Source organism: Microplitis demolitor, chromosome 5 (genome assembly GCF_026212275.2).
Source record: "Microplitis demolitor isolate Queensland-Clemson2020A chromosome 5, iyMicDemo2.1a, whole genome shotgun sequence".
NCBI classification, from domain to species: Eukaryota; Metazoa; Arthropoda; class Insecta; order Hymenoptera; family Braconidae; genus Microplitis; species Microplitis demolitor.
Window position 1 is genome coordinate 13,825,593 of NC_068549.1, and position 144,179 is coordinate 13,969,771.

At 32.7% G+C, this 144,179-nt stretch overlaps 3 protein-coding genes and 1 long non-coding RNA gene across 11 annotated transcripts; 2 read left to right on the forward strand and 2 right to left on the reverse strand.

The window, feature by feature from the left end:
• Nucleotides 1-4,406: 4,406 nt before the first annotated feature.
• Nucleotides 4,407-5,315, reverse strand: LOC128667829 (tigger transposable element-derived protein 4-like). The gene has a single exon (XM_053739532.1). It carries the CDS (start codon nucleotides 5,313-5,315, stop codon nucleotides 4,407-4,409), a length of 909 nt encoding a protein of 302 aa, XP_053595507.1.
• Nucleotides 5,316-6,833: 1,518 nt separating this feature from the next.
• LOC103576315 (SPRY domain-containing SOCS box protein 3) lies at nucleotides 6,834-71,461 on the reverse strand. Of its 3 annotated transcripts, none has more exons than XM_053739481.1 (5): nucleotides 70,985-71,461; nucleotides 70,725-70,915; nucleotides 31,702-32,155; nucleotides 8,530-8,671; nucleotides 6,834-8,450 (listed from the first exon to the last, which is right to left on the reverse strand). In XM_053739481.1, coding segments are annotated over exons 1-5 (804 nt in total). In that variant the 5' UTR covers nucleotides 70,986-71,461; the 3' UTR covers nucleotides 6,834-8,434. The 3 variants fall into 3 exon arrangements, 2 of the variants coding, with proteins under 2 accessions (XP_053595456.1, XP_014297787.1); XM_014442301.2 differs by having other exon boundaries at nucleotides 6,834-8,453; XR_001345206.2 differs by lacking the exon at nucleotides 6,834-8,450 and adding an exon at nucleotides 11,882-12,060 and having other exon boundaries at nucleotides 8,582-8,671.
• A 4,474-nt stretch (nucleotides 71,462-75,935) lies between these two features.
• Nucleotides 75,936-111,342, forward strand: LOC103578742 (uncharacterized). 6 transcript variants are annotated; one of them, XM_053739479.1, is made up of 9 exons: nucleotides 75,936-77,351; nucleotides 89,033-89,239; nucleotides 94,570-94,667; nucleotides 103,224-103,352; nucleotides 105,896-106,111; nucleotides 106,191-106,533; nucleotides 107,641-108,004; nucleotides 109,468-109,755; nucleotides 109,841-111,342. In XM_053739479.1, the coding sequence occupies exons 4-9, from the start codon at nucleotides 103,237-103,239 to the stop codon at nucleotides 110,401-110,403; spliced, it is 1,890 nt and encodes a 629-aa protein (XP_053595454.1). In that variant the 5' UTR covers nucleotides 75,936-77,351; nucleotides 89,033-89,239; nucleotides 94,570-94,667; nucleotides 103,224-103,236; the 3' UTR covers nucleotides 110,404-111,342. The 6 variants fall into 6 exon arrangements, with proteins under 6 accessions (XP_053595454.1, XP_053595452.1, XP_053595453.1 ...); XM_053739478.1 differs by lacking the exon at nucleotides 75,936-77,351 and adding an exon at nucleotides 87,062-87,238; XM_053739477.1 differs by lacking the exon at nucleotides 89,033-89,239.
• A 28-nt stretch (nucleotides 111,343-111,370) lies between these two features.
• LOC128667811 (uncharacterized) lies at nucleotides 111,371-112,966 on the forward strand. Its single transcript, XR_008403768.1, has 3 exons — nucleotides 111,371-111,878; nucleotides 111,956-112,106; nucleotides 112,661-112,966. It is a non-coding gene; the product is annotated as an uncharacterized LOC128667811 (long non-coding RNA).
• Nucleotides 112,967-144,179: the final 31,213 nt, after the last annotated feature.

Genomic DNA, 144,179 nt, shown 5'->3' on the forward strand with positions numbered 1-144,179 from the left:
CCGAGTTTAAATAAGTGCGGGTCTTTACTTTGCAAGAAACTCAGCCTATTGCTATGTCCAAATAAATAAAAATTTTGTTAGAGGCCAGTCTAAGCCAGGGTTCAACCCGCGAATTCTGGTGGCTGCTGGTTAAAATCGCAAAGACGAAAAGCGATTTGTCTCAATATATATATGTATGCATTTCAATGTCAAGCTCTTAAAAAAATAGATTTCTGATTGATTTTAAGAGCTTGACATTGAAATGCAAATAACTCGTGAACAGTGCAGAATTTCGAAAAATTTTGTGTGTAATAATTTGTAAGGAGTAAAATTATCTACAAAAATGTTATAAGGACTTTTTTTGGATAAGACTAATACATTCGCCGGAAAAGTAAAAAAATCTCAAAGTTTACTATAAATTTGACTTGAAGCTTAAATAACTTTCGAACAGTGGGATTTATCAAAAAATGATAAGAGACTTTTTTTGTAGAGTGTTCAATTTCCTACAAAAATATTCACTGGGCATAAAAATCCGTCAATTGGTTTGTGAGCTAGAAAATTCTAAAAAAAAAAAAAATTTTTTCCGTGTTATTTAAATGGAAAAATAGAAAAATGGATTGAGGCAAACCTTAGTATCACTATTAAGAGTCCGGATTGGTACAAAAATTTTTATTTTTAGTTATACTTTCAATTTTTAGACACCATAAAAAAAAAAAATATTTTTTTGGAAACACTTTTACATGTATGTGTAATATAACGCGACATGTTGCGTTTATAGCGGCCACAATTTTTAACGGATCTTAATGAAACTTGGCGCACTTATTCTATGAACGATTAGCTCGGTTGAGCTCGAAGATGAGCAAAATCGGTCAATTAGTTTAGAAATAGTGGACATTGGAAATTCTAAGTTAACGAAAAATGCGACTTTTTTGACATTTACATAAATAACTTTGTAGCAATCATCTTTATCCTTACTATGTAAAAAAAAACTTGATAGCTAATAAAATAAGCTATATTTTGCATTTTTTATGTCTTATTTTACAATAATTTTTTCAGTTCTAATAAGGGTTCAAAGTTTTATAATTCACTCTTGCGTTATGGTGAAAATGTCATTAACTCATTATATACCTTCAAAAGCATTCGAGAGACGATTAGGAAATTTTTTATACTGATTCTTCAGACAATCATATTGATCAAGATCAAAAAATTAAAAGATCGGTTGAGTATTTGCGAAATGATGACAATTTAACGTTTTCAAATTAATTAAAAATATTGTTACGATGGGTTTTATTTTTAGTATATTTCTAACGGAAACTTCTGTTTTCATTATGTATAGAAAATGTCGAATCTGAGAAAAAAAGCTATTTTCTTACTTTTTATACTTTATGCTTCAGGATAATTTTTTAAACTTTGATAAAGGCTTACATGATTAAGCACTGTTGTATGGTTAAAAGTTCAATGTTCTGTCTTTAACGATTTTCGACCTCGAAATTCATCAAAAATGTCAATAAAAAATCAATTCAACTATAATATAAATAATAATAATATATATAAATAATTTTATCTTAGAACTTAAAACTAGAGTGAGAATGAGAAATCTACTTCCATTTCGGATGCCACATGGCCTTTTTTAGTTTTAAATAATAGTTTTATCTAAATGAACTGTATATTTTAGCATTCGATTTATAATTATTATTTATTAAATATTGAAATCACGATTTTACTACTTGAATTAATAATTATTTCTAAAAATATTATCATCATTAGACATCAAGCTTTATTTATTACAGTTTTTTTCCGTGCATCAATATCAATTGGAACGTTAACCTATCGAAACCTAATACAATTTTTAAATTGATCAATTTAGTCATATAGAAAATATTCAAAGAAAATAATTTTTTTTTAATTTCTTTCATCAAAGATAGCTTTCGAACAAATTGATCGATCAAGATAGTTCTTGTAGTAATTAATATGTTTTAATAAGTTTTATAGAATAAGAATTTAAAATCGATCATTTCAATTTCTTTAATGGTATTTGATAAAAACTGTTTTTGATATTTTCATCTTCAATGATATTTCTTGAACAAATCAACAATCGTGGTAGTTCTTGCGGCTATCGACGAGTTTTATTAAGTTCTAGAGCTGATTGGATATCAAATTTGATTGATCAAGTCGTTTTTTGAGAAATTACGAAAGAATTTTTTGTAACAGTGCGTTTCGACTTGGAAATTGAGCGCCAAAGTCTAGTTGACCGTATGGCCATCTATTTGAATAATTATATGTTAATTGACACTCTTTAGTCACCCGAGGCCATGTCAGAAGCCCTCTGAATCGAATTCTATTGAGACAATAGAAGGGTAGTTTCACGCCCTCAGAATTTTCCTTTAAAACGGCCAGCAAGCAGCTGCTCGAGGACTTAGGCCCTGGCTACCACCCAGAGTGGATCAGTAGGGTAATGGATTGATGACGTTTAGCGAGGTTCCTACTCTACAACTAGAGATCATGCTAATTTACTTGAGCCGGCCTAATGATTATTCTAGTCACCTTTAGTCATCAATTCCCATTGTCCAGATTTATTTAATTTATTGTATATACTTGAGTTTGGTCGTCCGATATTAATAGCCGCAGTGATTATTTTAAAATATTTATTTGAAAAACGTTTGAATTGACCACATAAACATATTTTGAGTTAAATTTCTATACATGGTCATTTAGTGAATTTATAATTAAAATTGAATTGTGCCGATAAAATTCGTGAGTGTTACTCCACCATTGCTGTTCGCTTCTTGCGATTTTCTATCACAGAAGATTGGACCTACATTGTTGCTGCCACTCCTGCTAAGGGTCATTTTCATCTACACTTACAAGGATGGAGCATGCAGTAAGGTACAGCGTAAGTAGGATTCCATCTTCCCCAAATTAAAATTATACTTGGTCTCCTCCCGCGTAAATTAGAACATTAAAACTTATATACTGATTAATCTACAGTAGAGTTCGTTTATAATGACATCGAAAGGAATTGACAAACACGTCATAATAAGCGGACGTCATACAAAGCGTTATGTGAAATGAAAAACCTTTTTTATGTAAATTGTGACATTACATTGCCAAGGAGATGGAGTAGAAGGGGAGTAAGCGTGAGTCTGTGTGTTAGAAAGTGATAGAGTTAGTACGTGTCTTGAGTTGAGTGTAGGGAATAGTGAGTAGAGAGTAGGGAGTACGTGTGCGGTGAAGTAAGTGTGTGGAGAGTACGAGTATGGGTACGGTATGTTGTCTGTGTTGGAGTGTCTGTGTGGTTGAGCGTGGATTCAACCACACAGACACTCCAACAGGAGTGGAGTGATACCGCGGGAGACCCGCGAGTCCGCGGCTTGTATGCGGTGGGGGAAGAATGGATGGACGGGCGAGAATGTGAGAGTGACTGGGAGTAGTAGAGAGGAGACCTGAATGGAGTAGGAGACGAGAGCACATGAGTTGAGAACTGACCATGGTGTCCGAGAGTTGGACTTTGGAGTCGCTCAAGTATGAGTCGACCCAGTAGTCAAGTTTAGGGTCTTGGAGCGAGTGGTTGTGAGTCGGAGAGCCAAAAAGATAGGCCTTGACCTCACCCTTGGCTGATGCCGTTTGGAGCTTGTGGCTCTATTTGTTGAGTTTTGGAGCCGTTTGTCGTGATTTTGCCGTCTTGAGTTACCGCATTTTTCATTTCAATTTTATTATTATCTAGAATTGTGTTAAGTTTTGTGATTCGTCGTCCACGAGAGGTTCCCGATGTCATACTCAGGTATTTATTTGTCTGAGGGACCGAGAGTACTCGACCGCGAGCCGATTGGGCCCTTCGCATCGCTCTCGCGTCCTCTTTACGATATTTTATGTAGTTTTCTTTACTTTATTTTGTTTAATTTAATTTTAATTAATCGGCTTCTTCCGCGTAAAAAGAACCGCGACCCTCTCTCCACAACCTAGCATACTGAGCGCACCAGGACATGCCGCTACCACCGTTCATTTCTCTCATCTCCGAAGGATTTAGATAATAGATTTTAATTTACGTGTACGTTTAGACCGGTTGCCGATACCGGGGAAATAAAAGTCGGCTGGCGCCCGTCAGGATCTGGAGGAAATGAGAGGAGTGATCGGTGGGCGAAGTGTAACGTAGCTCGATTTGTGTATTTTGAGTTTGAGTATTTGAGGAAATTTATTGAGTATAAGTTACGTGTAAATTTTCGAACGTTTAATCGAGTTATCTAAGCATTAAGTTAAAAAGATACGTTACAAAATATGTATGCACTCAAGTATTTTAATACAGAAACATAGTAATTACATATGTATACGTACATATTAAATTAAAATCAAAATTGCATGTAATCAAAACATTATTATAATAACACATACAAGTGTATTTTTTACTGTAAGTAACCTGATATTTTTGTCTACTTTTGTTTTTTCATTTTATTGTAAAAACAGTCTCTAATACTATTGTCTATAGAAGACGTAGCTATGGTCAAATGATCATTTTCAATATTGCTGTGAACAAATCGTGATAATAATTCTGCAGCTTTTAATGCTTCTTCTGCGGTAGGTAATGGTGCTTCCTCGACTTCCTTTTCCCCATCACTTTCGAGTTGTTCCTTAGCACTAATGTTGTGTACGATATTTTCATCGGTGGGTTCTTCGGATGTGAGGAGACCGCTATCGATGTCAACATAATCTTCCCACATTTCCGGTGCTGCTAAAGAATCAGAATTTAGGTTTCGTGACCACAAAGATAAAGGAATGTTATCTTCTTCATCGAATTCATGTTCTGATATTTGAATAGGTAAACCGTTGTGGCTTTCAATGAATCCTGCGTCTTTGAAACAGTTATGAATGGTACTTTGTGACATTTTATTCCAGGCATCATTAACCATCAGAATTGCATCTAGCACCGTTACTTTTGTAGAAGAGTTATTCTCATTAGCATCAAGACAATTAATCATTTTGAGCACAAGGCTCTTCCTAAAATTCGTTTTGAGTGATCGTATTATTCCCTGATCCATTGGCTGTAGTACTGATGTTGTATTCGGCGGAAGGAAAGCAAGTGTTATAGACTTTAAATCAGTAACATTTGGATGCGCCGGGCAATTATCAACCAGCAATAGAACCTTTTTCTTCTTCTTCACCAAATCACGATCCCAATCACGAAGCCATTTTTCAAAAAGTTCTGACGTCATCCAAGCTTTACGATTGTTAGCATAATCGACAGGTATTGATTTAACACCTTTAAAACATCTTGGTTTCTGTGACTTTCCAATAATGAGCAATTTCTTCTTCTCTGTGCCACTCATATTTGCTGCTACCATGACAGTTATTCTATCTTTCGACAACTTACCTCCACTACAATTTTCACCTTTAAATTTTAAAGTTTTATCCGGCATTAATTTCTAAAAAAGTCCAGTTTCATCAGCATTAAATATCTCATCATCAGAAAATTGTCTTCGTAAATTCGGCCAAACAGATATCAACCAGTTTGTTGTTGAATTTTGATCAACGGACGAAGATTCACCGACAATTTTTCCCGCCACAATGGTATGTCGAACTTTAAAACGACTGATCCAGCTTGCAGAACAATTGACGTCAAGAATACCAAAACGCGCGGCAAAACCATTTGCCTTTTCCTGTAGCATAGGACCGCTGATAGGTATTCCTTTGTTTCTCATGTTTGTAAACCACTGAATTAATGCTTGATCAACATTTTCTTGTCGTGATTTTCGAAGCTTCTTCGGTTTCAAAACATTTGAATTGAACGATTGCTTAATGCGGTTGTTTTCAAAAATCATTGAGATTGTCGAATGACCCACGCCAAATTCCTTTGCGAGACATGAGTTAGATTCTCCATTTTCTAATCTGCATATTATTGCACCTTTCTCCTAAATTGTAAATGCTTTACGTCGTTGAGATGACATTTTTTTCACACTAACAAATGAAAAACAATGCGTGACCTTCAACCGTCAATTACTCACTGAGATTCAAAACAAAAACGAGTCACGTACCGTCGGGAATCAACGAACATTACCGAAGGTGTAAAGAATCATGTCGGTCATTATAACCGGACATAATTTATTAAAAATGGGTCATAATAAGCGACATGTCACTGTAAGGGAAGTCATTATATCTGACTTTTTTATGAAGAATTTTATATGAAAACCAAACTTCGTAGTGCAATTACGTCATAATAACCGGTTGGTCAATATAGGCGGAGTCATAATAAACGGATTCTACTGTATATTAATTCAATAAAATAAAATTTGGGGAATTCTTATATGTAACAAATCGGGGAAAACTTGATTGAACAAAATACATTCCAAGAAAATGAAATCTTTACTGAATAAACCACCAGGCATTCTTTTCCTTTTATAATTTATAAGCGCCGATTTCAAGGGAAATGATGCGAGCCCCTCCCCCAGCTTACAAAATAAATTAATTAAGTTACTTATAAGTAACCGTGGCCAGGACAAGAGCTAGCCCAGCCAGGACCACCGGTTATATTTTTTTTTTAATCAAGTGATCTGAGATTCACAGAACCGTTGATGGATGACAAGCTCTTTCGATTGCTGCAAGACCCTGATTAAGAAAGACAATTTACTCGGTGATGAATGTATATCTTTACAGTTGTTATGTCGGATTTACAGCAAAAGCAGGCTTTGAGCTCTGACTATAATATGCCAACGGTGTTAAGGATGGCAAATTATGAGCGAAAGTCTCTACCCACTTCAAAAACGGATGTATTTAAATATTCGGTCCTAGTCTTGCGACTAATAGACCGGGGATCGGTGGGATTGTGAATGAAAGTTATAATACTAATTCTTCGATTTTATAGGTTTATATTGAAAGAGAAATCATAAGCAAGATAAATTTCTGACTTACTCGGTTACAGCTTATGTTATGTATAGAACAATTAAATAGTAGTATGGTCCTTTCCCTTTTCTGTGAACTTTCCCTCCGGTGAACTTTTACAGCTTTCATTTTCTAATGTAGAGTGGCAACCAGCCGACTCTGATTTTCTACTATTATGTTTATTATCCAACCGTCAACTTTGGACCAAATTTCACGACTGACTCCACTAGTTCAAAATTCGGAGTTTCACAGAAAATGAAAAGGCGTTTCTTAAATATTTTGTTTGAGAGAAAATCAGGTCCAATAGAAAATCATCTTGGCCTTGACTTTCCTCCCATTTGTTTTAAGGCCTAATGCTTCGGGGATCGCACAATCCCCTCCGCATTAGTCCTAAACGTGCCCTTTTGCCCTTCCTCTAAATTATCTTTGACTTAAACTTACTATGTATTTGACTATTTATTTACTTATCTATTTATTTATTTAGTTCTTTATTAATCTACTTATTCATTTGTTCATCTATTTAATTATTTTATTTATCATTTATTCATTTATCTATTTATTTAATCAGTTCCTTATTCATTTATTTATTTTTTTAATTATTTACTTGATTATCTATTCATTCGTTTAGTTATTTAGTTATTTATTTATCTATTTATTTGTTCAATTATTTAACCATTTATTCCTCTCTTTAGTTTATTTTCCAAGTACTGTTTATATCTTATTTTATATTCTGATTCTTTTTTGTTTTAATTTAAGATTTTGTTTAAATAAAATACTTCCGTTACTTCCAAAAGTGATCTGGAAAGTTTCACATTTGGGTCGGAGCATTCCTATGCAGCGGAAACATAAATTTTCTATTTTATTACCACTTTTATGAGATTTTGTAGAAAACTCTCAAAAGTGATGTTCGGCCTTATCGCGGGAGTTATGCAGCTGTTCCCTTTAGAGGACCCCTGCACAGCTCCCACGATCGGTTTTCTCATAACGAAATACTAGAAATAGATTTTCTTTAATTTATTTTTGTTCTTTCTCAGAACATTTTAAACTAAACATTTTTTCTTTAATGTTTAAACTTTAAATTTCATCATTGGATATATATATGAAATGAGGATGATCTGACATAATACAGTATTAAAATTGAATTTGTTTTGAGTCATTTCTAATCGTTTTGTATTGTTTTTTTTTTTTTAATCAGGAGAAACATTTAAATCAGTCAATTAGTTGCAAGATTATAGAGAGTTCATCACACACACGCACACACACCCACATTTGATCATTACTCTCAAAATAGCCAGAATAGCTTTGTAGAATTTCAAAACTGTGACGCCTCATGAAAACTCGATTTTCGAAAATTAGGGTGAAAACAGTAACTCCGAATTTTTTGAAAATCGTTTATTTTAATAGCGAAAAGTAACAAATCTTAGAGTTAAATTTAACATGATTGAAGATATGCATTTTGGGCTAAACGAATATTTTATTGAAACAAATAAATTTAGATGTTGAAAGGTAATTGGTTTAGTCCGTAGAAACGGTCTTTGCAATTATTGCAATAAAATTTGATTTATCCGAAATCCACATCCAAGGTTCAATTTCTACAAAATCTACTAAAAATCGTTCGAAATCAATTTAGGAAAACATTGCAGTTGCGTTAAATAATTAATGTAAAATTTTCACACTAACTCAGTACTTTCAAACTTTGAGGAATCATCTATTTTTCTTTTTTTTCTTCTCCCAAATCCAACTAGTGCAAAATCAAAATCATCTAAAATCATGTACTCTTCAGGGAATTCATATTCAAAATCTTCGTTGTCATTATCAGTATCTGAAAAAGAAACAAATTCTTTGTTAGTTCTTATTTGTAGCTTTTGATTAATGGTGGTTAATTTAAATAACTTTAAACTTGGCATGTATCACAAATTAAATTGTCATCTTTTCTTGCTTCCTATTCGAATAAGCAAATTTGAGCATTATAGTCAAAAAATTCTTGCTGAAGCCAAGCAGCGGCATTTTTGTCGGGAAGATAATTTTTAGAATAGAAACGAAGAATTCAAGTTAGAGATAGATAGAAATATTATATTGCATGGGAAAGAATAAAACAAGACGATTTCAGACGAGGGTGAAGTAGATAAGCCGAGCCGAAGGCGATTTTTGTTATTAACCCTTAACGGCCACACCTCACCCAGGCCACATAATGTTCACACAGGGTAACTCCCTTTTTTTGAAAGTTTTTTGACGAATTCATTTAAAAGGTATAAAACCTCTAATTTCACTTTTTTAAGCCTGGGGTGACTAGTCCCCCCATGTGGCCGTTAAGGGTTAAGTAATTAATAACTCTAAATATTCAAGTTATTGATCAACAATTTTTAACTTCCCCCTAGAAAAATTAACAATTTAAAAAAAAAGGGAAGTGATTGGTCCGGTCCGATTTTCTAAAACCGAGTTTTACCAGATCTCGACGTCTCAGGGTCCTAGGAAGCCATCCTAACTATTTCTAAGAGAATGTCCGAGTGTATGTTTGTGTGTACGTACGTCTGTATGTAAATATTCTGTAACTTTTGAACGGATGAAGCGATTTCGATCTCCAAGGTAGCATTCGATGCAGCTGTTTAATTCCTACAAGCCGTGGAAAATTAAGCTTTATCAGTGTCATTCGTTCAGAGATATTCCGAAAATAAAATTTTTTCGAAAATGTTTTTTTTTTTGATAACTTGTAATATATTCGAAGGAATGATTCCAAAATATAATCAGCTCTAAAACTGCATAAGCCGCATGGAATGCTACCTTGTCACGTAACGATTTAATTTATTTATTATTAATTAGTTGTAAATTTAAGAATTTAATTTTAAATATGAATTTGAATCTTTACTCGGGCATTCCACCATTACGCCGGCGGTAAAACAGCAAGCTGCTTGCAAACTGGCGCATGCGCGCAGCGTTTGTGTGAGCACATGTTTGGATTAATTTTAATTTCTAATTTAAAAACACAAATCGCTAATATTTATTAGTTTTCAGTTTATATTTATGATTTCGATCACCCTTGATTATAATAATAATAATAATAATAATAATAATAATAATAATAATAATAATAATAATAATAATAATAATAATAATAATAATAATAATAATGATAATAATTAAGGGCGATCAAGGCCCTATCGGCAACCAACAGGTGGATGGGCCAAAAACTAGCTAGAAAGATACGAATTGTGATTGCGAGTAGATGTTGTGCATTGGGAAATTTGTTTATACGTGTTTAATACGTTTTGTTTGCGTTAATAAAAAAGTAATTAAATTGATAAATTCACCGGGTGAATTGTGCAACTGTTGATTAGGTTTAATTGTTGGTCGATTGGAAGCATCGAAGAGTAAGTAACCTGCTTAAAAAATCCGATAGATTCTCATAAAAAAACTTTTATGAGAATAAATAGGCAAAGTGTCCCATCGAAAAATGATAGTCCACATTAGAACCTATGAGAATATTTAAACCCGAGCATAATCCGATAGAAACTTACCAAATTCTTCAACTTATGTCTCATTCATTCTTATATAAAATTTGTTGTACATGTTCACATTTTTATCGGAATGAGTAGAAATGTCTTATACTTACATTTCGTAAGAGAATCAATTGGAAATATAAACGTCTTGTTTCTTCTTGTTGTAAAAAAATGAATGGGAAAATAGCTTTATTTTTTCACGTGAATTCGTAAGCGACATTCTTATGGGAATCTATGAGATAATAATTTGCAATGTGTCAATTTCTTATCAGATTCTATGGGTACAATTATACCACTCTTACCGTTGTATAAGAATGAATGAGAAAATAGTTTTATTATCTTTACGTTAATTCGTAGGCGACATACTTATGGGATTCTATGAGATAATAAAAAAAATGAGAGAAATATCGTATATTTCTGTTTCCTCAGATAATTAAAAGCTATTTGGGATAATTCAAATTTTGAAATTATTTTCAGTTGAATTGAATAAAATAATAAAATCATTTATTTCTTTGTTTAAAAAAATAATTTAATTACTAGTGACAACTCATTTTAACCCACTGGGAGTTATATATTATTTTTCAACTTTGGTAAAGAAAAAATCTTTAATTTTTTTCCGACATGTGATCTCTAATGAAAAAAGCATATACTGTCGATAATATATAAAAAAATATATGGTAAATAACTGAACATATATGGCGGCAAAATTATTAATATTGATTAATATATGATTAATCATATATAACAAATTATAATTTAATATTATAATAATCCATATCATTTATAATATGTGTGATTATATACATGTCATATTGTATCAAAAATTATATGGCCGTTTTTTATATTAATTCATAACGTAAAATATATGTTTCATATTATAAATTAATTTATAATTTCAATATTATTATAATCCATGTAATTTATAATATACGTAATTGTATACATATGATATTAAATCTTAAATTATATTCTCGTTTTATATATGAACTTATAATTTCAATATTATAATAATTTCGATATTATTATACATGTATAAATAATTTAAAATATATATTCATACTAAAAATGAAAGGAACAAAAAAATATAAATAGTTGTAATTATCATGGAACTACATAAAAATACTAAAAATATCATAGCTTAGATCATGTATAAATAAATATATAAATCTATCATATATTTAAATACATATATGCTTACATATATTTGTGCAAAGATGTGTAAACATATATCTATATAAATATATATTTACATACATTTATACAAATATATGTGAACATGTATTTATATAATTATATATTAACATGTATAAATATTATATGTCAGTCATATAATTAAATCATATACCTTATCATATAACTGAAAGTATAGTATAAAATGTTATAAGCAGTGCTGCCAGAACGTGCGATATTTTTACCCCCTCCTGCCATTACAGTCAATGCTATTTTATCTCAAGAGGGGGTAGAAATATCGCACGTTCTGGCAGCACTGATTATAAGCAATACTTATAAGTTATCATGTAAAAAAAATATATTACCGATATATATGTTGCAAATTATGAAATCATATAATATTGAGGCAAAATTTTGTATATGGCTCCATATATGACTTCTCATGATTGCATATAATCATCATATATTTTGAATTATACTGAAGCTCATATATTGCTTTTTCATACGGAATGGGACTCGAACTGACGACCCTTCGATTGAAGCTCTGAAAACAGTTCAAGTGCTTTAGCCCGCTCGGCCACCACATGCATTTGGAAGTAGAAATTTATTCTTTTACTTAAAGCTATCCAGTACTATATATGCCCAAGACTATGCTTAAAAAAAATTATTTTTATTTATTATTGAAATTTTGATAATATGATGTTCTCTTTATTTTTTGTAATAGTTTTAAATTCAATAAATACAGTTTTTTTAAAAAAGATATTCAACGGTTTCTTTTCTTTTTTCATAACCTTGAAAAATGTGAGTTTTAAACTTTATTAAATTGATTAAATTACAAGAAAATACAGATAAAATTCAACTTGGATATTCCTAAAATGTTTTCCGATAAAAAAAAACACATGGTTGTTTTTAGTATTTAAAAAAAATATAGCGTAAAAGTTCATTTGTTTACAACAAATTGTTTGTTTCATAAACAAATGAAAATTATTAAAAAATTATGATTTTTTTATAAAACAAGAGAACATGATAAATTATAATTGAAAAAAAAAATAGTTTCTTAATATTAATACTAAGCAACAAAAAAAAATTATTAACTAGCAAATGCGCTTTTTAGCAATAAAAAAATGTTTTTAAGGGACGACTTTTTTCTTAAAAATTATGATTTTTATCAAACATCTTATTCCCAAAAAAAAATTTTTTAAATTCTTATTATTAATGCATTTGTTTATAACAATTATTTGAACGATGTAAGTAAAAATTTTTTTAAAATTATTGTTAAGTAGCTTTTAGCAATAAAAAAACAAAATAATCAAAAAAATAAAATTTCTTGATTGCTTTATTTACACTTTTAATTTTTCAGTTCCTTAGATTGTAAATAAAAAAGTGAAAAATCGAAATTTTTTAATTTTTCCAACGTCGATTTTATCTAAACCCTTTCAAGAACAGCTCCACGAAGTGAAAAAAATACTGGATTCTTAGTTTAGAAATAATCAGGGTTTTTATATAAACTTTCAACGAGTCAAAATAAACTAAACAACAAAAGCATAGTTAATTGAAAAATTGGGGTAAAATTTTTTTTTCGGTGAATTATTATTAATCCATGTGTTTAGAAAGAACCAAATTTTTTTTATTTCTTAATATTTATATTTAATCGGTTAAAGTAATTTTTTTCGATTATGTTATTGGATCCGTTTTCGGTCCCATTTTCACCGTTAAATTAAAATTATAAATATTGTTGGTACAGTTCGGGGAGACAGGACTTTTTTTGGAAATTTCCTGCTCTTTGAGAATTTTTTTACAGACTTTGGATATCCCAAATAGTTTTTGAACTATTTATAAAAACCCAAACCACTTTTTTTTTTTTTAATAAATTGTTAATAACACAATTTTTGCCAGCCCCAAATTTCCACTTTAAATTTTTCATAGATGCCATTACGAATCAAATCAGACCTTAATCATAATTTTCGGTGGTCTTGGACAGGTTTTCATCAAAAAGGCACTTGTTGACTAGGGTAATATGTTTATATGCATAAATTTCGTAACTTACATGAGACAACAAATCATTGAACATACAAACGGGAATATGATAAATTTTATTATTTTTTCATAAAATTCTATTATTAATGACAGGATCATTTTCTCATGCGTTCACATTAAAACAGAAATTTTGTAAATTTTATTATTTTTTTTTTAGATTCCAATTGTGACTGATAAAAAGATTTTCGGATACGTTTTCATACAAACGAGAAGTTTATAAATTTTATTATATTCTCATAGGATCCAATTATTAGTGACAGGATCATTTCCTCATACGTTCTCATTAAAACAAAAATTTTGCTAATTTTATTATTTTCTTATAGATTCGAGTTGTAAGTGACGAGATCATTTTCTTATACATTGTTATCCAAATAGAAATTTTGTAAATTTTATCATTTTCTCATAGAATCCCATCATTACTGATGAAATTGTTTCCTCATACGTTCTCATTGAAACAAAAATTTTGTTAATTTTATTATTTTCTCATAGATGCCAGTTGTTAGTGATGAAATCATTTCCTCATACATTCTCATGTGAATAAAAATTTTGTAAATTTCATTATTTTCTTATAGATCCCTATAAATCCCGTAGGGATAGGGGCCAGGGATGTTGAATCACGCGAATCCTCTGCTTCAGTGCCAGAATTGGAACTCACGTGGATGTTGACGCGACCTGATGATTAACTCCGGACGATTTTATTCCGTTTGAGTCTATCTACCGCCGGCAGACGTAATAAGCGGTGTGACCAATTGAACCGCTATCTCGAACGGGCTCTTGGGGTTCCGAATATACTCTGGGAACCAATTAAAGATGAAATAACGCGTGATGTTGATAGTTATATGTCTTCGTCATCGGAATATCACTCACACCGGAGTTCCGGTATTGAAAAACGTCATACATCACGTGTCTTTGCTCGTGATCACGGAGCAATCACGAGGAATTGGAAATTGTCATTTTCTGGTGAGGGATCAATGACCAGTGACGAATTCCTGAGACGCCTGGTCGTGCTAATGCGCAGTGCTGGAATCCGTCGCGTTGATCGACTCACTGTGCTCCCAGAAGTCTTCAAAGGTAAAGCTGAAGTCTGGTTCAGCGCCAACTACCACCGTTGAAATAACTGGGACTCATTCAAGAGTGAATTCTTGACGCGGTTTAAGAGTGGTGGCCGTCAATGTGAAATCCGGGCTGGTATTCACGCACGTAATCAGGGCTCGAAGGAAACAGCTCGTGATTATTTAATATGTGTCCAGAACCTGTATTCTCGTCTGAGACATCTCCCACCGGAACACAAGCAAGTTAAACGGGCAACAGAAGGATTGTTAACCACGTATTGGGACCATTGTCTACTGGATGCGTTCGACCCTTATCATTCGTTGTTGATGAAAGCTGCCCAAATCGAAGTAAGGTGGAAAGCTGCGAGGGATCATCGCCATCCACCACCGAAGGGAGAAGAGAACACAAAGGAATGTTCGTATTCCACGGGTATTCGACCTCTGAGAGACCACCGAGGAGCTATACACACGGTTGCTACCACCGCAGAACACTCTAACTAAACCAGTGGTTCTCAATCTAGCCCGGGGACCAAAAAGAAGCGTAAACCACGCAGATCACGCAAGCAAAGAGTTGCCTGAAGGGACAGGGAAAACCCCGAATCAACGCGGGAACACAGAAAACCCGCCACCAAATCAGCAACAAAACCTAAATACGCAGAACCGCGGTGCAATTCCGAAAAATACGTCGTTAATACCCCAACAACCCCCGAGGGTGTTTAATCCAACCCCGAACAATCAATCCTCCAAGAGGTTCAATAAATCCAGCTGGTGGTAATCGATTGCCTCCGGGATTGAACAATAACAATAACCCGTTATTTACACGTCATGTAAACCAATCAGGACCAAACAGAATCACTCGTCCGCGATTCTGTTACAATTGTAGCTCACTTAAATATTTGGACTACTTTTGTCAAAAATCACGGTGGGATACATGTATGCGGTGTGGAAAAATTGGAAAGACGGCCATTACTTGTACTTGTAACGTTGATAGCCATTCCAATACTTTCCAATTTCCAAAAAACGACGAAGCAGCCCACCAGTAGAGGGTGGCGGTGCTGAACGTTAATCAATCCCTCCAATAATAGTCTCCAAGGAGCGGGTTTCGATGAATTACGTCGTTTTTTTGCCCAGGCTGATATCCATGCTATTCCCCAGAAGTGGTTTTGGCACCCTCTAGGGGACGTCAAAACTAGCAAGTACCACCCTCTTCGCGGGTTCTGAGACCAGTACTCCAACCGTTAGAGGTGCCCGCATGTCATGCACCTTGTAACATGCGGCAACTCCGTGGTTGCAGGAAGCCAATAGATACCTCTGCGTGGGCGAAGCCATCCCCTTTTGAACGTCTTAAAATTCTAAGGGTAGTAGTCTGTACACAATACTATTACTAACATATAGTGATAATCACTCGGTAATAATAATTGAGGACAAGCTTATTTAACTGCTGTCTTAAATCTGAGTGAGTATAATGTGGAAGAAACCCTTTTTGGGGTAATGAGCGAAGGCTGTGACTCACCACTAATCTGTAGCATGTCCACCAATACATGGAATTGGTACCATGGGGGACCCATTCCAAGCCCCACTTCGACCAGAGTCTCTCTATTTCCTGAGATGGGAGGAGCGTTTGGGTCCAAGTGAGGACGGTCTCGTGGTGGCTGTTGGTGAGGCGCCCACATGCATTGCATGCCTAATAGGTAAGCTAATGTGAGCTTATGCTCACATTTCGCTTTTATAATATTACGGTAGTGGATAGGCAATTACGCAGCGCGAGTGTACCCAAAAGGGTGAGGAATCGGCCTCCCATTAAACGGAGGTGGACTTAACTGTCCCGTTACATTAATTAATTATCCATGCTGTTTCTGATGCACCGTGCGAGGCCAAGTGTGAAGAAGATGCCACACTTGATGAAATTACCGCAGTAGAAGATCAAAGAGTCATTGCAATGTCACCTATAAACCAACCTGAGGATGAAAATGATGATTTTTGTCGTCTGCGTCACGGTAAGCCCCGACTGCAAGTTATTATTAGTGCGGGTTCCAGTCAAAAAGTCGCAATAATTGACACCGGGGCTAAAACAACCGCTTTTGGTGATTCCGCAAGAGAATTAATGAACGACGGTTTTCCATGTCTTTATGAAACTCGAGAGACGCGTTTTGGGATGGCAAATCGAACGACTGATGTGAGGCGTCGTGAATGTTAAAATGACTGTCGATGGTGTTGAAGAGGTCATATTTCCGGTTCATTATATTCCTCGGTTGGGAAGTTTAAATTTAATCGGTACTAATTTTCTAAATTATGTTAATATGGAATTATATTTACAAAACCGATTGTGACTCAGTCGTGGCGGAATTTGGCATGAATTGATATTTGAACCAGATATTAATGTACAAGTCGAGAACGTTACTGCCGTAAGGGAACTCACGAGTGATGAGACCAAGCAATTACATGAATTCGTCAAGACCCAGCGTAAATTAATGCCACCTGGTTTGGGGTTGACCTCGTTAGTTGACCACGAGATTAGACTCAAAGACAAGCGACCGATTAAACAACGAATGTATCGACGATCACCAGTGGTCCTGCAAGCGTTACACGAGGCCATTAACAAAATGATGACAGATGACATCATTGAGCCTGCTCCAGCGTCGGAACGGTCCAGTCAGCCCATTATGGTCAAAAAGTCTGATGGAACATATCGCATGTGCGTTGATTTTCGCGATGTAAATAACGTGACTGAAAAAGACATATCGACCACCGGATATGATCAAGATTCTCGAGAAATGTCGTCATGCACATTATATCACGACACTTGATATGAACTCAGCGATTTGGCAGATTTTCATGATCCAAACAGTCGCAAATATACTGCTTTTTGGGTTCCTGGTCGCGGTCTTTTTCAGTATAAACGTATACCGATCGGGTTAAATAACGCACCGGCGAGTTTTCAGCTCGTAATGGATAAAATAACTACCCCGGATTTATCTCCATTCGTATTTGCATACCTGCATGATGTAATTATTGTAACCCCGACATTTTAAAAGCATCTCAAGATGTTAGAGATCGTTTTAAGTCGGTTGCGCGAGGCTGGATTTACGTTAAACTTCGACAAGAGCGAATTTTGTCAGCCACAGGTTCGATTTCTGGGATTTTTACTCGACAAAGACGGACTTAGGCCAGAACCTGAGAATACAGAACCAATTCTGAATTACTCACGACCTAAAAATGTTAAGCAAATACGCCGTTTCCACGGTATGATTAACTGGTATCATCGTCATTTAAAAAACGTCGCATGATTAGCAGGTCCACTGTATCGTTTGACACGTAAAGATGTACCTTGGAGATAGACTGAGGCTGAAGAAGAGTTTTTCCAGTCTCTTAAGAAAGCACTCGCAGAAGCTCCAGTCTTGTCAATACCTGACTATACATTACCGTTCACGTTATATACGGATGCAAGTCAGTGTGGACTCGGGGCAGTCTTGGTTCAACGCAACGGCGACTGTGAATATTTAATTGCGTGTGCAAGCAAGGCATTGAACAGCGTGGAAGCTAATTACAGCACGACTGAGAAGGAATGTCTTGTGGTAGTCCGGGCCGTACGTAAATTTAGACATTATCTTGAGGGTTTCAAATTTACAGTCGTGACTGACCATGCCAACCTCCGGTCGCTTATAAATGCTCAGGATCCGACGGGAAGATTAGCCCGATGGACAATAGAGCTCTCTGAGTACGACATGAAGATCGAATACCGGAAAGGGGCGGAAACCGCATTCGGCGAGGCTGGTAATGACGAATGGTATGAAGAAAAATGTCGTCTGTTAATTTCTGATCCTGACGCACTACCCGACTACCACTACGAGAACGGTCGATTGTATCGACGAAGACCTGATTGATTAGAAAAATACTCGGGGAAGAAGACCACGACTGAAAAATAGTCATACCAATCGATAAACGAGACCGCATACTCTAGGGAGTTCACGATGATCCCCAATCAGGTCACTTGGGTATTCAAAAGACATACGCACGGGCGATATCGAGATATTATTAGCCCGGAATGTTCCGCGATATACAGCAGTATGTTAATAATTGTGAACCTTGTCTTGAAACAAAGTCAGTACAACAGAAACCGATCGGTTTCATGTCACCGAGAATATCAAGCGAACCTTGGGAAGTCGTGGCCGCCGATACGATGTCGTTTACGCGTTTTCGTGCAGGTTATTCATATTTGGTCAATTTTGAAGACTTATACACTCGGTGGATCGAGTGCGTACCCGTTTGAGCTGCAAACGGGAAAACTGTTATAAAAAGTTTTCGACAGTTCGTAATTAACCGTTGGGGCGTACCACGCGTATTGAGGACCGACAATGGACGTGGATATTTAAATCGAGATGTCGTTGACTTCGTTCATGAGTGTGGTATTCAACATACAACCACCCCACCATATCATGCCCAAGCTAACCCGTTTGAAAGGGTCAACCGTAATTTGAAATCCATGATCATGAGTTATTTGGGTGATGATCATCGTGACTAGGATGTAAACATCCACGAATTCCAGTTCGCGTATAATACTGCGGTTCACGAATCACTCGGTGTGACTCCAGCGAACTTAAATTTGGGCCGAGACACGTGTCCTATCCGTAACTATCGATCTGCAGACGACAAAAATGTGGTTGCTGATAATGACGTTGACCGCAGATTCGTTGCTGACGTTGACAGCACATTCGAACAGATAGATACCTGTCAAGAACTTGTCAAAAACACAAATTTCACATTATCAAAAATTTCAAATAATAATAATATAATTCATTTAAAGCCGTTAGATGAACGGTGGCGTCTGAAGGTTCACCTAAAGTTTACAAGTCTAGTGATATTCGTGCTTGTCAACTTTGCTACTTGAAATTGGTTGTTTGTCAGTTTTCTGGCATCTCGCCTATAAGTGTCTGGGAAGTGTCTTCCAGAACACTTTTCGATGTACTTTCGGATACTTTCGGATGCTTTCGGATACTTTCGGAACACTTTCGAGCACATTCGAACAGATAGATACCTGTCAAAAACTTGTCAAAAACACAAATTTCACATTATATAAAAAATTTCAAATAATAATAATAATATAATTTGATTTGTTTTTTATTAACATAGTGCATCGCATGACTCAATAAACAATATCAAATATAAAAAAAAATAATAATAGTTCACTTACAAAATAATAATCGAATGCGAATACAAGATATAAAAAATGATATTGCCTTATAAATAATAAAGATATTGCGCACGATAATATTAGCGCATGTATCACTCGCCCGTGATGGCAAAATATGTTTTAATAATAATACTTGCAAATAATAATTTAATAATTATAAATTAGAGCGTCACTCGCATGTGACAGTAATCAAACAAAACTATCCCTATACTTCAATAATATTAATCTCAAATAAGACATCAGTGGTTATGAATTATTATATCACTTGCATGTGATCATCGCAATTAGAAAATAAAATGATCTCAAAAATAATTTGTAAATATTTTAAGCGAATATTTCGTACAATTTGACCACTGGTGAACGATATCTACTAGTCACAAAATAATACTCGCAAAATAATAATATAATAATAATAATACGTAAAATTAGTAAGAATTACGTACAATAATATCCAGAAACTCGTGTATCACGCACACGTGATAATAAAATAATAACGCAAAAGTTATGATTGTAGCAGTAATACTTCACATTAATAACAAATGATAATGAAAAATAACCAAATAATTATCACAATCAATATTTGGTAAAATAATCCTGCATATTTCCACTAACTGTATTCGTATTTACTAAGTATAATAGTCACGCATTCCATCATATGCCTATGACGAATTATCACTACTCAGACTTCAATATCTCTCTCTTACTCGTATGCTAGTACAAATGGCCACCAACGTGGGAAGCAAAATTACACGCCAATGAATTAGTCAGAGGTACTTACAGTCGTCATTGATGTATAAAACCTTTACGGGTTCCATTGGTGCAAATTAACAATAATTACTGAATACGTATTTGCCAATACGCTACCAATTCAACTGGCAAATTAACGTTTATCCATTTAAACAAATAGAACCAAATGGCGTCACAAAAAAATGCCTTTTAATTATTTCCGACAGCAACTAACACATACACTACTCTTACAGCTGATTATCCACGTCTGACCATGGCAGCACGTGAATTTCATGCCGGCACCTCGGCCGGTACCATTTTTATATTTCTCTCTTACTTTAACCAATAGAGTTTTATACCCGTCTCATGCTAATATTCAACTAGTACACCCACCAACATATGGGATGTTAACTGTGTAATTTCACTTGTTTCCCACACTAAATGACCATTTGCTTCCCGCATTATTAATTATAAGTACTATAAAATGCCAAATCAATCAATGATTTACGCGCAGCAACCGGTAATTTATTTATAAGTTAATAACTTAATGATGCTAACTGTTGCGCCGACGCGCATGCGCTGACCAACTATAATAATTATAAGCATATAAATAAATGCATGACTATTTTGCCCAGTAAATACTAATACAATCAGTAAAAATATTCAGTATTATTTTATCATCACCAAATATTGATTGTAATAAATATTTGGTTATTTTTCATTATCACTTAGTATTAACGTAACTTATTACTGCTATAATTATTATTTTCTGCATTATTATTTTTATTATCACGTGTGAGTGATACAAGAGTTTCTAGATATTATTTTACGTAATTATTACTAATTCTAAGTATTATTATTATATTATTATTTTGTGAATAGTGTATAGCATTCACCAGTGGTCTAATTGTACAAAATATTTACTTAAAATATTTGAAAATTATCTTAAGATTATAGTAGTAGTTTTTGAATATCACGGGCGAGTGATAGTATTATTTACATGCGATAAACGATTTTGTGGATAATATATTTATTGTTTATTCAGTATTATCATTTTCTTAATTTGTATACACATACCGTGTTATTGTTGCAAGTGAACTATTATTATTTTATCTTCCATATTGTTTATTTGGTTATGCGATATACCATTACTTAATTTATAATTTAAAATATGTTTGAAATAAGTGATCATCAACCCGGTAGTTATGTAGATTTATTTATTTAAAGCACTGCTATCTTTTTCTTGCTTTCCTTTTCCTAAAATCTGAAACTGTTACCCTGTCATTCATTTTTATTTTCATTTTCATTTTTCTCCGTTATATTTATTTTGAGTTAATTTTGTTCGTGGGTCACACGAACTGGCGCCCAACTAGGATATCTAACCCAGCCTGAGCAGAGCTCTGTGTCCGGGAGATTCGGAATATCTTCAGGTGGGACTTTTGGTTGTTATTATTTTATTTTCAGTTATTTTTCACCAACAGAGAGCCATAACGGCTATTGAGCGCCAACCACACTCCACCGTGGGACGCGTAAAATAGAGGAGAACGTTATAATATATATATATTTCGCGTTCTTTGTTAGTCTTTGAGGACAAAATATATATCTATGTTAGGGTGCTTCGTTTCCGGAGAAAGTATTCTTTTTGTTGCTCATCAAGCAAAACATTGTTTTTTACGCTAAAACAAAAATTCCTGCCAAGTTTGAGCTCTTAATTCCAATCCTAAGTAATTTCCATTTGATTTCAAAGATTTTCCATTCAAAATACACATATATTAAATTACTTTTCTTTTTACTTTCTAATACTCAGCTGCGTTTTCTGATATCGACGCAGTTCTGGTCGCAAATTGTAGGGCATTTGGTGTTCTCCAAAAGTGCCCATAGTAACTTAGCTGTAATTCCAGCTGTTTCACTGATGTCCGCTGAGGAAGTCATTTTTCGTATCAAATTGACCTTTATTGGCTTGCAGAACGTGAACCAATGAGTGCACACCAAAAATGTAAATGGGAATTTTATAGGAAATTTTATTCCGTTCAAAAAAAGCCTATGAGTCAAGTCGCTAAAGCCCATAGTTTTTGAGTTGTAGTCATTTTATTAATTTAAAAAATATAATATTAAAAAAAAATGACAATTGCTATTTTATTTTTTGAATTATTAAAACTCCTATAACTCGGAAACTATGGACTTTAGCAACTTGACTCATAGGACTTTTTTTGAAGGGAATAAAATTTCCTATAAAGTTCCGATTTACATATTTGGTGTGCATTCATTGGTTTTCGTTCTGCGATCCAATAAAGGTCAATTTGATATGAAAAATGACTTCCTCAGCGGATATCAGTGAAACAACTGGAATTATAGCTAAGTTACTATGGGCACTTTTGGAGAACACCAAATGCCCTACAATTTGCGACCAGAACCGCGTCGATATCATAAAACGCAGCTGAGAATTAGAAAATTAAAAAAGAAGTAATTTAATTTACGTGTATTTTGAATGGGAAATCTTTGAAATCAAATGGAAAGTACTTAAGATTGGAATTAAGAGCTCAAACTTGGCAGGAATTTTTATTTTGGCATAAAAAACAATATTTTGCTTGATGAACAACAAAAAGATTACTTTCGCCGGAAACGAAGCACCCTAATAGATATATATATATATATATATATATATATATATATATATATATATATATATATATATATATATATAGGTCATTCCATCAAGTAAACTTATTTTTACGGGGCGAGCCTCGCAGATTTGGTTCAAACTTTGTGGTGTTATTCTGTGTATTAAAAAAAATATTCTCTGAAAATTTGAGCCTTCAATGTGTAGCTGTTTCGAAGTTATGATTTTTTGAATTTTAAGAAAAAAAATTTTTTTTAACTGTTTCATTAATTTTTTTCGAGAAAAAAACTGTTTTAAAAAAATGAGCACATAACAGTTTTTCGTAGAAAAAATTCTCAGCTTTCCAATAAAAATATCCATTTTTTATTTCAAGTTACAGGAGAGCTTTTAAAATTCGATTAAAAAAGAAAAAACGATTTTTATGACTGTGCGGCGCTTAATACATCTATTTGGATATTTTTTTCTGAAGGCTGAGACTTTTTTCCACAAAATATGTAATTTTCACAATGTGCATATTTTTTGTTTGAACAAAATTAAATAAAACATAAACTCTCTATGATTGAAAAACTTTAATTCTTAACTTTTTTGAGGATGTTGATACATTTTTAACGCAAATATATCCCTGACTATCAACGATAGGTGAAAAAGGGTGCACTGCTTGTGTTTCTTCAACCGTACTCGGCTTTAAATATCGTACGTCGTAAACATTTATTTTCTATAAAAAGTCCTCATTCTCTGATTAAAAGAAACGATTCAAAACGATTTGTATTGTCGAATGCCTATAAAACGGGTGATTCAAAAGTGTTCGAAGTATTCAAAAGCATTAAAAAGTATTTAAAATTTTTTTTCCCAGTCGTTTTGAATCGTATCTTTTAATAAGGGTTGGTTATAAAAGTGAAAACAACGCCGGTATAATTTTTAATATCCCGGATGTATAAATCTTGCGGTGTGAAGATTTGTTTTCTGGTATGTATCTGCAGTAGAGCTCTGGCGACAAAAATTATAAAACTTTTTTTCATCATACCAGCATCGATGCTTCAAGTCTAGGAATTAGTGATTTAAACTTTGATTTTTGTGTTTTGTTTAATAGTGATTTTAGACTATTAATGTTAATTGCATTAATGACAGTCCTGACTTTGTAATCAAGTTTGATAAAAATTTGTGTAAATAATGAAAAGTATTTATGGTTGATCACACTAATGGTTGATCACACCATTGGTCTTAAATTAACTTGATTCTAACTGGCTGCTGACACTGAAACTAATTTTCAATGCAGGTAATCATGAAAAAAATAGTGTGAACCACGACTTCAGATTGCATTTATTGTCAGATTTTGCCTGCGGCTAAGGTAGCCTACTTCACTCTCGTTTGATATCGTTTAGTTTCATCTCTTGCTACACAATGAACTATTAGAGTTTGATAAAACTATACAATCAATGACTTATATTTAAATAATTATTGATTTTGTTCAAACAAAAAATATGAACATCGTGAAAATTACATATTTTGTGGGAAAAAGTCTCAGCTTTCAGAAAAAAATATCAAAATAGATGTATTAAGCGCCGCACAGTCATAAAAATCGTTTTTCCTTCTTTAATTGAATTTTCAAAGGTCTCCTGTAACTTAAAATAAAAAATGGATATTTTTATTGGAAAGCTGAGAATTTTTCCTACGAAAAAATGTTATGTGCTCATTTTTTCAAAAAAGTTTTTTTCTCCAAAAAAATCAATGAAAAAGTTAAAAAAAAAATTTCTTAAAATTCAAAAAATCATAACTTCGAAACAGCTGCACATTGAAGGCTCAAATTTTCAGAGAATATTTTTTTCAATACTCAGAACAACTCCACAAGGTTTGAACCAAATCTGCGAGGGTCACCCCGTAAAAATAACTTTATTTGGTGGAATGACCCATATATATTCATAACAAATCAGCCGGCGGTAGTAGGACGCGGTAGATAATTTTGATCTGACTGTACTTGAGAGGGGAAATTCCTCAAGCACAGACGTAATAATTCGGGTGAAAATTCGCGGATTATTATGATAATCATTTAAATTATTTATAAGAATCATTTGAGATATTATTATTTATTTAATTGATATATGTTATTTAAATTTATTATTTTCCCCAGTGGTCGATTGAATTATTTATTTTTGGTTATTAATAATTATTAAAAGAATGATTACTACGTGGTAAGGAATTTATTTTATTTTATAGTTATTGGAACATTTATAATGTTGAAGTATTTGAAACTCGAGTATTGAAGGTTTTGATTTGAGTGTGAGTGAGGGTAGTCCCGTATCTTTCTCTCTCTCTCTCTCTCTCTTGTAGAGAGATAACTTAGCGTTATATTTTTGATATTATTGTCAATTCATTTACATTAATTCTAATAAAATTTAATTGTTCAACTTGTTTAAATTAAAATCTATTATTGTTTAATAATTAAATTCTATTTTTCTGTTTTTTATATATTGAATTCATACATTATTATAATTGGAATCATTGCGTTTATGAATTCCACCCCTAGGGGAAAATTTACATTAATTTGAACTGTTTACGGCAAAATAGCCAAATATTATCGATTATTGTTTTTTAAAATCATATATGGTAACCAGGTGGGAATTATTTGCTTTATTATAATTAAATCGTTGGAAACCAACAGCTATCGGGAAAAATTTAATATTTATTTAATAATAAAATTTTTCCTGGATTTTTCCTTGCTAACTTAATTTTATTTTTTTATTATTATTTATTATTTTCTATAATTACTTGTTGCTTATTTAATTGTTATAATTTCATTCGATTGTTATCCACCTCGTTACGAACTACTTGCTCGGATCGTTCCTCGTAGGAGAGGTCGTTAGTGCCAAGCTAGCTGGTTGTGTTTATTAGTGCTCTTCAATTTTACGTTATTATACTACTCAATCTCTAGTGGTCTCTGTTTTAATTAAAGTTTTAAGTGCAGTTTAATTTTGTGAATATTCTGAAATATTTGGTTACTTTTTGCGGTGTTTAATTGCATTATAATCTATTTATTTTATTGCATAGCGTGACTTTTTTGGTCACTAATCATAAATTGTATAGATCCGTTGCTCAGTACTTCGCTTTTAGTGAACTTGTGCTCCCACCGACAGACTGTCAAGTTAACTATCAAAATGCCCAAATCTAAGTGCGCTCTATGTTATCTTGAGATTGCCAAAGTTTCTGATTTGGTATCAACTAGACTAAAGTGTTCTCATTCTTTCCACGCCGACTGCGTGGCTACGAAATACTCTATTGATGCTACAGAGGCTGGAAATGTTGTCAGTCTAAAATGTCCGTCTTGCACTTTTGAAAACCGCGTGGCTAACCTGCTTGATAAAATTGATAAAAGACTGGGTGGTCTTAAAGATCTCAAGAGTACTATTGAAGTTATGTCTGCCGATATCAAATCGCTCCAGGGAGACAATAAGAAAATCCAAGAAGAACTTAAGGTATGTGAAGCTACTTACAATTCGATTGCTGAAGACGTTTGTATTGTTTCAGATAGTGTAGATAAAGTCGTACATGATATTGCTCACCATGATTCTCGCCTAAAGGTGATTGAAGATAAAATCTCTGATGCTTCGTCTATTGCAAACTCTTCTTCCAATCGTGCAACTCTATTGCGTATGGCCTGCTTAAGTGTTGCAAATCAATTAGTCGTCACGGGAGTTCCGGAAACGAATTCCACAACTTATCCAAAGAAACTATCTCAAAGCTTTGTTCCTGTCCTGTTTAATCGACTCAACGTACCCCTATGCTCCGGTGAAATTGTTCGTGCTCATCGGATGGGTCGCATGGTACCCAACTCTGAACCTCACGATAAGAATATTAGTAATATCCGAACGAAATCTCGTGCAATCCTTATTGAACTCACATCTTCGCTAAAACGTAAACAAACTATTGAAGCTAAGAAGAAAGTACCAGACCTACGGGCTTCCTCCATAGATGCACTTTTGCCATCCAGCAAAGTTAGCATCAACCCACGTATACCACCTGAGCTTTATCAGCTACGCAGGGAAGTTTGCAAAAAATTTCCACAAATAGACTCTAAGCTTATTTGGATTAAAGATGGAGCGGTCTTCATACGTAAAGATCGAAATTCTAAGCCATTTAAAATAATGCCTACTACTAATCTTTCGCAACTTAACTTATAGCGTTCTTCAGACATCAGCACTGCTTCTAACAATACCTCAGAATCACAACAGACTCAAAGACTTACTCTAAAGAATTATCCTACTACGTCAATATCCGTTCCAATCGTCAACATCTGCTGTCTTAATGCACAGTCGTTAGCATCCACTGCCCACATGGATGAATTTCGTGACTACTTCCACAGCAATGCCTATAATCTTATCGCAGTTACTGAATCATGGCTCAATAGTGCTATATCTGATGCACAAGTTTCCATGCCATCTTACACTGTGTTTCGTGTGGATCGTCGTGGAAGAATTAGAGGAGGAGTCACATTATATGTTCGTGATGGTCTTGTAGCTCGTGTACTATCCTCGTCGGAAACATTACCAAGCACTGATGTTCCGGAATTTTTAATAGCTGAGGTCTGGAGCCCGTCACAGCCCAAACTACTCATCGCAATCGTCTACAGACCTCCATCTGTGGGCGACATAGAAACGTTTGAAATGGAGCTAGCGAAATTTGTAAAAAAATACAAATTTAAGTGTGTTATGGGTGACTTTAATACTAATATGCTACTAAACACTAAAGACTCTATTAACCTAAAAGAATATTTTGCACTACAAGGGCTGGAGATTATACGACTTGAACCCACACATCATACGAAATCATCTCATACTTGGATTGACGTTTGCGCTGTCAGTAACCTCTCAATGCTCACTGCCTAGGGGCAGTCTTTACAGCCATTTCTCTCTGGACATGATCTAGTCTATGCATCTATCAAATATCGAGCACTATGTAGCAATCTAAAACATATCGTTTACAGGCCTATTAAAATTATCTCTGCTGATGCAATTGAAAATTTCATCGCCAACTATGATACTGAGCTTTTTGAATCCCAGACTGACATCAATTCCAAGCTCGATGTCTTCAACTCGTTTGTCAATGATTTACTTAATGCTGTTGCGCTAGAACGTGTGATCGTTCTCAATCGACCACCAGTTCCATGGATGACTACTGAGCTTCGCACATTAAAAAGAGAAAGGGATGCTTGCTACCGTGCTGCAAAACGAAACTTTTCTGGTTACCTGTTCACAAGATATGTTAATCTACGGCGTGAGTTCAAAAGTAAGCTATCAGATGCTAAAAATTCATTCTTGCAGTCTAAGTTCGATAAGTCTGGTAACACTAAAACCTTTTGGAGGGAATTCGACAACCTAGGGATTACTAGAAAAGGTTCTTAATCCCATCATGTGCCTACAATCTCGCTTACTGAGTTAAATAAGGACTTTGCTGCTATCTCCTTAGGTGATCCACTACCTGCGATCATTGAACTTATTCCTGAAGAATATATCGCCACTGAAGATATGGATTTTAGCCTTCATGAAACAGATCGAAATTGTGTTGAAAGTGCTATTAAACGTATATCTACTAATTCAAGAGGACTTGATGACATACCTATATCAGTATAAAGCGTTACTAAATGTATTATTGCCATTCGTTTTTGAGATATTCAATTGTTCTATTAATAATAGTATATTTCCTTCCTTGTGAAAATTTTCTCTGTTAAAACCCTTGCCAAAAGTGCGCCACCCCTCATCTTTGTCTGACTACCGACCAATATATCTATTATGTGCTCTATCTAAAGTACTAGAAAGAATTGTTTATAACCAGCTCGTAAAACACCTGTCGAATAATAATTTGCTTGATAGTAGGCAGACAGGGTTTAGAGAATGTATGAGGACACAGATAGCTGCTTTGAGGTTAGCCGATGATATTAGATTCGGTATTGATGAGGGTGAAATCACCCTTGCGGTTTTCTTTGAATTCACAAAAGCGTTTGACACCGTAGATCATTCGCTACTAATGCATAAGCTGATGGAGCTTGGTATCTCACTAGAATCTCTGAAATGGTTCCATTCTTACATCTGCAATCGGTCACAGTCTGTTTCTGCTGGTAATAATATTAGATCAGAATGGATTCCTACTAGCTCTGGTGTTTCTCAAGGCAGCGTTCTTGGCTTCTTACTCTCCTCAATATTTATTAATGATTTACCAAAATGCCTGCGTTACTGTCTTCACTTGCTTTATGCAGATGATCTTGTCATCTACTTACGATGCAAGCCATTAGATATAGCTGATGGCGTTCATCGCATGAATGAAGATATCCAACGTATCGCAGACTGGTCGATATTTAACAAGCCTAAGATAAACAAATCTAAAACCAAAGCAATGATATTTGGTAGTTTAATAAATTTATGTAAGCTCAATAATGATAATGTTGCCGCTCACAACATTCGGCTTTATTTTTCGAATGAACAAATCGATATAGTTAATACCTTTAGGTACTTAAGCGTTGTTTTTGACAGCACGATCTCTTGGAATTGTCAAGTAGCTAGCATTAAAACACGTTCTGCACATGCCTTGCACAGAATCAGAATGCAGGATGGAAATTTAAGTATTCCGCTTAAACGTAAACTTATAGTTGCCCTAGTCCTACCCATTTTTGACTACTGTGCCTGTGTCTTAACAAATCCAACATCTGAACTAGAAAAATCATTACGAGTTTCGTTAAACAATTGTGTACGATTTGTACTTCGTATCAGGCGTAGGGAGCATATATCCCGTCATCGGCGGCATCTTGGCTGGCTACTACCGAATCACCATAGACTACAACTTGTTGCCTGCGAATTCTATAAAGCTCTATGCCTTATGGGACCTGGCCTGTTTGGTAGCCAATTAATACTTAGATCCAATATTGCATCTCGACGAAACCTTACGCAAACGGATACTCTTCAAGTTCCGTTCGCACGCACGACGACTTTCCAAAAGTCATTTATAATCACTGGTTGCAATTTTTGGAATGAACTCCCAACCGAAGTTACCTCGTCGGCAACGTTAGACGAATTTCGTAATAGATGCTACCTGCATTTATTGCAATTAGAAGAAATTCAATCTTAAGGAAGAATACCGTTTACGTGAATAATTATACTCGCTATAATTAATTAATACACATATTGTATATACGTTAATGGCCTAATGACCTAAACTATTGCGATCTTATAATTTCTCTGATCTGTGCAATCGGTATCGTTATTATATTATTTGGATACTCTTGTGTAAAATGAAGTTATTGTATTGAACTTTATGTATTGTAGTTTATTTACTATGCTGATATCTTTATTTGATTTTATATTTTGTACTTAAAACCTATGTTTTTGTATTTTTTGGTCTTAATCACAAGGAGCGTTGCTCCATGATCGAATAATAAATAAATAAATAAATTTTCCCCTTGTCTTAAAATTGACTTTTGTCCGTTTAAATAAACGGTCTGGCGCCCTCGTGCACTAATCTAGCCTGCGGAGCTGGTCCAGGCAGAATTGTTCAATTATAATTTATTATTTTAATTACTGGACGCATTTAAACATTAATAATAATCAAATTCATTATTAATGTATTTTTTTTTTTGGAGATTTATTTAAAGTTTATTACACACGTTGGTGACCACATACGGATCCCGGATATATACGCGTCACCATCACGTAAATTTAAAAGGTTCACGTGATAACCTTAAGCATCAAAATCGGTTTATTCGTTCAAGAGAAACCATTGACGAAAGAATTAAAAAAAAAAGTTTTTTTTTAGTTTTTTTGGAATTTCTCAAAAACGACTAAATAAACCAATTCGACATAAATCAAGACCAATAAGCTCTAGAACCCAATATAACGCGTCGATTGCAACTTTAACCGTCGTAATCGAACAATCCATTCGAGAGATACCGTCGGAGAAATAAATAGTAAAAAAAAGGTTTTCCGCGAATATCTTTAAAACGACTGCACTGAATGAAAGAAAAAAAAATTCAATCATCTATGTGGGATCCGAACCCACGCTTGCTAGATACTTTTAAGGATGTTTATTATTATTATTATTGCAAGCCTGGTTCAATCGTAAAACAGTCGAAAGTCGAGAAAACTCCACTAGTTACGATAGAACCGGGCGTGCTATAGTATAGATACTAATACAGTAGAGATCCTTTTTGATCGTCAAATTTGTGTCTAAAATGTATAAGAAAAAATACGATCAAAACAGACCTGAAATTTCGACTCGGGATAGAATAAGATTACATAAATATAATTTTACATTGAATTATTTTGCAACGTAAATATATTTAATATTGATTTATTTGCATAGAAATCTATTTAGGTAGAGTTTTAAAAGTAGAGAAGTAAAAAGTACGCTTGTGACCATGTGCGGTATGAAAACATGATGTTGATTGTGCATGATTTGAGTATAAGAAAGTCCAGACTTGTATATGCTATATATAAGTATCTATTTTGAGTTGATTTACTCTGATGGAATATAACAAACATATTTTATAAAAGCAGGATTGAAAAATAGAGTAATTACCTTGTTTCAGTCGCAAAATTTCAGCAAATACACCGTCAATTAAATAACGAAGACTCGGAAAGGCTGCCGATAGATATGATCTATGCAAAGGTTTTAACATTCCAAGACAATTCATCTGTAAAGATGCCGGAACTGAACAACTTTTTGTGATCCGCATACAACTATTGGCTGCTGTTGATGAAATCATAGGGTATAATTCGACGCTACGTAAGCCAGTAAATGCAATTCCAAGAGGTTTCCGATCTATAAAAAATTGTAGAGTTCCTTTCCAAGTATCTAAATGAGCCCCAACGATACTTCCTCGCTCGAAAGGCGATGAATATTCTTTAATTTCACCAGCATGATGTATGTTACCCTTGTATGACAGTCCCCATGATTCTCGATCTTGTCCCAATAATGAGAAAAATTTGTCTCTCTCATCTACATTAACTTTAGCAGTACCTACACCAATCATCTAGAATACAATACATTATTATTGTCTAATGATTTCTTATTTCAGCACATATAAATTTTTTTTATCATCACAAAAAATATAAATGAATTATTAAATTGAATTATTAATAATTATTAAACGACAATTATATTAGCATCTTTGTAAAATTCTATTTTAGGATATTCTTAAAAAAATGCTAATGGAATTGAGTCAATTAATTGCCTATATAATATGCTATTATAGGTACATCCATACAAGCAAATCAATCAAGTAATCCGAATAGCTTGAAAACATTATTATCAATATATTTAAAGCTGTTCAGATTCAAAACATCTTACTATAAAATTAATATTGTTGAATTCAAGTCGGTAACTAACGCTCTATAATAATGTCGAGGTTTTAATGCTTAATTAATCATAATCATTAGTTTAATGTTAACATTCAAATGGTGTTTGGTTTAAAATACTATGGCAAGCAGTAAAAATAATAATGTGTTTGTCGTAGATATAAAACTCTATTAATTAGTAACTAGAGCTTAAACCCACATAACAATCTTGTTCAAGGCTTGAGCAAGCCTCGTCTCAAGTTCGATAGACGTTAGTGTCTTTTCCTATCTATGTATCTTGCTGCAGATACTTGTGGCTAAATTTCAATAGCAAGTCTAGTGAAGCCTTACACAAGATATTTGTGTCAGATTATAACTCAATTTTGGAGGAAGACTATAGTTGAAAATAGTTGCACATATGGCTTGCTCAAGATCTGCTCAAGGCTCGAAAGTGACCTTGAACCTTGAGCAGATCTTGAGAAAGTCATGCGTGAGTTCCTGCCGTAAGTAACTGGTGCAAGAAATGCACAAGAAACGTTTCAACTGCACCGTATTTAAGATATCTTCAATATTCTGGCGTATAATGTCTTGAGGAAGTCGAGCACAAGTCTTGATGACGATTTCTTGCTACATGATCGTGCGCAAGACCCATACGTAGAAAAAGATACTAGTGACTAGGGGTTTTGTTCAAGGCACTGACACTAGAATCTTGCTCATGCATGTGTAACTTGGGAAAATTATGCGTAAGGTAACTAAAGAATCTTGGTTTAAGATAGTAACAGTATAAAATGTAAAACATAATAATTATAGTAAGAACTTGACATTATAATTTTATTCGAATAATACATTTTGACAGAAGTACCCGGAAACAAATGATTTTGTCTGATCATATATAAGTATACATATATTAATCTATTAGTCTAGTCAACCAGTGCCTTTTTGACGAAAACCTGTTCAAGACCACCGAAAATTATGATTAAGGTCTCCTTCGATTCGAAATGGCATCTATAAGAAATGTTAAAGTGGAAATTTGGGGCCGGCAAAAAGTGTAAAAGTTATAAACAATTTAGTAAAAAAAAAAAAAAGTGGTTTGGTTTTTTCGAAATATTTCAAAAACTATTTGAGATATACAAAATCTGAAAAAAGATTCTTAAAGAGCAGGAAATTTCCTAACAAAAGTTCTGCCTCTCTGAACTGTACCGACAATATTTATAATTTTAATTTAACGGTAAAAATGGGACTAAAAACGGGTAGTGGCGCGTGCACGCATGTCGATCGAATCAATAGCGTGATCAAAAAAAAATAATTTTGACCAATAAAATATGAATATTAAGGAATAAAAAAAATTTGTTACTTTCTAAACATATGAATGAACAATAATCCGCCTAAAAAAAATTTTTACCGCAATTTTTTAGTTAATTATGCTTTTGTTAATTAGTTAATTTTTATCTGTTAAAATTTTACATAAAAACCCTGATTATTTAAATACTAAAAACCTGAAATTTTTTTCACTGCTTGGAGCTATTATTGAAAGAGTTGAGAAAAGATCGCCGTTGGAAAAATTGAAAAATTTTGATTTTTCACTTTTTTATTAACAATCGAAAACATTGAAAAATTAGAAACGTAAATAAAGCAATCGAGAAAATTTTTTTTTTTTCATTTTTTGGTTAATTTGTTTTTTTATTGTTAGAAGCTACATAACAATAATTTTTTTTTAATTTTTACTGGCATTGTTTAAATATTTCTTATAAACAAATGCATTGTTAATGAGATTTTTAAAAATTTTCTTTTGGGAATCTGATCCTTAATCGAAATAATGATTTTTAAGAAGAAAATCGTTTCTTAAAAAAATTTTTTTATTGCTGAAAAACACATTTGCTAATTAACAATTTTTTTTTGCTGCTTAATATTAATATTAAAGAACCATTTTTTTATTAATCATTATTTATCATTTTCTCTTATATTATGAAAAAAAAATTTTTTTTTATTAATTTTTCATTTGTTTATTAAACAAACAATTTGTTGTAAACAAATGAATTCTTATGCTGTATTTTTTTTAAATACTAAAAATGACCATGTGTTTTTTTTATCGGAAAAATTTTTTTTCTATTTGTTATATAATTTTTAAAATTATTGAACACTTGGATTTGTCGCTACCTTACTATTTTTTTCATTGTTATTAAAATAACTTATAAACTACTGAAGATACAACTTGAACAATTCAAGGCTTTATTATTCTCCGTTAATCATTGAACAAATTGAGCTTTTAACCGAAGCTCCAACTCGATTTTTCAATAAATTTTTCACTATTATTTAGATAAATCCTTCGAAATAAATCTTTCTGGGACATTTCAGTTCAAATATCTTATAAACTATTGGGAATACGATAAGAACACTTCAAGTCATTTTCATTCTTCATTAGTCAATAAACAAATTGATCTTTTGACCGAATCTCTTACTCAATTATTCAATAAATTATAAAAAAAAGCACATATATAAATAAATTACTTTTTTTTATAATTCATTGAATAACTGAGTTAGAGATTCGGTCAAAGGATCAATTTGTTCATTGACTAATGAAGAATAAAAATGATTTGAAGTGTTCTTTTTTTTTTTTTTACTAAATTGTTTATAACTTTTATAATTTTTGCCGGCCCCAAATTTCCACTTAAAATTTTTTATAGATGCCATTTCGAATCGAATGAGACCTTAATCATAATTGTCGGTGGTCTTGAACAGGTTTTCGTCAAAAAGGCACTTGTTGACTAAACTATATATGGGGCATTCCATGCCAAATCACCAAGGTTTTGACCCGACCCCCTTCAATTTCGCTGAAATTTTTTTATGATTTTCTATCCTACCAAAGACATTTTTTCGAATTTTTTCAGATTTTTTTACCCAGCAACCTAAAAAAGTTACGAATTTTTAAAAAAAACCACTCTTTTTTTTTAAATTGCTATAACTTTCTCACAAATTAACCTTTCGGCACTGTTTTTTTCAAAATTTGTTTTTAAATGTAGTTTTCAGAAAAAAATATAAAAAATTTTTTGGAAGTCGCGATATATGAAATATTTCAGTTTTTTCAAAGGAAACGTCATTTTTTCAAAGTCCGAAACCTTCGATTCTCAATTTTTTTGTCTCGAAAAAAACTTCAACTAAGACAGTATTTAACCCCGCTATTCCCATTTTGTGCTGACTTTCCCTTATATTTTTTTTTTCGATTGAAAATAAAAAAATTTCTGAATTTGGGTTATTTTTTATGACTTTGCGCTGAAGTTTTTTGGATTGTTTTTAAAAGCTCAGAAGTTAAATAATATTGTACAAAAACAATCGCAAAGTGTATTAAGGGCAAAGACTGATTTTTTTCGGAGGAAAATTCTCAATTTTTAAATATAGTAAAACCTAATGTTATAATTAACCTTCTGAATAAAACAATTTATAGATAAACTGAGAAAAATATAGATATCCTTATAGACAGTTTTGATCAAATTGAACGGAATATAGTATAGTACCGAATATTTCAACTGGTAGAGCACTCGGCGCGATACCGACATGGTCTAGGTTCGATTCTCAGTTTGGACTATCTTTATTTTTCTCAGTTTATCTATAAATCGTCTTATTGAGAAGGTTAATTGTAAATTTAGGTTTTAATATATTTAAAAATTGAGAATTTTCCTCCGAAAAAATTAATCCTTGCCCCTAATACACTTTACGATTGTTTTTGTACAATTTTATTCAACTTCTGAGCTTTTAAGAACAATCCAAAAAAAACTTCAGTGCAAAGTCATAAGTAATAAGCCAAACTTAGAAATTTTTTTATTTTCAATCGAAAAAAAAAATATAAAGGAAAGTCGGCACAAAATGTAAATAGCGGGGTTAAATACTGTCTTAGTTGAAGTTTTTTTTAAGACAAAAAAATTGAGAATCGAAGGTTTCAGACTTCGAAAAAATGACGGTTTTTTTGAAAAAACTAAAATATTTCATATATCGTGACTTCCAAAAAATTTTTTATATTTTTTTCTGAAAACTACATTTAAAAACAAATTTTGAAAAAAAACAGTGCCGAAAGGTTAATTTGTGAGAAAGTTATAGCAATTTAAAAAAAAAGAGTGGTTTTTTTCAAAAATTCGTAACTTTTTTAGGTTGCTGGGTAAAAAAATCTGAAAAAATTCAAAAAAATGTCTTTGGTAGGATAGAAAATCATAAAAAAATTTCAGCGAAATCGAAGGGGGTCGGGTCAAACCTCGGTAATTGGACATGGAATGCCCCATATATACAGTAGCAATCAAAATTATTTTGATAACATGAAATTTGTTACCATCTTCTTTAAAATAAAACTATGTCAAAAAGAGCCTTGCATATAGTAGAAAGCAATACAACTGCAATCATTTGAACGCGTCAGGTTTCAACTTGTTTGTTTACATTACATGCCATCGAAAAAAAAAAAAATTAATTGTGAGTTAATTAGTTGATTATTTTATAAAACAAAGTGTATAATAAATGAAAGACTGACGAAAACATCCTCAATATGGCCGTCCAAAAAAACAATTAGAGTTGATAACATTATAAAAAAGGCCATTCGGCAGCCGAAATGAAAGGAAGATTTTCCAATTAATCTATATAAAAAGTTTCAAACATACATATCTTGTCATACATGTTAGTGTATAGTCATAATATGAAATTAGGCTTGTTTTCTAAGAGTGAGGGTAAAAAAGGAAAACGACTTTTTCCGATAGATAACTTCAGATAGTCGATTTGACAAAACATTATATAAGTAATGTACCCAACTATCCTTCACATAAACGAAGTATAGAAAATCTAATTAGTATTAGATCATAATTGTAATCGCTATTACCATGGCAAGACAAGTTATAATTAATAAGACCAATTATAGGACGTACAGATATGATTGAAACATCATAAGTAATAAAATAAATGCTTTTAAAATATAAAATAGCTGTGAAATCTAAAGGTTATTTTGTGAATAAAATACAACTGACGAAACTGGATTATAATGGGACATGCATAAGTTCTCCATGAAAATAGTTTTTGTCTAATTATATATGATTATATATGTTCATATATATGACCATATATGATTATATATAATCATATATGAAGTTCTATATAATCATGCATGATTATGTATGGGGTCATATATAATTATATAAGACATACATGATTAAATCTGATCATACCTGGCTGTTATAAGCCCATATATAAGTCTATATATGATCAGATCTAATGATATATATAAGTCTATATATTATTAGATCTGATTATATATGAGTCTATATATAATTAGATATGATCATACTTGGCTGTTATAACTCCATATGTAACCAGATATAAGTCTATCAGATCTAATCATATATGACTCTATATATAATAAGACATGATCATACTTGGCTGTCAACTCCAATTATAACCATATATAAGTCTATACATGATCAGATCTGATCCTTTATGAGTATATATATGATCAGATCTGATAATATATATATAGGTCTATATTAAACATGGCCAAAAAAATTGACTATTTTTTTTTTCTTCAAGGTTGAAGTTGAGTAAAAATAACTGAAGTAACCTTAATAACTTTCTAAGAAGTGACTTAGAAAAAAATATTGGGAGACCTTTTTTGTAGAGCATGAAATTTCCTTCCAAAAATATGTATCTTGACTAGAAATAATTTTAATATTTCTAGTAGTTACAAAAATCGGTTACAAAGAAGCGGCTCGTTTTACGTCAATGTACTAGGAGTGATTTTTTGTACGGATTTCTTTTAAAAATGTGCATTGCTCAAATTTTTCAGATAGATGATTTACGAGTTTTGGGTAAAAAATGAAATTTTTGTCAAAAAACGAACATTCGTAACGATACGCCTCTTAATATCAATATTAAGGGCTCAAACTTGCACAATAAATTTTTTTGGTCATCAGGAATAATATTTTCACAGTATCGAAAGAAAAAAAAATAGTCGACTTTTTTGGCCATGTCTAATATAGACCTATATATTATCAGATCTGATCATGTATAGACTTTTATATGGTCTTATAACAGCCAGGTATGATCAGATCTAATTATGTATGGGGTCATATATAATTATATATATCCCTATACATAATCATGCAAGATTATTTATAACTTCATATATATATATATATATATATATATATATATATATATATATATATATATATATATACAGATATAAACTTTTGAACCAAATGTATTTTCTGACTCAGCTCGTCAAGCTGAGTTTAGATGTAGCAAAATTTTTTAAAAATTCCATCATGAGGACAACTACAAAATAGTTAGATATCTATGAAATCTACTAAAAAGGAGAAAAAAATCTCTTTGCTTTTTTTATATTATAGAAAAAATTGGCGTTACAGAACTATGCCGAAAAATACCAACACATCAAAAGGTGCGAAACATAGCGCCCTTTTTTCACGAATTTTGTATGTGTGCAATCTCAAAAAAATACCCACACAGAAACAGGTGCGAAAAATAGCGCCCTTTTTTCACGAATTTCGTGTGCATGCAATTAAAAAAATCGGTCTGTCGGTTGACCCTGCGGGCCAGCCCCAAAACTTCCCGCCTATTTCGAGCTCCTTGAGCTCAGAAAATTGTTGTAGATACATTTTCTCTTCGAGCTCGAAAATACTTTTGTATGCCTTTGTTTTCGAAAGAAAACGTTTTTTACGATTTTTTTTCAAACGATATCTCTCGAACGAATAAACCGATTAAGACGTTCAAGGCGACAATCGACATGTTTTATTGAGTTCTATAACTGATCAGATTTTTGAATTGATTCATCAAGTCGTTTTTGAAATACTTTCAAAATACTAAAAAAAAAAATTTGGAATTAATTGGGTCAGTCATTTCGAAAATATTTGGAAAAAACCATTATCCACCAGTTCTTTCTCCCGCGATATCTCTCGAACAAATTAACCGATTGAGATGTCTAAGGCGGCAATCGGCGCGTTTTATTGAATTCTAGAGCTGATTAGATTTTGAAGTCGATCGTATAAGTCGTTTTTGAGAAATCAATAAAAAACTAAAAAAAAAATTTTTTTTTTTTTCGTAATTCGCAAATGTTTTCGAGTCTATTCGATCAATAATCTGAAATTTTCAGGAAAGTTGATGGCCAACAAGCTCTTTCGATTGCCACCTCAACCATCCAAATCGATTCATTAGTTCGAAAGTTACAAAGTTACGTCGACATCTGATGAAAACTCGATTTTCAAAAATCGGGGTGAAAACAATAACTTCCCGAAATTTTTGAAAATCGTCGATTTTCTTAGCGGGAAGTTAAAAATATACCCGCACATGAAAAGGTGTGAAACATCCCGACTATAAAGTACTGTGGGATCGTCCAGAGTATATATGTGAACCTCATTGGGTCCCAATAAGACATGCCCAAGAGAATTCCATTTGAGGATCCAATAAAACCTAACCGAGAAACCCTTATCGAAAAAAAATTAAATTATTGTGTTTTATCCTATTAGAGCTTGTGGGGGATCTTAGTGGAAAAACCCACCGTGGAAATGAAAAATAATAGCTATTTTTTCCCTCGGGGTTCTGTGTGAGATCGAAATGGGAAAACTCAACTTAAAATAAAAATTATATTGTCAGTTTTTCCTCATTAGGTTTCATGTGGGACTATAAAGGGAAAACACAATTTGAAAAAAAATTATTGTGTTCACCCTATTTACGATTTTACATGGAAATTGATTGCAATAATATCCGGATAGAATGATTTATAATTTCAGTGAATTTAGAAGTTGTATAACAAATTTTATATGTAACTATACGTTTAATTGATTTCAAGTGTAGTTGCTTTAATTTTTATCTATACTCTCCGAATATCAAAAAAAAAAAATTCAACGTATTTGAGTCCCCGAAAACTTAGTATATTCTTATGTACCCCGTTTTACCCCCCCCCCCTATATTTATACAAAGAGTACGTCGATTATTGCATCACGAATTTTTTATATCTTCATCAGTTATTCTTTAATGTCATAATAAATATACGATTTACACTGACGCGATCACATACGTGGGTCAGCGCAGTAGATAGCATCAAAGACTTTGAATCAGAAAGATGCAAGTTCGAGCCCAGCAGTCGCTGGGATTTTTTCATCAATTAAATTTATGTATACTTCCTCTAAGTAATGTTCCTTATACATAAAATCACAATTTGGAACAAATTGAAAATTTCTTTCTTAATTCAATATTTTTTTTTTTAATAGGGATGCCCTCGTGAGATCTCTTAGAGATTTCCCTATTGGGGCATAGCTGAGACCGCCCAATAAGGGCCCAATAGGTTTCACATGAAAATTTCTAGTCGGGATAGCGCCCGACTACAAAAAAATGTGAAAAATTGCACTAAGCCCCTGGACTCCTATATTAAAATGCTTTTTTTTCACAAAAAGAAAAACAAAGCGATTTTTTTCAGCTTCCTTTTTTTTTCCTAATTGAATTTTATTGAAAATTTCTTAAATTTCTATTTGGAATATTAAAATTGAGAGATAAATTGTCGGGGATGAGCCGTCAGGGGATGAATTGTCCGGGATGAATTGTCTTGATCACAAAAAGCGTCACACCCAAAAATTGCATGTTTGTATCCTCCCGAGAAAATTATTTATTTAATGTTAGTAAGAATTTACTCCAACCAAGAATATTTTCTCAAAAAAAGTACAGAAATTCTTAAATCAAGAAAATATTACTCGGTTGGAGCATACTCTTACTATGATTAAAAAAATATTTACTCGGGAAGATACAAACACGCAGATACTTGAATACAATTTTTTTTTTTTTTTTTTTTCAGTGTAATTGTTTGGTAATTATCGATTACCAATCTGAATTTCCCGCGATCCGACGGGAGTTCAGCCGCTAGCGCCCATCCGATGACGCAGCTAACTTACCCCCGGCAACCGTTTTTCTCTTTGCTGCTACGACGCTGTCAACAGTGAATTCCTTTCTCAACGTACAAAACATTTTTCACCGCAAATTATTTCACCCTGTCAAGGATTAAGAAGTTTCCAGAACGTGCTTAATTCACCAGGTAACCATCTTGCCAATATCATTTATTAGATAGTTCTGATTCAGACGCCATCGGCTCAACATCATTAATTCTAACCTGTTCACGCCACGGGGCTTGACCACGGCGTCGTTTTTTCTAAGTGCTGCTCGGATCAATTGTGTATAATTGTTATTGACAATTAATATTTAACTTAAGCAATATTGCTCAATTAATTTATAATTAAATATGACTGTTCAATTGATTTTGTGATCATGTGCTCGGATCAGCGTCTGCTACGCTCGGCCCGGACTGGTGTTTCCACCGGGTTCCTATACTTAATTTACCTACAAATAAATTCTGTTCAATTAATTAATAACTAATTAAGTTGTGTAAACAATTGTTACGCTCGGCATGGTGTGATACACACATCCATGTTCAATTACTCGGATCAACTCAGTGTATTCCTACGATTTCTGATCGGATCGATTACATATATAAATCTGTTCAGTAATTAATAATTACTTAAATTATAACATTTGTTACGCTCGGCGTGGTGTGATACACACATCCATGTCCTACTCATCGGATCACTCAATACATTCTTAATTCTTATAATCGGATCAAATTTACTTTTGTTCAAGTTACTGTGCTGTGATATTGTTAATATATTAATTGTTTTTTTTTATACTTGACTATTATTATTTCACGACCTTCTAACACCCAGTTCCGGAAATTAAATAATTAAATTTGTAATTAGATAAAGTTTTTACAGTAATAATAAAAAATTATTTTATTGTATTATTCATGATATTGTTTAAAAAAATAAAATTTGTTTAACAACAATATTTTTAATTGTTGTTTTAATTATGACTGACTGAAACTGCAATATAGCCTGAGAAGCTCGGCTGCGCACTCAATTGAGAGCGCCCGGCACCCCGCGCGCGGCAATAAATAAATTCATATTATTTAAGGTAACTTGGTAGCCGCATTCCGAAGTTAAAACAGTATCTAAATTATTATTTTTTTTTTACTTCAATCATTCAATGAAGTTCATAATAATTTAAGATAATTAATAATAATATTTTATAAGCTATAATTAATGTGCAGAAACAAATAGTAATAATTTGGCACATTAATAGGTATACCAGAAAAATCTCTACCTTACGACAACTGAACCACAACCAGGCCTACCACAAGTAACTGTACCACACGACAACTATACCAGTTTTAAACACTACCCGCAAAAATCTCAACCAATCAACAATTCTACCACTTAAGAACTCTCTCACATTACAACTCTACCAGATTACAACCCTCCCAGTAACAAACTCGATCATAGCAATCTCTACCATAAAAATGTCTACCACAATACAGGTCACCCAAAAAAATGCCTACCATTAGCATCTCTACCATTTATATAACTACCATAAATAACTCAACCATATTACACCTATACCATAATAAATTACTACCAATAAAATATACTACTAAAAAAATCTTTACCATTTTTTAAGCCTACCCAATAAAAACACTGCCGCATAGAAACACTACCAAAAAATAAACTTCTTTATCATATGCTTATGTACCATGCAATATAAAATACAGAAAAAATTGATTAACGTATATTGATCATGGAGATACCACGCTGCACGATTGTTATCTGAATCGTATCTACCCTGCTTAAAAAATCCGATATTCTTATAGCTGTATGTTTAAGGTCCTATACTTAACTATAGCACTTCTCATAGAACTCATTCATTCTTATTAAATCTCTATAGGAATGCATGAGAATTTATTGGATTCTATGAGATTTTCAAAACAGGGTAGATAATATATTTAAATGAAGGCGGCGAGTAAAAAGCAGTGCAAGCTTCGTATTTTTATTTTATTAATATTTAACTTTTTTATTTTATTAGAATGATACTTAACTAAGCAATTAAATTTTTTCTTGATTCACATGAAATTCATGAAATTATAAGTAATTTATCTGCCATCATTAACAAGTTTAACTTTATTATTATTATTAGTATTACGATTATTAAAAATCCTAACGTTAATATTTAATTACTTATTGTTATCATTGTTTGTCACAAGCGAACAGATGAACGATAGAAACGATAAAATCCACCAGACCGGAGTATGCAGCTTCTACTTCAACGAATAAATTATTAATTATTACATAAGAAATGGAAAGAATAAAATTCATCTATTGTTTTTTTGCATTTTTTATTTTATTATTAAAAAATATAATCGTCATTTATTAAATATTATTGTTATATTTTAACTTATTTATGATTATTCTAGATTTGATTAATATAATAATTGATTGAAACTTATCGATACTTAACATTTAGTACAAATATTCAAATGTTTATAAATTGAAAATATTGGAAACGATGGTGAGTAAGTCAAATGTTCAGTATTTTATAAGATCCAGATAATTATTATATTTAATTATTAAGTATTATTAATAAAGTCAAAAAAAATATTATTATAGTACTTTCAAAATTTTTAAAATGAAAGTAAGTGAGTCAAATGGTAGGTATTTTATAAGATTCAGATAATTGTTGCATTGAATTTATAACAACTATAAATATTTTGAAAAATATTATTTCCTTGCTCTCATTCTTATAATATTTTTAATATATTAAAATCATATTTGTTTACTAAATATTACGGATATTGCCTATTCCATATAATTATCATGTTTAATTCATAACAATTATAAATAAGTTTCACGTCACTTATAACAATATTTTTAAATTTTAAAAGTGAGAGCTAATGAGTTATATACGAAGGATTTTGTCAATGCAAAATAATTACTATACTAAAATTATAATTATAATAAGTAATTTCGGAGGTAAATCGTTATTCTCTCACTCTCAGTCCTAAGATTTTAAATATATTACATTTTATTTCTACTAAATATAAAAGTTTTTATAAATTATCAATCATTGTTATATTACATTTTCAATTGTTAGCAATAAAAGTTAAAAAAAACTCATTTTCCAGTCGCTCCTATTAAAAATATTCTAGTCATATATAATTTTAATATTTCCATAAAATAGAAAGGTTTTTATAAGTTTAAAATTATTATTATACTAAATCAATAATAATTATCAATAAGTTTTAAGATTACTTATCATAATATTTTCAAAATTGAAGTTTGGAACATATGAGGAAACAATTTCATCAATAATGGTGGGATTCTATAAGAAAATAATAAAATTTACAAAATTATTGTTCGTATGAGAATGTATGAGGAAATGATTTCGGCATTAACAACAGGAATCTATGAGAAAATAATAAAATTTATCATTTCCCCGTTCGTATGAGAATGTATGAGGAAATGATTTCGTCATTAACAACAGGAATCTATGAGAAAATAATAAAATTTATGAAATTTCTGTTTTAATAAGATCAGATGAGAAAATTATTCTGTTGCTAATAATTGGATCCTATGATAAAATAATAAAATTATTCCCATTCATTCTCATACAGCGGTGAGAGTGGTATAAACTTGTACCCATAGAATCTTATAAGAAATTGACGCATTGCAAATAATTTTCTTATAGATTTCCATAAGAATATCGCCTGCAAATTTACGTAAAAATAATAAAATTATTTCCCCATTTATTCTCATATAACAACAAGGAACAAGACGTGTACATTTCCAATTGATTCTCTTACGAAATGTAAGTATGACCCATTCCTATTCATTCCGATAAAAATGTAAACATGTACAACAAACTTTATATAAGAATGAATGAGACGTAAGTTCAAGGATTTGGTAAGTCTTTATCGGATTTGAATATGTTCTCATAGGTTCCAACATGGACTATTATTTTTCGATGGGACACTTTGCCGATTCATATTCATAAAAATTTTTTTTATGAGAATCTATCGGATTTTTTGAGCAGGGTAGGAACCATCGACCAACGTGTCCTGTATGCCGTGGACGTTGACTCTACAAGAGAAGTGTACATATCATAATTCGCCACAAAAGCAAGCAAAAAATTTTAAGTGGTATGACTATTAGATTTAAAATAATTATCAATAAGATAAAAAAAAAATGATTACTTCAAAAACAACTTATTACTTACTTCCTCGAATTTCCCATATTTTGAAAATATTATAATGAGTGAATTTATAACTTATTTATAGTTTTTATGAATCCAATAGAACAATTAATTTAATCACATAAAATTTTTTACATTCAACTCAATCTCATTTTTGGATATTTATTTATTACTCAAGTATCACAATTCACAGTATTGTGAAATCAAAATACATTCTAATTTGACTTGAACATCGATAAATATCATGAGACCACATAGATAAGTTTGGAATCATAAGTTTAGACGAAAGCACTGTAATAAATAAAAAAAATTGGTGTCAGTTGACCCTGCGGGCCAGCCCCAAAACTTCCCGCTGCTTTCGAGCTCCTTGAGCTCGAAATCATTATTGAGAATACATTTTTGAGCTCTTCGAGCTCGAAAATACTATTGTATGCCTTTGATTTCGAAAAATAACGTTTACCATTTTTTCTACAACGATATCTCTCGAACGAATTCACCGATTGAGACGATTGAGGTGGCAATCGACGCGTTTTATGAGTTCTAGAGCTAATCAAATTTTTAAATTGATTTATCAAGACGTTTTTGAGAAATTTCAAAAAAACTAAAAAAAAAACAAATTTTTTTTAATTCTTCCGTTAACGGTTTCTCTTGAACGAATGAACCGATTTTGATGGTTGAGGTGGCATTCGACGCGGCTTACAAAGTTTTAGAGCTGATTAGATTTTGGAATCAATCCATCGAGCAAATTAAAAGTTATTCAAAAAAAACTTTTTTGAAAAAATTTTATTTTTGAAATATCTCCAAACGTACCCTACCGATTGAACTCAAATTTTCAGTGCTTATAATATTTAACAAGCCGCGTCGAATGACACCCTGACGATTAAAATCAGTTTATCCGTTCAAAAGTTACAGAATATTTACATACGTACGTACGTACATACATACATACACTCGGACATCATCTTGAATCTAGTCAGAATAGTTTCCTAGAACCTCAAAATGTCGACATCTGTTGGAATTCCAATTTTCGCGAATCGGGGTGAAAACAATAACTTCCCAAAATTTTTGAAAATCATCGATTTTCTTAGCGGGAAGTTAAAAATATATTCTGATACACTTGTACTACAAAACATGGCTTAAAGACCCTGATTTGCAATGTTGAATGCCCATAAAAAGGATGCTTCAAAAGTATTGAAAGTATTCAAAAGCATTAAAAAGTATTAAAATTTTCTTTTCTAACCGCTTCAAATTGTTTCTTTTAATAAGAGGAAATAATTTTCTAGTTCATGATAATCATAATCATTTTTACGTATCAATTAAGTCATATGAACAATTACAATCATATATTATAACCGGGCAGCGTTGGTATACGACGTGAGAGTGCGGCTCTCTCGCTGTCTCTGTTTGAATTTGGTCTTTCTATCTCTATCTCATTACAGCCTGATTGCTGAGTTTGGCTGAGTTAGGCGCTAGACCACAAGGGATGACTTCGCGCAGCAGGTGACCGTAAATCGGTCATATGCGCATAATTAGGTAGGGGTCATCGGAGGTTGAGACTTGAGACAAATCTATCGGAGACGTCACACAAGTTCGAGTGCTTGACGAGTCAGTCACGGATAAGCCGTTTTCATTTTGCAAGACTTTGAAAATTTTAATTTGTTTCTATAAAATTATAGTGTAAACTGGTTTATAAAACCATTCGGTCATATTGTGCAATTTTGTCTGAGTGATTTCGCGAGAGTGTCCAGCACCAACAGCCCAGGAACCTGAAAAGAAGCTCCGTTGAGGTCCAAGATGCAGCGACGCCCGATACCATCAGTACGTCGAACATAAAATCCAGATAAGATTATAATAAAATTTTACTATTTATATCTCTCTCTTCAACGTAAATTTAGCCTAGCTGGCAATTATTTTATTTCTCGCGTTAATTAAATAACTGCGCGTTAAATGAGTTTATTTATCGTAAATGCACATTTACTTATTTAATTATTTATTGAAAAAAATTTTATTTTTATAAAGGGGAATTTGTACATATTTGGGAATTTGGTTAAATAAAATTTATTATACAGTCGAGTCTCGTTATGAACCCGCATAAAGGGGTGTAGGGGAATATAATTCTAAGAATTTGTGTACCCCCACTCTGTCAGCGCAGGCGACAGTCGTGAGTTGAACTTCCCCTACTTTTTAAGCGTGTGAGTGTGTACGTGATTGTTTCCAGTATCTCGTTATGAGTCCGTATGACTTGAGTGTTATGTTTCTTATATGTAAATAGGACTAATATGATAAATAAACTTTTAATTTCTTTTCATGAATATACGGACTCATATCGAGACTCTGAAATTAATTTTTTTTTTCACGTTGTGGAGGGGGAAGGTCTTCCGTGGAAATCCTGGTTCACGGACTCATAACGAGCGGACTCATAACGAGACTCGACTGTATATAATAATTGAATTAACTCTCTAAATAAAGTTACTCTCTTCACCAGTGTCCTTAGAATAAGTTAAATTTCAGCCGCGTGTCCGGTCAAAACGAGTCGACCCATCTCTGAGATCTATTTCCCGCGTTCCAGAACCAGCAATATAATAATTAAAATTCATATTTATAATTAATAATTAATTATTTAATGGGGAAATTATTTAACTGTGGTTCGTGGCTACTGGACACGAAGTAGCCAAGGGCCAACGGTTACATTTGGCGCCCAACTCGGTTTCCTCGTTAAAAAATTCTAGACCTGGTGATAAAGTAAAATTAAATTTGGAAAATTTCGAAAAATTAAAATTAATTAAATATTTTACCGTTGAAGAGAGAAATACTGGTATTGTAAATAGTATACTGAGTTGATACTGTGCTATATTATATTTATTGGTTGCCCAAAATTATCTAAAGTAAATTTTTTATAAAATAATTATAACGTAAATCATAACTGGCTAAATAGCGCGTAAAATACTTAAATTTAAAAATATAAAATATCGAGTGAAAAATAAAATTAAAATTAAAATTTTGGTAGTGAAAAAATCGATAAATTCCGGTGGTCTCGTGAAGACCAAGACAAGGTCATCGGCTTATACGCTGCTCGCACGTGTTACTTGTTATACAAACAATACGTACGTTACGAAGCTCAGAGAAATAAACATAAAATAAAATCGCTTGTACGTTTCTCTAAAAGTTCTCTGAAAAAATTTATAAATAAAATAAATTATATCAGTAAATAAAATTTACATTTTATAACTAACAGTGACAGTAATTGTTTTTCGTTATTAAATAATAAATTTAAATAAAGTAATAAAAGTAAATTCTGTAGTAAAATTACAAGTTAAATTTCTAATAAAATAAATACGGTTAATTTTAATTACTTTGGTTTAATATAAACCACCGTTTGGACTATTAAAATAAGTTTGAGAAAAATTCACTAAGTGAATGAGTCATTGCAATAGAATTGTTTGATAAAAATAATATTATATTCAAATTTTAAAATAATTTACTCACTAGACTTAAGTCTAAGTAAAATCTTTCAAACAAATAAAATAACCATATAGTTAAAATCTTAATAATTAAAATAGAATTTGAAGCTTAAAAATTTTAAGCATTAGAAAGAATTAATATTAACAGTTAACAAATAAAATAAAATAGTGGCTTAAATTTTAGCCATTGTCTAAAATTTCTTTTAAAATAATTGTCAAACAAAGAAATTTTATTAGATTGTGGTTTTAATATTCAAACCATTATATAAAATTCAAATAAATAAAATTTAATTTACAAAGACTGTCATTGTTAGAGATTACTTAGCTATCGTCACCTAGTAACTAAAATAAATTCTTAATCCGGTGACAAAGGAATAAATTTTAATTTTAGTAATTAACAATAGAAATATTTTAAGAATTTGGATTTGCTACCGGTAATTAAAATTTTATATTTAAGTATTATTGGGGCTCGTAAGCTGCTTATCTTACCAGCCAATATAAATTAAAATTAAGTCCCAATAATCGTATTATGAGTAACACTCGACCAGTGACGCGTCAAAACTCAATGCGTTCGGTTCAACAATCGGGTAGGCGGGAAAGTGAAGAGATAATCTTCCAAGGAATTAGTTCCTCAAACGGTAGAAATCAAAACAGGGTAGTGCATTCACCACCTTCGACTACGTATAAGATAGCATCAAGCACTACGGTTTCGTCAGTGAGCTCGACGATGTCAAACCCTAATCCGTTACCCGGTATACCTAACCTGATCGTGACTTCAGACACCCCACAGCAAGTTAGGCTGCCAGTAAGGCGTAGCTTGGGGAATATGGTAGCAACTACCACGTCTATGGTCACGACAGTGGCCACCACGATACCAACTACTACCACGACAATACCAACTACCGTCACCACCACTCCAGTTATTGTAACTACCTCATCTGGGTCGATTCAAACGTGCGACCCATCGGCCACAAATACAAACGGACAATTAAATCTAAATTCAACAAATAGTAATAATTTACGGGCAACTATGGACGAAGTATTCATAGAAAATCCCCTGCCGGTACTTCCTCAACAAATTCAGCCTAATGCGGGATCCGCTTTTCCTCCTGGCACCGTTCCAGTTTCCGCACAGGCTGATCAAGCGGCAACTCAAACTGCCCTGGCTCAAATTTTAAATTGTCTACAAAATTTGACAATAGCTATGAGCACGCAACGGGTAAACAATCAGCAAGTGCCTGTACAGTCAATTACACAAACTGTTCGCGAGGTAACTCACAGTTTTGGCGACGGGGAGTGTAGTACAGGTCACTTGAATCACGAAAATAGGGCTGCTACGACCTCAGCCCTCCCGGTGAATATACAATCAAGTACCAGTGGAATTAATAATGTTCACAACAATACGGCCGGACTTAGTAACAATAATTATAATAATAATTTAAACAATAATAGTAACGTTCACCCCATTATTAATCCTAGTGGAATTTATAATAATAATTTAAATAATAATTCAAACGGCAATAACTATCGTTGCAATAACCCCAGCGAAATTCAAAATAATAACCCACCAATAAATAATTACGGTAATAATTATGATATTAATTTCGAAATATTACGGGATAATTCACTTGCTGGTAATGATAACAATAATAATTTTGATGGAAATTACGCTGGTTATCGAATTAATAACGGTCAACAAAGATATCAAGAATACTATGACCAGCCCAGGGCGAATAATCTATTGGTGCCAAACGCCGAAGCGGTTTCGTTACGCAAATGGCGCGATATAAGGGAAATCGTAAGAGCGTGGCCTGTACATTATCCGCAGGGCGATCTATCAGCCAATAGCTTCTTGGCTTCATTTGAAGCCATGGCGTTTCGCAAGGGTTGGCTCATGACGGATTATGTGAAAATTCTTGGGTATCTTTTAACTGGTAAAGTTACTAAGTGGTATGACGCGTACAGCAGACATTGGTCTGAGTATGACCATTTTAAACGGGAATTTTTAAGAGCATTCGGCTCACAAAAAAACGGATACTCAGTTGTTGATGGAAATTGGTCAATTAAGACCAGAATCCGGTGAATTGTCAATCGATTTCACGTTTAGAGTTCAACAAAAATATAGTGAGATGCGTAACCCACCTCCTGAATCAGAACAGGTTACGTGCATCCGTAATCACTTGCCTAGAAATCTTTCCACCTTAGTATTCTCTAGGTCAGTGAACACTTATGATGACCTCTTATCGGTATTACATGAGGCCGCTGTGCTACTAGAAGAAAATAAACGCGCGTCCGAGCCATCCGATAATTCGCACGCTAAAACAAAAGAAAAATCTCGGTACTCAGCAGTACATACGTTCCCGCGTAATCCTATTTTGGTTGAGATGATGAACGATAAACAACCACTCGTTACTGAGGAAATTCGAGAGGGTGACGATGGCAAATTTATTGTTTGTGCATCAACGGCAACTGTCCAAACCCCGCAGAATAATATCTCATCAAATAGGTCTCCAAACAATCGAGTACGTTATTCTTATAACGCAAATAATAGTGGCAACTCAAATGCCATATCGCGTACGTTCAGTGAAGTTACTGCTGGTCGGAATTTTGACCAATACTTTTGTTTTAACTGCGGGCAAAATGGTCATATATTTGAACAGTGCATTAATAACAGAGTAGACGTCTGCAATTTCTGTTTTAAAATAGGACATATCAGACAAAATTGTTTTAGAGCAAATTCAGATTCATTTAGGCCTGGATTTACGAGTAGTTCAAATTCACGTCTGTTAGCCATTCCTGTTCAATCAAATAATAATTCGAATTATAATAACTTTAATAATAATAGTAATAATTATAATTTGAATCGTGGGCAACCAAATGTAAATAATTTTAATAGGGGAAACTCGAATTCTACTTTAAATAATTTTAAAAGAAATGGCAATCGAAATAATCGTGGTAACCGTTCTAATCGTTTTGTTCGTAATAATAATAATGGTAATAATAATTATGATAATATTAATAATGTAAACAATCATTCTAATTGCGTCGAAGCTCAACCGACCAGTGTTGGCGACGTTAGTCACACTGATCGTTCAAAAAACTAGCTTCGCCCTCCTTTTCCCCGAGGAAACAGGTCGCGAAAGCTAGAAAATCGTTAAAACAAATAATAAGGGGAAATCGGAGCCCTAGTAGCTATCGTTCACATCAGTCCTGGTTGAACAAACCAAATAAATTTAAAAGAATTTTATCAAATAATATAGATAATTTAATTTCGGCACCAGACGGCGGCTTAGAGCGTACTGTCGGTCCAGTTGTAGATTTTAATGTTGAAAATTTAATAGATTTAAGTTCGGAACCAGACAGCGGCTTGGAGCGTACTGTCGGTCCGGTGGACCGAATCATTAATGAAGGTCTAGTAGATAGAGGTTTAATAGTGAGACCTGACGGCGGCTTAGAGCGTACTGTCGGTCCAGATGAAGAATTTAATTATGAAATTGGGAAAGATTTATTTTCGAGACCTGATGGCGGCTTAGAGCGTACTATCGGTCCGGTCGTGTCAACCAGTGGTGAACTGATAGGTGCAGTAGTATTAGAAAATCAAATAGCGAATATAGCGAGCTCCGTTTCAAATAATAATGATAATAAATTTGAGACTGAGGTCAATTGATTTGACCTATGCAGTCCATTTACAGAGAAAAATAATTTATATCACGTTGTTGAAAATGAAATCTGGTATGATGCTATCGACGAAATTAGTAGTGGTAGTAATTTAAAAAATTTGGATGGTGAAGAAAATCCATTCACGCAGTTTTGCGATATATATGATAATACGAACGGTTTATCTATATTTAATAATTTATCTGTTTTAAATAATGACTCATCTAATCTTAATAATTTATTGGTTTTAAATAATAACTTATCTGTTTTTAATAATAACTTACGTGTTTTAAATAATAACCAACCGATTTTAAATAATGACGAAATAAATTCACTCGTTTTACATTCCGACGAAATTAATCATTGGGGAGGCTTGAGGGAAGAAGCACGGCCCATGGTTAATTTACAAATGTCTGATAATTTATTAGGAGAAATTTGTGCCAGTCTTGATCGTTCTTTTCCTTCGGTCGAAATTAATCCGAATAAAATACATCAAAAAATCTTAGCGACTTTAGAAGTTAGCGATTTTATTGTGTCGATTGGTTCCGACGAATCGGAAGAACCAAGTTCTGTAGACGTCCCCGGTATGCCATATTTATGTAGCCTGGAGCCACTTGAGAGTGACGAGGAGACTGAAGAGGAGTGGGAGGAAGAATTTGACCCAGGGTTAGAACCTGAAGGTCCAGCTCTTAGTCATAACTCTCCACCACCGTGTTCTTCGCCTTCGCGCGCGTCGTATCTTCCTGAGATAGAGATAGGACATTACCCTCACGTATCGCCAATCGTATTGCATCTCGGACCAAATTTTATACGGGTACTGGTCCTGTTCCACCAACAATTACAGCTCGTATACCGGTGTCCATCTGGATATTCGGGGTGCAAGTGAACGGTATTATTGATATGGGAAGTGAGAGGTCTTATATCAATCGGCGAGTGTATGACCAAATACGTGAGCTTAGCTCTGGTCAACTACAACAGGATGATACGAACCGTCGGGGAGTTCTTCTCGCGAATCATACCCAATGTGAAACTATTGGGGGAGCTCCGTTCATAATTCAAATTGGTACAATAGCGGGAGAGCAGTATTTGAGTGTCCTCGAGGACCTGAGTTATTCAGTAGTCCTAGGTATGGATTTCGCTCTTCAGTTTGGAATATTAATCGATTGCGCTACTAGGACTTGGCAATTCAAAGATACTAATGAATATTATCCTTTCGAGTTTATTAATTGTCGTGATAAACGAACTAGTTGTCAAACGTTGACTTCGGATCAACAAAAAGATTTTGATGTATTTTTGGAATCGGAAATGTTAAAATTCGCGGAGTTACCGAACTAAGGTCTAACTGATCTCGTGCAGCATACGATCGTCTTACAACCGGGAATTAAACCTATTGAAATCCGTCCGTATCGGCATAGTCCTGTTATTGCGGCGGAATTAAATAAACAAATAGACGAACTGCTCGAGAAAGGCTATATTAGGCCTAGTAACAGTTTCTGGTCGTGTTCTCCGGTAATGGTGACCAAAGCCTCGGGTGGTTGGCGTTTTTGCATCGACTACCGACCAATCAACAAATATACTATTTTGCCCGCTCACCCTCTTCCTAATATGCTACGTATTTTAAGTGCTTTACATAACGCGAAGTATATCACAAACATGGATCTCAAGGAAGCGTTCCATCAAGTTTTAATGTCACCGGAGTCCATTCCTTATACTGCCTTCTCTGTCGAAGGTAGGGGGCAATTTGAATGGGTTCGCGTGCCTTATGGTCTCGCGGGAGCACCATCAACGTTTCAAAAAGCCATGGATAAGCTTCGCGAGAGGTTTATCGAGCGAGTACACAAGAAAAACTTACCGAGTTCTTGGACTGAAAAAGTCTTCGCGTACCTGGACGATTGGGTAATTATAAGTGAGAATTACGATGAGCATAAAGCCATTTTGTCTCTTGTTTTTGAAATCTTTCGTGAGACTGGATTATTAATTAATCCAAGTAAATGCAAATTCGCGCGATCCGAGGTAAAATTTCTTGGCTTCATTGTAGATAGCGAGGGTCTACGACCTGACCCTGAAAAAATAGCACCTATCGCGAATTTCCCTCGTCCAACGTCTCGTAAGCAAGTACGCAGTTTCTGCGGGCTTGTAAACTGGTACCATAGGCATTTACAAAATGTCGCGAAGGTCCAAGGGCCTTTAAACAAATTATGTAGTGTGAATACGGAATGGAAATGGGGTGATGAGGAAAAGAAGGCTTTCCAGGATCTTAAACAAGCCCTGGTCAACGCTAAGCCTTTGGCTGTACCACAGCCAGATCTTCCGTACTATCTATATACTGACGCGAGTGATACGGGGCTAGGCACATTCTTGGTTCAAAAAGAACCACATACCGGAAAAGAGTTCCTTATAATATGCTTAAGTAGACCGTTACGAGGTGCCGAAACACGATATACTACGACCGAGAAAGAGTGTTTGGCAGTTGTATGGGCTGTAAGAAAATTAAGATGTTATCTTGAAGGGTTACCGTTTGTTGTTGTTACCGATCATGCTTCATTGAAATGGCTCCATACTTTAAAAAACCCGAACGGTAGGCTTGCCCGTTGGGCCATGGAACTTCTGGCCCACCAAATTACGATTGAACATCGTCGTGGAACCGAGAACGAAGGCCCGGATGCCTTGTCGCGTCTATACGAGGACCAGGAGCCTGTGGAGTGGTCCAAAGTCCTCGATGAGATTAAAACCAAAGGCGTAGATTTCGTACATATTCAAGTTCGCTCGTGGTACGATATAAAGAAAGCTAATGTTAGAAAATATCCTGAGAATTTTGTTGATTGGCGAATAAACAGTGAGGATAAATTAGAGTATTATAATCCCGATTACTTAAAAGAATATATTGACGATCAAGATGCATGGAAACTGGTTTTAACAGAGAATGAGATCCCCGATATTTTAAAAGAAAACCACGATGTACCGGATGCGGGTCATTTGGGTCGCGATAAGATGTATCATCGGATACGCACACGCTACTATTGACCTGGTATGTATCGCGATGTCGGCGAGTATGTTGAGAACTGTGAAACTTGTAAAAAGGTCAAACATAAACAGACCTCGTCTCAAGCGCCGATGCGCACGCGACAACCTATTGAACCCTGGGCCATAGTCGCTGCCGATGTGACTGGCCCATTTCCGCGATCGAAAGCCGGTTATCAGTATGTGTTGATTGTGCAAGACCTGTACACGCGTTTTATTGAGATCTTTAGACTTCGTAAACAGACGGGACTAAATGTTAAGAAGAGTTTACGTCGTGTTTTCTCACGCTGGGGATACCCTCTGTTTTTGATTACGGATAACGGCAAAGAGTTCATCAATCACGAGATCAAAGAGTACTTAAACGAAACGGGAGTAAAATCAGTACCCACCGCGATCGCGCACCCTCAGAGTAACCCGGTTGAAAGAATAAACCGTACTCTGAAACCAATGATTCGGGCATTTATTTCGAAAGACCAGACGTCGTGGGATGAGCACTTAGGCGAATTCCAACTTGCTTATAATAGTAGTTATCATGCCTCACTGCACATGTCGCCATACTACTTGGTTCATGGCAAAGAACCACGGCTGTCGGGTAAAATTACTGGACTCGAAATAGATGACTTGGATCTCGATGATATTGCGTGGCGTACTCGGGTTAATCGCCTTGATCAATTACGGCATAAAATCGAAAATGTAATGAGAAAGGAAAGCGAAAAACAAGCCGTATATCACGATAAGGGACTTAAAGAGCCACCCAAACTGCAAGTGGGTAATCCGGTATATTACCCAAATCGGAAATTGAGTAAGAAAGCCGACCAATATTCGTTTAGTTTGGCTAGTAAATTCTTAGGACCAGCTATTGTTAATAAAATCATTAGTCCTTTCGTCGTTGAGTTAAAAACAGAGACTGGTAAAATTTTGGGCAATCATTATGTACCGGACTTGAAATTGCCCAGGCGTAGTCCCCGATTTACAAAAAATGTTTAACTTTGTTTTAGAAAGAAGAACGTGATCGCCGAGCACATCCGCCGGGACATCGCGAGTGGTCGCCTGCACTTCTCGACCAGGGCTTTAAGAGCGTTGGGGCAAACGCTGTACTATGGCTCAGGAGGTAGAGCAGACGGGTCGCCCCTCTGTGGCTCGTTTTGTACAGCCAGGTTACGTTCCACCGGCTCGACCCATGTCTTCGCCCGAAGTTACTCAGGCCATTAAGAAGACCCGATGGAGCGTCATGCAGACTGAGGAACTCCCACCAGCGGAAGCTGCAGAGCTTGCACTGTATGTGCCTGTCGTTCCGGAGCGAGCTGTTCCACCAGAGGCTGCTCCTGAGGTAATCTTTGTGACCCCGGACGAAGGGGTGGTTTCAGTGAAACCAGTGCCAGAAAAGGACCCGCTGGCGGAGGACGAGATGGAGCACGATGAGGAACTTGAGGATTCAGACGATCCGGATCTCCTCATAATCGACGAGGCCGTCGAAGTGGAGCAGGCCGTGCCTGTGGTGGCCCACGAGGAATAACCATCCCAAGTTGTCCACTTATATGTAGTTAAAACAATAATAAAATTTTGGCTTCTCAACTCTGAATCCTCTGGTATAATTTTATTTAGTTCTTTTTCAGCTTCCGAGCCCCAATCTCAAGTCTGGCGACGGGGAGTATAACCGGGCAGCGTTGGTATACGACGTGAGAGTGCGGCTCTCTCGCTATCTCTGTTTGAATTTGGTCTTTCTCTCTCTATCTCATTACAGCCTGATTGCTGAGTTTGGCTGAGTTAGGCGCTAGACCACAAGGTATGACTTCGCGCAGCAGGTGACCGTAAATCGGTCATATGCGCATAATTAGGTAGGGGTCATCGGAGGTTGAGACTTGAGACAAATCTATCGGAGACGTCACACAAGTTCGAGTGCTTGACGAGTCAGTCACGGATAAGCCGTTTTCATTTTGCAAGACTTTGAAAATTTTAATTTGTTTCTATAAAATTATAGTGTAAACTGGTTTATAAAACCATTCGGTCATATTGTGCAATTTTGTCTGAGTGATTTCGCGAGAGTGTCCAGCACCAACAGCCCAGGAACCTGAAAAGAAGCTCCGTTGAGGTCCAAGATGCAGCGACGCCCGATACCATCAGTACGTCGAACATAAAATCCAGATAAGATTATAATAAAATTTTACTATTTATATCTCTCTCTTCAACGTAAATTGAGCCTAGCTGGCAATTATTCTATTTCTCGCATTAATTAAATAACTGCGCGTTAAATGAATTTATTTATCGTAAATGCACATTTACTTATTTAATTATTTATTGAAAAGAATTTAATTTTATAAAGGGGAATTTGTACATATTTGGGAATTTGGTTAAATAAAATTTATCATATATAATAATTGAATTAACTCTCTAAATAAAGTTACTCTCTTCACCAGTGTCCTTAGAATAAGTTAAATTTCAGCCGCGTGTCCGGTCAAAACGAGTCGACCCATCTCTGAGATCTATTTCCCGCGTTCCAGATCCAGCAATATAATAATTAAAATTCATATTTATAATTAATAATTAATTATTTAATGGGGAAATTATTTAACTGTGGTTCGTGGCTACTGGACACGAAGTAGCCAAGGATCAACCGTTGCAATATATATATATATATATATATATATATATATATATATATATATATATTGTGACGTTATTTTTCGTATGGGGGTCAAATCAAAGTGAACGTCACAAGCACCAACTGATTTTTACTGTATTTACGAGCATGGTAACTCAAGACTTAGAATTTAGCGTACAGGTATTAACGATTTTGATACAGATTTTTGATTTAATTTATAGTTTAAGAATTAAATATGGAGTAACGTTTAGCTACAGTTATGGGTTTTGTTAAGGAAAATTATAGTAAAGATTTAGAATCAGAATTATGGGAATTTAATAGGGAATATTGTTTGAGATTAATGTTTGAGATAAAGTTGAGTTTGGTGTACAGTTTGGAATTTTGAGTATGTGGAGAAGTCAGTGTTACCGTGGAGCGGGACTTGAGTTAGTCACCCGGTATCATCTGATGATAGAACCTAGTTCTATCCCTATGAGACTTCTTGGTAGATTGCAGAGGTCTAGCTGAAATGCTAGCGCTCCAGTATAAAAGGAATCTGATGGATGCAGATTGGGATCAGTTTTTGAGTTTTGGTTTGGCAGGCCTCAACAGTAATATTGTGACCGTTGCTGTTGTGGAAGCCGTTTGGTCATTTTTAATTGTTTTTGTCTGACAGGCCTCAGAGGACAAGCCATGACCACTTGTACCGCTGAGGAAGTCATAGGTCACTTAGTTTTAAGTTCACGATCCCAGCTGAAGTCTGTTCCAGGAGAGCAACTACCAAGGATATCCATACTCAAGGTTAGGTTTAGTGACTACGTTTGGTGAGGTATAAGCCTCCAGTTATCGATATGGTAGAGTTTGGGAATTGGTTTATGGATTTAGGATATAGAGGTCAGTTATAGATAATGATAAGATTTGGTTTTGGATTTTGATGATTGAGAAAAAGGGAGTCGAAGGGAGACCTTCGAAGAGTACGGACGTGAGCATTCAGCTCTGGTCGCTCGAAGCGAGCAGACGTGTCCAGAAATGGCGTTACAGTTCATGGCATTGCGGAAAGCTACAGATTGAGTATTGTTACAGAAGTATTATTTAAAACAGTGTAAGACGTTACTCGATATTTTATTCATCAGTAATCAGGTATGAAATAATTATTATAATTATCAATAATTAACTGAGTTCGAGTCAGAGTCTTGAGATACGATGCTACTGTTTTAATTAAAGAAAATATTTAAGAACTGAGAGAATTATGAGAATATCGGTACAGTTTAGAGTCATGTTCACGATTTATTGTTAATATTATTTTACAAAATAATTATACGAAATATGTTTAATTATTAAACCACTTGTCGTCTAATTGACGTCAATATTAGATCCATGTACGTTAGTTTTATGAGCTTTGTTAAAAGAGAATGTTCTAGAATATTAGTTTTATAAATTATTGTTCCAGGTTATTGGATATTAGTTGATTGTTAATTAGCTTTAGTAATTAATTAATTTATTTAGATGTCAATTTACCTTTTGTTAAGATTAAGTTCATTGTTATTAGATTCATTATTTTGAATTGTTTGTACGAAGCTACAGTATTTTGTTAATTATTAAATAGAGATTTTAGATTATTTGTTGTTTAATAAAAATTGCAAATTCACCAATAATCTACATGAATTTGGAATGATGTAACCCGGACCACTCCCTCTCTCCATAAACCTACACACTGAGCGACACCATGGCATACCGTAACTCTGTTTTTAGTTTTCCAGTCTCTGTTTTTGTTTTGCCTATAAGTTCTGAGCAATTTTGTTAAGTTTTAGTTTTTTTATTTAGTTGCGTGGTTTTGGTGATAATTCCACAGATCAAAAATTATCCAGTTTTATTTATGCGTGGTTTTGAGATAGATCCACAGATCAAAAATTTATCTAATTCTTAAGATTTACTGGTTTGGTGATTCCAGTGATAAAAATTACCTGGCGCCCTGATAGTATTGAGACTGGAGGCTAAGGATAGAGAACGAAGTTTGTAGCGCAAAGGAAATCTTGGCATATTAACGTATGCTTGAATCAAGATGGATTTTGTCGTTATAATATATATATATATATATATATATATATATAGATTTACACAAATGTAAGAACAATAACTCCTACTATCGTTATAAATGAAGGGGCAGTTTTTCGGTACAAGTTTATTTTTAATCGGGTTTAAATTAATATTGCTGGTGGTTTCATGACAGCTAATCCCTAACAATTGATTCCACCGATCCAAGATAATATATTCTTATAGTTGTTTTTATATCTTGGGCTAATAATAATGAGAATATTCTATTATTTTCACAATCAACTAAAATGAACTGTCGATGGGATCAGATGCCGGTAGGATTAATTTGTAAAGATTACTTGGCGTGGTATAAAATTGATGGGATATTGACGGCACACCATCGCTGGTATATCTATATATTATTAATGTATTTGGAACTTAATTTAAGCCCGGATAAAAATAAATGTGGTTTGAAAAACTGGCCCTAAAAAATTCATGGTTTTATGAATATTAGATAGAATATTTTTTCATGTTCGAAAAGAATTTAATATTCTTAGTTGACATGGAAATACTTACTTTTAGGTTATGTAAATATTAAGTCTCGAATTAAAAAATAGTTAATCAAGAAAATCGATAAAAGGAACAATTGACAGAATAATATCAAATATTTACTGGTTAGAATTGTTTAATCCTTCAACCCCACAAAACATGGAATGATTTCTAATGTTGGTCCTTATGTCTGTTTGTAACTATAACTCATTAATATATGTTAAGTTCTGAAGATAAATAATTCTATTCATTTTTTCGCCAGGAGAACTACATATTAAACTTTTACCTTGAGAAATTAATGAATAGTTCGACAAAATAAAATACAATCCAACAAAACATTTTGATAAATCCATAGGAATATAACATATCGATTAAAGAGTTAAATTTCTAATAATAAGGTTCCAATTTAATTTTTTTTATTAAAATACAAGTAACGAATCGAAAATATTTTTCTATAGAATCATAAAAACCGATGACAACATAATCGATAAACCAAATCAAAATTGAAAATCCGATGGTAATTATGATAATTGCTATATTAATAGACGGATTAAAAATTAACATAATTATTTTTACATAAGCATTGACAAATTAGTACAACAACTATTACATTTTTTAATTATTTCAAAATGATTTTATGTCTATAATGACATTTGAATAGAAGTTTAAAATAATCTGTACTGTGTACACAGATACTTCTGTACACTCAAAAATTTTTTTAATTACCGAATAAGCATTTTTGAGTATACAAGATTATATTTGTCACGAACTATCTTTATCAGATATAATTTTATAAAAACATCATTTATAGTGATGCCATAACCTACATTGATCACACCTTAAGATTATTATTATCCAAATAATCAAGGTGCTCAAGCAAAAATTTGCTATTATTTTACCGTAAAACGTCTGTCGTAAATTGGAGGTAAACAAATTCAAGTTTGAGCTGTTGAGCTGACTATCCTTGAAATCGATAGCAAATAAACGTCAACTTTATTCAGTTTTCTAACTACAATATGAGCATAACACACGGTACAAATTAACAGAAAGTTAACTGAAAATTTTGATCTTCAACTCTTGCTAGCAATTTGCTGCCCAATTTTAACCGCATTTTGGTCAAGTTGAATCTTTAAATTGACATTAATATGCAATAAACCTGGTTACCAGGTTTTTGCTAACAATCCTTATTTAGCCTCTCATTATTAACTATTTCGATTTATTTTAGGACGAGACTATTCGCACCCAAGCGTGTATGCAGCGTATAAAATTTTGGGAAGTTATTGTTTTCACCCCGATTCGCGAAAATTGGAATTCCAACAGATGTCGACATTTTGAGGTTCTAGGAAACTATTCTGACTAGATTCAAGATGATGTCCGAGTGTATGTATGTATGTACGTACGTACGTATGTAAATATTCTGTAACTTTTGAACGGATAAACTGATTTAAATCGTCAGGGTGTCATTCGACGCGGCTTGTTAAATATTATAAGCACTGAAAATTTGAGTTCAATCGGTAGGGTACGTTTGGAGATATTTCAAAAATAAAATTTTTTCAAAAAAGTTTTTTTTGAATAACTTTTAATTTGCTCGATGGATTGATTCCAAAATCTAATCAGCTCTAAAACTTTGTAAGCCGCGTCGAATGCCACCTCAACCATCAAAATCGGTTCATTCGTTCAAGAGAAACCGTTAACGGAAGAATTAAAAAAAAATTGTTTTTTTTTTTTAGTTTTTTTGAAATTTCTCAAAAACGTCTTGATAAATCAATTTAAAAATTTGATTAGCTCTAGAACTCATAAAACGCGTCGATTGCCACCTCAACCGTCTCAATCGGTGAATTCGTTCGAGAGATATCGTTGTAGAAAAAATGGTAAACGTTATTTTTCGAAAGCAAAGGCATACAATAGTATTTTCGAGCTCGAAGAGCTCAAAAATGTATTCTCAACAATGATTTCGAGCTCAAGGAGCTCGAAAGCAGCGGGAAGTTTTGGGGCTGGCCCGCAGGGTCAACTGACACCAATTTTTTTTATTTATTACAGTGCTTTCGTCTAAACTTATGATTCCAAACTTATCTATGTGGTCTCATGATATTTATCGATGTTCAAGTCAAATTAGAATGTATTTTGATTTCACAATACTGTGAATTGTGATACTTGAGTAATAAATAAATATCCATAAAAAACAATATTTGTTTTATTTACTCAAAAATGAACCTATTGAGGAAAAAAATATAAAATTATGCAAAGAATAAATTATATAAGGCTATAAAAATTATAACAAAAAAAAAAAATTGGTTTTTGAGATATCTAATTTTTACAGTAGATATCAAAACTGAAAATAATCTAATTTATACAAATAAATGGAAAATTTGCTGCAAAATTCAACATATATAAATATGCACGCACAGGAAATCTTCACATACACAACCAAAAATTTGCAGACATAAAATTTTCACAATTAAATACAATATATATGTACTCACGTTGAATGTAGAGACGTACGCTGAAAAGCATGATAAATTAGATTTTCACTTATATTTTCCATTAATTAATAACTAATTTACTAACTATTCAGATTGATGCTGTATATTAAGATTATTCACAATATCAATATAGATATTTTTATATAAATTTCATAACGACAAGTACAATTAAAAGTTCATATTTTGTTTGATTGGATATTCACTTTTTTTTTGTAATGAATCTTAAATTTAAATGTTCCCGGGCATCTGGAAGGAGATCCCACTGCGTCACAAGTATTAATGCGCATGCGCGACATAGCTACACTGGTAATGAGATTTTAATTAATTAAAATTGATAATAAAAGGCGATAAGACGTTAATTATGATCGAACAAACGAAGATTATGAAAGAACAAACGAAAATGAATATTAATTGATTGATAACAGGAAGAAATGAAATGTCGATAAGTTAAGGGGGGCTAAGTTGAGGTTGAAGATTTAATTATTTAATTATAAATAAACAATAAGCGAACAAACAACATCAATCGACGGACAATCACAAACAAACGACGAACAAACGATTGGAGCATTGAAAAATTGAAAAAGTGTGAAAATCAAAATTGATGGGGACCAGCTTCAGCAAGCCATGATCGAGTTCGTTACTGGGAGGGTTGTAATCTGGTAGAGTTGTAATGTGAGAGAGTTCTTAAGTGGTAGAATTGTTGATTGGTTGAGATTTTTGCGGGTAGTGTTTAAAACTGGTATAGTTGTTGTGTGGCACAGTTACTTGTGGTAGGCCTGGTTGTAGTTCACTTGTCGTAAGGTAGAGATTTTTCTGGTACACCTATTAATGTGCCAATAATTTTTTTTTAATTACATAAATTTTTTTGACTGCAACTAAACAGTACCAACAGTTGTTATTTTATGAAAATTGGTACTTCTGTTTACACTAGTTTCTTTGACAGTTTAATGTGTATCACGTGTATGTGTAGTAAATATAACCTTATAATCCCGGTAAATTTTTGACAGTTCATAATAATACGATAAATGTAACTGACACACAATTTAATAAGAAAAAAAATTGTTAAACAAATAATAAAATCGGTGATAGTATGGCACAGATCAGCCAAGTTAATCAATTGTTATTATTTTAGTGACAAAAAATTAATTTGACACAATTTATTGTTACTATTTGAACAGTGATAATTATTAATATATAGTTTATCTCTTCAACTATTTAATTTGTATTTTTTTACCAATCTAATACCCCACACACATCAAATAAATATTTATTTTTATTTATAAATATAAATAATATACTAATCTTCACACCTAATAATTTTTTAATTTATAAAAAACATTAATTATTTTTTGTTTAATTTTAATAATTGAAATATAAATTCTCCCGTAATTTTTACACATCTTATCTTATTAATCACAAGTATTCATGATTATTATTCATTTAACTCTTTGGTTTGTATTTATTACCAGTCCAGTATTTAACGATCATCATATAAATATATGTTTATTCTTTGAATGTAAACAATAATTTAAATTTTGCGCGCACAGCAGAACCACCATTTTTCCCAAGTATAAATAAAAGGGGCGCAGAATAAGTTACAAAACAAAGACAGAAATCTTTCTGTCACACAAAAAAAATTAATTAAAAAAAAAACCGTGCGGTAAATTGTTTCGAAATTTGTTAGATAGATATTTTAGATATTATATCGTAGACTGAATAGTTTTTTTTGTTTAGGTAAACTGTGCCATTTTTTTTACAAATTATCAACTTCCTGTTAAGTTGAATAAAGACAGCCATAAGAGCCCATGTATTTTCACGAAAGTTTAATTAATTATATTTCTTAAACGATATGGTAAAAAATTCTGGTTTTTCGTTTTTAAGGGCTTTAAAATATAATCTTTGAAATTATCACAATTGGAGTAAGGGTTAACTGTTGGAGGTTTGACTACCAAATTACCTTAAACTAATCGCAACGAGTAAGATTTTCTTCAGAGATCTTAAACTTTGATAAATAACACATGTAACCAATGAAAAAAAAGTTTATTTTTTTTACCGACAAGTCTATGAAAATTTAATTTGTTTACTTTAAAGTTAATTAACATGAGGTAAATGTCCCAATACCGGAACAAGATCCAATACCGGAACGATTTGATAATCATTATATTATATTTCAGCTCGTACGCGATGAAACTAAATAAAACTTTCTTTATTTGAAACCTTAATTTTTAAGTTAAAAAATAATATATAAAATAGATTTTAGAAAATATTTAAAATATGAAAAAAAAAAATGTTAATTAGAGCATTAGTCTCGGATTCATGACTTTTTCATGTCTCTTAATGGTTTTGCTGAGAAATCAGTTAATGGTCATAAGCTTATAGAAAATGCATAGAATTACTTTTCAATAATCTTTTTTTTGTATATGCATCTTGAATGACATAAAATTCAAGAAAACATATTAAAAATATGAAAAAAAAGTATTATTATATCAATTTGACTGTTCGTCTATTAGAACACCAAAATGAACCCGTGCCCGGTACCGGAACAGCCAATCATATTAATGTTATCGATAGACATTAACCGTGAGTTTTATTGACTGGCTAAATCAAGTACAATATTAATTATTACTGGAGCCCTAATATTTAATGCAATATGTATAATTGTTATAAAAAATAAATTAAGTATAGATAAACTCTAATTTAAATCATAAAAAATAAATTTTTGTTTTTATTTTTTTTTTTTTTTTAATTATTTTCCTAGTATAACCTCAAATGATTTATTTTGTTTCTATTCTTTAGTTCAAAATATTTATTTTCATTGAATATTCAATCATTTTCAAATTTTAAATGCATTTTACATTATGGGTGTGATATAGCACACACCAGACAAATTTAAAATTATTAATAAATCGAGTAAATAATAAATAATATAAAATTTAAAAAAATACAAATTCAAAAGATTTTAAAATTAATAATGCTTTTTTTGTAAATATTATTTTTTTAATTATTTATCTTATTTATTTATAACTTTAAAGTTCTCTGATGTCTGCTACATTCATACTCGTTTTACATTAATATTATTTAATAATTATTAATATTTTCACCATGAACAAATGCAAAAAATAACTTATTTTATTTACTGTTCCGGTATTAGGACAACCGAATTCCCGTATTGGGACAAGGCTATTTCAGCGTTCCGGTATTGGGTCTTTTGGGTGTGATAGAAAAAAATTTTTTTTTTATATTAAATTTAAGAAAAATGAACTAATTTGATTATTTTTGCATTGGTAAATGTCTATTCTATATGATGTAATAAATTATTTTGGTTTATAATTTATTTGAATATTTTTAAAACGATAAAAATCAGTCATATACCCTTCATCGTTCCGGTATTGGGACATTTACCTTACTTTCTTGTTGGGGCAATTTCACTCATCCAATAAAGAAGGGAAAGAAAAATTTATGATATTAAAATTATCTGATATATAAAGTTTTTATAATTTATCAATAATAATTTTCTGATTTTTTTTAAACTGATAAATTTAAAAAAAAAATCATTTTAAAAAATTTCATCTATAGCTTTTTAAACTTTCTACATGTACTTTTTTTTGCATGCCTCGAATGCGAAGCAGAGAGATGCTTTATAACCGACTTGTCAAGGTCACGCGATTTCCTCACACTAGACTGTATGTATTATTTCTAAATCACACTTACACGTTATGAAAAGCACATCAATATAAAGAGGGAACACTTATGAATAAGCTTTATACTTTTTTTGGTTTTCTGATACGTATTAATATAAAAAAAAATTTATCGTGGACGTCCATTAGTCTGTGGCTCAAAGAAACGCCGTGGTACGTATATCTCGAGAACGACTTGACGAAACGACTCAATTTTGTTTTTCACTATCTTCAGAATTATGTAGAGAAGGTTCCTTTTGAAAATCACTACTGTAGTCCTTCTCGCTTTTTTATAATAAATCATCACTGTTAAAACCGGCAATTTTTCATGTAAAACAACACACTGCGGTCATTTTTTTTAGGAATGCTCTCCTTATCTTACTTTTTTCGCTGATTTTTATTACCGTATATTTACCATGGAAATCTTTATGAAAAAAACACGAGTGGTTTATATTTTTTTTAAATTAAAATTTTTAAAACATGACAATAGCGTTCGAGGCAAGCACTTGAGACGATGTCTATTGGGCTTATTTTAATTGGAAAAGTAACCGATAGGACTTATCCCACTAACCGAGATCCTTATTACCTGAATTACCAGTTACTAATAATCCCGATGGCCCAAATTTTCAATCACCCAAAATCCCGATCGTCAGTAATTTCAATTACCAATACTACGAATTGCCCAAATTTAGAAAAAAAAATCGGTCTATCATTTGACCCTGCGGACCAGCCCCAAAACTTCCCACTGTTTTCAAGCTCCTTGAGCTCGAAAAATTGTTGTGAATATGATTTCGAGCTCGAAAATACTTTTGTATGTTTTTGTTTAAAAAAAAACAACGTTTTTTACCATTTTTTCTCAAACGTTATCTCTTGCACGAATAAACCGATTGAGACTGTTAAGGTGGCAATCGACGCGTTTTATTGAGTTCTACAGCTCTAGTCGTTTTTGAGAAATTTTGAAAATACTAAAAAAAAAAAATTTATTTTTTAATTCTTTTGACAACGGTTTTTCTTGAACGAATGAACCGATTTTGATGGTTGAGGTGGCATTTGACGCGGCTTATGAAGCTACAGAGCCCAATTGATTTTGGAAACAATCCATCCGGCACATTACAAGTTATCCGAAAAAAAATTTTTGAAAAAAGTTTATTTTTGGAATATCTCTAAATGAGCGCTGCCGATCAAGCTAATTTTTTTTCAGCTTTTAGATATTGACAAGCTGCGTCGAATGACACCTTGAAGATCAAAATCGGTTCATCCGTCCAAAATTTATAGTTATTTACATACGTACGTACGTACAAACACACATACATACATACCCTCGGACATCTTCTTAAAATTAGTCAGAATAGCTTCCTAGAACCTCAAAACGTCAAGATCTCTTAGAAATTCGATTTTCGAAAATCGGACCGAAACCAATAACTTCCTGAATTTTCGAAAATTTTCAATTTTCATACCGGGAAGTTAAAAACCACTTCTATTATTATTGTTTTATTTTTTTAAGTGTCCCGCTAAGAAAATTGAAAATTTTCAAAAATTCGGGAAGTTATGGGTTTCGGTCCGATTTTCGAAAATCAAATTTCTATCAAATCTTGACGTTTTGAGGTTCTAGAAAGCTATTCTGACTAATATCAAGATGATGTCCGAGTGTATGTATGTATGTACGTACGTACCTATGTAAATATTATGTAACTTTTGAACGGATAAACCGATTATGATCTCCTAGGTGACATTCGGCGCGGCTTGTTAAATACTATAAGATGCAAAAATTTGAGCTTAATCGGTAGACTGCGTTCAGAAATTTTTGAAAAATAAAATTTTTTCAAAAATGTTTTATTTTTGGATAACTTTTAATTCGCTCAATGGATTGATTCCAAAATCTAATCAGTTCTAAACTTTATGAGCCGCGTCGATTACCACCTCGACCATCAAAATCAAATCATTGGTCTAAAAAAAAAGTATCGTGGTAAAAATAAATGGTGAAAAACTGTTTTTTGCAAATATCTTTTAAATAACTGAACCAAATGATTTCAAAATCTGATAAGTTTCAGACTTTATCAAAAGGGTAGATTGCCACTTCAAACATAAAAATCAGATCATTTATCAAAGAATTGAAAAAATAAATTTGCATTTTTAATTTTACATCTATGTATCAGTCTAAGAACCGGTGGGCGGCAGACCGCACATATCTTAGGAAAGCCTAAAATTTCCTCATTGAGTCTGTTGTACCTACCAACCATGAAATGGCAGCTAGCTAAGCGCTGTCGTGGTGGCCCCGGCTACACTCAGGTGCGACAGAAGTGCAAATTACATTAACTGAAAAACCTATCTTAAGAAAGCTGCCGTTTGGATATGTTAAAATATACTATTATAGTTATCTAAAATCGAAAAGCCAGACCATTATCGCGGTTTTAGAGTGGTGGCAGACATTTTTAAAAATTAAAAAAAAATTTTTTTAGACATATTTTAGGAAACTTGAAATTTATATACGTTATTCTGTGAAGTATCAGAAGCTTATGTTTCTGAATGCAGACCGATGCGTCGGTTCCTTCGACCTGGCAGACAGTAAAATTTTTTTCTACCACGAGTTTATCTGGGTGTAGTAGATACGTTGTATACGAGTAAAATCACGTCAAGTGGTCCCCATTTTCCACTTGATCATAAAAATTAAGTCTATGAATTTTTTTCTTAAGTAGTCACTATGAAAAATTAATTCCCCAAACGACTTTTCAAAATTTTCATTTTAACGATCGTTTTTTTTTAAATGAAAATTTTGAGTACTTTTAATTAAAAAAAAAAATTTCAAAACAACCGTTAAAGATAAATTAATGAAATTTTCAGGATTTATTGTCAAATATCTATATTTTATCAAAATAATAATAGCTTAAAATTATTTATTTATTATCCTAAGGTAAATGTCCCAATACCGGAACGACGAAGGGTATATGACTGATTTTTATCGTTTTAAAAATATTCAAATAAATTATAAACCAAAATAATTTATTACATCATATAGAATTGACATTTACCAATTCAAAAATAATCAAATTAGTTCATTTTTCTTAAATTTAATAAAAAAAAAAAATTTTTTTCTATGACACCCAAAAGACCCAATACCGGAACGCTGAAATAGCCTTGTCCCAATACGGGAATTCGGTTGTCCTAATACCGGAACAGTAAATAAAATAAGTTATTTTTTGCATTTATTCATGGTGAAATTAATATAATAATACTATTTTTTTCATATTTTTAATATGTTTTCTTGAATTTTATGTCATTCAAGAAGCATATACAAAAAAAAGATTATTGAAAAGTAATTCTATGCATTTTCTATAAGCTTAAGACCATTGACTGATTTCTCAGCAAAACCATTAAGAGACATGAATTTGTCATGAATCCGAGACTAATGCTCTAATTAACATTTTTTGTTTTTCATATTTTAAATATTTTCTAAAATCTATTTTATATATTATTTTTTAACTGAAAGATTAAGGTTTCAAATAAAGAAAGTTTTATTTAGTTTCATCGCGTACGAGTTGAAATATAATATAATGATTATCAAATCGTTCCGGTATTGGGTCCCGTTCCGGAATTGGGACATTTTCCTTATATTTTCCACCACCAGAACTTAATTGTTTTTTATAGTACGATTATTATTTCAAGTTCTCTCTTTTATTGGGACAATTTAAACTTACCACATCGGTTCCATATATTCCGGACACCATTTTTACTTCCCAGTAGTGATGTCTTTCTTTAGTTAATACTTTATTACCCCTAACAGCAGCTGTTCCATCGCTACGACCAGGATGAAAGTTCACTTCTAAATTGTTTTTGGATAATAAAGACTTTCTCGATTTAAATCTTTCGTCCCACGTCCACTCAAACACTGTGAAATATGGTTTTGTTTATTATTACATAATATTAGATTATTATCAACATTTCATTCTTTACTTACTGTTTGTTATTCAACAGTTTTCAAAGCAATGACAGAATTCTTCAACGTTCACAATATTATGTTACTCCGATAGTTAGGATTGCACAGAAAAAGTTTGTTTTTTTTTTATTTGCGATCCAAATACGGCAAATTAAAGTTGTGAAGTTTGCTGAGCAGGTGTCCCTTCAATTTGATAGCAAATATACGTTAACTTCTGTTGTTCAGTTTTAGTTCAATTTATTTTTAGCTTTCATTATTATTCAGCTATCTCATCTATTCTAATTGCAATCGTTCATTGAATATTTATAAAAATTGGAAAAATATTGTCGTAGAAGGTCTAAAATAACTGCTTGCTCTCCAGCACTTTCCTTTAAGTTGCCTTTAAAATACGGCAGTAGCTTGTAATTAACTTATGGTTAGGGTGGCTATCAGGGAAAATTTGTTTTTCAAGTTGACATCAATCGATAGTCTATGATTATTAGGGTATGCTCGGGGCTCTAACAATCGTATGAATCAGAACCAGTGATTCATACCGTCTATGGTTACAAACTTACCAACAGAAAACTCTATGCAAGAAATTTCTATGCTCGGATATGTTATGTCCTCAATGACCTCAAGTGCCTCCACCTGTTAATTAATTAGTGAGCTTGAGATATATAAATAAGCACGCATTTAAATTCCATTTGAAATTATACATATTAATATCTTACAACACTTATTGCATATTATCAATATTGAGTCAATAATTTAAATAATAAATCATCATGACACATTCTCATTAAATTATATATTTAGATTATAAGAAAGTTTAAATAAATAGATAAATAAATCTTTATTTTATATTGAGAGAAATTTAAATACAGTTTGAGCGGTCTTGGAACGTTTCCTGTCACCCGATACTTAAAACCTAAACAGAACACACACATAAAAAATATGAATAGGCCCTTGTTCTATAGTTAACAGTCAATATGGTTATAAACAAGGGCATACTATATGAACATATAAGAAAAGAAAATATATAATAAATAAATGTCGACGTTCTAATTAGCAAATTGTCTAATTTCACTTCAGAAAATCCTTCATTTATGCGAAAAAAAAGAAATTCAAAATTTTTTTTCATCTAAAAATCAATTCCATATCTAGTATATGTATAATATTTTTGTTAAGGTTACTTAATTGATATTTTCTCTCGCTATTCGTATCTGAAAATTGCACAGAATAACCTACGAAAAATAATCAGTTAGACAATTTACTAATTAGAAGGTCTATGTTATTTATAAATGAAAACCATATCATAAGAATTTAACTATTATTGTTAGTATATTATCTATTAAATGAAGAGTGACTCGTATAATAAATAAATTAATAGAAATATAAAAATATAGCGTTAGAATAATTATAATGATGTTTCACGATAAATGATAATATCAATTGTATCGAATAATTAAATATATAATAATAATAAAAGAATACACCTCTGATAGTCTAGAATATTTAACTGAAAGCTTGTATCCAAGTACAGGAAAATATAATATAAATAATATAAATAATAGTCTTGGGTAGTTCGCGAACGACCTAGGTCGGAAGAGCGCTCCTTTAGGTGAACTATGCGAACTAGTTCGTCGATGATCTCGCTCTTAGTTCTTTTTATATTTTTTTTAGCGTCGGTTTAACTAGACACTGGCGCTATGTGACCAACCGAGTTATTTACTTTTTCTGTGCGCGCCTTGATATTGCGAGAGACTATTTTTATATATTAGATCATTACTCAACGAGACTAGCTGTTGACTAATGATTAATATAAATTATTGAATTTTTTCATTTTTACTTAAGTAAAAGATTTGATGTGCTATAAAAAAATGTCAACTTTAATTGTAATAATTAGCATTTTTTAAGTATTGTAATATAATTACGCATTATACTAGAAACGAGACTAGCTGTTGACTAATTATTAATATAAATTCTTTTATTTTTTCATTCTTATTTAAATAAAAAATTTTATGTTCCATAAATAAACAGAACCAGCATTAATCATAAATATATTTTTTTTTCTATTTATTGTTTTTATTAAATTATTTAAACAAAAGAACTAATGAACTAAAAGAACGAACTAGTTCGCCATTGGATTATGAACTAAATTGAGCGCTCTCAGTGGTGACCGATTAGGCCCAAGACTAATAAATAATAAGAAGTCGTAAAATGGATAAAGTAAAGAACCTAAATGTGTAAGTTTATATCTCAAATTTGTATTAGTAGAAAGTATAAATGCATAAATCTATTTGGTAAAGAACTCATATATATATATATATATATATATATATATATATATATATATATATATATATATATATATATATATATATATATATATATATATATATATATATATATATATATATATATATATATTAGGGTGCTTCGTTTCCGGCGATAGTATTTTTTTTTGTTGCTCATCAAGCAAAATATTGTTCTTTATGCTAAAACAAAAATTCCTGCCAAGTTTGAGCTCCTAATTCCAATCCTAAGTACTGTTACGTCCTGGTTGATGTTTTGGCGCTGGCGTAGTTGAGCGGTCGATTTGAATTGGACGTAATGAGAACTTACATATAATTATAAATAATTATTAAGTATGGGTTGAACAGCCACCATTCGGTGGTTGAAATAAACTGGTTATTTGATTATATATTATTTTATATCTCAATCCGATTTATTCAATTGTAAAAGAATAATTTGAATAATGTGAAAATATACAATTGAATCAATTTATAAATTTGTTAAAGTTCTCCTAACAATAACTTCAAAAGTGTGAGAAAGAAGTTGAGTATTTAATATTGAGCCTGACTGCTCTCGATGATTCTATGTTTCAGACTGATTTCTCTTGATCGAGAAAAACTAGAGTAAGTCTCTTATCAACACGAGGCGCTTGGGCATCAGGCCCGCCATCGGTCGATATAGAGGGGTGGATCGAGATAAGCAATATTCTCGAATGATCCATTCTCCGTTCTCAGGCTTTCTCCGTTTTTACTATTAACAAATGAGTCACTTATCTATAAACAAAACTTATCTTAGAACAAAATAGATGTTTGTGCAGCTGCACGTCTCGAGGATTTACTCGAGGCGTCAGCGTTTATTTGTACATAACAAATATTAAGAGAAAAATAACTTCATCAATATGTTTTAAATATTCTAAATAATATTATACTATATTATATTCAATTATTTTATATTATTATATTATGTTATATTATTATATTAAAGTCTATTATTATATTATATTGTATTATTATATTAAATTATGTTCTATAATATAAGATGACTTATTAATTATGTCACCTGTTAAATTATCAATATGCATCTTAGTTAATTAGTTAGGTCTCAGATCGGTCTCTCAATAATTAGTATTTAAAAATAGTCAGAGACTTCTGATGAGCAGGCTGGGACGTAACAGTACTTTCAATTTGATTTCCAAGATTTCCCATTTAAAATACACGTAAATTAAATTACTTTTATTTTAACTTTCTAATTCTCAGCTGCAACTTATGACATCGACTCGGTTTTGGTCGCAAATTGTAGGGCATTTAGTGGGGTGCCATCATTTTGTCCTAACAACTAGTTCTTTCGAGTCGAAAAGTATTTCGATTGAATATTATTCCCGGTATAGTTAAGAGTCAAATGATGTTAATAATGACTGTATTTATTTCTAGTGGATGTTTGAGACAGATTTGTATTTAGTCAGTTGCATTTAATGTTGTTTCCTTTAAATACAGATGGCTGATAGTAGCAATACAAGATGGTAACTTAGTAATGTAAAAAGATGTCAAATTATGAACAGTTGTACATCGAACTGATGTTATGTATTTGCATACAGTGATTAAGTCGGACATAAAATGTTACATGTGTATTTGTTGCTATCATGAAAAATAGTCACTAATCTATTAAAACAACGATAATTTAATGCATTAGTATTTTAGGGTGCCATCGAATTGTCCTAAAAGCTAGTTATCTACAGTGCTACTGAACGTCAGTTGCTGTTTGTTCCCTATAGAGCTACGAAGCGGTTGATATTTATGGCGCATGTATTTGATTCCAATGATTGTTTGAGATAGAGGTTTTTTTAGTCTTTCAAATTTAGACACTGCCATATTTCAATGCATTTGACTTTAGAACCACTATAATTTCAGCACCAACGTATTAAATCTCTTATAAATTTAAGACCTATGATTTTTATCATCTCTTATACTATACACCTACATTATGATGAGTCTTGTATTATTCATGATTTAAGTGACTTATGTATTAAGTGTCAAGCTAATTATGTACTTGTCATAAGTAATATCAATGTAATTGGCAGCTAGTTCGATTTAACTCCACAGTAGCTTTAAGCCTTCAACTAAATGCTGCCAATATATTACGTCCCCGCAGTTTTTGTAGACCTTGTATGTTTGTGTCCGTAATGCTTAGCAGCTTTATAATTACTGTTAGCATTAAATTATCAACATTGGTAGTTAAGTGCTGTGTCAATAAATGTCAGTAGTTATATATTCCCTATAACGTTAAATTTCTTTGATATTTATTTCAGATGTATTTAGAATTCAATGACTATTTGAAATAGAGGTTTTTTTAGTCTTTTAAATTTGGACACTGGCATATTTTACTGCATTTGACTTGAGAACAATTATAATTTCAGCACCAATGTATTAAATCTCTTATAGATTTAAGAACTATGATTTTTATCATCTCTTATACTATACACCTACATTATGATGAGTCTTGTATTATTCATGGCCGTGTAACTTAGAGAGCTTATAAAAAAATCATCTCTCACTTATAAATACATAGATATTGTAACGCAAAATATTTATGTGATTTGCGTTTTAAGTGTCAAGCTTATTGTGTACTTGTTATAAGTAATATCAATGTAACCGGCAGCTAATTTGATTTAACTACACAGTAACTTTAAGCCTTCAACTAAATGCTGCCAATATATTACGTGTTATGTCCTCAACAGCCTCAGGTGCCTCCACCTGTTAATTAATTAGTAAACTTGAGATATATAAGAAGCGCGCATTTGAATTCCATTTGAAATTATATATTAATTTCTTACAACACTTATTGCGTCTTAACAATATTGAGTCAATAATTTAAATGATAAATCGTCGTGGCACATACTCATTAAATTATATATTTTTATTATAAGAAAGTTTAAATAAATAGATAGATAAACCTTTATTTTGTATTCAGAGAAATATAAATACAGGTTGAGTGGTCTTGGAACGTTTCCTGTCATCCGATACTTAAAACCTAAACAAAACATACGCATAAAAATCATGAATAGGTCCTTGTTCTAAAGTTAACCGTCAATATGGTTATAAACAAATACATATTCTATCAACAAGTAAGAAAAGAAAATATATAATTAATAAATGTTACTTACTAATGAAAACCATGTCTCACCAGAATTTAACTATTACTGTTAATATTAAATAAAGAGTGACGCGTATAATAAATAAATTAAAGAAAATATAGAAATATAGCATTATATTAATTATAATAATGTTTCACAATAAACAGTAATGTCAATGGTACTAAATAATTAAATATAGAATAATTATGGAGGAATACACCTCTGATAGCCTAGAATATTTAACTGGAAGATTGTATCTAAGTACATATAAATAGAATAAATAATAAGAAGTTGTAGAATGGATAAAGTGAAGAACGTATATGTGTAAGCTTATATCCTAAATTTGAATTAGTAGAAAGTATAAATGTATAAGTATAATATTTAGTAAAGAACATAGATATATAAGAATATATACATATAAGCATGAGTGTGAACATGAGAGTAGTGGGGAGAAGTTGGAGAGTGAAGGTCCGAGATCTCTCTGCCGTCTGATGTAACTTCACTTCTCTCCTAGAACTCTTTACGAATACAACTGTTATTACTGATCAAGTTTTATCCATACTTTATAATAAAATTCAGTCTTCAGATAAAAGTTATTTTATCAATTACATCTATCCTTAATCATAGTTTAATTATTTCATTAAATAACAATCATAATCATCATCTTAGTAAACAATAAATTTATCCACTGTTTTCAAATTCAAAATTTGGTCTCGCGTGACAACGAACTGCCCACTGTCCAGGAGGTGGCGTCAGCTCCGATCCTAGTAACCTCCCAGGACATAACAACTGGTGACAGCGGTGGGATAGTCACACCAATTGGGTTCAACGCAAATCTGGAAATTCAACAGCGTTCTGGAAAATCCTGATTGGTCCATCAGCGTTTTGAACAGAAGATATTACTGAAGTGAAATTATGTAGTGCGATATTAATAAGGGCAATTTCGCGAGTGAAAAGTGAAAAGTGATTATTATTTTTTTCAAGGTATTTTATTTGTATTAATTCTGCAACCTGTATGTCATTCTATGAAGTATTATTTTATATCAAAACTAAAGGCATTTTGTTTTAAAGGAAATTCTATAACTATTCATGTATGAAATTTGACGATTATTTGATATTTAACACTTTTAAATTGCTATCAGAGATAAGTTTCAGTCGAAATAAGTACACATTATAATATTTTGTATTATTTACAATTCCATAATCTTAATAATTATAATTAAAAGTTCAACTGTAATTTGATATAGGATTTCCTTAATATATTAAATATAGTAATCAAATAGAATCTAGACTATAGAAGCATTAACATAATTTGAGGCGAAAATGTCTAATTTAGTGACTACAGACGAACATATTTCGGACGCGAGCACTGAAGTGGTGATTAGTTCTATTGACATTCAGAACACTAAAAATGATAATTTTTCCACCATCTCTCCTTCTATAACCCCTAGCATTCCGGCTACTCCAGTTCATAATTCGAATCGCGTACCAATTGAACCAGTACTCGCGGGCTACGGAAATAATGAGCACAATTATGCTACCAATAATCTAGTTCATACAAGTAATTCCCAATTTTTTAGTATCAAAGACGCTATAAACCTTATACCCGTATTCAATGGAGAAAATATGCCAGTTAATAATTTTATTGAACTTTGTAATCAAACCTTAAATCTAATACATCCATCTGGTAAATTGTATTTAACTCAGTTGATAAAATCTCGTATATTGGGTAAAGCCAGCAAATATATTTCAAATCAATCGGGATTAGCATTTGAAGGGATTTTGGGAAATCTTAAAAGAGCTTTAGCGCCGAGTAGAACTCTATCTCAATGGCAGTCGTTACTTTCGAATATTTATCAAAAGGATGGTGAAACCATCGTAGATTACGTTACTAGAATCAACGAAATCGTTCAAGGAACGTCAGAAGTAATTATGGATAAGCATTCGGGTGAAATACGAACCGGGTTATTAGCTAGTACCCAAGAAGGAGCTCGAGATAGCTTTGTACGGGGTCTTAGGGGAGAGTTAGGATTGTGGGCTGCTAGTCAAAAACCTCTTACTCTGTCGCGAGCAGTAGATCTTGCCGTAGAATTAGAAAAAGAATTGGAACAAAGAAATTCACTTTTTAAAATACATTCCCACTGTAGTAATAATCCTTACTCCAGCCAATATTCCATTAGTAGTTCCCAAAATCATATCAAATTTGCGAACAATCATTATGGAGATAGAAGAAATCATAACAATAACAGACTGCCACAGGAATCATCAACTAATAACCAGGCTACTGTACGGGTAACTCAGACACATAACAATGACAATATACGACGACTTGACCGTAATTCGATTATTTGTTTTTCTTGTGGAGGACGAGGACATTACAAAAAGACTGTAATAACTCCATGAACGTAATTTGTTCAATATGTTCTAAGCCTGGTCATTTCGCACAAATCTGCAAAAATAGGTTTACTTGGGTTAGAGAAAATAACACAACATCAAACCAAAATTTCAATGCATACAACGACCAACAAACTGACAATACAGCCCACACAGAAGACCAAATGAAACAAAAACTTATTCAAAATGACGCTTCCATAAAAACTCACAACAACAAGCATATTACCTGACCGTGTATAACTATTAATAGTGATGAACTACTTAATTTGGAGAAGTTTTAATTCACGATAGATTCTGATATTAATTATAAGTTGATATTAATTTATTCTCCAGTTCCCCCACTTTCAAAACTTTTCGTCACGACAACAAACACTTCTTTTTATGCCCTCGGTGCAATTCTCAGCCAGAAGACATTAGAAAATACCTTCCTACTACTCTGCCCCTGAACTCCTGAAAGTCACAGATCATAAATCATTGGTGTGAGCTCATAGAATAAAAATTCCTATATCTTAACTCCTACATCGGTTGCTGAAGTACGGAAATATGAATATGAAGTCAATTATAGGGAAGGTCGATTGAACGCTAATGTTGATGCGCTCTCTCGAAACCCCATTGACATAAAATTACTTAATATATTATTGATTTAGAACACAAAGCTTGGGAAACCGCTTCTTGAGGATAAACTCATAGGAAATAGTAGGTTGAGTATTAGCATGGATAAAAACAGAATAAGATAAAAAAAAAAAGAGAGTGTGAAAAAAAAAATTATGGCATCGACTCCCTGGGGTTGTTGGACAACCCCCTCCAAATATAGTGGCGTAAACAGCAAGTTTATGGCCACCCTTGGCACGTTGTGCACATATCTGAAGGATAGAGATGCCTTCCCGACGACTCGCCGACCTGACGTTGAGGCGGAAAGCGAGACTCGAACGAGGACAGTACTCTCTTCCCAGGGAGACGAGTTGTTGGATGAGTGGCAGCCCTCTTCAGAGGGGTTTATTAGCCCTGTCCCTTGGGTGGTTGGACCACCCAGCAGTTGTTGTACCGAGCTCGGATGTCGTGTGGGGGTTTGAGTCCCCCATGCATGAGATGCCAGAGAGGACGTCCTCGCCTGAAATGTGTGAAAATGAAAGAGACATTATAGAAATGCATGCTTAAGTACTAACATTAAAGTTATCTAAAAGAAGTGAAACTAGTTTATATTTAAATATTCCGGAATCAGCAACAAATGTTTGTAGTCATAAATATCTAGTTTTCTTATATCCGGTTCAAACCAACCTCCCTGCCAATTCTTTTAATGATAATGATACTTTTCCTGAACCGATGTTAAATGACGTTTATTCCTCAGACGATGAACCTGACAAGAACCCTAAAAACCCTGAACGGCTGACGAAAAGAATCAGAAAATCAATCTTACTTGTTGTGTAATTTCTAGTCTGCCGATTATAAGTCAAGTAACACAATTAAAAAGCTGCTGAAAATCCAGACAGAGCTACATTCAAATCAAAGGAATATTGTGACTGCCGGGTAAACCCTAATAAGTTTTCTTAAGGAAATTGGGTATTTTTGGCAAATGACGCGAAAACCAACGAACTTGATCGTAACTATATAGACCCCTATAAAATTACTGAAACCTGGAATAATGAAATGTAGCTACCTAATTCACCCCACCACATACCAAGTCGTACATACAAACAAGTTGAAATTAATATATCTGGAATAATATAACATAAGTGATAAGAATTTCCGAGTATAACTTTAATCAAATTTTCTTTAAATTCGTCAAAAGACTCTATAAAATTAAATTACCTTGTTGATCCGTATAATACTTCATAGTCTGGATTAAACTCTTGCTAAAATGTAAACACCGTGACCTCAATGATAAGGCTGGGCCGTACTAAACGAGTTTTTAAATTTTACTTTTCTTTGAATTTATTGATCAATTCTTATTACAAAAATTTTATAGCTTCCGAAAAATGTTTAAGATAAACTTTTTTTTTGAAGGTTTTCATCATTTAAGTGACGTAATTATTCCAAACGTAATTAGAAAAATAAATTCGAACATCCGGTTAGTGCTGCTCACCCTTAAAAAATATGTATTCTTGTGTAATATAAATATTGTGCGTAACCTGAGTTAATATTTACTGTTAGTTTTAAATCATAAAAATGATTATTTTTGTAACTTGTAATGTAAATGTGCGACCACGATTTAACAACCAGTAATGGTATTATTTATATAGGTAATTGTCTTGCAGAATTTATATTTCATTCAGAATTAGCTTTAGCTATTATTATATATCGTTATATACATGTGTATATATGAGAGAAAAATTCGACGAACGATATGTCGAATTTTCATTAACGGGGGAGGTGTTATGTCCTCAACAGCCTCAGGTGCCTCCACCTGTTAATTAATTAGTAAACTTGAGATATATAAGAAGCGCGCATTTGAATTCCATTTGAAATTATATATTAATTTCTTACAACACTTATTGCGTCTTAACAATATTGAGTCAATAATTTAAATGATAAATCGTCGTGGCACATACTCATTAAATTATATATTTTTATTATAAGAAAGTTTAAATAAATAGATAGATAAACCTTTATTTTGTATTCAGAGAAATATAAATACAGGTTGAGTGGTCTTGGAACGTTTCCTGTCATCCGATACTTAAAACCTAAACAAAACATACGCATAAAAATCATGAATAGGTCCTTGTTCTAAAGTTAACCGTCAATATGGTTATAAACAAATACATATTCTATCAACAAGTAAGAAAAGAAAATATATAATTAATAAATGTTACTTACTAATGAAAACCATGTCTCACCAGAATTTAACTATTACTGTTAATATTAAATAAAGAGTGACGCGTATAATAAATAAATTAAAGAAAATATAGAAATATAGCATTATATTAATTATAATAATGTTTCACAATAAATAGTAATGTCAATCGTACTAAATAATTAAATATAGAATAATTATGGAGGAATACACCTCTGATAGCCTAGAATATTTAACTGGAAGATTGTATCTAAGTACATATAAATAGAATAAGTAATAAGAAGTTGTAGAATGGATAAAGTGAAGAACGTATATGTGTAAGCTTATATCCCAAATTTGAATTAGTAGAAAGTATAAATGTATAAGTATAATATTTAGTAAAGAACATAGATATATAAGAATATATACATATAAGCATGAGTGTGAACATGAGAGTAGTGGGGAGAAGTTGGAGAGTGAAGGTCCGAGATCTCTCTGCCGTCTGATGTAACTTCACTTCTCTCCGAGAACTCTTTACGAATACAACTGTTATTACTGATCAAGTTTTATCCATACTTTATAATAAAATTCAGTCTTCAGATAAAAGTTATTTTATCAATTACATCTATCCTTAATCATAGTTTAATTATTTCATTAAATAACAATCATAATCATCATCTTAGTAAACAATAAATTTATCCACTGTTTTCAAATTCAAAATTTGGTCTCGCGTGACAACGAACTGCCCACTGTCTAGGAGGTGGCGTCAGCTCCGATCCTAGTAACCTCCCAGGACATAACATACGTCCCCGCAGTTTTTGTAGACCTTGTATGTTTGTGTCCGTAATGCTTAGCAACTCTATATTTTCAGCCCAGGTACCCTGATAACACGAGTTGATCGAGAAAAAGTTGGTCATTCATTAGTTTCCGACCAACTTGACGACAAGTTATCGACAACTTCAGCTTTTGCAACTTTTGGCTACAAGTTACCGCCAACTTTCTCAGAAAGTTGGCGGCAGTATGGAGCCGCAACTGGAATGCAAGTTTCTGAGGAAATTGAAAGTAAATTTACCGTCAACTTATGATCACCAACTTTTGCAAGCAACTTTTGCCACCAACTTTCTCAGAAAGTGATCGTCAACTTTTTGGATTTACAACTTTTGCCACCAACTTTCTCAGAAAATGTCCATCAACTATTGGAGGTATCAACTGTTGGCGATCAACTTGGTTCCAGTTGCGGCTGCAAGTTTCTCGTCAGTTTCTCGCCAACTTGGCTATCAGGGTATACTTTGTTGCTATTTTCAAAAATTTTACCGACCGCTACGATTGTCGGTTGTTGCCGATAAAGTAAATTTGGAATGGTAACTTGAAAATACATTTATCACTGTTTTTTAAAATTCATACGAGAATACGTCGGTCGGTGCTGCTCTCTTGTGAATATTTCACAGATCTTTTTGTTTCAAATATTTATTATAACCAAATGTTTCTCAAAATTCTGAGAGGTATATTTTCAATTGTTCGAATACAAAAAAAAAATTTTTAGAACTTATTAATTAACACTAAGAAAGCCAGGACGTACCAATGTTGGAGAAATCCGTCTGTTCCGTAAAAATAAAGTTTTAATTATATTCGTAGCGCAAGATTATTTTTCAAATTTTTGCGTAGAGATCGGTGGTGCAGAGCGGCCCCCCTAAAATTTTGATCATAAAAAAAATTTTTTTTTTTTTTGTCTAATTACTATAAATCCGATATATTTCCGCATTTTTAGCTCTACCTATTACACCTAGGGCAAAATGGACCAGCCGAAGATTTTGAAAAAATAATTCTTTCAAATTTTTATCGTCAAGTTAAAAAAAATTTAATATATTAATCCATTTTTCGGATGATTCTCTATAACTGGGGCAAATTTGGCCACTAAAAATATTCGAAAATAATAATTTATATTTTAAATGATAAAATTTTTTAAATAATGCGAAATGATCTGTAATTTAAAAAATCAAAAAACACGTTTCTACACAGAAAAAAAGAAATTCTCGACTGAAGATAAATATTCTTGATTCAAGAAAATTTTTATGGAGACCTAAATTTTCTCAGATAAAGTAGAAATCTTCTCCGACCAAGACGACTTTTTTTTAACCAAGTCAAATTCTCTTGGCTCAAGAAAATCTTGACTTGGTTCCCGAAACCGTTTGTCTTCAAAAAAATATTTTCTTGACTCAAGATATTTTTTTTTCTATGTAGGGTTCAAAATAATTACAAATAAGAAATATAGAATTGTTCTTTTTTTTTTTTTTTATTAAATAATAATTAATAATTAAGCTAATCGAGGGGGAACGATTTATCACAACTTAAATAATTTTTTTTGAATTATATGAAACCAAACATAGTTGTTAAGAGAAAGAAATACATCCTTAATGATGAAAACAATTTAAAAAAAAAAAAAAAAACTTTTTATCATTTTTTGGAGGGGGCAGCTCTGCCTCACAAAAAAAAAAATTTTTCCAGAATTTCGGCAAAATGTCCATAACTTTGTTCGAAATAAGACAAAAGTAAAGTGATCTGATAGTTGAAAGCCACAAAAAGTAATAATTGGCTTAGGGGGGCCGCTCTGCCCCACCCTCCCCTATTCATATCTGGTGATCTCTTTTATATTTTTAGATTTATTTTGGGAACGAAGTTCCTTATGGGGCGTTGCGGAGGGGTATCCTAACTGGCGAAAAACGTTCATAAGGCGAGAAAAAAAATCTGTCTATCGGTTGACCCTGCGGGCCAGCCCCAAAACTTCCCGGTGTTTTTGAGCTCCTTGAGCTCGAAATCATTATTGTAAACACATTTTTGAGCTCTTCGAGCTCGAAAATACTTTCGTATGCCATTGTTTTTGAAAAAGAACCGTTTTTTAGCATTTCTTTTTCCCACGATATCTCGGGAACGAATTAACCGATTTTGATGGTTAAGGTAGCAATCGACGAGTTATATTGAGTTCTACAGCTGATCCGATTTTGGAATTACTTGGTTGAGTTGTTTCAAAGATATTTGCAAATAATCTTAGCATTTGTTTCTCCCGCGATATCTCTCGAACAAATTAACCGATTGAGATGGTTAAGGCGGCAATCGACGCATTTTATCAAATTCTAGAGCTGAGTAGATTTTGAAGTCGATCGTTACAGTCGTTTCTGAGAAATCACTAAAAAACTAAAATAAATTTTTTTTTTTTCGTAATTCGCCAATATTTTCGAGTCTACTTGAACAAATGATCTAAAATTTTTAGGAAATTTGACGGCCAACAAACTCTTTCGATTGCCACCTTAACCATCTAATTCGGTTCATTACTTTAAAAGTTACAAAGAGTTTACACACACGCACACACACATACACACACACACACACACACACACACACACACACACACACACACACACAAACACACACACACACGCACGCACTCGGACATTATTCTGAAAATAGAATAGCTTCCTAGGACCTCAGTACTTCGACATCTGATGAAAACTCGATTTTCGAAAATCGAGGTAAAAATAATTACTTCCCGAATTTTTCGAAAATCGTCGTAAGATTTGTATGTATAGTCTATCCCAGATAGGAAAGTACGACGGGCCCAGGCTTGGCTCAGGCTTGGTTCAACTATGTTGAACTCTGGACCAAGCTTGTAAGCCAGCCTTGTTCCAGCGTTGGTAGAAGTCTGGAATGATAACTGAGTGCCAAGCCTGGTTGCCAGCCCTGACCCATGCTTGGTTGCCAGGCCTGGCCCATGCTTGGTTGCCAGACTTGGCCCATGCATCGAAAAAACACATAAATTCAATTAAAAAAAAAATTTATTATTATTAAAGTACTAGAGTTTGTGATCATTAACGTTTAAACTATTTAAGTTAAGTAAATAACGTGAAAAAAACTCGGTGAAAATTCTGCTGGGCTCTGGGCGCGAACTGCCGTCTTTCTGATTGCTGGGTTTGAACGCTGGCTACTGGACGAACCTACTAACGTTCAATTGAAACTTTTATATGTTCTACTTGTTCATTTTACTACAACCACTCGGTTTTATGAAATATAAAGAGCAATTTAATTTATATTTTCGATTAAGAAAGAAAAAAATAATTTCGTATTATTTATATTATAATTACATAATTTTTTAAAATAAAATTTATTAAATTTAATTGATTATTTATCAAGAACCCAGCTTAATTATCTTACTCTACCACCATAATTCCCAAGTTAGGGTGACTCTCGGCTTGGCCAAGGCTAGGTTATCTAGTGTTGGCCGATGTTAGGGTAACCATCCAACGGCCGAGGCTAGGTTATTCAATCTTGGCCCATGTTAGGGTGACTCTAGGGTTAGCCAAAGCTAGGGTATTCAGTCTTGGCCCAAGCCTGGGTAATCATTGGAATGGCCAATACTAATTAACCAGTTATGGCCCAGGCATGGGACAGTATAGGTTTGCCAAGACGGGCTTCCCAATAATGTCCCAGGCATGGCCCCGTCGTTCAACTCGGGGGCTTCCTGTATGGGTAGAAGTTATTCATAGCTGGGTCCTAGCTAGGGTCTACCGTGGAAACCCAGAGCTCGGTGAACTAGTTCTGGTTCAAGCTTGGGCCAATATTGAAGAGCTAGAGCAGGGTTACCCATGACTGGGTCTCGTTTGGGGCCAACAGCGGAAAGCCAGCGCTAGGTTGCCCACGACTGGGCCTTAGCTAGGGCCGACACTAGGAAGCCAGAGCTGGGCTTACTAGTTCTGGTTTAATCTCGGGCCAAGGATGGAAAGCCAGCGCTAGGTTGCCCACGACTGGACCTAAGCTAGGGCCGACATTGGGAAGCCAGAGCTAGGTTGCCCACGACTGGGCCTTAACTAGGGCCGACACTGGGGAGCCAGAGCTGGGTTACCCAGTCCTGGTCCGTGCTTAGCCCCGTTGTCAGAGCTTGTAAGTTCCTACATGGGATGTATAATGGCTTTTTATGATTGTTTTTTTTTTGGAAAATCAAGCGCTGCAACGAAAATATTGTGGAAATTGATAATGTTGAGTGTGCATTTTACAGTTCAACATGTCCGGAAAAACCCTACGAAGAGCCAGATTAATCCAACCTCATACATTTGTGCTTGAAATTTTATAGCAGATATCGTATGGAATTTAAAATACGTGTTTTGAATTTTCAAATACATGGTTTTAGAAATAAAATTAGGCGTATTTGAAAATTTTAAAAAATGTATTTGAAAATAAAAAAAAAGTATTTAAAAATCGAAAGTGTATATTTGAAAATTTAAAAACGTTTATTCTATATTCTAAATGAAATTTTTAATTAACTTTTACGCACAAATGTATGTAAATCTATTTTTTGTTAAATTTCGTAGATATAGATATAAAAATACATGAGTGGTCGGGTACTAGTTCATTGGTCGGGTATTGGGGCTTCTACCCCTTCCCATGCAGATATAGCAGCGAGTGTAATGGCAGGAGGGGATAAAAAACCGCACGATCTGGCTGCGTCTGCACTGCCAAGAACTTTAGTGTCCTGCCAAACCTGGCGTTGTATAGTGAGTGTCAGCATTCTATTTTTTTCAACGTTATATTTTCATAAATAAAAAAAAAAGATGAACTGTAAAGTTATTTATCGACGTAAAAACCCTCGTTTGAAGTTTTCTGATAAAATTGATGATGGCTTCTCATATCACTGTTACAATACTATCGACGATACCAGGTAATTGACACATGACTTATTAAGTATAAATATAAGGCAAGTGGCCCAGCACCCGATCACTCATGTATTTTCTGTATCTATGTTGACTACATTTTACTAAATATTGATATACAAATACATGGAGTGATCGGGTACGAGGTCTTTTACCTTAAGGTGTAATTGTTTGCACATTCGAATTCTAGCACGAGTTTATTATACCCAATAATAGAGACCTGTGCCGACACGATTAAGTACACGTAGCATCACTCATCAAAATATTGTCAAATCTTTAATAAAGTATCAATTTTTTAAATTTATTAATCCTCGCTTTTATTTTTATTTAATACAGATGATTATTTTTTATACTCAAAAATTTATTTGGATTAATGTTCAAAATACGGAAGTTTCTAAAAATATTTCGCTTTCCAAAGTGAACTTAAAGTTATTCGGGACAACAGATTTTTAGCGTCTCCCAAAAAAATTGTTATAATGCAGTGATTTTTTTTAAGCGAAAAAGTTTTTCTTTTCTTTTCAAAATTTTCATTTTTAATTTGTAATTAAACAGTGTCTTGCATCATTAATTCAAACTATTTTTGAAAAATTGAGCATAATCGGTACGATACGTTCGAAGATATTGCAAAAATCAAAATTTTCAAATATGTTTCTTTTCGGATAACTTGTAAAGTACTTCATGGATTCATTCCAAAATATATCCAGCTCTAAAATTTACAAGGTACGTCGAGTGCCACCTCAACCATCAAAATCGGTTAATTTATTTCAAAATAAACCGTTATCGAAAGAATTGCGAAAAATTGTTTCTAATTAAATTCAAATTGTTTAACTAATCAATTAAAGTTGTTTTTGAACGTTAATGATTAAGCAACTGGATTGAATGCCACCTTGAACGTCAAAATCGGTTCATTATTTCTAAAGATATTGATGACGATAAGTTAAAAAAATAATATTTTATACCATTTCTTTCGGATAAATAATAATAAAATGTACTAAAATATGTTCAAAATCATCCCAACTGTTAGTCTTATTGGTCTCTCTTGATCACCTCATAATTAAATGCAACTTCATCTTTAATTTAAATATAAATAAAAGAGCTGATTCCATTTTGAAATTGATCTATATATCAAGAGGTTGAAAGTTACATTTGTACAACTATTTTTTATACAAAATTTTATTTTAAAACATTCTCAAAATCTACCTGACCAATCGAATTTAAATTCATAGGGCTTCTGTTAAATGTAGAATTCTTTTATATTCCTTTGTATCATTTCAATAGGACGGTTTGCTTAAAAGTTTTAAGATATTGAAACACATACATACACGCGCAGAAATCCATCTGGAAATCATCAGGATAGCTTCTTAGGACTTAAAAACGTCAACATTTGATAAAAACTCAATTTTCGAAAATCGGTCTGAAATCATTAACTTCCCGAATTTTCATTGCGGGAAGTTAAAAATTGTCTTAGGATTTAAATATTATCCAATCATTGACAAAATTGGTTGTTTCTATTTAATACCGGTCTCTTTGCGTAACGTCTTTAGAACATAGAAAAAAAAATTGTGGTTCTTCTATCCATGATATTATAGTAAAACATGTGTAGTAGCGAGTACTCGATATGTGCTAAAGGGTACTACATAAATAGTACTAATTTTACTATACGTGTGGTTCAGGTTATTCCAAGGTTATTCCTTTACTCCAATTTGTAGTAACCTAAACTACAGCTGCTGTTGTAGCAGCTATAATTTCTTGTCCGTGAAAGTTTACTTTTTATAAAAAAATTTATTGTGTATGTATTTCAGATATATAAGATGCTATGAACGTCGAGCTCACGGTTGTCCTGCTCGTGGAAAAATAACAAATGATGAACTTGATTTATCGATCGTTCATAACCGTGTAAGAAATCCTCAGTTGCAGAAATATTGCATCTTTCAAGATGCATTGTTTATTGCGGCAACGGCACGCCCTTATAGATTCCTGAAAGTTATATATGATCATTTGAGTGCGCAGTAAGTTTTTTCAGTAGCTACGATTTTTTTTTCGACACATACATGCACTTATATAAATATATATATATATATATATATATATATATATATATATATATATATATATATATATATATTGTGTCATTTTAAGGCTATATTTTTTTTTACTGCTATACCTGAAAATCTAGAAGTATAAAGAAAATAAAAAATTATGCCGCTGGTCTAAAGGGTTTAAGTCCAATAGCGGCTTAGCTCATCAAAAAATTCGATTTACCATTTAAATAACACGAGAAATTTTTTGTTTCTAACTTTGAGTATTTTTAACTCGTGAACAAATCAATCGATTGAATTGACTAATACACATTTTTATAGGAAATTGAACACTCGACAAAAAGGTCCTATCATTTTTCGATCGATCCATCTGTTCTAAAGGTTATTAGAGCTCGAAGTCAAGTTATAGTAAATTTCGAGATCTTTTTACTTTTCCGGCAAAACTATCAGACTTATCATAAAATGTTGTTATGGTCTTTTTTATTGACGATTTTATTCTCTACAAATTATTATCAGTACAGTTTTTTCAAATTCCGCATTGTTTTCTAGTTATTTTAATTTCAATATCAAGCTCTTGTAATCGATCAGAACACTACTTTTTTAAGAGCTTGATATTAAAATGAAAATAACTAGAAAACAATGTGGAATTTGAAAAAATTTAACTGATAATAATTTGTAGGAAATAAAATTTTGTACAAAAAAAAAATCCTATAATATTTTGTGATAATTCTGATAGATTTGCCGAAAAAGTAAAAAGATCTCGTGAAAATACTCTAAGTTAAAAAAAAAATTTCCCGTATTATTTAAATGAGAAATCGAATTTTTTGATGAGCTAAGCCGCTATTGGACTTCAAACCTTTAGCCCAGCGGCACAATTTTTAATTTTCTTTATACTACCAGATTTTCTGATATACTAGTAAAAAAAAAATTTAGCCTTAAAATGACACACCCTAATATTTATATATATTGTAACGGGTTTTTCACCACCGGGGATCTACCGGAGTGAAGTCCGAGTACACTGACTATTTGATAACCTTTGTCAGAACTTTTCAAGTTGGGCGCCAGGTGATTTTATAATCACCAAATAAATAATTAGTAAAATGTCGGCTCAGGGTGGCGGATCGAGGAAAGGTCAGGCAGTTAAGATTATGATAAAATAAGTGATCAGAATTAAACAAATTAGTCGTATATTCAATAGACAAAATAACTGATCGGTTTCACACAAATTGTCGGTTACACAAACATAATAAATGCCGTTGTGGGCTTGACTCGATATAAACCAAAGTACAACAAAACGTAGTTGATCGGAAACAGTCAGTTTTGCTAAAAAAAAAATAACAGTCAGTTGTCGAAAGAAAAAAACTCGTCGTTTATTTCACCAACACACTCGGCGTAGTTCTTAACGAAATACTCGACCGGTGACGTCAGAGTATTTTACATGGCAAAACCCGGCTGCCGCAACGAATGAGAAGGAGATAATCCGTAATTCTCGGAATTGCTCGATTGAAATAAAATAAAATATAAAATAATATTTTATTTCGGTAACGCGTAATTTCACTATCATACAGTTGTCACGGAGAATTAATTAATAATTATTAAACGACCACGGTTCACTAGTTCACTTACAAATTGGTTGCACACTTTGTTCAGGTTTCGCACCGAGGCTTCGGCTTGTTCCCAGTCGTCGGGCTATCGCTCACTCGGAATTTCGGTGTCGGTCACTTTAATTAATCGTTGATCAATAATCGGATTGTTCAAAACTCGGAATCGAAATTGGTCGGTTGGTCAGAGTCGAATTGTTCAAATACAAAAACGCGGCCGTTCAGTACGAAGTCTATCCCCGATCTCCCGTTTCAATCCATGCGGTTGATCGATGGTTCAGTTAAAGTCGAAATTTTTTATTCTCGATGTCACTAGAATTTGCTCATCCGGTAACTATTGATTATTTCCAATAAATTCAAACCACGAGTCGATGTCGAATTTTCCATCATGTTACAATATATATATATATAAATACACTCAGCAAAAAAAAAGTATTTCGAAACTTTCTAGTGTTTGAAACTTAACATGAAATATTTTTTTGTATTGGAAAATTTGTCTGGAGCCCGAATATAATTTTGAAAACAGATAAAGTTTTAAAAAACCTCCTGTTGAGTTATATTTTTTTATCTGACACTGAAATTGATTTACTGAAAAATTTTTCATTTTAGGATTTAAAAACTTATTGACATTTAAAGCTCCTAATCACTTGTTTTGCTTCTTGAAATAAATACTGCTCACTCAAGTACAACTTTTTTTAGTGAACTTTAAAATATAAAAATTTAAATACAACCTAAACTTTTTGAATGAGTGTGTATTTCGTTTTGGTTAAGGTAATAATAAATTTAATTTATCAAATTTTATTTTAGGTAATGCTGTTAATGTGTTCCAAATCAATTACAACCATCTGTTAGTATTTTTAGAGCTCGACGTTTTAGAAATTAATTTGTAAATTTTCAAAATTAATGTTTTTAGTATTTATCGCATTAAATAAAATAAGTGTCATTATTTATTGATATTTTTTTGTTAATTATTTTATGGATTTTATGGTCTTTGCAATATATACAAAAACTTATTTTTATGCTTTTTATAAATAATATACAGTAGACTGATTAAAAAAAAAATTATTATTTGGTATATTATTATTATTGTACTTGGTGTGCGCTGTTGAGGTCTCAAAAATTCTGAAACGATTAAATAACATATTTTAGCGTTAGTGCACACCAAGTATGTTCAATAATTTTCTTTTCATTTTCGAATGTTATCGAAAAAAATTGGTGTTTTAAATTGACAACATCGCAATTACTCATTTTTTTTTTTTTATGATTTTCATATTTTCAAAAGTAATTCTTTTATTGTTTTTCATTTTACAACTCCGTTACTCGGTGTTTTTTGTGATTTCAGTCATTTTTTGTAAAAAAAAAAAAAAAAATAAATCATGTTTGACGTAGTAAGAAATAAATGTTGAACATGTACTTGGCGCGACGATATACAGAGGATCTGGTGTTAGTGGGATTACATTTATACCAGATGTACAGTCTGTTTTACAAACTTTGTTACATTTTTGCACACCTCAAGCGCGAGTGCGCTGTGTGTGCCTTACTGTCGACATTATTTTTTCGACTAATTTACTCATGTTAAATCAGCGCTATTTTTTTTTAATTACACTAAAATGAGTTAAATCGTATACAAGTACAAAGATAATTTAATACGAAATAATTTGGGACCGGTGTTGAGTTGATTTATTAATTGATTGATTTAAAAAAAATTATTTTAATGCAAGAATTCAGTGCTGTCAGTTGTTACGTGTGAATCTTCGGAAACACGATAACTCCCGATAGACACCATTAATCGGCCTAACTTTTTTTTTATTGTCTTTGTATTTTTTATCCCAAGAACCCTTATGAAAATCATTGTCTGAATCCTTTTGGTTTAATTGTAATTAATTAAAGACGTAAAACTGATTATTCGTGAAAAATTTAGCTGCTATTTTTTACTGTTGTTATTATTTTTTTCATTGTTTCTCTCTATCAACTAGTGGTGGCAGCACTAGCGTATCAATATGTTTGAAAAAAAGAGTGACATCTAAGACAAAAGGCGGGATATTTAAAAAAAATGTTAGTAAAAAAAATATAAAAAAAAAATATTAATATTTATTATGAGCGATTGAGGTGTGCACGTTTGGATTTTCCAATATTTTGTTTATATTGAAAAACTTCAGATATTTATCAAAAACTCTCAATATGGAAAAATATTTGTTTATAATCTAACATTTTTCTTAAAAAATATAAAAACATAAAAACATCACAGTCTTCTTTGTCACCTAGATTGCACTGCGCTCGACAGATGTTATGCTATTTCTTTCAGCTACCTTGTTGGTTCTCTTTTGTGCTGAATCTTTTAAAGAGGACGCAGATAGCGCTTTCTGGTAGGCCACTAAGGGGTGTTCTCCAAAGTGCATTCAGGACCGTATCATACTTTCCGTCTGTTAATGTTGAATCTCGGAGTGGATTTTTTCAGAGGATAAATTTAGAGCTTGTCTGCAGGTAATAAGATGATTTGAAGTTTCAGGTTCATTTTGACAAACTCTGTAGTACCAGCTGTTATAAACTTTTTTGTTGCTCTTTCCATAGTCCAATTCGAATATCGGGCTGAATGTAGATTCCATGATTTTCTTAAACTATTTTATCATTATAAATTTTCAGTCCTATCTCCAGTAGTTCACCTATATCTTCTTGGTCTGCGTTATTCCAGACATTCTAGAATAATAATAATAAGCAATAGTACTAATAATAATAATAATAATAACGATTTAGTAATATTAATAATAATAGTTTACCCTAAAATCGTAGAATAAATAAAGAATAATAATAATAATTAATCATAGGATATAGATATCATGAAGGTGACTGTAACAGAAAAACATGCTTAAATAAAAATAAAAATAACATAAAATTTTTGAAAATTTAGTAACGGTTATATAAAAAAAAAGTAAAGAAATTTTAGAAATTTATGAAAGAAAGAAACATGTAACTTAATTAATGATAAATACTAGAAATAACAAGTAATAATACTAATAATAATATAATAATAACAATAATGATAGTAAGTTGATGACTGATGAAAATTTTTGTACTACAAATATATTATAATATACGTTAAAATAATTACAGTGGTTTAATTACAGTGAGTAAAGCTTTATAATGTATTTGTTTACAACTAAAAAGTAAGATGAGCGAAACAATTAATAATTTAAATTATTATTTAATTAATTTCATTACGTTTTTAATACCTCGTCGTTTATAATTTTAGTATAATTAAAGTTTAGTCCTTTTAAAAATTTAACTACGTTTTATAATTATTAACATAATATTAATAAATTCAATTGTTTTATTATTCATAATAGTGATGAATTAAATTAATTTAAATTTTATTATTTAAATTTAATTTTTCTTATTTCTGCGTGAGATGCGAACTTACAGCTACCAGTCTACTCGTCGGTGTCCCCACCCGCCACTGCCGTACAACACCACTAGTAAGGTTGGCTTTGACACGGTCAGTCGTGGTTGAACCTCTGTCGAGTTCAAGCGTGAGAGTTTTAGCGAAAATTTTTTTTTTAGTTTCGTATAAGTTATACTGTGAGTGCACAAAATTGCAAAATATACTACTTTTTATAAGTGTATCTTTAGCACGTAAAAATCAAAACTTTCGTAAAATGTTCACATGTATCATTTGTTCATTTTTTTTTTTTTTGTTTTCAGTTATCACTAACCAGATAATTGATAGTTAAAGTTGTCTACTTGTGAAAGCTCTTCTGAGACATACGTTACCTTCCAGGATTTGAAATAAACACCGATTGGTATGTTTCTTTTATTTTTATTATATATATATTATTTTTGAGATAGCCAAAATCTATTACTCTACCGTCTTTTTTTTAAATAAATAAGTTATTACGGAAAAAAAACAGCGATTGACCCTGCCAGGCATCTCTGACAATTCCCGCCATTCCTTTAAGGTCAAAACGCGCGAAAAGTTATCTCTCAATAATTGTGATATTGAAATTGGCTGAAGTTGAATAATGCTTACATATTTTTAAAAACAATAAATTAAAATTTAAAAAAAATTCACAAAAATTGCACCTAGACTTTTTTTTAACTTTTTAATGGTGCATCATTTATTATAATATAAATTATACGAGATAAAGTTTTAGTATAAAATTATAAATTATTTTTTTTTTTTTTTACATTTATCCACAACACAGAAGCAAATAACAGAAATAACCCTATATGAATTTATTCTTTTCGATGGTTGTTGTTTTGTGCTGAGGAATATTTTTTTTTTCGTTGTATTAGTAATACATACGTATTAGTAATCTTAGATTGTGTATGTTTGTCTTTATTCGGAACGTCTTTCGTGGAATTTTAGTCAGTAAAGTGCCCCTTTTGGATTTCTTTTGTTACACAGTAAACACTTTGTTGCATTGCGCCTATCGTTTTTTTCTTTATTTAATTACGAGTGACTAACGAAAAAATTGAGATATGACTATTTCGAATAAATCGATAATTTAGTGCGTTTATATATGACGAATTTGTTATCTTATACCTGATACTACTTTATGGCACATAGATTAAAGAAAAATAAATTATACTGACAATTCTGCGGAGATGTTAATACATAAAAACAAAAAAGTAAATTTTAATATTCCTGTTACTTTCTGTAAGAAAGTGTTAGTCGTAGAAGCGTGCGCCGGTGGTGATGAGATGTGAACTTACCGCCACTAGTCTACTCGTCGGTGTCCCCACCCGCCTCTGCCGTACAACACCTCTAGTAGAGTTGGCTTTGAAACGGTCGGTCATAGTTGATTCTCTGTTGAGTTCAACCAAAAGAGTTTTACCAAAATATTTATGAGTGTGAACGTAGCAGACATCAGGCAACTCAAAATTTTAACTATCGATATCTTGTTGAGAAACGTGAATCCAAGAAATTTAAAGTGGCACTGGCGCGTATTTTTAATATCTCCTCATGCATTTTTGACTTTTTTTATCTACTGTTTTTCTATAGCTAATATTTTGAAAGTAAATCTTCAACAAGTTCTCTCATAAATATATATTAATATAAATTAATAAAATTTACTTATTTATATCATTGTTAGATGCTCTACTCGTGTATGATTTTTTTAATCAGTCAAATTAACAGAACACACATATTAAATCATAATAATTATTAAAATGAAAAAAATTTAAAAGAAAAAAAAAAGTTACACGTTTTTATATCAACAAAATCTACATGTGCATTTTATTATTTTGAAATTTTTATCCGAAAATATTAATCATTTTTTCATAAGAAAAACTTTTATAATGGCATATTTCTACAAAAATAATTTTTTTAAATAAAAAAATAAAAGGCATATGTTGTTACTCTCAAATACTACTTGTGCATTAAAATTCAATTTTTTTTTTTACTTGAGTAAAATATATATATATATATATATATATATATATATTTATATTTATATTTATATTTATATTTATATTACTTAACTAAAACAAAAAAAATTTAATTTTATTGCACAAGTAGTATTTGAGAGTAACAACATATGCCTTTTATTTTTTTATTTAAAAAAATTATTTTTATAGAAATATGCCATTATAAAAGTTTTTCTTATGAAAAAATAATTAATATTTTCGGATAAAAATTTCAAAATAATAAAATGCACATGTAGATTTTGTTACTATAAAAACGTGTAACTTTTTTTTTTCTTTTGAATTTTTTTCATTTTAATAATTATTATGATTCAATATGTGTGTTCTGTTAATTTGACTGATTAAAAAAATCATACACGAGTAGAGCATCTAACAATGATATAAATAAGTAAATTTTATCAATTTATATTAATATATATTTATGAGAGAACTTGTTGAAGATTTATTTCCAAAATTATAGCAACAGAAAAGCAGTAGATAAAAAAAGTCAAAAATGCATGAAAAGATATCAGGATTTGAAACAAACACCGATTGGTATGTTTTTTTTACATTTTGTTCTAAATATATATGATGCTAGATGAAGTAAAAATTCATTAATTTACGGTTTTTCTAAACAAATAACTTCTTACGAAAAAAAAGAGAAAAAAAGATTAACCTGCAGGCCATCCCTGATGCTTCCCGCTTTTTTTTTGCTCTCGAAGCGCGTGAAAATTTATCATCCCAGACAGGAAAGTACGACGGGCCCAGGCTTGGCTCAGGCTTGGTTCAACTATGTTGAACTCTGGGCCAAGCTTGTAAGCCAGCCTTGGTAGAAGTCTGGAATGATAACTGGGTGCCAAGCCTGGTTGCCAGCCCTGACCCATGCTTGCTTGCCAGACCTGGCCCAACCTTGGTTGTCAGCCCTGACCCATGCTTGGTTGCCAGGCCTGGCCCATGCTTGGTTGCCAGACTTGGCCCATGCATCGAAAAAACACATAAATTCAATTAAAAAAAAAATTTATTATTATTAAAGTACTAGAGTTTGTGATCATTAACGTTTAAACTATTTAAGTTAAGTAAATAACGTGAAAAAAACTCGGTGAAAATTCTGCTGGGCTCTGGGCGCGAACTGCCGTCTTTCTGATTGCTGGGTTTGAACGCTGGCTACTGGACGAACCTACTAACGTTCAATTGAAACTTTTATATGTTCTACTTGTTCATTTTACTACAACCACTCGGTTTTATGAAATATAAAGAGCAATTTAATTTATATTTTCGATTAAGAAAGAAAAAAATAATTTCGTATTATTTATATTATAATTACATAATTTTTTAAAATAAAATTTATTAAATTTAATTGATTATTTATCAAGAACCCAGCTTAATTATCTTACTCTACCACCATAATTCCCAAGTTAGGGTGACTCTCGGCTTGGCCAAGGCTAGGTTATCTAGTGTTGGCCGATGTTAGGGTAACCATCCAACGGCCGAGGCTAGGTTATTCAATCTTGGCCCATGTTAGGGTGACTCTAGGGTTAGCCAAAGCTAGGGTATTCAGTCTTGGCCCAAGCCTGGGTAATCATTGGAATGGCCAATACTAATTAACCAGTTATGGCCCAGGCATGGGACAGTATAGGTTTGCCAAGACGGGCTTCCCAATAATGTCCCAGGCATGGCCCCGTCGTTCAACTCGGGGGCTTCCTGTATGGGTAGAAGTTATTCATAGCTGGGTCCTAGCTAGGGTCTACCGTGGAAACCCAGAGCTCGGTGAACTAGTTCTGGTTCAAGCTTGGGCCAATATTGAAGAGCTAGAGCAGGGTTACCCATGACTGGGTCTCGTTTGGGGCCAACAGCGGAAAGCCAGCGCTAGGTTGCCCACGACTGGGCCTTAGCTAGGGCCGACACTAGGAAGCCAGAGCTGGGCTTACTAGTTCTGGTTTAATCTCGGGCCAAGGATGGAAAGCCAGCGCTAGGTTGCCCACGACTGGACCTAAGCTAGGGCCGACATTGGGAAGCCAGAGCTGGGTTACCCAGTCCTGGTCCGTGCTTAGCCCCGTTGTCAGAGCTTGTAAGTTCCTACGTGGGATTATCTATTAATAATGATATTGAAGTCCGGCGACGTCGAGTAATTTGTAAATTTTTTTAAGAACGATAAAGTAAAGAAAAAAATATATTTAAAAAAATTGCACCTATCGTTTTTTCAATTTTCTACCTGTACATTTGTTTTTTTTTGTTTTTATTTTTTTTTTTTTTCCCCAGTAGGTATAAATATTTGAACCTATTCTTAGATAGTGTATGTCCGTATTATTTTGACACGTCTTTCGTGAAATTTTCTTTAGTACTCTCTAAATCTGAAACAGTGAAAACCACTGAATAATAGTGCATATACACTATTTCACAGTTATAAGTATACCACTTGGTATACTTATAACTGTGAAACAGTGAATATTCACTGTTCCAGATTTAGAGAGTAAGGCGTACCTCTGGGATTTCTTTTGTTATACCGTGACCTCTTTATTGGGTTACACGGGTTAGCTTTCATTAACCCCACGCGGAAAATAAAAAATAGTAGTGGCAACTCTCTGAGATAGTACTGAGTACTTTCTGTGAAAAAAAAATTTCAGAAAGCACTGTATGCTGTTTAGCCTGTATCCACTACTCTCTGGATAGTACTGAGTACTTTCCCAGACAGAAACCATCAATATCTCATATAGTACACTCTTAGTAGTCCGTAGCATCTGTAAAGTAACGACTACTTTGCCAGAAAGTATAGACGCATTTCGAAGATATTACAAGATATATCTGCTGATAGCTCGTGTGTCGATCTGTAGATGACAGTGGTTACTGCGCAAGACAGGACTGTATACTGGCTGAGATAGTAACCAGTATTTTCTCAAATAGTTTTCAGGAATATCTAAGACAGTAAAAGTGAATTTCGATTTTGAATTTTATTATTTCATGAAATTAAGCCGAATCATAATCAATTAACTTTAATTTAAGGAATGAAGTCGTAATACCAATAAACAATTAAAAATTAATTGTGTCAAATAATTTTTTTTTTAAGTTCAATTTTATAAAAAAGTATTAATAATAAATTAACTAAATGAATGCAGTTTTTTTTATAACGCTAATTATTTTATATTGTTTTAATTTTCAAAGATTTATTCAGCTATTTTTTTTTTATTTTCTACAAGTAAACTTTCTTTTCAAAAAACACATTTAATAACGCACATTTAATAACGCATGTGCCCATTCTAATATTATGGTGGTGGGGGAAGAAACTGGTGGGAAAAAAATCCCAAGCTTTCATCGGGACGACTATAAAATTAATTGATTTTGATTCGGTTTAATTTGATGATATAATGAAATTCAAAATCGAAATTCACTTTTATTGTCTTGGATATTCCTGAAAAATATTTGAGAAAGTACTGGTTACTATCTTAGACAGTATACAGTCCTGTTTTGCGCAGTAACCATGGTCATCTACAGATCGACACACGTGCTATCTGCAGATAGTATCTTGTAATATCAGAAACGTGTCTATACTTTCCGGCAAAGTAGTGGTTACTCTACAGATGCCACTGAATACTGTCTAAGAGTGTACTACATGAGAAATTGGTGGTTTCTGCCTGGGAAAACACTCAGTACTATCCAGAGAGTAGTGGATACAGTCTAGATAGCATACAGTGCTTTCTGAATTTTTTTTTTATAGAAAGTACTCAGTACTATCTCAGAGAGTTGCTACTACTATTTTTTATTTTCTGTGCACGAATGACATAACGAAAAAATGAGGCATTACTATATCGATTACATCGAAAGTTCTACACGGTCATATGATGAGTTCGTCATCGTATGCCTCATACATGCAATTACATGACACAAAAATTAAAGTGATACTCTCTTAAATATGAAATAGTGAAAATAGTGACTGTTCACTATTTGCTAGTGAAAAGTATATCACTAATTCAAATAGCGGTATACTTTGTACTAGCAATAAGTGACTATTCACTGCCAAATAGTGATTGTCACGTGATTTTCACTAATTCGTTTTTAGAGAGTATAAATTGTACCGACGATTGTGCCGAGTTGTTTTAAAGATAAAAAAAAAATTTTTTTACTTCCCTGTTACTTTCGGTACACGCAGAGAATTTTTTAGTATTTTTTACATCAAAAATTTACAGAAAAATTACTATGTCATAGTAACACGAGGACTGTATAGAATTATACTACAAATTATCGGTAACGTAGAAATTTTTAAAATACATGTTCGATGACATAGTAATTTTTCTATAAATTTTTGATGTAAAAAATACCGTAACATTCTCTGCGTGTAAAAAAGTGTTGGTCGCAAAAGTGTGCAACCGGTGGTCGTGCAATGCGAATCTATAGTCGGACGATCGAGAGCTTACTCATTATCAAATAATGGGGGTGTGGGAATTATCTAGTGTGTACTAGAGCAACTGAGAGCGTTCCCTTCAGTTAGCATGTTATCCCCATAACCCCACCTAGTCCTTTCGCCGCTATTCTTATGGCTGTATGCAAAATCAGGTCGATAAGATTTTTCAATGAGTATTTATGTAATTTAATGCGAGGAGACCGATTTTGATAATTAAAACGTTGTACGGTGGTCCAGTTTTTTGTTATGAACAATTTAATTGTTTAAACTTGAATTATAAGAAAACTATAATTGATAGTTTTTAAATAATGATAAAATTGGCTTTTTGGCATCAAAATACACGAATAATGCTTGAATCATTTTTCGCCTATCTCTATTATTAATCAAGTTATAACGTCTTGAAAAATACAAACTTTTTGCCAGGTCCGTTTAGCTAAAAATTGCGCGCGCATCCACAGCGAGTAAAGCGCGCATGCGTCTAAATTTAAATGTCGTTCCCTCTGCTTACATTTATAATTTTAATAAAATGTAAAATCATTCAATTAAATAATAATATTAGAAGTAAATAATAACAACAACAACAATAATAATTATTATTGCTGTAATTATTGTTATTATTTACTTCTAATATTATTATTTAATTGAATGATTTTACATTTTATTAAAAGTATAATTGTAAGCAGAGGGAACGACATTTAAATTTAGACGCATGCGCGCTTTACTCGCTGTGGATGCGCGCGCAATTTTTAGCTAAACGGACCTGGCAAAAAGTTTGTATTTTTCAAGACGTTATAACTTGATTAATAATAGAGATAGGCGAAAAATGATTCAAGCATTATTCGTGTATTTTGATGCCAAAAAGCCAATTTTATCATTACTAAAAAGTTATCAATTATAGTTTTCTTGTAATTTAAGTTTAAACAATTAAATTGTTTAAAACAAAAAACTGGACCACCGTAGAACTTTTTAATTATCAAAATCGGTCTCCTCGCATCAAATTATATAAATACTCGTTGAAAAATCTTATCGACCTGACTTTGTATACAGCCATAAATTAGTGGCGAATGGACTAACCGTGAAATGATGGGCAAGCTCTCAGTAGTCTGACTATACTCACATCGGTCTACTCGTCGGCGTTTCCTTGCATCTCTACCACACAACGCCGCCAGTGGTTTTATTTTTTACACCGTCAGTCGCGACTGACCCTCTTTTGAATTCTACTGTGAGAGTTTCACCGAAATAATTTTTTAATCTTCGTATGAGTAATTCGCTCAGTGTACAACACCGCACAAAATACATTTTTTTTTAGCTATAAGCTTATAAAAATCAAAATTTTTGTGAAATGTTCGCAAGTATCAAGTTGTGCTAATTTAATTCATATGAATCGATATTTATTTGTTGGAGGTAGTCAATATCTATAATTTTATAGTTTTATTTTAAAATAAATAAGTTATTAAAAAAAATACAAAGCGGTTTACTCTGGAGATTACCGTGGACACTTTCCGCTATTTTTTTAAGCTCGTCGCGCTCGAAAACGTAGTTAATTTAATAATTATGATACTGAAGTTGAGTGACGTCAAATAATTAAAAATTTTTTTTTAAAAACTACAAATTATAAAAAAAATTGACGTAGTTGAAAAAAAATTTACACCCATAGTTTTTTTAATTTTCTACATATTTTTCTTATGCATATTTTCTTTTATTTCGATTGACTTGTTGAAATCAAAAATCTAAAAATACTAATTTTCTGTTCACTTCAAGATTACATGTAATTGAACTGTTCTAGCTTGAAAATATAACAATCTACATTTAAGCTTGTTTAAAACGTAGATTTTCAAATTCGTACTGAAAAGAAAATTGTTTTAAATTAACAATTTTCAGAGCGCGAAGTTCAAAAAAAAAAAAAATATTGAGAAAAAAAGTTTTGCTTATAAATTAAAACATACCTATCGGTATGTTCATTAAATTTTATTGTAAGTATTTCTGATACTGGATGTAGCCAACATCCATTATTTTTCGGTTTTTTTTCTCTTAACACATAAGTTATTACATGAAAAAAAAATAAGAAGTTGACCCTGAAGGCTATCCCTGAAACTTTCTGCTATTTTTTAAGCTCGAAACGCACGAGAACTTATCTAGTGTAACAATTATTATACTGAAGTTAGATGGCTTCAAATAATTTCTAAATCTTTTTAAAAATGATAAATTCTAAAAAAAAAAAAAAATTTGAAAAAATTTCACCGATAGCTCTCTCAATTTTCTGCATATGCGTAATTTTATTTTGTTCTTTTTTTTTTATTTTTTTTTTTTTTTTTCAACATTAAATTCGAGCCAAAATTATCCTCCCGAAAAAGCAGGTAGAATATTTTTTACAAAATGATTTTTTCATCATTTCTCGGCTTCGCCTCGGCCAACAATTACATGAGATCTGAGACATTTCTTACTTTACTGCCCGAGGTGTAAAATATACTATTTTTTCTATGCTCTTCACGACAGTGAGTTGGCAAAAAAAGTAAAATTCAAAACATAATGTGATTTCATTTTTTAATTTTAACAGGTCCACTTAAAATATGGCTGGTAATGGTCTTACACGGACAAGACGGCGTAGCTCCGTTCTATCCCTACCAGACAGGATTTTCGATGGATATCTGTACCGGTTCGCAAAAAAATTGACAAACAATGCTAGGTATGTTTAGTAATGAATTTTTTACTTTGAATATTCATATATATATATACCTACATACCCATGTACCCATGTTATATATGTGTGTGGTGAATTCTATGTCAAATCAATCACTTTTGAACCAGATCTTTTCGATTTGGCTTAAAACTTTTTTTTTCTTTTTCTATTTCATTAAAATTATTTTTCAGAAAACTTTAAAATTTTTTTACCTAAACTAAAAAAAAGTTATGAATTTTTCCATAAAAAGAGTTGTTTTTAAACAACTATAATTCGTTCAAAAATTCATGAATTCGACCGATTTTTTCTTTCGAAGTGAAATAAAGTTAAAAATTCATATAATTGAATACTTTGAAATTAATTTTTTTTTTTTTTACGGCAACTACATTCAAAGAAAAAAATTTGAAAAAAAAAAGAAATTCGGAATCAGTCTATTTTTAAAAAAGTTATAACTGTTCGAAAAACCAAGTTTTTTTTTTAATTCAAAATTTTGTTTGGGTTCAGTAAAAAATTTGAAAATTTCCAGAAAAATGATATTAGTGAGGTCGAAAAAAAAATATATTTCCCCAATGCATACTAGACCGTTTCAAACAAATCGGCTTTTTTTTTTTTCAAGGACACACTTTAAAGTTTCAGTAGAGTAAAGCCTACGCCCGTTAAAATTTTAGCCCTTAATATTGATACTAAGCACTCCATGATTTCTATTTCCCATTTAAATAACATGAGAAAAGAAATTTCAAGTTTGGAATTTTATATCTCCGCATTGATGTATTGTACAAATAAGCCCAGGATGTATTTTTATAGAAAATTTAACGCTCTACAAACAGGGTATCATGTTTTTTTGATAAATCCAACTGTTCAACAGTTATTTTAACTTGAAATCTAATTTGTAGTAAATTTCGAGATCTTTTTACTTTTTCGGTGAAACTATCAGATTTATCACAGAATGTCATGAGACTGTTTTTGTAGACAACTTTGTTTCCAAAAATTTATCTCTGATAAAGTTTTTTGAAATTCCACATTATTTTTTAGTTATTTTCATTTTAATGTCAAGATCTTACAAAAAATAGTATTCGGATCGATTTTAAGATCTTGACATTAAAATGAAAATAACTGAAAAACAATGAGAAATTTTTGTAAAGCTTTACAAGAAGTAATTTGTAGGAAATAAAATTGACCACAAAAACGGCCTTATGACATTTTCTAATAAGTCTGATAGTTTCGCTGGAAAAATATAAAGATCTACAAATTTACCATAAATTTTATTAAAAGCTTACAGAAATGTATCCTGGGCTTGTTTGTACAATACGTCATTACGGAAATATAAAATTCCAAACTGAAGTTTTTAACTTCCCGTTAAGAAAATCGATGATTTTCTAAAATTCGGGAAGTTATTGGTTTCGGTCCGATTTTCGAAAATCGAATTTTTATCAGATCTTGACGTTTTGAGGTCCTAAGAAGCTATTCTGACTAACTTCACGATGATGTCCAAGTGTATGTGTGTACGTACGTACGTATGTAAATACCTGTATCTTTCGAACGGATGCTCCGATTTTGATCGTTAAGATGCCCTTCGACGCGGCTTGTCAATCTCCAAAAACCCATGAAAAATTGAGCTTGATCGGTCGAGTGCGTTCGAAGATATTTGAAAAATAAATTTTTATCCAAAATGTTTTCTTTACATAACTTTTAATGTGCTCGATGGATCGATTTCAAAATCTAATGAGCTCTAAAACTTTAAAAGCTGCGTTGAATGCCGACTCAACCATCAAAATCGGTTCATTCGTTCAAGAGAAACCGTTGTCGAAAGAATTAAAAAAAAAATTTTTTTTTAGTTTTTTTGAAGTTTCTCAAAATTGACTTAATAAATCAATTTTAAAATTTGATCAGTTGTAGAACTTGATATAACACGTCGATTGCCACCTCAACCGTCTCAATCGGTTAATTCGTTGGAAAGATATCGCTGTCGAAAAAATCGCAAAAAATGTATTTTTCTAATACAATCAAAATTTTTGAAACTAATTAATGATGATTTCTTTTTTTTTTTTTTTTTTTTTTTTTAACAAACGCATATAAAAGTATTTTCGAGTTCGATGAGCTCAAAAATGTATTCACAATAATGTTTTCGAGCTCAAAGAGCGGGAAACAGCGGGAAGTTTTGGGGCTGGCCCGCAGGGTCAACCGACAGCCAGATTTTTTTTTCCATGTTATCTTAATGGGAAAATCGTAATCAGGGAGTACTTGTTACTATGCTAATATTAAGGGGATACGCTACCGGACCTCTTTCTCACACTCAGAGAAATAAACGGGACTATTTTTGTTGCACTCGTTGAGTAAATGAGAATTTTAAAACAATTTTTCTCGGAGACGAATTAGAATTTTTGAAAGTACAAAATTTTTAGCCCTGTGTTAAGGTTTTAAAAAACGCCAAAGACTCTCTATTTTAGGTTTCTAGTGTTTGTACGTAAATTAAATTGAATTGAAAATCGGTTACCGTTACTCCTTAAGGGGCTCAAATTTTAACTGGCGTCTTCTTTTATTTTATTTAGGCGCCTCTATTGCTGTAAGCGAAGTTCGAATGCTTGTAATGCAGCTGGTAGCTTATCTGCTTCTGATGACTTCACTTATCTACCTGGAAAAAATCGACACAATCACGAACCCGATATAAATAGCGATTGCAAATCTCGCTTCAAAAAAGATTTATACATTGCCTGTCGACATCAATTTCGAGATCTCCAAATCATATACAGAGATGTATCGATTATGTAATTTTTTTTATTCTATATAGTGTCCCTCTCTTTAGGTGCTTTGTTCATCGTAATTTTATCATAATACTTTTTTTAGCCATGAAGAAGCTTCTGCTCTTTTAAATTTCAACCAAATGAAACCACAAATGCAATCGTGGCAAAGAAATCAAAAATTTCCAGTCATAACATCATCTGCCGAGTTCAAATCTTGTTTAGCCGAAGAAAATTTTAAAGATATTAATCGGCATAATTCAGGGCGAACAGAATTACAATTTTTACAGAATATTTCACTAACACATAGTGCAATAATTTTTTCTGATGTAAACTTGCTATCTAAAGTAGAAACTTCACAGTTATTTATAAAATCAACAATTACAAACCTTCCGGAAGGTGTGGGTGCACTGCAATTAACATCTATCTCCACTCAATATGCGGATCATGTAAGAAATATGTAGTAGTCTACAGTTCCCAGTACGAAGTGTTTCGTGAAACCATCTCTAACCGGTTGAATTTAATATAAAAAAAAATCTGAGGAATTTAATGGTGCAATTTGCACATCGATCGGAATGATACATCCTTTCACAATTTGCAAAAATGCGTTGAAATCCACGTTAGGCTAGACTTGAATCAAGATTTATATAAAACTGTCACGAAATAATTGCTCAAAAAATCTTTTATTTGAAAGCCCAATAATTGCTTAATATGAAACAATTACTTTATTTATCTAAATGTATGAAATTGAAGCCAAAAAAAAAAATTGATAAATTTATAAAAAATAACGCTAACAGCTAATAGTCTCACTGACGTGGTACACACGGCTCTGAGTGACTGACGGCGATGCGCGCGAAACTCTCCTGTTTAAAATACTCACCGTGGTGACATTATAAAGAAAGTTATAAAATAACGAGAGCATAAATACTTAATATTTATGATTGAATTAATAATTGATTCATTGATAAATATTAAGTATTTTTTGTCTAGTTATTTTGTAGTTTTCTATATAATATGTTACCACGGTAAGTATTTTAAACAGGAGAGTTGGGCGCGCATCGCCGCCAGTCATTCAGAGCAGCGCGTATCACGTCAGTAAGACTATCAGCTCTTAACAATATTTTTCATAAATAAATAAATGTTCTTCGACTTTATTTCAATATATTTTAATAAGAAAATTAATTGTTTCATATTAGGCAATTGTTTTGCTTTTGAATAAAAATTTTTTGGGGCTATTCTTTCCTTCCAGTTATATATAAATCTCGATTTAAGTCTAGCCTAATGCGGATTTTAACACATTTATGCAAATTGCAGAAGGATATAGCATGCTGATCGATGTGCAAATTGCACCATCGAACTCTTCAGATTTTTTTTTTACATAAAATTCAGCCGGTTAGAATTTTTTCCACGAAACGCTTCGTAGTAGGGACAGTAGAGTATGGAACCTCTATATACTTTCTTATCTTCATTTTTTTTTGCCATGTTCTTTTCTCTTTTTCTCACTCAAATACATAAACACACACACACATGCGTCTGCATTACCATATTTATATTAGGTTTTCCCAGTTGTATGGATCATTGAACTTGAAAAATCGGAAAACAGTTGTACAAAAATCGCAGAAGCATTATTGTCTCTGAAACCAATAATTTCACCAAGGGAAATTTATGGTGATTTTGACGACAATTACTATAAAGCAATGAAAACTATATTTCCCGAAGCTTCAATGAAAGGAACATTTTATTCTCATTGTCAAATCATGGTTGATGCTGCTGTTCGTTTCGGGATAGATTTGGAAGATAATTCGACAATGCTAATATTCACTAAAATTGTGTCTCTAAGCTTATTACCGGGGAATAAAATAAAAACCTCTTTTTATTGGATTATCTCATCCATGAGTGTCAATCAACGTAATCATTTTAGTGAGTTATTAGAATATTACAACCGCGAGTGGGGGCAATCGTATGCAAAACAATAAAACTATATGGACATTTATGGGTAAATTATTAGGGTGCTCCAAAAGATACACGCAGAGAATTTTACGGAATTTTTTACATAAAAAATTTATAGAAAAATTACTATATCATAGTAACATGAGAACAGTATGGAATTATTGAATAAATTACCGATAACGTAGAAATTTTTAAAATACACCGAACTGAATTAACAAGGTGCATTGTAATTTTGACAAAACAACAGATTAAGAAATTTAAATTTCTTGGTCAAAATTACAAAGCACCCAGTAAATTCTGTTCGATGTATTTTAAAAATTTTTACAGAATTGGTAATTTGTTCAATAATTCTATACTGTCCTCATGTTACTATGACATAGTAATTTTTCTATAAATTTTTTATGTAAAAAATGCTATAAAATTCTCTGCGTGTATTCAATATTTTATTTTCTCTTAGCTGTTGTAAAAAAGTTTCTTAATGACGGAAAAAATCCTGTCCAAAGGACGATTTTTTGTTTTATTTTTAAAAAGTGTCGCTCGCTGCTTAAGCATCATATGCTAATTGCACCAGGATTTCATTTTTTTTATTTAAAAAATCCTATAACTTCATTTAATGTTCAGGGTACAATTTGAGTTATAAACATAGTTGTAGGAAATTTTATGCTCTACAAAATAGTTTAGAGGCTCAAAAGCTTTAATACGTATGGTTCAAAAATTACAGGTATTGGAAATTGATAACTTTTCAAAAATCAACGTTCAAACGGTTGTTACATCAAAACTGTTACCCGCACGAAAAATATCAAATAAAGGCTTCATAACAAATTTCATTCATTGCAAAAAAGCTTCAAAAACATCAATATAAATTTCGTACTTTACCATAAATTAATATGTTTAGTAAATACTTTTTCGTGGAAATAATCATTTTCAGTTTCTATAACTAAATGATAATATTTTTTTTACTAAATTTACTTTGAATAAAACTCAGCTACGATCATAATGATTATTTTAACAAGTTTATTATACCATAAAATTATTTTGCACTTATTTTGAAATCGATATATGTAAAGACTGTGTTAAAAACATAATCACAACCATACAATTGGTTTTTAAAAAGTTATCGACTTTGAATACCTGTAACTGTTGAACCGTACGTTCTCGAGCTTTTCAGCTTCTGAACGATTTTGTAGAGCATAAAATTTCCTATCGAAACGTCAATGACTCAAATTTTGTTTATAAAAAAAATATAATTTCCATGTCATTAGCATGGAAAAATTCATGCAGCGAGTGCCACCTTTTAAAATTAAACATTAAAAATCGTCCTTTTGACAGAAGTTTTTCTTCGATAAATAGAAACTTTTTTTTACAACATCCGAAAGAGAAAAAATATTTTTTTTTTTATTAAAGAACTATAGTAATTATTAGTTATTCATTAGAGCATGTATTGTCTGGTCATAATCAATGCCATTTTCACTTGCAAAATTTACAATTAAAAGGACGTATGAATTGGAATAGTAACAAAGTTAAAAATCTTTTTAATGGGGTCAAAAATTGCAAGTTTATCGTTAACTGTTGGAAAAGTATGGAGGAAGAAGACTCAGACTTTGAAGATTTTTTGAGAAAAACCTCACATATTTTGAGCCCAGTTTTACGAAATATTATGTTTGTTGGTGTAGTCCTCCCTGCGCAATTTGATTTGGTAAAATTAACCGTAACACAAAATGGTAAGTAAACTGGAAAAACTGCAAATAAAAATTCTTAATGAAATAACCTTCATTTTTAATATTAATTAATAATTTTTTGATATAGTTGGACAACTTCGAGCAATACCTACTTTGCCAAATGATCGTTTATTGGCTGAAGCAACGCGAATGGATCTGCGTGCAATTGATAGACAAACTAATGAGGCAAATGACGATGATGAGTTCCTGCCTGATCTTGCAGACCATCTGATGGATGCAGAATCCACAACCGAGGAGGCGAACGAAGATGTAAACGAAGCAAATGACGATGTGGAACTTTCGCCTGGTCCCGCAAACCATCCGATGGCTGCAGAATCCGTAACCGAGGAGGCGAACGAAGATGTAAACGAAGCAAATAACGATGTGGAACTTCCGCCTGGTCCCGCAGACGTAATAGCTGTAGATGAAAACATTGAGGCAACCGAAGTGGTCATAGTAGACGCCCGGGTCTCCGAGCAATGCTTAATCTGTCGAGTAGGAAAAACGCCAACAAAACTTTATAGACCATGCCTACATGTCGTGACTTGTGGACCCTGCAACAACAAATGGTTCAAAACAAAGATGGATGAGGGACAATTGTTTACATGCGTACTGTGCAGAGATTTAGTACAGGAAACAGAAGACTTCTAAGAGCCATAACCAAGATTTCTTTTTTAATATTATGATTTATTACTATCACTATTACTTATTACTATTACTATCATTTATTATTATTATTTTAACTTTTTTTGTAATTGCTAGTTTGGCAGATCTTAACTCAAGAGAAACAGTTATTACTCGACTCATTTACTTCTTCGTTCAGCTTCAACTCTACTTGAAAATTGTTTCACTTAGATTCAATTCTATTCAATTATATTTTTACTCAGCTTCAACTAAACTCAGCAACAACTTTACTCAGCTACAACGCTACTAACAAATAATTGCGATTTTATCGATAAGCTAAAATACGTGGGTAGAGTTTTAGCTGAGTAATTGTAGCTGAGTGAAAATAAAACTGAGTAGAGTTAAAATGCTGAGTTGAAAAATATTTGAGTAGATTTGAGACTGAGTAGAAAAGTTGATGAGTAGAGTTATAATCATTTCTATTGAGTAGAGATGTTCTGAGGGGACATGTAAAGCCCGCTAGCTTAAATTTAGTTTGTTCACTAGACCAGCATGAAAATTATTTTTTATAACATTCAGCAGGCGTAATAAAAGGAGAATGTCAGTTCTGCAGAAAACAAGTCTTCATCGAAGCAGTCTTGCTCATCAGCCGATTTGATCATTTAATTTCAAATTCAAAATATTGTTATTTTTTTTTTAGCAAAAAATCCTGAGGCTTACTGGAATAATTGACAGACATAATCATGGAGAATGATATTAATTCTGAAGATTTTGTTTTAATAATATTTCTGTTTATTTCAGCAACTTTTACATAATTATTAAGCAAAATATAATTTTAATATTTAACTTGAAATTTTCAACTAAATTTTCAGATTTGACGAAATCGATGGGAGGTGTAATACTACTGGATATTTTGAATTTTACACTGTAAAGAAAATACTGTTTTCAAGTATCTGCGTGTTTGTATCCCCCCCCCCCCCCCCCCCCGAATAAATATTTGTTTAATCATCGTAAAAATATACTCCAACCAAGTAATATTTTCTTGATTGAAGAATTTTTATACTTATTTTAAGACAACATTCTTGGTTGGAGTACATTTTTACTAAGATTAAACAAATAATGTTCTCGGGGGGATACAAACACGCAGATACTTAAAAACAGTATTTTTTGTTTTCAGTGTAAATCTAATAACATTTCATTCAGTGAATTTAATGTCATTTGCAAACTTGGAATATTTATCTTAATAAACTTAGCTAGATTTTAAAACTTACAGGAATCAATGCAAATATAATGGTTGGAGATGGAGTAAAGAACAAAGTTTTCTTCTAGCAGTTTTTTATTCCAAATAGTTGTAAATTTAATTTTTAGGTTAAGGAAAGTTTAATTACATATTTTATACTTTTAGCCAAATTGTTGAGTTTTATAGAAACCTACAGGAAAATGATGAATACCCTACAGGGAAAAAGATCTTCAAGGTGTTTGTTGAAAGAACATCAATTAAAGTAAGGGTGCTTTAATTTATATTTGGTAGATTATCTAATAAGATGTGATACAAATATTTAATTTTATTCGAAATCAGTTACAGGTCAATAATATCCTAGAATCCAATCATGATGAAGTGTCAAATCTAAAAAGGAAGCGTGAGGATGTTCAGGACGATAGGAACCATGGAAACACAATTTTTATTCGATGGAAGGATATAAAGGTGGCCGACTACACACATTCAATAGGTAAAAATTTTTTTTTTAATCGTTTAATTGCATTCGAATACAGGATGGCCACAAACGGGGAAAACCGCGGGAATTATCAGGGAATTTAATGCAACCGGAGAATGTCATTAGGTAATTTTAAAAAGCAACCGGGAATTTAATCGTGACAGTCACAAAATTAAACATTTTTCAGTAATACAGTAATCATGACAATTAAAAAATTTTCATCAAATCCAAAACTTTAAAGTAATTTTCAACAGATTATAACTCGAAGAAAATCGATCGTACAACATAAAAATAAACGGCAAATTGTAGCTCTGAGGGTCTAGTTTTCTGATGTAGACTTGAAATTTTTTCATTTTCAAACTTAAAATATCTAAATAATACGAATGACAATTTTGAATTGGAGAAAAATGTGAAAAATTTAACTGGAAAACCGAGAAATATCAGGGAATTTAGAAATTATTTATTTGTAGCCACCCTGAAATAGTTTCGTACAATTTGAATTTTAATAATTTTTTATTTGGCATGCCTAATGACTTATTAAAATTCCAATGTTTAAATTTGTTTTTCAGAAATGAAACAGAATGAAGAAAAAAACAATCACGAAGACATTAAACAAGATTAATAAAGAAAAATTTAAAAAAATAGTAATATTATTGTATTTGAGTTTTACATGTGAGTAAATGTAAATTTTTAAGATTGAATGCGCGAGTACTCGGCCAGGTTTTACTGGGATTTCCCTTGGCCGCTGCATTAATATAGGAAATACAGGCAGATGCAGTACGATTCGCGAAGTCGGGCCCAGCCGCATAAAGAACGTAAAAAATGTTGATATTTTTTATTTACTCTTTAATAAAACGTAATTTATTAAAATTTTACTGTGCGTTGCCTATAAGTCTCCTTATAACCCTTCAAATATAATGTATCATAAAGAATTCATACACTTTATTATATGATATAATGAAAACATCAAAGTAGTTTTAAAATCAGCAATTTGGATTTAAAATTAAGATATAATGTAATTAAAAAAATTAAGATATAATGTAATTATTAACAAAAAAAAACAGTCGGCGTAAAATGACATTGCTAGAGTTAGTCATCGAGATATGAATTCAAGTATAAACTATTGAGCAATATACAAATAAAATGCGATCATTGGTATATCTGTCGTCCAATAATGAAAATTTTAATTATACAATTAATTAACTTTACTATGAATAATTTTTAGTTTTAAATAATTCACCAGAAATAATAAATATAATCATAAATTTTAACGATTTGAGAAAAATCTCTGCTCCAATTTTTTAAATGTACATCAATAATAAATTATGAAGCAGAAAAATTAATTATTTAATTAATAAAATTTTACTGAAGTAATCATTACAGAAAAAAAAAATTAATCAGTTGATAATAAAATAATTGCACATTAAATTTTTGTCAATAAACAATTAAATTATTGCACTTCAGTTTAATGGTACCTTGTTACAAATTTTTTTTAATTAGTTGGATTTATTTTTTAATTAATGAACACGGGGTAATCGATATTCACAATCGATATAATTGCGGTCTTGGTTTTTACTTTTCATCATTTTTTTTCTATTTTTTTTATAGTAAAAAAAAAAAGTAATAAATTAAAAAAAAAACAAGTATTTTTTCCTCCTTCAATTAACAATTAATTTATAAAAATAATTAATATTTATAATAATAATTATTCGACAATATTTTATTTACTTATAAATTTTTTACATACTTGCGAGACTTTTTAGTTTATTTTTATCAAATTCGGAATTTAATTAATTTATCAACTAATTAATTAATCAATTAATTATTTTAACGTTGCACACTAATAGATTTTACGAATTTAAATAAGCAATAAATAATGCATATTTTTGCAACTAATTGAAAAAAAAATAATTCAGTAAATTATTTACACAGACCACCCGTTTATTTAATAATTTTTGTATTTTCTCTCGTATTGAATTTATTACAGTTTTTATTATTATTTTAATCATATTATTTATTTACGAATTAATTTATCAAATTTACACAAATATGGACACTGTTAAAAATAAAAAAAAAAGTACGGAACGTATCGGAAATGAAGTCGTAAAATCAAAGTGTATTTTTTTATATTTGTAAATATTTACCTATCAAAAAAAGTAATAATAATCAACGAAATAGTTAAAATTTATCATCATTACAAACTAATAATAATTTTATTTAAAAATTATTTAATTTTTTTTTTCACCGCCTTCGCATGCATGACACATTAAAATGAAAAAAAAAAAATGAATATGTTATATATACTGAATATAATAAATTAAATTGTCTTATTGTAAAAATAACACAATTACGTATTCAAATTAAATGGCTTACGTGACTTTAATTAACTCATTGTCATTACTCACTACATTTATTTAAAATTTTATTGAGTTGTAATAATTTCCATACGCTAATTATAATTTAAATCATGAGTAATCCAAATATTTTATTTATTTAAACTTTTTGTTACAACCACGCAGAGTTATCACTGTTTAAGTTTGAGATAAAATAGAAGATAAATAATTAGAGTGCGTTATTTAATTCGTATTAAATTTCATAATGATGATTAATAATAAAAGAGTAATCGCGCTTCATTAAAGAGGTACAGCTGTGTTAATTGATCTTTATAGTACTATTTAATAGTTATAATTATAATAATAATAATAATTAAGTATCTTATTACTTTTTTTTACCATCTTTTAAATGAATGAGAATGTAGCAGACATCAGACAAATCCAAAATTATAAACAAATGCAAATAACAAAGAAAAAAATATTTATAAAAAAGGCATTTATAAATTTTTAAATTTTTTAAGTGTGCATTTTTTTATAATTTCATTTTATCTGTTATTTACTCCACTTATGATCAATTTAAAATTTGTCTGATGTCCGCTAGAGAACTCATGTTAATACACTCATTCTTTTAAAGTCTTTACACAATTCTTATTTATTATTTTCCGAAAAAAATGATCTTATTGTAATCAATATAGTAATTATGATTGTTCCGTATTTCATTTTTTTTTTAATTAACATGCAGTCTTATCACAATCAGACCATATTTAATAATGTATTTTAATTATATTTTAATTATTTTTTTTTTAAATACCGTGACGAGTCGAGACACGAGGTGGTTCGACAGACAATGAGGTAATAAATATTCAGCCTCAACATCGAAATCGAGAACAAGAAGCTTTGTTTCTTCAGTACTATTCCGTACGACTTCCAACAGCGTAAACAAGCTTTGTATCACTCACACGAATTCTCCATACGACTCCTCCACTTTCACCACTTTCTGAAGCCACGAGATTCCTTATAAAATCACCAGTCTTAACATCCCACAATTTCACAGTACCATCGTCCGAAGACGTTATAATAAAATGACTATTAAACTGAAGGCAAGTAACGGCCGATCTTTCTGTACGTCTGGATCAGTATTTGTCTCTAATTCATCCTCATCTACTGGTACCTCATCTTTACAATCCGCATCATAAAACAATTCATTATCGCTGATTTCATTTTTTTCTCGGCTCTTATCGTCCCAGCCTCCTCAACCTCATAAAATTCTTTCGAATCAGCTTTTGATAATAGACAGCTTGGAATTTTAACATTACTAGCACCACGAATACCTTCATCAGGACTTGGACTACTCCCACTTGGTTTATCGCCTTCAATAACTTTTGACGATGACAATGACGTGGACGGTGACGAAGACGGTTGACAATAAGGATGAGGGTTCTGACATCACTGTATAATAGGACCCGTGGTCTTGCTTTAGATTTTTGGCAGCTACGGTACTTTAATTGACACAGTGATTAGTATTTTTATATATGTACATACATTTATATATATATTTCACGTATAAGACTTGATTTTAAATAATTTTGTTTTCCCCGTTTATTTAAGCAGTCACTGGTTGAGTTTTAAATATCACGGGGGTGGTGTGAAATTTTTCGAGATAAATTTAAGTATAATGAATATCAAAAAAATATGTAAAAATTAAATATCACTTGAGCAAGAGTGAAAATAAATGGGTATTAATTATTTACAATAAGTATTTGTTGAAAATAATAGAAAATTATTTTGTTGTAACTTACTTTGCTTAAGCGATTTACACAAGTAATAAACAATTTGTAATTATTAAAAATAAATAAATTATTAAAAATATCAAGGAATTTTAATAACAAAAATTAAACTTAATACATATTTAAAATTAGATTATTAAAATTCTTCTTTACAATTAAGTTTTCTAATAATTTACTTCAATGAATTCCAATTACTTTCGTAAAATGTGAGAATCTGACTATTACTTGATCGTATTAAAAATTTTGAACAATTCCATTCTCTCATTATTAAGGATTTTAGTTATTTCTGGTTTACTTGATAATTTTCTTAATTGAAATTTGCCGCCAATTGCTAATTCTGCGTCATGTGACAGCTGTCAGATGTTTACGTTTACTTTTTAAATGACAATAAAATAGTTAATGAGCGTGAATGTGACGGACATCAGACAATTTCTAAGTTGTAGAAAAATGAAAAAATTAATTCGAACAATGAAATTTAAAGAAATACGCGCGCTTATTTTTCAATGACCTGATTACGCATATTTTTTTTTTGTTTTTGTTTTTTTTTTTTTTTTTATTTACATTTTATTTATTTATTTCAAATTTGTCATTTTCCTCATTGTCAGTTACATTTACACTCATAACAGTTATTGTATTTTATCTTGTAGTAATTATGTTGATATTAAAGTAAAACGTATTTTTAAACATAGTACTTAAGTGTCATATATTTTATATATAAAACATATCTCCAATAAGTATATAACATTTTCATAACCTCAATCTAGATGTAACTTTTAACGTCACATATATAAAATTATAAATAAATAGAGTAAATAATTAATAAAATATTATTCATAAAAAATGCACGTATTAATTTTTTCATATTCGTACTTTTTTTAAATTTGATTTTACCAATTATTGACTCTAATATTCTATTTATGAATAATTTTAAATTTATCTGATATCTGCTACATTCACACTTATCTTGTAATTTACAATAAATAGATTTGATTTATTGCAATAATAGAAGTGACAAAAACTGAGTTAATAATTAAGAAAAATGGTCGGCACATGTTTTTCAATGTGTTCAGGAAAAGAATGACGTCTGTAAGTTTAAAAAAAAATAATCACAATAATACAATTTCCCTAATCAAAAACTGCGATTGAAAAATTCTAATTGGGTTTTAATTGGAACTTTCCGATTGGCTCAATCGGTTTGAATCGAGTTTAAGCGAAAAATAATAAATTTATTTTCAGATTTAATCTGATGGAAAAATTTCAATCGGATTTAATGAAAGTTGTGATAAAATTATTTAATAATATTTTCAAAAGAGAACCCTGGTGGATGCGAGCGACACCAAAACGTCGGTCGCTTTGTTCACGAAAGCGTCGACGTTTTAATAAAAAACGACGATGATTTAAAATATAGATAAATAAGCTAAAGATAATGAAGAATGTAGGTGTACTGATTATAGGAATTTTTTTTGAGACGAGGAGAGGGATAAAGTTCATATATGAATGGGTTAACAGTAAATAAAAAAATAAAAACGATTAAACGAAATAAGTCGGACATATATTATACTAAGCGTGTAATATGTAGGATCGCATGACAGCTGACAAAGCCAATAGCGATATTATCGACACATAAGGGTACGACGATGAAATAAGAGATGGCGCAAGGACTACGGAATTTCAGTCAAGAAAATAAATATCAATTTAACATGATGTGCAGAGTTGTTGATCGATTGCGAGAAAAAAAGCGTCGTCGTTTTATTGTGGGCGTCGAAAATAATGACAAGTATGAAATGTACGAATTTTTATTTCTGTAAAAATTTTGTTTTTTTTTTTTCCTCGCCAATAAATATGCAATCTGGTTTCAAAATAATGCTTTCGAAAATTATATCGCAAGCGAGAAAAAAAACGTCGTCGCTATAATGTAGTGAGCGTCAAAAGAAACGTCGGCTCGACAATTTACTAATTTTTCATCGGTTTGATTTTTGTTTTATTACTTTTTTATTCTCTCGCTAATAAGTATGCGGTATGCGTTCAAAATACCTGCAATTGTCAGCAATACGGATGTCATTATATTGCGAAAATTCTAAAATAAAAATTGTATCACGAGCGAGAAAAAAACGTCGTCGTTTTATTGTAAGCGTCGAAAAAAAACGTCAGCTGACACTTTTACTAATTTTTTAACTGTTAGTTTCTGATTCATTCCTTTTATTTCCGCTAATAAATGTGCGATCTGCTTTCGAAATACCTGCAATTTTTGGCACTATGAATGCTATTATCTAGCTGAAATTGCTAAATCAAATTGTTTCGAAGGCAAGAAAAAAACGTCGTCGTTTTAGTGCAAGCGTCGAAAAAAAACGTCGGCTGACACTTTCAATAATTTTTTTGCTGTTAATTTCTGTTGCATTCCTTTTATTTCCGCTAATAAATGTGCGATCTGCTTTCGAAATACCTGCAATTTTTGGCACTACGAATATTATTATCTTGCGAAAATTTTAAAATCCTAATTGTTTTGCAAGCGAGAAAAAAAACGTCGTCGTTTTACTGTAAGCGTCGAAAAAAACGTCGGCCGACAATTTTACAAGTTTTTTCTTTGTTTAATTTTTTTTTTATTACTGTTTTTTACCCGTCAATAAATATGCAATCTGCCTTCAAAATACATGCAATTTTTGGCACTATAAATGCTATTATCTTGCCGGAATAGCAGAATCAAATTGTTTCGAAGGCAAGAAAAAAACGTCGTCGTTTTACTGTAAGCGTCGAAAAAAACGTCGGTCGACAATTTTACAAGTTTTTCCTTTGTTTAATTTTTGTTTTCTTTTTGTTTTTTGCCCGTCAATAGATATGCAATCTGCCTTCAAAATACCTGCAATTTTTGGCACTATGAATGCTATCATCTTGCCGGAATAGCTAAATCAAATTGTTTCGAAGGCGAGAAAAAACCGTCGTCGTTTTACTGTAAGCGTCGAAAAAAAACGTCGGCCGACAATTTTACAAGTTTTTTCTTTGTTTAATTTTTTTTTTATTACTGTTTTTTACCCGCCAGTAAATGTGCAATCTGCCTTCAAAATACCTGCAATTTTTGGCACTATGAATGCTATCATCTTGCCGGAATAGCTAAATCAAATTGTTTCGAAGGCGAGAAAAAACCGTCGTCGTTTTATTGCAAGCGTCGAAAAAAAACGTCGGCTGACACTTTCACTAATTTTTTAACTGTTAATTTCTGTTTCATTTCTTTTATTTCCGCTAATAAATGTGCGCTCTGCTTTCGAAATACCTGCAATTTTTGGCACTACGAATATTATTATCTTGCGAAAATTTTGAAATCTTAATTGTTTTGCAAGCGCGAAAAAAAAAACGTCGTTGTTTTACTGTAAGCGTCGAGAAAAACGTCGGCCGTAAATTTTCCTAGTTTTTCCTTCGTTCAATTTTTTTTTAATTACTGTTTTTTGCCCGCCAATATACATGCAATCTGCCTTTGAAATATCTGTAATTTTCGGCACTACGGCACGCCAATAAATATGCAATACTTTTTGAAGTACTTGCAATTTTAGGCAATACAAATGTTATTATCATGTGGGAATTGCGAAATCAAATTGCATCTAAAGCAAGAGAAGAAACGTCGTCGTTTTATTGTAAGCGTCGAAAAAAACGTCGGCTGAAAATTTTACCAGTTTTTCATCTGTTGAATTTTTGTTGTATTACGTTTTTTTTCCTCGCCAATAGATACGCAATCTGCTTTCGAAATACCTGCAATTTTCGGTGCAACGGACGTTCTTTTTTTTTCGAATATTTAAAAAATGGAAGTGTATCAAAGGCGAGAAAATAAATGTCGTCGTTTTATTGTAAGCGTCGGAGAAAATGTTTGCTGAAACTCATTTAAACTATTTTCTCTGTCAAATTTTTGTATTATTACTTTCCTTTTTTCTTACCAATAAATTGATGTCAAATTTCGAAAGACGCGAAATTTTGCGTATAGAGGACTTAATCAATTCGAAATAATTACAAAATTAAATTGTATCGAGAGCAAGACAACAAATCATTGTCGTTTTCTAGTAGAGAAAAAACGTCAGATAAAAATTATGTTAGTGTTTGTTCTGTTGAATTTTTGTTTTATTACTTTTTTTCATCCTCACCAATCAATATGCAATCTAGTTTCGAAATATCCGGAATTTTTGGCACTTTAATGTTATAATCTTGCAGAAATTGCACAATCGAAATTGTTTCGAGAGCGAGAAAGAAAGCGTCTTCGTTGTATTGTAAGCGTCAAAAAATACGTCGGCTGAAAATTTTGCTAGTTTTTCATCTGTTATATTTCTGTTCTATTTCTTTTTTTTTGCTCGCCAATAAATATGTTATCTATTTTCGAAATACGCGGAATTTTCGTTATCATGGACTTCTGTATACAAAAGCAATGTATGGTTTAATCATACAAAGTCATATATGTTTGCAACAAAAAAACTATGTTATAAATTGTATTCCTGACTCGAGTTTTTTCCTGATTTGCCTGAAGTACTATAAGGACTTTTTTAGGTTAATATAACGTTTGCCTTATTAAAGCACACGTGACGAGTTTCTGATCAGGACCTCGTCAGGATATCCTTAATAAAAAATAAACTCATTTGACATCGGGTCGACCTGACAAGTTTTTTGTCAGGACTTTTTCAGGATGTCCTTATTTTAAAAAATCGGTCTGTCAGTTGACCATGCAGGCCAGCCCCAAATCTTCCTACTGTTTTCGAGCTCCTCGAGCTCAAAATTATTGGGGAGAATACATTTTCGAGCTCTTCGAGCTCGAAAATACTTTTGTATGCCTTTGTTTTTGAAAAATCACGTTTTTTACCATTTCTTCTACAACGATATCTCTCGAACGAATTCACCGATTGAGACGGTTGAGGTAGCAATCGACGCGTTTTATTGAGTTCTAGAGTTGATTGAATTTGAAAATTGATATATCGAGATATTTTTGAAAAATCTCAAAAAAACTAAAAAAAAAATTTTTTTAATTTTTTCGTTAACGGTTTCTCTTGACCGAATGAATCGATTTTGATGGTTGAGGTGACATTCGACGCGGTTTACAAAGTTTTAGATGATGTTTAAAGCTGATTAGATTTTGGAATCAGTCCATTGAGCGGATTAAAAGTTATTCCGAATAAACATTTAAAAAAAAAATTTATTTTTGAAATATCTTCGAACGTACATTACCGATTTAGTTCAAATTTTCAGTGTTTATTGTATTTAACAAGCTGCGTCGAACGACACCCCGACGATCAAAATCGGTTCATCCGTTTAAGAGTTACCGAATATTTACAAACCCACGTACATACATACATACTTACACTCAGACTTCATCTTGGATTTAGCCAGAATAGCTTCCTAGAACCTCAAAACGTCGACATCTGTTGGAATTTTGATTTTCGCAAATCGGGGCGAAAACAATATTTTCCCGAATTTTTAGAAAATCATCGATTTTCTTAGCGGGCCCCCGAGTCAAAATTAAAACAGTAGTTTGAGCCTCCAAACCCTCAGTTCTTTTGATGTTGGACTTGCCGCTGAATGTAATGTTATTTAAGTCTTCGATGTCCTAAGAGTAGCGTATGGTGGAGTAAATCACCGTTTTAAAATGGTATTTTAACCCTCCATGGCCTACCATATATTTTAAAATGCTATTCAATTCCTCAATACCCTAAACGATGCGCATAGAGGACTTAATCACCTTTTTAAAAAGATGTTTTAACCCTCCAAGGCCTACCATACTTTTAATCTGTAACTTCGAATGAGCTCAATTCTTTAGCATGATATTATTGTTATAATAATCGCTGTATTCAAAGTAGATAAAGATATTTAACTGATCGTGAGCGTCCGAGTCGCAGTGCGGCAGTAGTTGTGCTTCATATTCCGTAGGTCTTGGTTTCGAATCCCGGCAGCAGCAGATTATTTTTCAGCAGTTTTTTTCAATTTCTTTGACAGTTTCCGTTATTCAATACATTATTCGTATTTATTGTTCATATAAAATAATTAATTAATCATATACTAATAAGTCAAAGGCTCTAATTATTCAATTCAAATTTCGAATGACAGTACTAGTCGATTCCGAACGCTTACTTGTATAACTTTAGCTACTATTGTTAATATTTAAAATTTTATTATTTTTTAACTCACAATAAAACATTTATTACTGAGACATTATTTTTTGAATTTTTAAATTTCAAATTTTTTTCGATCATAGTGGTCATTTATAATTAGTGGCCCCCTTCTGTTTCTTCACCAATTGTACGCGATCCGATGAGAGTCTTTCTCAATCTATAAATTTAGGCTCTGGAGGCTTATTTTACCTTTTTAAAAAGATGATTTGAACCTAAACTTGGTAAAAGCAGACAAAGTTACCACGTTTAGGTTCAAATTACCTTTTTAATGCATGGATCTTCATATTCTAAAAAGATGATTTGAACTTCCTTACCCTTGTGTAAGATTTTGAGGTTCAAATCACCTTTTTAATTTTGACTCGGGGGAAGTTAAAAAAGTTACTCAATCCCTTCAAATATTTTATTTACAGGCTAAAATTTAAACAAAGTACAAACGAATATTATAGAAAAATCACAGCATCCATTGCAGCACGGATTTTTTACTTTTCCATCAGTTATTCTTTGCCATCATAATGAATATAATACTTACACTTACAAGATCACATATGTATGTCAGCGCAGTGGATAGCATCAAGGACTTTGAATTGGAAGGACGCAGATTTGAGCCTAGAACTCATTCGGGATTTTTCATCAATAAAAAATATGTTTTCTTCATCTAATTAATCCTCTTAATACAATATCGATCGAATTCAAATTCTCTTTTTTTCTTTCGCAATTTAATATATTTTTTTAAATAATTACTAACAAGACAACCCTGATAAGAATTTGATCAGAATATCCTGGTAAGGGCCCGATTACTTATACGGACTCGTATATGATGAATATTATATTTTTTAATATAAAAAATAATATATCAAAAATTATAGTTAAATTGGCTATATGTATTTTCTGATATTTATCATATATTTGACCATACATGTTATTTTTATACGGGCTCAATTATTTCGGGAAAATTGCTAAATCAAATTGTATTGAGAGCGAGACAAAAAAACGTTGTTGTTTTATTGTAAACGTCGAAATAAACGTCGGCTAAAAATTATACTAGTTTATCGTCTGTTCAATTTTTGTTTTTTTACTTTTTTTTCTCTCGCCAATAAATATGCAATCTATTTTCGAAATACCCGGAATTTTCGGCACCTCGGACATTATTAATTTGAAAAAACTGCGAAATCAAATTGTGTCGAGAGCGTAACTGAAAAACGTCATCTTCTAGTAGACTCATAAAAAAGAACATGAGAAATTATGCGAATTTTCTGTTTGTAAATTTCGTATTTTTTCACACTAGCTTCTCCGTTCCTATAAATTTCTTCACCAAGCTTCAGAGAAAGCGGTGAAGTTTTATTCTAAGCGTCGAAAAAAAGCCGAGTAAAAATTATACGAATTACTATCTGGTAAATTTTTTTTTTTTTTTTTTCTTTTTCTTGTCCTCGTCTATTACTATGCACTCAACCTTACAAATACGTAGAATTCCCTGTATCACGAAAGTAAATGAATTGAAAAATAACTAAACCTTACAGACATAAATTTTCAAAAACATTTCCGAAGAAATGTTAGAGTTTGTTACAAAAAGCGGTGAGGTTTTGTCGTAAGCGACTGAAGAAACGTTGGCTAATATTTATATAAATATTTTATCTATTAAATTTTCTTATGTCTTTGCACATTTCAACATTTACTAAGATTTAGAAATACGCAAAATTTTGATATTATGGACATAAACTAATCGAAGGATTGCAAAATTTCACTGTATTGGGAATAAGACAAAGCAAGGTGACGTTTTAAGTTAAGCGTCGAGAAAAAAAGTCCGGTAATCATTATACACTGTGAAAAATTTCCAATAATTTTTACTATGGATGCATAGTAACACCGGACTATAAGTGTGCGCATAGTAAATGTATGCGCAGACTACACGATTGTGGCCTATGTGCATACGTTTACTATGGGACACTTGTAAATTTTGAATCAGTTTTTTTTATAGTCCGGTGTTACTATACCCATATTAAAATTTCTTGGGAATTTTTCACAGTGTACTAATATTTCATCTATAAAATTTTTTTTTATTTTTTCCTGTCGTCGTAAATAAACAAAGACCCGAATTTCGAAATGCGTTTAAATTTTAGGTATTACAGAAATTTAGCTATCGAATAATTACAGAATAGACATGTATTGAGCATGCACAGTAAAAAACGAATCGTCAAAGTGTAAAAAAAGCGTGTGTTATAATTCTGAGTGTCAAATTTTTAACACTTTTGGGTGGTTTACTAATGCAATTTACATTTATTGCCATTCTAACTGAGGAAAATAGGGCTTGCTTGCACATATATCTTATTCTATTTATAGCACTTCTCGGACTTGTTTATACTGATCAATATATTAAATGAATATATTCATCATTAATTGTTTTTTTTTTATCACAAGATAGTCATAAGAAAACTAAAGATAGTCATAAAAAAACTATTTTAAACTTCCCACTAAGAAAATCAATAATTTACAAAAATTTCGGGAAGTTATTGCTTTCACCACGATTTTCGGAAATCGAGTTTTCATCAGATTTCGACGATTTAAGGTCCTAGATACTTAATCTGATTATTTTCAGAATGATGTGCGAGTGCGTGCGCGCGCGCGCGGGCGTGTGTGTGTGTGTGTGTGTGTGTAACCGGTCTATAACTTTTCAACTAATGAATCAACCTGAATAGTTCTTGCGGCGATCGAAAGAGCTTCATGGCTATCAACTTTCTTAAAAATTTCAGATAATTTAATCAAGTAGACTCAAAAGTAGTTAGGCATCACGAGAAAAAAATTTTTTTATTTTTGAAGTGAAACTTCTTTACGGAGGCTAAAATTGAACGATTTAAGGCGGAAAAGGGGAGGTAGCGCGAGAAAAGAAACATTGAGTGAAAGTTTAGAATAGGCGAGAAGTAGGGGAATTGCTTGTATAGCAAGCCTCATATATATTAAAGAGTGGGGGGAGTTGAGGAGAGTCAAGTAGAATTTACGAGTGTAGTGCGCATGCTTCGTAATTTAACCACCTTATTCATTCATATATACAATATTGGCCATTAGATCTTATCGGATAGTATAGCTTCGAGAGAAAAAAAATCTCTGAAAACCAAAATATGGATAACTAGTTTTCTACTAAATGTAAAAATATATGTATTAGGGGAGCGCAAAAAAAACCGACTATTTTTTTTTTTTCGATCTCACATAAAAATTTGTTAGATTACGATGTTTTAAGAAGTCTCTCCAAAAATCAGCTCGATAAAAAATTTCCAAGAGGTCACTCACGAATTTTAAAAATATCAAAAATGATTGAAATTCGGATTTTTTACTTCTAAATTTTTTTCTTCGTCGTGGCAGCAATAGTTTATATTTGTAGAATCATGACTATGTTGAAAATTTCTAACCAAAATTCAAATATTTAAACGGTGTTCAAGAATTTTAAACATTAACCGATAAAATGTAACTATTACTTTGAATTAGTTTTTGAATTTTTTTATAATTCAATTCTTGTTACTTCAGTAAAATATATCTTTAGCATAACCAAAAATATACACCACAGTCTTAAGCAATAAAATTTGGTAAGTTTTGAATAAGCGGAAAAACCTACAAATTGAATTAAAAAACAAAAGTATGTAAATAACTTATTATTTCTATTTCTCGGGTTATATTTTCATTTATTGTCATGCAAATTGATAGTGAAAAATTCGAGAAGCTTTATTTTTAATATTCAAGGGTCGCTCGAAAACGTTCAAAAGACAGCACTCGGAAACATTCAAAATTTTTGAGCGAGGATTAAATATTAAAATTTTGGGCTGAAATTTTCAGCATAGTCATGATTTTACAAATATAAACTATTGTTGCCACGAGAAAGAAAAAATTTGTAAATAAAAAATTCGAATTTTGATCATTTTTGATATTTTCTAAATTCGTGAGCGACCTCTTAAAAATTTTTCATCGAGCTGATTCTTGAAGAGTCTTCTTAAAACATCGTAAACCAACAAATTTTCATAAAAGACTCGAAAAAAAAATGATCGGTTTTTTTGCGCCACCCTAATATGTATATTAGGGTGTACCATTTTGAGGCGACTTTTTTTTCAACAATAAAACAGGCTGAAAACTCGCAGGAAGGTGAGAAAAGAAGCCTGTTAAAAGCAGAGCTCTTAATATTGAAATTTAGAGGTGCCTATTTCTAATTTTCCAATTCCCATTTAAATAACATAGGAAAAAAAATATTTTATTTTTTTATTTTTCTAGCTTAGCATTCGCACCTTATATAAATAAGTCTTATAGCATAGTCTAAATAATAGAATAGCAGAGTCTTATAGAGAATTTGACGTTCTACAAAAAAGGTCTCTTATAATTTTTTGATAAATCCATCCATTCAAAAGTTATTAGAGCTGAAATTGAAATCTATAATAAATTTCCAGATCTTTTTACTTTTCCAGCAAAACTATCAGACTTATCGAAAAATGTCATAGAATCTTTTTTATAGACAATTTTATTTCCTACAAATTATTTTAAATGTAGTTCTTTGAAATTCGGCATTGTTTTCTAGTTATTTTCATATTAATGTTAAGTTCTCAGAATAGATTAGAAGACTGATATTTTTACGAGCTTGGCTTTGAAATGAAAATAACTAGAAAACAATGCGGAACTTCAAAAACCTTTATAAAAAATAATTTGTAGGATATAATATTGTCTAGAAAAACGATTCTATGACATTTTTTGATAAGTCTGATAGTTTTGCTGGAAAAGTAAAAAGGTCTGGATATTTATGACAGATTTGCATTCCAGCTCTAATAACTTTTGAATGGATGGATTTATCAAAAAAAGATAGGAGACCTTTTTTGTAGAGCGTTAAATTCTCTATGAGACAATGTTATAGACTTATTTATATGAGGTGCCAATGCCGAGCTAGAAAAATAAAAAAACAAAATATTTTTTTTCCCATGTTATTTAAATGGGAAATGGAAAATTAGAAATAGGCTCCTCTAAATATTAATATTAAGAGCTTCGCTTTCAACAGGCTTTCTTTCTTACCTACCTACGAGTTTTCAGCCTGTTTTTATGTTAAAAAAAAAAAGTCGCCTCAAAATGGCACACCCTAATGTACATTAATCGAATGTAAAATTATAAAGACGTATTGTAAAATAAGTCACTAAAAAAAATATGGTCAGTATTTAAAAATTTGTAAAGAATTTTGTCTGTACTTAAAAATATCTACAATTAAAAAGAACGAAGGGGCCCTCGTTGGCTCAGCACTGGGAAACCTAGCTTTGGCACGTCTATATTGGCCCATGCTTGGGTCAAGAATGGTTACTCAATCTTGGCCATTCCAATCATTACCCGTGTCTGGGCCAGGACCGGGTTTCCCTATTTTGGCCATTCAGTGGTGACCCAGGCTTGGGCCAGGACTGGGTACCCTAGCCTTATCCGTTACAATAATTACACGGGCTTGGGCCAAGACTGGATTCTCCTATCTTGGCCATCCAATGGAATCTAAAACTTGGTCCAGGACTGGGTAATCTAGCCTTGGTCAACCCAATGATTACCCAAGTTTAAGCCAAGACAAGGTTCCTCTACCTTGATCATTCGATGGCAACCCAGACTTGGGCCAAGATAGGATTATCCAAATTCGGGAATACCTATAGTTTCTCATCCTTGGGCCAAAATTGGCTAATCCTAGTTTTTTATAAATTAGTCAATCAACTTATTATCATGGTTTTTGAAATTAATAATTATTTATTTTTGAATTAAAATAAGTTTTAATGAATAAATATTTAAACATTCCGATTAAAATTATTAACAACTAATAATTAATACATCTTTTAGTTCGTTGTTATTTATAATCAACAACCGTAATTTTATAATTTTACTTATAAAAATAAATGTAATCAAAAAATAACTCATGAATTTTTATAATAAATGTTATATTCAATAATGGTGGTAGAGTATGATAATTAAGCTGGGTTCTTGATAAATAATCAATTAAATTTAATAAATTTTATTTTAAAAAATTATGTAATTATGATATAAATAATACGAAATCATTATTTTTTTTTCTTGATCGGAAACATTAATTAAATTATACTTTATATTTCATCCAACCGAGTGGTTGTAGTAAAATGAACAAGTAGAACATATAAAAGTTTCAATTCATCGTTAGTAGGTTCGTCCAGTAACAGGCGTTCCAACCCAGCAATCAGACGGGCGGCAGTTCGCGCCCAGAGCCCAGCAGAATTTTCGAAAATTACTAAAAATGTCAGCCGACGGTTATTTTCAACGCTTACAATAAAACGACGACATTTTTTTCTTGCCTTCGACAAAATTTCATTTCGCTATATCAACAAGATAATAACATTCATAGTGCCAAAAATTTCAGGTATTTTGAAGGCAGATTGCATATTTATTGGCGAGCAAAAAACAGTAATAAAAAAAAATGAAACAGGAAAAACTAGTGAAATTGTCAGCCGACGTTTTTTTCGACGCTTACAATGAAACGACGACGTTTTTTTTCTCGCCTGCAAAACAATTTGAATTTTCAAATTTTCGCAAGATAATAATATCCGTAGTGCCGGAAATTGGAGGTATTTCGAAAGCAAATCGCACATTTATTAGCGGAAATAAAAGGAATGCAACAAAAATTAACAGCAAAAAAATAAGTGAAAGTGTCAGACGACGTTTTTTTTCGACGCTTACAATAAAACGACGACGTTTTGTTCTTCCCCTCGAAACAATTTGATTTCGCTATATCGGCAAAATAATAACATTTGTAGTACCAAAAGTTGCAGTTATTTTGAAGGCAGATTGCATATTTATTGGCAAACAAAAAAAAGTAATAAAACAAGAATTAAACATATGAAAAATTAGTAAAACTCTCAGCCGACGTTTTTCTCGACGCTCACAATAAAAAGACGTCGTTTCTTTCTCGATCTGGATGTAATTCGATTTCGCAATTCCCACAAGATAATAACATCTTTACTGCTAAAAATTCCGGAAATTTCGGAGGCATATTGCATATATATTGGCAGGCAAAAAACAGTAATGAAACAAAAATAAAACAAAGGAAAAACTTGTAAAATTGTCGGCCGACGTTTTTTTTGACGCTTACAGTAAAACGACGACGTTTTTTTTCTCGCTTGCAAAACAATTAGGATTTTAAAATTTTCGCAAGATAATAATATTCGTAGTGCCAAAAATTGCAGGTATTTCGAAAGCAGATTGCATATTTATTGACGGGCAAAAAACAAAAAGAAAACAAAAATCAAACGAAGGAAAAACTTGTAAAATTGTCGGCCGACGTTTTTTTCGACGCTTACAGTAAAACGACGACGTTTTTTTTCTTGCCTTCGAAACAATTTGATTTAGCTATTTCAGCTAGATAATAACATTCATAGTGCCAAAAATTGCAGTTATTTTGAAGGCAGATTGCATATTTATTGACGGGCAAAAAACAAAAATAAAACAAAAATTAAACAAAGGAAAAACTTGTAAAATTGTCGGCCGACGTTTTTTTCGACGCTTACAGTAAAACGACGACGTTTTGTTCTTCCCCTCGAAACAATTTGATTTCGCTATATCGGCAAAATAATAACATTTGTAGTACCAAAAGTTGCAGGTATTTTGAAGGCAGATTGCATATTTATTAGCGGAAATAAAAGGAATGAAACAGAAATTAACAGTTAAAAAATTAGTGAAAGTGTCAGCCGACGTTTTCTTTTGACGCTGGCAATAAAACGACGACATTTTGTACTTCCCCTCGAAACAATTTGATTTCGCTATTTCAGCTAGATAATAACATTCATAGTGCCAAAAATTGCAGGTATTTTAAAGGCAGATTGCATATTTATTGACGGGCAAAAAACAAAAATAAAACAAAAATTAAACAAAGAAAAAACTTTTAAAATTGTCGGCCGACGTTCTTTTCGACGCTTACAGTAAAACGACGACGTTTTTTTTCTCGCTTGCAAAACAATTAGGATTTTAAAATTTTCGCAAGATAATAATATCCGTAGTGCCAAAAATTGCAGGTATTTCGAAAGCAGATTGCATAATTATTGACGGGCAACAAACAAAAAGAAAACAAAAATTAAACAAAGGAGAAACTTGTAAAATTGTCGGCCGACGGTTATTTTTGACGCTTACAGTAAAACGACGACGTTATTTTCTTGCCTTCGAAACAATTTGATTCTGCTATTCTGGCAAAATAATAGCATTCATAGTGCCAAAAATTGCAGGTATTTCGAAGGCAGATTGCATATTTATTGACGGGCAAAAAACAAAAATAAAACAAAAATTAAACAAAGAAAAAACTTGTAAAATTGTCGGCCGACGTTCTTTTCGACGCTGACAGTGAAACGACGACGTTTTTTTTCTCGCTTGCAAAACAATTAGGATTTTAAAATTTTCGCAAGATAATAATATTCGTAGTGCCAAAAATTGCAGGTATTTCGAAAGCAGATTGCATATTTATTGACGGGCAAGAAACAAAAATTAAACAAAGGAAAAACTTGTAAAATTGTCGGCCGACGTTTTTTTGACGCTTACAGTAAAACGACGACGTTTTTTTCTTGCCTTCGAAACAATTTGATTTAGCTATTTCAGCTCGATAATAACATTCATAGTGCCAAAAATTGCAGTTATCATGAAGGCAGATTGCATATTTATTAGCGGAAATAAAAGGAATGAAACAGAAATTAAAAGTTAAAAAATTAGTGAAAGTGTCAGCCGACGTTTTCTTTTGACGCTGGCAATATAACGACTACGTTTTGTTCTTTCCCTCGAAACAATTTGATTCTGCTATTCTGGCAAGATAATAGCATTCATAGTGCCAAAAATTGCAGGTATTTTGAAGGCAGATTGCATATTTATTGACGGGCAAAAAACAAAAATAAAACAAAAATTAAACAAAGGAAAAACTTGTAAAATTGTCGGCCGACGTTTTTTTCGACGCTTACAGTAAAACGACGACGTTTTTTTCTTGCCTTCGAAACAATTTGATTTAGCTATTCCAGCTAGATAATAACATTCATAGTGCCAAAAATTGCAGTTATCATGAAGGCAGATTGCATATTTATTAGCGGAAATAAAAGGAATGAAACAGAAATTAAAAGTTAAAAAATTAGTGAAAGTGTCAGCCGACGTTTTCTTTTGACGCTGGCAATATAACGACTACGTTTTGTTCTTCCCCTCGAAACAATTTGATTCTGCTATTCTGGCAAGATAATAGCATTCATAGTGCCAAAAATTGCAGGTATTTTGAAGGCAGATTGCATATTTATTGACGGGCAAAAAACACGAATAAAACAAAAATTAAACAAAGAAAAAACTTGTAAAATTGTCGGCCGACGTTTTTTTCGACGCTTACAGTAAAACGACGACGTTTTTTTCTTGCCTTCGAAACAATTTGATTCTGCTATTCTGGCAAGATAATAGCATTCATGGTGCCAAAAATTGCAGGTATTTTGAAGGCAGATTGCATATTTATTGACGGGCAAAAAACAAAAATAAAACAAAAAGTAAACAAAGGAAAAACTTATAAAATTGTCGGCCGACGTTTTTTTCGACGCTTACAGTAAAACGACGACGTTTTTTTTCTCGCTTGCAAAACAATTAGGATTTTAAAATTTTCGCAAGATAATAATATTCGTAGTGCAAAAAATTGCAGGTATTTCGAAAGCAGATCGCACATTTTTTAGCGGAAATAAAAGGAATGAAACTGAAATTAACAGTTGAAAAATTAGTGAAAGTGTCAGCCGACGTTTTTTTTCAACGCTTGAAATAAAACGACGACGTTTTTTTCTTGCCTTCGAAACAATTTGATTCAGCTATTTCAGCTAGATAATAACATTCATAGTGCCAAAAATTGCAGGTATTTTGAAGGCAGATTGCATATTTATTGACGGGCAAAAAACAAAAATAAAACAAACATTAAACAAAGGAAAAGCTTGTAAAATTGTTGGCCGACGTTTTTTTCGACGCTTACAGTAAAACGACGACGTTTTTTTCTTGCCTTCGAAACAATTTGATTCTGCTATTCTGGCAAGATAATAGTATAACAGGGCTAGGCTGTTACTCTGGTCGTCCTTAAATTACCTTTTTAAGGGCGCCACTGGAAGGATTAAACGGTCTTCCAGAACCGGTTCTTAATGCTCAGGGTCGGTGTAAAAGTTAATTGTAAGAGTAGGAAAAGGAAGGATAATTTTATAAATAACTTAGATTTAATTATTACAATAGTATTTCCTTTTATTTAATTCACAACCTTTCAATTAAAACCTTATAATTTTATAACTTTTGACCTTATAACTTTAGACCTTATAACTTATACCTTATAACTTAATCCTTATAGCTATTAAACCTTTAGACCTTATAACTTTTAGACCTTATAACCTTTGACCATTTACCTTATAACTATTAACCTTTTGACCTTATAACTTCTGCCAATTACCTTTGGACTTACTTTACTTAACTACGTAGCCACTACCTTGGCATCACACACACACTCACACTCAGTTAAAATCATTGCCAACTACCTTTGGACTTACAATTAAAATCGGTTACCTCCCGAATTATTTATCTCCTATTTACACGTTAAAATTTATTTCCCACACATACTGCACTCAAGTCCCCTGGACTTTTATCACACACACTGACTTTAAAATGGCTTTTCCCGCCACACAATTATAAATTAATTAATTAATTTGGAAGGAAGATTATTATTATTAATTAATTAATTTTAACTTAACTCCTTTACAACAACTACTATTAGTCTCTCATCTAATACTGAATTAATTTCACGATAATTAACGATTCAAGTTAGTAATGAAGTCTCATTTCTAATTTTGGCTCAACTTTCCCGACTTTTGTTTTCAGATTTCCTTATGCCGAGAATATTTCATAATAATTTTATTAACTAATTTTATTTATCTTTAATTTACTTAATCGTTAATTCAGTCTGATTAATTATTTTAATTAATATTTTAATTGATTAAATTAATTATTTTAATTGGTAAATTAATTTGTGACGACGCGGACTAACTCTGGAAAATTCTGGCTCATCGGCCTAGAAATTTCTACGACGCAATAACTCCGGCGACGGCCTGGAATTTTAAGACAACGCCCTGGACCCGGCAATTGGGCCTGGACCCGGTTAGACAACCGTCTGGCTTAATCTTTATTAATAAATTAACTTTACGACTAATTAATTAAATATGGGCCTAGACGTGGATACCTCGACGAACGACTAAGTATTTTTAAATTAAATTAATATTTCGGCTTTGGCCTAAAATAATTAATTTAATTAATACCTGATTATTTCGATGCGTTTCTCTTTGTTCCGTCTCTCTTTAGATCCTTTTCCTTCTCGTTCTTCGCGTTCTCCTGCTTGTCTCTCGTGTCTTCTCTCCAGTTAATTCTCGCCTCACTTTTAATTTAGTTGGCGTTGGCTCCTTCACCTGCTTTTCCAGATAATTAATACAGTGATATAAAAGGTACCGGCTAACGGCCTGGTATCAATAATATTTAATGTAATTATCGCTTGGTTCCACTGAAGAATCGAAGTTTAGAATTAATTAATTACCTGTGTGATGGAAGCGTCTTGATGGTTCGGCGTCTTGTCCCGTTGTGTGTCTCAGTCTGGGTTGTCTCTTCACTTATCACTGTACACCCACTCGACCGAATTCGGCTACTTCCGGAAAATTAGCTACCCCTACTTATTGCTAAGTGGGACTGACAGACAAGCCCCTACGATTTCCGCTCGGGACGACAGTCGCACTCTACCCCGGATAACCCTGGGGCAGTAATAGATGATATCGACCGCGCACATGATAGAAAATCACGGTAATTAAGCGCGGAAAATTCGAAGGCCCCTGTTACACTCCCTCCTGCCAGACTGTCACCCGGTCGGAAATTGTAGGTTCTCGTCGTCCAAGGATGTTGGGTGTAGACTTGGTCTTTGTTAAAATCCAATAAGTATGAAAGTAAAAAACTTTATTTTTAAGAATAGTTATTCTAATTTTTCATCATCTGAACGTGGCTCTAACTCTAACACCTCATCACGATCATCGAAAATGGGGACTCCCTCATCGCATCCTGAATCGGCTGATAGGTATCTCAATCCATACTGTATCCGATCTGGGTTGTCCGGCTCGACCCAGTCCATGTGAACCATATGTGGTCCATTCTTACTCTTCTTCTTCTTTTTCGTCTTTTTCTTCCTTTTCATCGGGTTTTCATTCGCACGAGCCTCCGACCCTCCGGCCTGGGCAACGAGTTCTGGAGGAACTCGCTGTCCGGCTATTTCCTCAGTTACAGCTGATCTTGATGACATAATGGGCAAGGCGCGAGCTTCTTCTTGCCACGGAATGGCGTCTGTCCGAGTTGAAGGGCCTGGAACGGGATCAATCTCCGCACCGGCTGATGGGCCTGGAACGGGATTAATATCCATACCGGCTGATGGGCCTGGAACGGGAGCAATCTCCATACAGGCTGATGGGCCTGGAACGGGAGCAATCTCCATACCGGCTGACTCCTTCGGTTGTAATGCCTCTCTGGTTGGCCCCGGTGGTAGGGAAGCTCTCGGGATAACTTCCTCGGCCTCTGGTGTTTTCGAAACCGGTAGAGTGGAAGTAAAGGCACAGTTGTGGAGCCCTGCTCCTGTCTTTGACCTTGATCCAATGTGATATGCCAACTTTTTCATCTTTTCCAAAATTATTTCCTCCGCTGGTTTGGCTAATATCTCGGCGAGCTTAGCCTCTCGCAGCTCCTGACGCTTCGCGTTCTTCTTGCGTCTTGCTGCCGCCTTCGCCGCTCCCGCGAGCCAGTTACACTCACTGCTGCCGGTGTCGATGGTTTCGCAGCATCCCGGTGAGCCGATGTAGCTGTTTGCCCTGTGGACAAGGTAGTCTTCGCCACGACTGCTGATGTTCTTGGCTTGGCCGCCTCCTGGCGAGTAAGACTAGTATTACTCATGCGGTTCATGGTGTCGGAAATCAATGCTGGGCCTACCCGAGGTTGAGCTGGGCGGCTAGGTGTGGTCCCCTGGTCTTCGGGCACCATTGGGCCTAGTCGCTGTAAAGCCGACTGGCGTGTTGGCGATTGTACGTCACTCTCGGACCCCGCCAATGGGCCTGGATGGTTTATTACCAACCGGCGATGGAGATGTCTTCCTGGCGGTCCATATGGTCTGACATTACAATGATATCTCCTGCGGGTTGCCTCCGTATACCCGCGGACTCCGTCCCTGGAGCGTCTTCTGCTCCGGTCCATCTGATTTAAATTTGGGTTAGTCGTATGATCAAGGAAATCTTTATTATTAAGTTACTATTTAGTCTTATTAGCAATACGCGTGCTCCGGCGCGGTAATTTTAAATCCGGTGTATAATGAGTACCAAGCGATTTACCCGCATCATTACTAAGTTCTACTACTAGCGGACTAATGATTTTCTTAACGGTAGCCGGACCTAAGTATTTCATACCGAGACCTGCGCTATATTTTTGACTTTTATTGCTAAGTTTTCTGTTTGGGTAGAAGACCCTATCACCTAATTTAACTTCTGGTATTTTAGATTCTGGACTCTTATAAGTAGCTTGACGTTCTTGTTCGGCTCGCATGATGCTTTCAATTTTGTGCCGAAGTTCATCTAGTCGCTGAACTATCTGCTTCCACTCCTCGTTATCCGGAATAAAATCTTCCATTTCCAGCTCAGTTAACTTGTCAGATAGCCTAGGCTCTTGGCCATGCACTAAGAAATATGGAGATAATTTTAACGACGTATGATATGAGCTATTATAAGCCAGTTGAATTTCCCCTAGATGGTCATCCCATCTGGTCTGGTCTTTATTAATGTAAGATCGAATCATTGGTTTTATTGTACGATTGATCCGTTCCACAGGATTTGCTTGGGGATGAGCGACTGCCAATGGTGTAAATTTCACGCCAACTAATTTTAAATAATCCTGTACGGTCTCGTTTACAAATTCCCTGCCATTATCTGTCACCAAAAACAGCGGGTATGATCGTAAGGAAAATGTGCGTTTAAATGCCTCCAAAACAGCTGCACCAGTATGACGACGTAAAGGATAAAGCTCAATAAACCTAGTATATAAGTCCTGAATAACCAGTATGTACTGGTGTCCTTTACGTGATCGAGTGAACGGTCCAGTTACGTCAGCAGCGACAATTGCCCAAGGTCTTATGGGTTGTCGAGTTTGCATTGGAGCTTTTGATGATGACTGTTTATATTTTGCTTGCTTACAAACTTCACAAGCTTCCACGTAACTGTCCACATCCTGGTACATACCAGGCCAGTAGTATTGGACCTTAATGCGCTCATACATCCTGTCTCGCCCTAGATGTGCAGCATCTGGGTCTTCGTGATGTTTCTTGAGGACTTCTTGTATCTCCGGATCTTTCAAAACCACTTTCCAAGCATTATCGTCTCCAACAATAGATTTTAATGGATCTGGACGATAATATTCAAGTCGATCTTCAACGATACGCCAATCCGGGAATCTCCCTGGATTACGACGTACGTTGTTAAATTTAACTGCATACCAATTTGATACTTGCAAATGTAGACAGTGGTTAAATTCAAGCTGACCTTTGATGTCCAACCAATCTTCTGGAGTGTTTTCTTCATATATACGTGACAATCCATCAGGACCTTCATTTTCAGTGCCTCTTCGATGTTCGATAGTTATCTGGTGTGAAAGCAACTCCATAGCCCAACGAGCTAGCCTGCCGTTCGGGTCTCGTAGTGAATGTAACCATTTTAATGCTGCATGATCGGTGACGACGGTAAATGGAGTCCCTTCTAGATAACAGCGTAATTTTCGTACTGCCCAGACAACTGCCAGACACTCTTTCTCTGTGGTGGTGTACCGAGTCTCAGCACCCTTAAGCTGACGACTTAAACAAATAATTAAATATTCCTTATGTGTCTCAGGATCACGTTGTACCAGGAATGCTCCCTGGCCTGTATCACATGCATCGGTATAAAGATAATACGGCAGTCCAACTTTAGGTACAGACAATGGCTGAGCATCAATTAATGCACGTTTTAATTTATTGAACGATTCTTCTTCCTCGGGTCCCCACTTCCACTCTGTGGTTACACCAGTTAATTTATTTAACGGTCCTTGAGCTTTGGCTACGTTTTGTAGATGTCTGTGGTACCAGTTCACTAGTCCCAGAAAACTTCGCAGCTGTTTCCTATTAGTTGGTCTAGGATAGTTGCCAATCGGAGCAATTTTATCTGGATCTGTATGTAGTCCATCTTTGTTGACTAGAAATCCCAAGAACTTCACTTCTGGGCGACAGAATTTACATTTTTCTGGATTTATCAGAAGACCAGCATCTCGAAATACTTCAAATACTAAAGCCAAAATTTGTTTGTGTTCTTCCATGGTCTCGCTGATTACTATCCAATCATCCAAATATGCGAAGACTTGATCAGCCCAACTAGTTGGTAAATTACGTTCCACCAAAAGTTTGTGAAATCTTTCCTTCAGCTCGTCCATTGCTTTTTGAAATGTGCTAGGAGCACCTACTAGTCCATACGGCATCCGTAACCACTCGAATTGCCCTCGTCCTTCCACAGAAAAAGCGGTGAGAGGAATCGACGCAACTGCCATGCGGATCTGATGGAAGGCCTCCTTCAAGTCCATCGTACTGATGTAAACCGCACCATGAAGCGCGCTGAGGATACGTAACATGTTAGGTAGTGGATGAGCTGGCGGTATAGTTACACGATTGATGGGTCGATAGTCAACACAAAATCGCCAGGTTTTATTTGGCTTAGCAACCATTACCGGTGAGCAAGACCAGACACTATAGCTGGGTCTTATAAAATTTTTCTTCAGTAGTTCGTCGATCTGCCGATTTAATTCTTCGTTTATTACCGGACTACGTCTATATGGTTTAATTCTGACTGGTTTGGCGTCAGGCTTCAGGACAATCTCGTGTTCAATTATATTTGTAAGTCCTTGATTCGGCATGCCTTCAAACTTTTTCATCTCAAGTTCAATGAAATTCTTGAAATCCAATTCTTGGTCAGCTGACATTGACGAGCACTTAGTTGCATTTTCTTTACAAGAAATAAATTCAAATGGGTGAACTTCATTATTACCACTGAACTGCCAAGTTCTGTCTTTACTATTAATTATGACACCAAATTGGAGCGCAAAATCCATTCCCAACACAACAGAATAACCAAGATCTTCAATCGCACTCAGGTATTGTTCTCCAGCGACCGAGCCAAATTGTATAATGAATGGAGCACCACCTAGACTCTTACATAATGTATGATTTGCCAATAGAACACCACGTTTTTGAGTTTCGTCTGGTCTTAATTCACCAGAAGCATATTCTCTGATGTCTTCATACACTTTAGCATTTATATATGATCTCTCACTGCCAGTATCCAAAATACCATTCAATTTAATTCCAAAAATCCACAGTGAGACTGGTATTCTTGCTGTAAATTCAGGTGGTCTTGGTCCTGAACCATGAACGAAAACTTTTCTTTCAGCTAGACGATATTTAATAGCAGCTGACAATGGCTAGTTCTGGAGTATTCTTGGAATAAAAGCTTCTCGAGACGAAGGTGTTGTACTTGTGTCTGGGGTTTGCGAGTCTGGAAACTGGCTTGGGCCTAGTTCCAAATGACGCGGTGAAGACATATTAAATTCAAGATCAACCGGTTCAAGCCCTGGTTGAAATTCTTCTTCCCATGGTTCTTCTGATTCATCATCTTCTTGCTCCATCATAGATGTAATTGAATTAATATTGATGTTTTGATCTGGCTGGTCGTGATCTCTTATAATAAAATCTTGGTCTTCCATGACTTGGATAAGCTGGTATACTACTTCAGTAGAAACTTCTGACAGATCTTCTTGAGTCAGTTTAACTAATTCTTCGATGTCCAAAATTTTCGTAGGTGTCTTAATTGATTGCGAATCATGGCCTAGAACAAAATGTTGCGGTGAAGTTGACATTTCTTTCAATTGCAATATTTTATACTGGCTATCTGGTAATGATGACGGGCCTGGACAAGGACACTGTAACGTCTCTGACCGGCTATCTGGTACTGATGGTGGGCCTGGATAAGAATACTGCAGTGAAGTCGAGACTTCATTGGCCTGCAATATCCCCAACCGGCTGACATTATTATCTAAAGTCTTTTTATTTGACCCCTGTTTTTCTTTATGAAGATCCTGAGCCGACGGGGAATTCGGTCCAGGTGTTACTCGTTTTTTCGGTTGTCACCAGGTCCTTCTTTATTCTCCTGATGAGCTGGAGTCTGATTTTCTGGTGACGTTGCATTACTCGGTATATTTTCATTTGTATATATAATTAATTTACATTTATTTCTTGTGTGTCCAATTTCAAAGCAAATGTTACAGACTTCTTGTCTGGGATTTTCACAGACCTCGAAGACGTGTCCAGGAACACCACAATTGAAGCAGGGTCTATTGTATCTGGGAGCCATCACCGGGTTTTGAGTAAAACCAGAAATCGATCCAGGAACTTGGTTTACTCTTTGTCTGAACTGTTGTGATCTCATGGAATTATTTTGAGGTCTATAATAATTCATGTTGTTCCTTGTTTGTACTCCATATTTATTATTATATGTCCCTGGTGATGCTGATCCCATTACATTGCACTGAGAAGGTTCTAGATCTTCTTCGTGGTACATAACTTCTTCCTCTGGTACTTGCATCATGTTAAATCTGAGTTTTTCTTGAAATTTCACCGTCTTGGACACGATGGCTGGCTGTTGCGCTTCTTCGATACATCGATTTGCTTCGTGTAAAGCATTGAGTAAATCTTCATAAGACTGCGGTGATCTGGCAAACACTAGCGTCCGTAATTCATCAGTTAGGTGATTTCTAATACATGCTACTTGTTCAGACACTGGCGGAGGTATTTGCATCGCTTGATATTTTTGCTGGATCCTTAGGACGAACTCAGTTACATTGTCCCCAGGTTTCATCTTCATACGGCTAATTTCCATGATGATTTGGTGATCCGTTGCCGAGCTACCGAAGGCTTTTCTAAATTCAGATTTAAATTGAGCGTAATTTGTCCAACGGAGATAGTTGGCATCAAACCAACGCGCCGCCGCTCCCTGGAGAATGTAACTCATAGCTTTTAACAGGTCCCATTCAGACCAGCCTTCTCTGTGTGATCTTGCTTCCGCAGCGTAAAGGAAGTCGTTTACCGTCATATTTTCTTGAGGAAAATGAAGATTTCCCATCTTTAAGCTCTGCAAAATGTCTTTCCACCTCCTGTCGTCATTGTATCTGCCTAGGTTTTGTTGGAAGGCAGGACTTGGAGCGGGTACCTCCGGCTGGTTATGATAGCTGTGGGCCTGGGGGTATTCCCCTGCTCTTCCTCCTGGGTGTTCAACGTTTGACGGAATCTGTCCTTGTGAACCAATTTGAAGTCGACGCAGTTGATCTTGTAGATAATTAATTCTGTCTTGTACTGGTATGTTTTGTCTATCATCATGATGGTTATCAAACTGGCCTTGTGGTAAATGTGGTTGTTGATTCTGATACCCAAGATACTGGGGTCTGTCAGCAGCTGGGCCCTCCCCCCTCGCCAAATGGTGACCCATGGGGGCAACGTTTGCATTATTAAGCTGGAGCTCAGCTGCTCTCCAGTCTACTGGTGAGTTTGAGTGCCAAGAATTTTCTCTTGAATGCCATCTGTTTTCCCTTTCTCTACGAGAGTCCAAGATTTCTCTCATTAATTGAGACAACTGATTTATTTGTGCAGCATTTTGTTCGTTGGTACGTCTTTGGTTTTCTGATAACTGACGTATCTGCTGTGTGCTGCTTTCCATGCGATTAAATAATCGTTGTACGTCTGGTGGTATGTTATTTTCCAGATGATTCAGACTACCAGCAAAGTCCATCTGTTCATATCCTGGTAATGGTCTACAGGTGTCGTGGGCCTGCAAATTGGTTGGAAAATCCAACCCACCTGCGGCTAAATTCAATTCGTGGTTGCCTGGATTTGTGTTCCTAGGTAACGTATTCGGAGCTACAGAGTACAGAGGCGGTGGATTTGGTGGTAATGACATCGCAGATATCGAACTTATAGTCGTCGTTATAGTCGGTGTAGCTCTCGTTGACGTAGTGACTGTTGTCACTGCTGATGTCGTGACCGGTCTCCCTGGATTAGGTGACATATTTGGACGACTGAACCCTCGACCTCCTGACAATCGACGTCCTGTAGAGTCTGGATCTTGTTGATTGAACATATTTATCACTTGTTGTTTTATGTAAATAATTCACTGTTTAATTTTTCTTCTCAGATTAAGTTTTACCGAACTTAAACTTTTATTTATACACTTAGTTTGAGTAAATCTTTTATTTTGAATTTTAAGTCCGAGTAAAAATTAATCTTTTAATTCCCGAGGTTTTGTTCGAGAAAATTTTAATATTTTATTTACAGATTTATTTTCTAGTTTTAGAATTATGACTCATCCGGTAGCGAGTAAGATTTTAGCTTAAAATATTTTACTCGATTTTATATTTCTTATTAAATTTTCTTTGACAGAATAATTATTTTATTTCTTTGAGTAGATATTTTAATTTTGTTTTACTTAATTAATTAAATATTTTAATTAAATTAATATTTTAATTATTATTTAAATACGTATCACAATTTACTTTAAGTATCACAGTTATTTTTATGCTTTATTTTATCAAATTAAAATAATACTTTCATTATGAAAATTTTTCCGTATTCTATCAATTACAATTCCGTGATAATTATTTTCCGACTATCAAGAATAATTTGTAAAACTTCGATTTAACGCAAAATTCTACTGATATTTTTTTTCTACTTTTCCAATTTATGTGCAAACAATTTTTCTCGATCACGCCACACAACTATTACTTTTCCACGCGACTTTCCCCCTAATTTATTTAATAAATTATCTCCTCAACCTCTCTTACAATTATTTACGGGGTTTTTCTTTAAGTTGGGCGCCAAATATAACAGGGCTAGGCTGTTACTCTGGTCGTCCTTAAATTACCTTTTTAAGGGCGCCACTGGAAGGATTAAACGGTCTTCCAGTACCGGTTCTTAATGCTCAGGGTCGGTGTAAAAGTTAATTGTAAGAGTAGGAAAAGGAAGGATAATTTTATAAATAACTTAGATTTAATTATTACAATAGTATTTCCTTTTATTTAATTCACAACCTTTCAATTAAAACCTTATAATTTTATAACTTTTGACCTTATAACTTTAGACCTTATAACTTATACCTTATAACTTAATCCTTATAGCTATTAAACCTTTAGACCTTATAACTTTTAGACCTTATAACCTTTGACCATTTACCTTATAACTATTAACCTTTTGACCTTATAACTTCTGCCAATTACCTTTGGACTTACTTTACTTAACTACGTAGCCACTACCTTGGCATCACACACACACTCACACTCAGTTAAAATCATTGCCAACTACCTTTGGACTTACAATTAAAATCGGTTACCTCCCGAATTATTTATCTCCTATTTACACGTTAAAATTTATTTCCCACACATACTGCACTCAAGTCCCCTGGACTTTTATCACACACACTGACTTTAAAATGGCTTTTCCCGCCACACAATTATAAATTAATTAATTAATTTGGAAGGAAGATTATTATTATTAATTAATTAATTTTAACTTAACTCCTTTACAACAACTACTATTAGTCTCTCATCTAATACTGAATTAATTTCACGATAATTAACGATTCAAGTTAGTAATGAAGTCTCATTTCTAATTTTGGCTCAACTTTCCCGACTTTTGTTTTCAGATTTCCTTATGCCGAGAATATTTCATAATAATTTTATTAACTAATTTTATTTATCTTTAATTTACTTAATCGTTAATTCAGTCTGATTAATTATTTTAATTAATATTTTAATTGATTAAATTAATTATTTTAATTGGTAAATTAATTTGTGACGACGCGGACTAACTCTGGAAAATTCTGGCTCATCGGCCTAGAAATTTCTACGACGCAATAACTCCGGCGACGGCCTGGAATTTTAAGACAACGCCCTGGACCCGGCAATTGGGCCTGGACCCGGTTAGACAACCGTCTGGCTTAATCTTTATTAATAAATTAACTTTACGACTAATTAATTAAATATGGGCCTAGACGTGGATACCTCGACGAACGACTAAGTATTTTTAAATTAAATTAATATTTTGGCTTTGGCCTAAAATAATTAATTTAATTAATACCTGATTATTTCGATGCGTTTCTCTTTGTTCCGTCTCTCTTTAGATCCTTTTCCTTCTCGTTCTTCGCGTTCTCCTGCTTGTCTCTCGTGTCTTCTCTCCAGTTAATTCTCGCCTCACTTTTAATTTAGTTGGCGTTGGCTCCTTCACCTGCTTTTCCAGATAATTAATACAGTGATATAAAAGGTACCGGCTAACGGCCTGGTATCAATAATATTTAATGTAATTATCGCTTGGTTCCACTGAAGAATCGAAGTTTAGAATTAATTAATTACCTGTGTGATGGAAGCGTCTTGATGGTTCGGCGTCTTGTCCCGTTGTGTGTCTCAGTCTGGGTTGTCTCTTCACTTATCACTGTACACCCACTCGACCGAATTCGGCTACTTCCGGAAAATTAGCTACCCCTACTTATTGCTAAGTGGGACTGACAGACAAGCCCCTACGATTTCCGCTCGGGACGACAGTCGCACTCTACCCCGGATAACCCTGGGGCAGTAATAGATGATATCGACCGCGCACATGATAGAAAATCACGGTAATTAAGCGCGGAAAATTCAAAGTTCCCTGTTACAATAGCA

Bases quoted from the DNA above. Each gene is read 5' to 3' on its own strand.
- LOC128667829 (XM_053739532.1), bottom strand. From the start codon at position 5,315: ATGGTAGCAGCAAATATGAGTGGCACAGAGAAGAAGAAATTGCTCATT.
- LOC103576315 (XM_014442301.2), bottom strand. The intron at 32,156-70,724 runs GTAAGTTTAAAT...ATTGTATTCTAG, and splicing joins GAATATATGGAACCGATGTG to ATGATTGGTGTAGGTACTGC. The intron at 8,672-31,701 runs GTAATTACTCTA...TTTCTTTTTCAG, and splicing joins AATTTTGCGACTGAAACAAG to ATACTGATAATGACAACGAA.
- LOC103578742 (XM_053739479.1), top strand. From the start codon at position 103,237: ATGGCTGGTAATGGTCTTACACGGACAAGACGGCGTAGCTCCGTTCTA. The intron at 103,353-105,895 runs GTATGTTTAGTA...TATTTTATTTAG, and splicing joins AAATTGACAAACAATGCTAG to GCGCCTCTATTGCTGTAAGC. The intron at 109,756-109,840 runs GTAAGTAAACTG...TTTTTGATATAG, and splicing joins ATTAACCGTAACACAAAATG to TTGGACAACTTCGAGCAATA.